The following is a 144,179-nucleotide window of genomic DNA, read 5'->3' on the forward strand; positions in this document are numbered from 1 at the left end:
TTGGAAATGAAAAATTACTAAAGTACACATAGGTAAAAGAGGAAATTACCAGGAAATTAAAAATATTTTTAATGGAATAAAGATGAAATTATAACATACCATCATGTGTAAGATGTAGCTAACGTGATGTTAGAGGTAAAATTATAGCATTATATGCTTACATCACAAAAGAAGAAAATCTTACATCAATAATCTGAATTTATATGTTAAGAAACTGGAAAAAGAAAAGTAAACTAGCCCAAAACAAAGAAGAAGGGGAATGACAAAGAAAGAGCAGAAATCAATGAAACCAAAAGAAGTAAACCAGTAGAGAAAACAATAAAACTGAAAGCTGATTTATTAAAAAGATCAATAAAATTGATAAAACTCTAGCCAGACTGACCATGGATATAAGAGAGGACTCAAATTTCCAATACTGGGAATGAACAAGAACATCAGTATGGATCCTGCAGACATTAAAGGACAATAGGGGATATGATGTACAATATTATGCCCACAGATCTGACAACTTTGATAAACAAATTCTTTGAAAGGCACAAATTACCAAAGATTACCCAAGAAGAAATATATGATCTAAATGGTCGCGTATTTATTAAATAAATTGAATTCACCCTGGCTGGTGTGGCTCAATGGATTGAGTGTTGGCCTGCAGACCAAAGAGTCAGTGGTTCGATTCCCAGTCAGGGCACATGCCTGGGTTGTGGGCCAGGTCCCTAGTTGGGGACATATGAGACAACCACACACTGATGTTTCTCTCCCTCTCTTTCTCCTTTCCAGTCTCTCTAAAAATAAATAAATAAAATATTTAAAAAATAAATTGAATTCATATTTTAAATTTTTTCTAATAAAATTTATGGCTCAAATTATTTCGATGGTATATACTACAATTTTTATTTTATTTTTTACTTTATTCATTTTTATTTTATTTTTCCATTGCCATTTACCCACCTTATACCTACCCCCTTCCATCTCCACCCAGCCCCCTCCTCCAAAACATTTTTAAAAGAAGAAATAGTACCAGTTCTACACAAATCCATCTAGCAAATAGAAGAAAAGGGAGGACTCCCAACTCACTTATTGAGGGTAGCTTTATCCAAAGCCAGACAAAGACATTATAAGAAAATGACAGAATAACAACTCTCAAGAACACGGGTGTAAAAAAAAAATCTCAGTAAAATATTATTAAATGGAATTCAGCAATATGTAAGAATGATAATACATCATGACCAAGTGGGCTTATCCAGGAAATTAAAAGTTAATTCCATATTCAAAGACTAGTCAATGAAGTTTACTACATCAACAGACTAAAGAAGAAAAAATATGATTATCTCAATAAAGTGGCAAAAGCATTTGACCAAATTCAACATCCACTTATAATCATCAAAAAAAAAAATCTCTCAGCAAACTAGGAAAAGAGATAATTTCCTCAACCTGATAAAGGACACCTACAAAAGAGCCAAAACCAGACAAAACAAACAAACAAACAAAAACATCCTACAACTGTCAGCATATTTAATAGTAAAAGAATGAAAGCTTTACCCCTGATATCAGGAACCAGAAATGGATGTCTGTTCTCATACTCCTATTCAACATAATATTGGAAGTCTTGGTCAGTATAATGAACAAGAAAAAAATATATATCAATCCCTATATAAATATCAATGACATTCTTCTCAGAACTAGAACAATTCATCCTAAAATTTATATTGAACCACAAAAGACCTAGTATACCCAAAGAAACCTTGAAAAAGAACAAAGTGGGAGGTATCACACTTCTTGATTTCAAAGCACACCACAAAGTTATAGTAATCAGAACAGTTTGGTATTAGCATAGAAACAGACAGATCAATGGAATAGAATAGAGAGCCCAGAAATAAATCCTTGTTTATAAGGTCAATTTATTTATGACAAAGGAGGCAAGAATATACAATGGAGTAAAGATAGTAAAATCTACTTAGAGAACCAAGATGGTGGTGTAGGTAGACACACTGCGCCTCCTCACACAACCAGAACTGACAGAAAATCGAACGGCAAGGAAGTCTGACACCAAGGAAATAAAAAATAAACATTCATCCAGACCTGTAGGAGGGGCGGAGATGGGCATCGGGGCAGAGAGGACTCGCATGGCTGTGGTGGGACCGAGACTAACGGAGTGTGGGACGAGCAGGACAGGCAGTCTGACCACTGGCAGCCCCTCAGCCCCACATTCACGCAGAAAGGCCAAGAGGGCCGGACTCAGAGTGGCAGAGAACGGGGCAGGCAGAGCAGCGGGTAGCACCCTGAGGCCCCACATTCGCGCACAGATAAACCGGACAAATGGGGGCAGCGCGAAGCAGACCACCCAACCCAGGGCTCCAGCTCGGGGAAATAAAGCCTCAAACCTCTGATTGAAAATGCCCCTGAGGGTTGGGGCGGCAGCAGGAGAAACTCCCAGCCTCACAGGAGAGGTCGTTGGAGAGACCCATGGGGGCCTAGGGCGTGCACAAGCCCACCCACTTGGGAGCCAGCACCAGAGGGGCCCAGTTTGATTGTGCGTATCGAAGTGAAAGATTGAAATCCCAAGGAGAGTGAAGAGGGCGCCATTGCTCCCTCTCGGCCCCTCCCCCACGTACAGCGTCACAGCGCAGCAACCAGCATTACCCCACCCCTGGAACACCTAAGGCTCCGCCCCTTAAAGTAACAGACGCGCCAAGACCAAAAAAAAAAAAAAAAAAAGGCCCAAATGACAGAACACTTCAAAGCTCCAGAAAAAATACAACTAAGCGATGAAGAGATAGCCAACCTATCGCATGCACAGTTCAAAACACTGGTTATCAAGATGCTCACAGAATTGGTTGAATCTGTTCAAAAACCAGATGAAAAAATGAAGCCTATGCTAAGAGAAACGAAGGAAAATGTACAGGGAACTGTGCACTGTTGGTGGGAATGCAGACTGGTGAGGCCACTGTGGAAAACAATATGGAATTTCCTCAGAAAACTAAAAATGGAACTGCCCTTTGACCCAGTAATTCCGCTGTTGGGATTATACCCTAAGAACACTGAAACACCAATCCAAAAGAATCTGTGCACCCCAATGTTCATAGCAGCACAATTTACAATAGCCAAGTACTGGAAGCAACCGAAGTGCCCATCAGCAAACGAGTGGATCCAAAAACTATGGTATATTTACACAATGGAATTCTACGCAGCAGAGAGAAAGAAGGAGCTTATACCCTTTGCAACAGCATGGATGAAACTGGAGAACATTATGCTAAGTGAAATAAGCCAGGAAGTGAGGGACAAGTACCATATGATCTCACCTTTAACTGGAACATAAGCAATAGAAGAAAAAAGCAAACAAAATATAACCAGAGACATTGAAGTTAAGAACAATCTAACAATAGCCAGGGCGGGGGTGGGGGGTGGGGGCGGGGATAGTGGGAAGAGGGTATTACAGGAACTACTATAAAGGACACATGGACAAAACCAAGGGGGAGGGTGGTGAGGGGGGAGGGAGGTGGGTTCACCTGGGGTGGGGTAGAGGGATGGGGAGAAAAGGCATACAACTGTAATTGCATAACAATAAAAAAAAAAAAAGAAAAAAAAAATGTACAGGGAACCCATAGTGATGCGAAGGAAACTGGGACTCAAATCAATGGTGTGGACCAGAAGGAAGAAAGAAACATCCAACCAGAAAAGAATGAAGAAACAAGAACTCGGAAAAATGAGGAGAGGCTTAGGAACCTCCAGGACATCTTGAAACGTTCCAACATGCAAATGATAGGGGTGCCAGAAGGAGAAGAGGAAGAACAAACAATTGAATACTTATTTGAACAAATAATGAAGGAGAACTTCCCTCATCTCACAAAGGAAATAGACTTCCAGGAAGTCCAGGAAGCTCAGAGAGTCCCAAAGAAGCTGGACCCAAGGAGGAACACATCAAGGCACATCATAATTACATTACCCAAGATTAAATATAAGGAAAGAATCTTAGAAGCAGCAAGAGAAAAGGAGACAGTTACCTACAAAGGTCTTCCCATAAGACTGTCAGCTGATTTCTCCAAAGAGACCTTACAGGCAAGAAGGGGCTGGCAAGAAGTATTCCAAGTCATGAAAGGCAAGGACCTACATCCAAGATTACTGTATCCAGCAAAGCTATCATTTAGAATGGAAGGGAAGATAAAGTGCTTTAAGGTCAAGTTAAAGAAGTTCATCATCACCAAGCCCTTATTATATGAAATGTTAAAGGGAGTTACCTAAGAAAAAGAAGATAAAAAATATGAACAGTAAAATGGACAGCAAACTCACAGTTATTAATGACCACACCTAAAACAAAAACAAGAGCAAACTAGGCAAACAACTAGAACAGTAACAGAACCATAGAGATGGAGATCACATAGAGGGTTGTCAATAGGGGAGTGGGAGGGGGAGAGGGGGGAAAGGCACAGAGAATAAGTAGCATAGATGATAAGTGGAAAATAGACAGGGGGAGGGGAAGAATAGTGTAGGAAATGTAGAAGCCAAAGAACTTATAAGTATGACCCATGGACATGAACTTTAGGGGGGGAATGTGGGAGGGAGGGGGTGGGCAGGATGGAGTGGAATTGGGGGGGAATGGGACAACTGTAAAAGCATAATCAATAAATATATTTTAAAAAAGATAGTAAAATCTTTTTAAAGATTTTCAAAAACTGGGTTGGAAAAACTGGATAGACACATGCAAAAGAAAAGAAAAAAGAAAAGAAATAAGACCACTTTCTTATAGCATATACAAAAACAAAACACCTCAAAGTAAATTAAAAACTTAAATGTAAGACCTAAAAAGATAAAACTTCTAGAACAAAACATAGGCAGTAAACTCTTGGATACTGATCGTGGCAATATCTTTTTGGATATGTCTCCTCAGGAAAGGGCAACAAATAAAAATCACAAATACAGCTAAATCAAACCAAAGAGTTTTTGCAGAGCAAATGAAGCCATCAACAAAACTAAAAGATAACCTACTGAATGGGAGAAGATATTCACCAATAATACATACAATAAGGGGTAAATATCCAAAAATATATAGGGAACTCATACAAATTAGCACACACACACAAAACCCTCAAACAATCCAATTAAAAAATGGGCAGTGGACCCGTATAGACATTTCTCCAAAGAGGACATACAGATGGCCAATAGACATATGGAAAGATGCCAACATCACTGATCATGAGGGAAAAACAAATTAAAGCTACAATGAGATACCACCTCACTTCTGTCAGAGTGGCTATCATCAAAAAATCAACAAAAAACGAAACTTGACAAAGATGTGAAGAAAAGTGAAACTTCACGCACTATTGGGATTATAAACTTGTGCAGACACTATGAAAAATAGTATGGAGTTTCCTAAAAAAAAAAAAATGCAAATACAACTGCTGTATGACCCAGCAATTCCACTTCTAGGTATTTACCCCCCAAAATGCAAAAACACTAATTCAAAAAGATATATGCAACCCTATGTTCAATGAAGCATTGTTTACAATAGCCAAGATATGGAAGCAACATAAGTGTCCATCAATAAACAAATGGATAAAGAGGTGGTATATGCATATATGCATTCACTCAGCCATAAAAAGGAATGAAATCTTGCCATTTAAGACAACGTGGATAGACCTAGAGGGTATTATACTAAGTGACATAAGTCAGCAGAGACAGGCAAATATCATATGATTTCACTTATATGTGGAGTCTAAAAAGCAAAACAAATGAATAAACAAAATAGAAAGATGGTTGCCAGAGGGGAGGTGGAGAAGGGATGGGTAAATACAAACAACCTTTTCTCAGTTCTGTTGTAGCATGCCCCTTGTTTGTTATGAAAAACATTAAAAGCATCTAATTGGATTTTTCAGGTATCACATTTTCAAATATCTGTGAACAATGTTAATGGTTTGATATTCATTCTCTTTTCTACCATTTGTACAGAACACAGCAGTTTTTATATCCTCAGGTTAAAAAAAAGAAAAAGAATGGAAAAGGTACACTGTCATAATCCTATATGTTGAAAATCTCGAAGACTCTACTAAAAAAGTTTCTAGAACTAATAAGTTTAGAAGGCCACAAGCTAGAATGTCAACATACAAAAATCAATGGTAATTATATATGTTAGCAACAAACAATCACAAATTGAAAAATTTAAAAATCATTTACAATAGCACCAAAAGCATTTAATACCTAGCTATAAATCTAACAAGATACATACAAGATGTGCTTACAACTACAAAATGGTGATGACAGAAGTCAAATATCTTAATAAATGGACAGAAATACTAGTTCATTAGTTGCAAAAATATTATTAAAATGTCAATTCTTCCAAAACTGATCTACAGATTCAACACAATCCCAAGCAAACTTTATGCAAAATTTTTGAGGAACATTGACAAGCTGATTCTAAAATTTATAGGGAAAGCAGTGGAGCTGGAACAGCCAAAACAATTTTGAAAAAGAAAGTAGAAAACTTATAAAATTTGATTTCAAAACTTATCCTAAAGAAACAGTAATCTAGACAGTCTGCCATTGGTGAAAAGATAAACACATAGATCAATGGAACAGAATAGAAAGTTCAGAAATAGACCCACACATAGATGGTCAGTTGATCTTTGACAAAGATACAAAGTCAACTCAAAGGTAACAAGATAATTTTTTTCAACAATTGGTGCTAAAACAATTTCATATTCAAAAATACAAACTACATACATACATACATACATACATACCTTTATTCTTCCCTTGCACCAAATACAAAAACTAACTGAAAATGAACCATGTAGACCTAATATGAAACATAACACTACAAAATTTCTAGAAAAATTTATGGGAGAGATCTCTGTGACGTCAGAAAGGCAAACATTTCTTATGTACAACAAATCCAAAAGGCAGGACATACAAAGGCCCAGAGACATATGAAAGGATGCTCAGCATCACTAGCCATCAGAGAGATGCAAATTAAAACCACAATGAGATACAACTTCACATCAGTCAGAATGGTCATCATAACCAAATCAACAAACAAGAAGTGATGGAGAGGTTGTGAAGAAAAGGGTACCCTAAGGCACTGTTGGTGGGAATGCAGACTGGTGCAGCCACTGTGGAAAACAGTATGGAATTTCCTCAGAAAACTAAAAATGGAACTGCCTTTTGATCCAGCAATATCACTGTTGGGACTATACCCTAAGGATACTGAAACACCAATTCAGAGGAACCTATGCACCCCAGTGTTCATAGCAGCACAATTTACAATAGCCAAGTGCTGGAAGCAACCTATGTGCCCACCAGTAAATGAGTGGATCAAAAAAGTATGAAAAATACTGATCAGAACAGTATTCCATTGTGTGGTACACTTATACAATGGAATACTACACAGTAGAAAGAAAGAAAGAGCTCCTACCCTTCACTACAGCATGGATGGAACTGGAGAGTATTATGCTAAGTGAAATAAGCCAGGTGGTGAAAGACAAATACCATATGATCTCACATATAAGTGGAACCTAATCAAAAAACCAAACAAGCAAAAAAATATAGTCAGAAACATTGAATTAAAGAACCAACTGACAGTAACCAGAGGAGAGGAGGGAGAGGGATAATGGGGGAAAATAGGGGAAGGTCCATCAAGGAACATGTATAAAGGACACATGGACAAAGCCAAAGGGGGTAGGTTCGAGGGTAGGAGGTGTGTGGTGCGGAGGGCCAAGGTAGGGTGAAAATGGAGACAACTGTACTTGAACAACAGTAAAAAAAATGAAAATAAAAAAATTAATTATAAAAAAATTGTACAACTTTAATAGCATAATCAATAAAATTTATTAAAAATAAATAAAATTAAAAAACAAAAGCATATTTCATTTAAAAAATTTAAAGTTTGAATTTCATTAAGATTAAGGACTCCTTGAAAGGTTTGTTAAGGAAAAGAAAAAACAAGCCATAAACTAAAAGAAAATATTTGCACCGTAAATAGCTAATAGAGAATTTATGAAGAACTCTCAAAACTCAGTAATAAGAAAGCAACTGGCCCAACTAAAAATGGACAAAGATTTGAAGAGACTCTACCGAAGCAGACATGCTGGCGGCAAACACATAAAAAGTGCTCAGAAAAACCTGTTGCCTGGGCGGATGAATCATGGAATGAGGTTTGGTCTTCCTGGAGGTATTTCCTACTTGATTCACTCTTTAGAACTCATTTTGATGACTATTCTAGTAACTAGAGCAGGTGAAATTATTCCAGTACAGCCACACATATTAAAGCCATTTAAAAATCAGTTGTAAGTATGTCTGTCTCAGGCCCCTTCCAGTAAGACAAATAGTTTTTTAAATTTTAGTTATATTAACATACAAGTATTTCATGGAGCTGCTTGTCAGGATATTTCTTAATATCAAATGATGGTATTGTGCAAAGTTCTTATGAATCAAACAATTTAGTGGAGGCCAACTTGATTTCACCCATGTTCTCGTGTCCTTTCTAAAAATCTGGCTTAATGCGGGGGTGAATGTAGACTACTCACATAAGACTACAAAAATGACAAATTTGCATTAAAAATTCCTCTCTCAGTTTGGCTTTTGATAGACACTCAGTATCACTGAGTTCCACACAACACTACTAGACAAACAGAGTGCAGACGAACATCCACAGTGACCCTAACAAGGACATGTGTCTAAGAAAACCACCCCATCACCACAACTTGGCTGTCGTGGGAGTTTCTGCTTTGTTTCAATGCTAACATTTTATTTCTTCAGCTCTCCTCACTCAAAAAAATAGTTAATAATTAAAGTTGTTATTACCTTCTTTTTCATGAAGGTTTTATTAGGGAACCTTTAAAAGCCTCTGAAATTATGTACTTCTCTCTTGGTCTCTATTATTTCATATTTTAAATTTTGTTTTGCAGCCTCTCTTCTGGGAGAGTAAAGGATCTTAACTAGTCTTATTAAAACATGCTTTAGGGTTTGTTTGTTTGCTTTTCTATTTGATTTTTCTTTTTCCTGAAGTGGAGTAAAGGTTATTGACCTGTCCCTCAGCCAGTTCCAAAGGACATCAAGTTTGTTTTAAACTATTTGTTTAAGGAATTCAAAAAGTGGTCAGGCCTTTGCATTTACTCATGTGCTCCTAGGACTACTGACATAGCATGCCAAAGTGTCAAGAGATAGTCTGGCTATTGGATACAGCTTAATCTGGAGGATAAAATTATGTATAGTCAGCAGCAGAAGTTCATTTTGCGAAATCCAAAGCTGTGCAGCACTTGCTGGAGAGTCTGGAGGTGGGGTGACGGGTGCGTGCAGCCGGATGAGTCCATAGCTGAATGGTAAAAGAGGTCATCCACCAAACGTGGGGTCATTAATGACTACTGTGTATCAAAGTTCAAGAATTTAGTGACTTCAGTTCACTAGAAATGACACATCAAATTTTTGCACCAGGAATTCTAGGTATTGGTTTCTTTTTAATGCTGCTGTAGACTTTAATGTAAAAGGGCAGGTGAGTTCCAATTCATTCAGTTTCAATACAGGGAGGATGATCAGCATAAACACATACAGATTGAAGTATGTATTTTTTTAAGGACAAAAAATAGAGACAAATGCCAAGGAGCTAAATTTTACTTCTTTCATTGGTAATAAAAGATGTTATTTGGCTGCACGCTTGCTAGCTAACCTTATCTCATGCTCTAACATGTAAGTTTTCTGGAAGTGAATTTCTAGCTCTCTGAATTGCAACTATTTTATTAGAATTCAATAGGCCCCATGGTGAGGCTTATTCACTGCTAGTACCATGTTCAGCTCCCCTGTCAGGAATGTGGAGATCATGCTAGAACCTATGAAACACAAACTCCTAATGCAGTCATCAGGCTTAATAGAAAATTGCTGGAACTATGTCTCCCAATTTTTTTGTAAATCCCTTAGTGCTGGCACAGTACAGGCCTTGCAAGAGTAACAAACACATTTTTTTATGATAATGTTTATATGAATTATATTATTACATTAACATTTGTTCAGGGACTACATTTCCCTGTTAATTACATTAATACACTTTTCAAAGACTTGATTCTAATTAGATTCTCACTAGAATGTCAGAGAAACCTTAGGTGGCACAGGATTTTAAAAAAGGTAGTTTTGTCTTAACTGTAAATTGAATGTGTACTACGTGACAGAAGCTGTAAAGGCCATTGGAATTAACATTTTAAGTAAAATTGTGATGTCAACTCAAGAATTTGTATAACTGAATTAATTATAAATTACCTTTAAGAACTAATTAGAGAATGGTGAAAGACTATGTCAAGATTGTCATATGTACTTTTCTATCCAACTAGTTCAGCGAGAGAACTATGTAATATATTTATTTTATTGTATTTTTTCCATTACCATTTATGCCCCCTATACCCTCTTCCACCTACTCCCACTGCCTCCCCCCCGAACCATGTAATATTTTACTCAATTCTTCATGACTCATTCTCCTCCTGAGTTCTGACCTGTCCCCTTTAAAAGCACCAGTCACATTAAATCCTCAGTTGAGTTTTTTATTTTCATAGCTTATATAGATTTTAGAAACTCTTTGAAAGTTAATCTATTTTCAGATACAACATGGTAGATGTAAAAAAAACAAATTGGGCAACAACAGTTAATGTGGCATTGTCCATATTGGCAGCTAGTCTGAGTATTTCCAAATTCTACTTGTTCTTATCTCCGTATTTAAACTTTCACCTCTCCTCCTAAATTTTTGCATGGTACTGAATGAACTCTTCATTTTAAAACTGTTATTTATCTTGACTTTCCTACCCAAACTGTGTTGAAGTTAACCAAAGAGTATATAAGGGAAAGTTTCTGGAAGTAAGTAAACTAATAAATGAAGAAGGAATGATTGGAATAGAATAGCACAACTTTGCAACCTCTAATGAATCACTGGATGTAGGCTCTGAGCATCCACTGATGCCTAAACATCACACACAAAACAAGTGACAATTAGATATTATGTGCCCCCAGATGTAAACACACATTACCCAAAAATTCTCATCTGAATCTGACCAAGCCTCTAAAACTAGTTACACATTTACAAAAGCAGAGGTCAGAAGCACATGTGAACCTGTACTCTGGAGAGGCAGAGTGAAAATCCAGACTGTGGGAAATCCTATAGTACAAACAGATAAATTGCAAGGAAAGACAAAGAAATTAAATTAGATTGGGGGGTATAGAAATTCAAAGAGACTTAAAAGATGCATCAACCCACTGTAATGTTAAAAAAAGCTTGGAAATTTATATAGTATGTTACTTAACCTCTTTGAGCCTCAGTTTCCTCCTCTGTACAGTGGGGCTAGTCACAGGACTGTTGTGAGCTACTACTCCCAGTTATTTCGCATGGTTTATATCAGATACCCAATAGTCACCTGCAAATGCCACATGTAAAGAATGATGAGGTTATAAACTGAGGCTGCCTGCTATGACTTCTGGATTAATCTTAGGATCCCTTTGGTTTGTTCGTCAGGTGTTGAAGGCATTGTTTGGGTTGCAATAATGCACATGGTTGAAACCTGTGTCAAGTGAAGAAAGACTTTTCAAACTCCTGAACCTCATTTAGTTCGCTCATCCCTATCTCCTAGAAGGTGCATTCACCAATACACTAGTAAAATAAAATGACAGTTATTTGGGGATTGCTATTCACTGAATAACAATTGTAACACAGATAATTTATTAGCTAATTTTTAATAAAACTATATTCTTCTAGCTATTAGATTTTAAAAGATTTTATTTTTTTGTTGTTGTTTTTTTGTTTTTGTAGAAGGAGAGGAAGAGAAACATCGATGTGAGAGAGGAACATTGGCTGGTTGCCTGTCACACACCCCCAACTGGGTACTGAACCTACATCCCAGGCATATACCTGACCAGGAATGGTACCAGCAACGTTTTGCGCTGTAGAATGACACCCAGACAGCTGAGCCACACTGGGAAGGGCTAGCTATTTTTTTAATTGGCCTGTCATCTTGGTGGGATCGACAAAAATTTTGAGCAGTTTTTTTGTTCATATATGGTTTTTTGTTCATATATGGTTCATATATGACATATATGGTTTTATTATTTTAAATTTATTTTATTTGTTTTTAACCTTCACCTGAGGATATGTTTATTGATTTTACAGAGGGGGGTATAGAAAGAGAAAGAGGAACACTGATGTAAGATAGAAACAGCGATTGGTTGCCTGACCAGGGATCGAACCCGCAACATTTTGGTACTATGGGATGACACTCCAACCAACTGAGCCACATGGCCAAGGCTATGTAGTTTTATCATTGAATATCTTTTTGTTTATGACAATGGAAAGGATATGCAAGAGAAATCAGTCTAAAGTAAAAAAAAAAGTCAGGGAGGAACCTATTACATTTTATGTATTCATGAAAGTTTTCTTTTCAAAGTAGCAGCAATTCCTTTTAATTTTTTACTTAATTTTCATTGTATTCTTTCATTACCATTTATCTCCCCACCACAATCACCACACATTTGTCCATGTCTACGAGTCCTTTTTTCTTTTTGCTTAATCCTTCCACCCGCTACCCTCCCCTGCTTAGCTGTCATCCTGCTAATTATGAGTGTGTCTCTATTTTGTTTGTTCAGTTTGTTCATTAGATTCTACATAAGTGAAATCATCTGGTATTTGTCTTTCTCTGACTGGCTTATTTCACTTAGCATAGTGTTCTCCATGTCCATCTATGCTGTCCCAAAGGTTAAAACTTTCTTCTTTTTTTACGGCCAAGTAGTATTCCAGTAAGTAAATGTCCCATAGCTGTTTTATCCACCCATGTTCTTATGGAAACTTGGGCTGCTTCCATATTTTGGCTATTGTAAATAACACTACAATGAACATAGGGTTGCTTATGTTCTTTTGAATTAGTGTTTTGGCTTCCTCCAGATATATTCCCAGAAGTGAGATAGCTGGGTCAAAAGGCAGACTATTCTTAATTTTTTGAGGTATCTCCATACTGCTTTCCACAGTGGCTGCATCAATATGCATTCCCACCAACAGAGCAGAAGGGTTCCCCTTTCTCCACATCCTCGCCAGCATTTGTTATTTGTTGATTTATTGATGATCGCCATTCTGACAGGTATGGGATGTGCTTTTAATTTGCATTTCTCTGATGATTAGTGATGTTGAGCATCCTTTCATATGTCTATTGGCCATCTGTACGTCCCTTTGGCGAAGTGTCTCTTCAGGTTCTTTGCCCATTTTTTAATTGGGTTGTTTGTTTGTTTGTTTTCATGTACAGTTTTATAAGTTCTTCATAAATTTTGGATATTAACCCCATCACATTTATTGGCAAATGTGTTCACCCATTCTGTGGGTTTTCTTTTTATCTTGTTCATGTTTTCATTTGCAGTGCAAAAACATTTTTAGTTTTATATAGTTATATTTGCTTATCTATTCTTTTGTTCCTCTTGCCTGGGAAGATATATCTGATAAAATATTGCTACCAGCTATGTCCGAGATTTTGCTGCCTGTGTGCTCTTTTACGATTTTTGTGGTTTTGGGTCTAAAGTTTAAGTATTCAATCTATTTTTAATTTATTCTTTTGGGGGCTTCCAGAAAAGACGGAGACATAGGTAGATAATGCTTCAATTCCTTGCACAACCAAAAGAAGAATAACAACAAATTTAAAAACAAAAAACAACCAGAACTGCCAGAAAATCAAACTGTATGGAAGTCAGACAACTGAGGAGTTAAAGAAACATTCATCCAGACTGGTAGGAGAGGCACAGATGGAAAGCTGGGGTAGCAAGGATGCAGGACAAGGAAGCAGCTGGCAGACTGGGTGGGGTGGGTGAGGTAGAAAAAATCATTCCATAACACTGGTATTTGGAGGAAATAAATAGTTAATATTTGATGAATATTTGGGTGAATTTCCTTCTAGTCTTTGGATGTCATAATATGGATCATCATAGATTCTGATGGCACGGGCCATATTTGTGCATTTACCATTGTATCCCCAGGTCTTACCATAAAGCCTGACATAAGAAGTACTCAAGTATTCTTGAATGAACAAAGTGAATGAGTGAATGAAACTGGCATCTAAAGTATCCTTAGTTTTGGCCATATGGACACTTTATAAAAATATGCCAGCATTCCCACAGGCATCAGATCAATAACATCAATTACTAGTGTTTTTACACCATTTTTCTAGTGTTTTACTCACATTAATTTAATCAGAACAACAATATGTTGTGTGTCATTTTTAGCCCCATTTTGTAGATCAGAAAAGTGGAGCACAGAGAGGTTAGGTAACTAATCCAACATCACACAGCCAGTATATGGAAGAACTGACACCTGAGCCCACTGATAGTGAAATTTTATGAGACTTAGTTAACCAATACCTACCTATTATGGTCTCAAGTTAACCACCCCTGACAAGCAAATACATATGTACCTGTTGTTTAGCACTCTAACTATAGAAAACTCTAAGTATTAGGTGATTATATGACAATTAAGACTTAGACCTGGCACCTTTGTCTATTCACTCTGCTATATGACAAAACTACAAATATGTCTGCATCACTTCAAGCGTGGAATATTCAATTTACGTTGCAGGTTCCTCTGTGCACATCCAGATGTGATGTTTCCACTGCCAATAAATGTGTTGGTTGCCTCCTTTTGCCTCCTGAACGTGCCCCCACTGGGGTTTGAACCTGCAACCTAGGTATGTGTCCTGACCAGGGAATCCAACCCAAAACCTTCCTGTGCTCAGGAAGATGCTTCAACAAACTGAGCCAATCAGCCAGGGCTACACATTCCTAATAACAAAAAAAAAAAAAAGGAAAGGTCATATAACACTCTACCTTTCCCAACATTTTTAATCTTGGGCGATAAAAATTAAAAATAAATACATACATACGTACATAAATCAATCTACAGCCCAGGATCTAAGATCCTATACTCTCTGTTCACAAATAAGTGTTAAAATAACCACTGTTGGCATTAGACCCTGGAATAAGGTCCTCTGGAGCTAGAGTCGTGCAAGAAATGGAATTTCCTGCTCAGACTCATCCACTCCCCACCTCATCCTTGAAAGAATCAGACTGATTCCTATTTCTAAACCACCTACATCCCGCAACCCTACATGACCAAGAGTCGTTCTCCGTTTAACATGTGCTTGAAAGCCACGGAGCCCAACTAACGGCAGGACCAGTGTCCTGGCCATCTACATCCCTATCCTCCCCACTGCTCCTGCAGGTATCCTAGCCTCGGGGGACGGGGCGGGCCAGGGACACAGGCAGGTGGGCGGATGGGTTCTTGCCTAGAGTCTGCGAACTTTGAGCCTTGCCCCGCAGAGGACGTCCCCTGTGCCTGCAAATCACCGCCCTCCCGGCAGGAGGCGCCCCGGCCGCTCGGGAGAAGCCGCGCGCGCTGGGAAAGGGGCGCGCGAGGCCGCACCGAGGCGGCAGCTTCGCCAGCTTTGTCCCACCCCTTCAGCCCACCCTGTGACGCGGCCCGCGAAGCCCCAGCTAGGGGAGGGGGCGGAGAGCCGCGGGCGCCCGAAACGGCCCTGAGGCTGCCGGCGCGGGAGTGGCGCGAGCCCGAGGGGGCGGGGAGGCGCGGCCGGGCGGCGCGCGCGCTGAGCGTGGGTGCGGGTGGGGGTAAGAAGAGCGGGCGCGCGGGAGCGCGGGGCAGAGGGACGCCAGCTACCCTGGACAGCGCATCGCTACCCGCCGGGGTCACCCTGCCGCCGCGGCCGCGATCATGGTGAGTGGGGCCGCGCGCCGCCACTGCCGCTCTTTCTTTCTTTCGCTTCCCGACCGCGGCGCTGGGCGGGAAGGGGCCGAGCGGGCGGCGGTGCGGGAGCTGCGGGTTCGACCGCTGGAACCCGTCGCTGTCGGGGGGCCGGGCCCGCGCAAGCCTGGGGAGGGGGCCGTGGACGTTTGGGCTGGGGCGGGGGCACGGGGCGGGCCGTGGCCGGCGGGCGTTGGGCACTTTGTCCGGGTCCGCGGTCCCGTCTCGGCCCCTCGAGGCGCCAGCTCGCGTCCAGCCCCCTGTTGTGTGACACCGGCTGGTCCTCCCCGGGGATGCCCGACGAACTCACCCTCCTCCCGCGGCAGCCAGGCCCGCTCGCCGCCCACAGCCTCCTTTTCCTGGCGCTCGCCCCCACCCTCAGCCCTGTGGCGCCGGGCGTGGGGAACGGCGTTTTCCCTCTGGTGGTACCGACCCAGCGTCGGGAAATTACGGGGTTTGGGCTCTAAGCGGTTGAATTCTCGTCTCCCCTGTGCTCGGTGCCTACTGTCCCGGGGGTGTGTCTGTGCTTGCCTTTGCCTCCCTGGGTTTGCATGGTGGTGACAGTGGGTAGGTTTTCATTTATGTATCAGGATGGAGGGCCCTCTGAAGTGTTCTTTTGGCAACTACTCTCTCAGTTTCTCAGGCCAGTACTGGACTCTGCTGGGGTGGTGGTGGGGGGGGGGGGGCGGAATGTCTGTTGGTTTCCCATGACCTGCCTGGTTTTGGCAGCAGAGCCTGGGTCTGTGGCTAAAAAAGAGAAAGTGTGCCATGCTCAAAGGACCCGTCAGTCCTAGGCGAAATGTGGAGCTGACATTTGTCTCAAGTGGTCCATATTTTATCTTTGCTTCTCTTCTCCCTTTCATACAGTTTCCTCTCCACCACAGGGCTGGTTAAAATATGCTAATCACCTGTCCCTCCCCCACTCCAGCTGACACTAATCCGTCCTAGAGCGTGCCCACTCTACCCTTCCAGGTACACACTACTTATCTGATTATCTGTGGAGCCTTTTCTGGCCACTTTACCCAAAATTCCAGTCTTTCCTACCCCATGCACCACAGTTCATATTCCCCTTGCCTGTTCCATTTTTTCTTTCTTCTTCAGCATCTAATGTTTAACTTACTATTGATTTTGTTTATCTTGTTTATTGAATGTGTTCCCCACTGGAATGTAAGTTTCAGTAAGGCTGAGATTTTTGTCATTTTTGTCCACTGCTATATTTCTAGTACCTGCATATAGCAGAGCTTGGCACATAGTAAGTGCTCAATATGTTCTTCAAATTAACCCAAGAAAGCAGCATACTTTATGCTAATGTACAAATGGGAAGCGGCACAGCTACTCGGATTAACTACCCAATTGACAATTGCAGTGATGAGAATCTCAAGTGAAGTTTGAAAGGAGGGATATTCTCGGAAAGAAGCAAGTCAATGTAGCAGTCCTCCCTGACAGGAGTATTGGTTGGCCGTCTCTTATGTCTGGATCTGTCAGCTTTATTTTCTTGACGCCTTGGCCCATGAGTGGACAAATCATTTTTAGGGCTTTTTCCTTCCAGGTCTGAATATTTGTTCCAAATCATTATGAATTGTAATGTGTAAGGGAACAAGTCCAAGGATAACTCCTCAACTGGATGGAAGAGTCATGGGAATTGGCCTGAAAGAGTCAAAGTAAAGGGCAGGTTTTTAGAAGCTCTACCCTATACGACTGTGATACTTCCTCTTTAGATAAGCATTTCTCAGTAACTTTAGGTCTTCAGAGGAGCTAATTTTATAAATATAACTAAGTCCAAGTCATCTCACTATTAAAAAAAAAAGGCGGGGAGTGAGAAGGGGCTGGGGTAAAATTCATAAATTAGTGGGTCAGTTGAAAGAGGCACCTCTTTGGATTCATGTCTAACATAAACAGTCTCATGATGTCTTATTCCAAAACAGAATTCTTACCTGGAAATTCCCTTTTGTTTTCCATTTCCATAGTGTAAATTGGTGGCAATCCTCGTTTTAAGCCTGAAGAAGTGTTTGAGCCAAACTGCTTGATAAAATTTACACGGACAAGTGTCTGAAAATGATGCAATTATAGCCATCACTGTACATGCATGTGCAGTAGTCCTATGATTACTGTCTAGTCCAAATAGGTGGAGAAATTACAGGTAAAAAGGAAAGGAAGATAAGTGTGTACAAACAAACATAAATGAAAAACACCTTATTTTTTATCCCAATTTATATTTCTAGGAGATTTTGCTGTGTTATGATTCCAGTCTATAAATATCAAGCTATTTTTTTTTCTTTCTATTCCTCAAAAGTGTTTCATTTTTAAGGGCAACAAACCACATTTTTAAATTATCCATTTGGGTAAGCTTAACTTTTTGTTCTTCAACAAAAGGTTGCAATTTAACCCAGTTCCCTCTGAGACATTTAAATCACAATTTGGAAGGTTCAGGTTCTTTTATGGTTTAAAATTTAAGTGGATCCGTGCCATAGATGTAGTTATATTCAGAAAACACAGCCCTGCTGTTCTGGGCTGTGCCCATGATCCTCCCCACTGTACCACTGCACAGGACGGGGTTGGGTTTTTAGGAGTTCACATGGATAAAGGACAAGAAGTTGCCCTGGAAACTCCTAGGCCCAGCATGGTGAAAATATGCCAACATCAGTAGTAGTTCATTGTAATTCTAAAGTTACAAATTTACACATTTGTATTTTTTCTTCATTGAATCAGGACATCACTGGCATATCAGTTACACTGACAATGAGCCATTCTAATAAATTGTTAGTTTAAATATAACCATTTAAAAATTAACAATTTAACAATTGCAGAGTATAAATTGTTCTAGAATTGACGATGTGACAATTTAGAACTTGAGATCCGGGGTCAGTCATTAGTTTGAATCCCAATGCCAACATTTAACTGTGTCCTTGGGCAGATTAACTTCTTTAGGCTTCAGTTTTTTCTTTTGTAAAAGAAGACTAATATTTCCTAAGGTTGTTGGGAGGAACAAATAAGATGACACACTTGAAATAAGCATAATGCTTAGAGTGCTCAGTAAATATTTGACTATTACGATGTGTTCTTTTTCTCCCATATCTGTTTTCAGTTGAGACACCTCAGAAGATTCATAAGTTCGCTCCCCCTTATATGATGCTAATACATATCTATATCAGCAGTATGCAGTAGAAATATAATGCAAGCCACATAGTAATTTTTAATTTTTTAGTTGTTACATTAAAAAGAGACAAGTGAAGTTATTTTAATGTATTTCATTTAACTCAATCCATGCAAACATTACTCAGCATGCAATCAATGTAACAAAATGTTAATGAGATATGCGGTTCTTTTTTAATATGAAATCTTCAAAACTGGTGCATATGTACACTTATAGCACATTCAGTCGAGGCTAGCCACAATTTCAAGTGCTCAGTAGCCACATGTGGTGAGGGACTATTGTACTGGACAGAACATTTCTAGATGATACACATCTTTCAAATTTACGTCTTATCTATTAGACCCTTTCCACTTGTGAGAACTCACTGCCACCTTAAACCTAGCATGACGAAAAGAGAGCTCACCTTTCAGACGCTTCTCTCCGTTCCCTTTTGCTGTTAGTAATTCCACCAGCTCTCAAGTCTACTGTGTCTGAAATCTGATTCTCACTCTTTTTTCTTTAATACTGTTTATTGTATAATATTCTCATATTTTTACTAGAAAAAAAGTTTTTACATCTCTTTTCCTCTCCAGCCCCCTTTCTATTATTCTTATCTTTTCTACTTTTTACCTCTTTTGTGGTCTCTTTGTTTTCCTCCTTTGTGGTCTCTTTTTTTTTTAACATTTTTACTTTAAGTTCATTATTTCTTCAAGGCCAGATTCATGTAGTAACTTAACACAGAGGCCTCTAGTCCTAGTTCGTTCAAAGATCCTCCCCCTTTCCTTCTTGAGAAATACAGTTCTCTCCTGAACCATTGGGCTCCATATTCTCTTCATCCTTTCATCAGCTCTTTTTCATGTCATAAATGCTATTTTATAGTTTATTTCTATGTTAAACACCTTTCCTTTATCAGATAGCCAAAGAAATATAATTACTTTAACTGATAATCTGATAGTAAAATAATCCACCCAAGAAGCACAAAGGAAGGAGAAAAACCGTAGGAAGGGGAAATGAAATGATTTGATCTTCATCTACCTTTCAAGAAATATCAGAGTACCTGATGAATAACAATAGCAACAACCACAGCAGTGACAGCACTTTGCATTTACTCAGTGCTTCATAGGAAACAAAGCGCTTTCTCTGTGATTAGTGAACAAAGGCACAAAACAAAAGAATGGGACTGGACCAGGAGTAAAGAAACCTGGTTTCTAATTCTGGCTTTATTATTGACTAGCTCTGTCCCCTTAAGTCGCTCTGAGACACTGTTTTCTTATCTGCAAAATGGGGTATTTTTTACAAGATCATTTTGTCAGACTCCAATGGGGCTGTTACCCTGCTTTTTCTTCTGGCTGGGTTTTTTCCCCACAGAGAACTGTATGGACAGTCTTCCTAATACTTTCTTAATTAGACCCATTGTAACCACTCTGTTTAACACTGGAAACTGCCCTACCATATTCACACATACCAGATCGGACACCATTCTTTTTTCTCCCCCTGTAACACTTATAACCTAAGTACTTATTTACATAGCACTTGGAATCTTCTAATAATTTACTTATGATGTTATAGGATTTTGCTTGTCCCTTCCTACCCAATGCCAGCTTCATGAAGACAGAGATTTTTATTTGCATTACTCAGTGATGTATCTCTAGGTGTCCAACCTGCAGCCCACTTGGCTGTATGTGGCCCAACACAGAATTGTAAATTTACTTAAAACCTTTTTTTTTTTGCTCATCAGTTTTCATTAGTGTTTGTATATTTAATGTTTGGCCCAAGAAAACTCTTCTTCTTCCAGTGTGTCTCAGAGATGCCAAAAGGTTAGACACCCCTGCTAGGCAAATGCCTGACATACAGTAAATGTTAAGCAGTTGTTTGTGGATAAAGTGAAGGCAGGTTCCCAGTGCAGTGCTCTTTTCTCTTCACATCCCATTTACCATTCATAGAGGAATAATTGGGAAATTGACATTTGCAAACATATTCACAGTACAAGTCCTTCAAAGAACAATGTCTCTTTGATGCATTTAAAATTATCACAGTTCACTTTAGGCATGTCTCAGTAATATAGTTGCTTCATAAATGCATGTGTGGCTGTGTAACCTTTTAGTAAAAGATAATGTGTATGTATTCATACAACTCTGTTTATACCTCACAATCATATTTGTGGAAGGAGACAAGTTATATAATTATTTCTATATAATGAAATGTATAATTATAGCATTGTTACTGAAATAAAAAATTTCTGTCTTAGTGATATAAACAAAGCTATGATTTATGAATTTACTGAATAATTATTTTTATTTTACATATATCTGTTATATATTTGGCTTTTATTTATCACTTTAATACACAAGTATAGTAATATTTTATATTTTTTAATCAATTAAGTGTTCTTCAATGCATTTTTTATATACATTATCTGCTTTGACACCTACAAAAAACTTTCTAGAGAGACAAGTCCTATGTCAACATACCTACTTTACAGGGGATAGAGTTGAGTTTCAAAAAAGATAAATGATTTACCCAAGGTCACATACTAGAGGTAGCAAAACCATGTATGAGCCTTCTGATTCCTGAAATACCATGTCTCTTGCTATTCCATGTAGCCTTAGCCAGGAGCCAGTGCAAAGGTGCCCTTCTCATGTGAGTGTGATGAAAGCAAGAGCATTTCCCTACTATTGTAGATGAGAATGGAAAAGTCAGAATGACTTCCCCATGAATGAAAAGAAAAGATAGATAGATAAATATATGGACATTTAAACACTAAATATATAAAACTGAAAGATTCATTTCATGTACACGGGGAGCATGCAAGGAATATTAATTTTAAATGGAGGTGATCATGAACAGCAGATGTGCATATCAAACTTAATCTACTTACTGGTATAATAAATCAGGGAATACCCGTAAGGAGACAATTAGGTAATTTACAAGGGCAGTGAAGTCACTGTTTCCAAGTAGAGTGACTGCAGTTCTGAAGACATCGATCAGAGAGAGACCAACAGTAGCTCTTCATGTAAATTTTAGTTTCATAAAGAGTTAATTATTTGGGTTTATTTATAAAACTTTAAGCATTTAAATTATTTTTTCTGTATGGTTAGCAGAATTTGGTTAATAGAATCTTTACATTTAACAGATATTATGGATACTGGGGGGGGCTTTTTTTTTTTTGGCAGCATCAAAGTTTATCCACTGTTATACTGACGAGTTAAATTAAAAATTAACTCAAACCTTTAAAGAAGAAATCAGAATGTGTCCAAAATGCAAAAGATAAAATTAGGCCATTTTCAATTTTCCAGAAAATTCAATTATAATCAACTGACTTTCTTCTCTGCCTCTGGGAGAACCGTTCAGTGGTGTCCAAGGCAGGCGAAGATAAGAGGAAACCTGTACTTGCACCTTCTCTGCTCCCATTCTAGAGGCTTTCCTTAAATTGTGACAGGGAAGATTCATTCTCTTGGGGCTGGCAGCTTCCTTGACATTTTGAAAATGCAGGTTTCATGACTGTTTTAATGTCAGTGGTGAAGTCATGCTTACTAAGGGGGTTGCTTTGGGCTGTGGGAAAATTATTCAGTTGGCAGTACTTTCCCATAGTCAAAATGGCACGTAGAGGCTATTTCATGTCCCTCTATGTGTAGGCTGGGGAGTTGTTATTCCTTTGTATTTTCAAGGAAGGCATTACCTGCTTTCCTTTACCCTTTTCTCTATTCAGACTCCAAAAAAGAAACGGCATGTGTCACAAGGTTTTTTGTTTTTGTTTTTTCCCAGAGATTTACTGCTCGAAGTCTCCTTCAAACTCACCAGCGCAAGGCAGCCACACTGGTTTCACTGTTGTATAAGCCCTGTTTCTCCATAAAAATAATAGTGTGGTTATTACATCACCCCCTTAAAGGTCCTGCTACTAAAACGCTGCCTCGTCCTTTTTGTAAATTAGGTTTACTCTATCACCCTTTCCTTTTTACAGTTTAGAGAGTGAGTGGAAATGCCCCGGTTGTATCGTAATGTATTTCTGAAAATACTAATCTTATCAGTGCTTGAGTCGTATAAGGTAAATAATAAAGTCCTTAGTGCAAACTTTGGAATTAATAGTTTCCATTTGTTCCCTTGAAGAAAAGAGATAGGCTGTCTACATTGAATACCACATTCTTTAAAACTGATACCAAGGAGACATGAAAATATGCCTCAGTAAACTTTTGATTAAATGTACTCTTGATTTTTTCATTCAACACATGCTCAGTAACAGGGACGTGCTAGGCACTGCCGATCTAAACGTAAAATACAGTCTCTGCTTCAAGAAATCTGCAGTACAGGGGGAGAATCTTTTATGTCCTCCGGTGCAAACAGGCTCAGTAGTGGAGCCTTTCAGTCACTCAGGCCAGTAAATGTGCTTTCCTGCATTCACCATTTTACCCAACCAAACGACTTAGTCTAATGAGGTGAGTTATATTGTTACAAAAAACAACCCTGAAACTAAACCCTTTTACTTCTTTATCATGCCAAGAATGTGCTTAGTGCCAGGAGGTAGTTGGCAATTATAGAGCCAAAATCATCAGGATTAATAAAGCTGAGATCAAGATTGTGACACCAGAGTAGTCAGAAAGTGAGTCCGTTTAGGGAGAGGAGGGAAAATCAAACCAGTTGTCTGCGAGGTAGCATGGGTAGAAGGATCATGGCCTTAGGAATTGGACACACACGTTTAAATGCACGTGCCCTCTAGTCCGGGTGAAGCCGGACCTATTGACTCAGAATCTCTGAAGGGCGGGGCCTTGCAGTCAGCAGGACAGGAATCAAGTTCACACAAATTTGGAATCTAGTTCTTGGGGAGCACAAAGGGATGAGGGACTGCTTTCTAGCAAAAATGTTTAGTGTGTGCTTCATGAAGGAGTTGGGATCAATGATGAATCTTAAATAGCTTGGATTTTGATATGTAGGAAAAGGGAGGAATGTAGAATTGAGCAGAATGTACCTTTAAAGGAAATAAGTGGGTAAGGACCCAGAAGCAGTAACAGATGTATCTGAGAAACACTATTACTATGAGCAATTTATGGACAAGGTCATATTTTCACAGAGCCTAGTACAGATTAGCTGCTCAATAAATTTTTGAAGACTATGGACTGACTGGATAATTGTATGGATCAGTTAAATCGTGAAGAGTCTTGAGGTTAAGAAGTTTCTAGATTTTGTAAACCAGGTTTTTAAAATGGGGAGTTAAATGAAGAAAGCATCATTTTAAAAAATGAATCTGGTTCCGTAGTGTCTGTAAGAGACTACGGAGAGAGCCCAGATAAGGAGAGCTCCGGATAAAGAGCCCAGATAAGGGGATGAACTAATATGTCAGTTTTTCTCACTTATTTGTATGTTACTGACTTTTGAAAACTTTCCTCTTTAACCACACACTCTTGGGTTTAATTTTCTACTCCATTTATATCATCTCTAAAATACATATAACACGCAGTAAAGATTGGTTGAAATAAGATAATATATATAAAGTCCCTCAATACAAGCTAGCTAGTATTATGAACTCAAAACTGGTGGCTATTACTCACAGAAAATTAATTATGTTCATCTTTAGAACCCTAACTTTTTTTTTTGCATGCCTGGAAGAGAGATTTAACTAACTTGACTAATATACATTTATTTACATTTTTAAAATGATAATTATCTGGTGATAGAGATATTAGGTTTAACCTCCAGGACTTTTTCTGGAGAGAAAGAAAAGTGATAAAGATTTTATTTTCTGATTTTTTTTGTTCTTTTTCTTTAAGCTTCATGAGTTCTGTTAACTTAGAATTAAGTTAGAATTAACTTAGAATTAAGTTAACAGAACTCATGAAGCTTAATGAGAATTAATTAATGAGAAATTTAAAAAACTAAACTGAGAAATAAAAAAATTAAACTCCTTGTTTAAAAAGTTTTTCTTGTTATTTCTCACCTATAGATGCACTCATATTAGAAAATAATGTATTTTGAAAATTGTTTTATGGATTTGAATCACAGCTTTAGGAAATCCTAGGAGCTCCACATAACCAGATTAAGCTTTAGCTGTTTGCCCAACTGTCTACATCAAATAGCATATGGTCTTGAGCTTCTTAATAATGCTTAATCTGATGCCTCAACCCCTACAAATTTACCCTACAAGAAAACAATTTTCTCATTCCCTGCCTTTTCCACTGGATCAGCATTATTTCAGTTGCTAAAATCCTAAATAGGGAAGGAAGATTGTTGGATTTTTATATTGCATTGAAAATAATGAGGAAAGAGAATACCTATATGTACATAGCTTCTTTTCCCACCTTTTTCCTGTCAGTTTAGAAGTAGCAAATATTGGTTAGAAATTTAAGTGTATGAGTGTTACAGAATGAACCCGTGGGGGAGCTCAGATACTGTCACCAGAACAAACGCCCTCCCCTGGGGTCTTTCTGTTTTAGGTTCATCTTGCCCACCACCAGGTGTTAGGAACTGTGGCTCTCAATGCCAGAGTTTGGTGAAAAGGGAAAGGAACTATTTGTTCGAAAGTTATACAGGTTTAGAGTAATAGTAGAATGTCACAGTTAAATTTCAAAGTCCCTTTAAAACACCCACAAGCACACACAGTCCTTCCTTCCTCACTTTGCCCAGTCAGGCCTGTCTCAGAACATGCCAATCAGAAGTACCATCCTCCAGAAGAAAAAGAACAGAAGTCTACAGCTCACTTCTCCCAGTTCCTCTCAGTAATCCATGCTCAGCTGGGCAGGTCTCCCACAGCTCGCAGCACCATCAGCTATGTCGCCCCATCTCCAGTTCTTAATCCTAAACCATGTGGCACCTCCTCATGGCCCACCAGCAAGAGTCCTTTCACCTCTTTCCTTCCCACATGGTCTCACATTGCCCTTCCTGTCATTGTCTCCCAACCCCCCTTTAGTTTAAGTCCTAGCCTGGAACCTCCTCCATAACCCCTTTTCTGACTCCTCCCACAATTGGCTACACCTGCTAGCATTCCGATATTTTTCTGCCTTTCTTGGCTGTCATAGTTAGTTCGGGCAGGTGTGGCCCCCTGGCGTGGAGCGAACCATTTCTAAGCTCTCGTACAGGTATGGTAACTGGGGGGACTGCCTCCCAGTTACATCATGGGTTGAAGTCATGCATACCTTTCTGGCTCCACTCTGGCTGGAAGACTAGTCTGCTGTTACTGATATGCAAAATAACTCTCAATGGCCCTGCTCCATGTCTGCCACCCCCCAGACAGGCCTATGGGGGACATCCTATATTCCTGGGCACCCCAAGTTCTGGACCCCGTTACGTGAGTAAAACTGGAATAAGTGGCAATATGGAATGAACTTTGCATGATTTAGGAGAGGACAGTTTTAGAAGAAGCTAACTAAGATCAGGTAAGAGGAGTATGAGATGGACAGGTTAAGGGCAGAGAGTAGACCGGCCTAGCGGGTGTAAAGGCGTTGCATGGAAGACTGGTTCAAACAAGGCTGGAGGAACCCTTTGACCCAAACGGAATGAAGTCTTGGGTTTTGGTGAAAGTCCATGATGTCCTCCAGTGTAAAACTCTTTCTACCTACTTGTCATTTGTCTGGCATAACTTGACTATCAGTTAGCTCATTTCACATAAAATAGAATAATTGCATCTTCGATTTGTAAGCAACTTTAGAGAAACTTTCCACAATGTCCCTAATAATGGCAATCATAATACCGTATGTTTGCCTAATACTTCTTAACTTAGAGAACACTTTCACAATATCATCTCAGTTGCATATTATTTCGTTTGTTTTTTTTATTTGGTTATTATTTTCCCCACTGCTATATAAGCTCTATAAAGGCAAGAACCGTGTGTGTCTTATTTACCACTGCAATTTCAGCATTGGAATGGTGCCGGCATGTCATAGCTACTTAAAGATTATTTGTTGGATAATGGACAGATGTGTAAAGTAGCTTTCTCATGCATGAGGAAACAGACTCAGAGAATGTATTATTCCATCAAACAACTAGTAAATGGTAGACTGGGAATTCAGACCCACTTCATACCAATGTCTCTTATCTTCAATCACATTGCTCGCTTCATTATACCAACTGGCTTTCCTGATACCCATGAGATTTTCAGCAAGGCTGAAAACAACAGACCCTAAAAAATGACAGGTTTAATCATATCAAAATTAAAAATTTTGAGATGACAGAAGATGTTATAGGCTGAGATTTTTTTAAAAAGGCGGTAGACTAAGAGGAGGTATTTGCAATCTATATAACAATATGGATTGTTATATATACAAATGACTTTTCTATATCAATAAACAGAAGACAGGCAATCCAGTAGAAATATGGATAAGGGTTATTAAGTGGCAGCTCACTGAATAGGAAATCCTCATAGCCAATAAACATTTTAAAGATATGAATAACTGTAATAGTGATAAGGACATGCAAATTAAAACCATTCAACCTATGAATTTGGCAAAAAATTTGAAATGCCAACAGTAGAAAATCCCATGAATTTTTAAAACCATATGGTAGTTTTTACTAAAATTAAAAATGTATTCCTCACACAACAGCAATTCCACAACTAGATTTATTCCCAGAGAAATTCTTACTTATAAGTGCAAAGAGATTAGTATATAGCAACATTGTTTGAAATAGCAAAAACTAGAACAACTAAAATATCCATCAGTAAGGAAATGGATACATAATAATATAGAATAGTCACATGATAGAATGTGACACAGCAGTTACAGTGAATGAACTAGTATCAACATGATAGATCAGGCTGTAGAAAGGTAGGTATGATATAATATATATATGTACAAATGCACAAAGAATGCTATTTTTGTTGTGAGTATAAATGTGTAAGAACCTGGACAGGAAGGCTTGACATCAGATTGGTTACAATAGTTATATTTGGGGAGGGAACAAGGGACACAGGATTAGAGAGATATACAAAGGGAGTGATAATTTATGAGTTGTATTTTATTTCTCAGTTCCTAGCACCTAATAGATATATTGAAAGTACTTATTGAATTAATTTTAAAAGATTGGGAACAAATAGGACACACCTTTAAATGTGTGATATATTTATTTTACTGTTCTCTACATTTTTATGCCTTTACATTTTTCCCCAAGTAGGTGAAAGGACTGAGAGCACACCCTTGAGAGAACCTTTCATTGTTTTCTTAATGCCTAAGCCTTTCCTGGCTGACTTAATCAACATCTGAAAGGCCTTACAAGGTCAGACTGAGCATCCATGCAGTTTTAAGAGCTGAAGGACAATGTAGAAGAGCACGTTTGTCATTCTGGACATCAATTAAAGGAATAAGGATATTTTTCCATGTGCGAAAAGAGAATAACCAAATAGTAATAGCAGTTAATAACATTTATTGAATTCTTACTGTGTCCCAATTACTGTTCTAAGAACCTTTCCTGTTTTCATGCATCCTCACAGGACTGTCATTTCCTTTTTGCAGATAGGGAAACTGAGGCAAGTTGCAGAAAGAAGCATAAAAGTAAGGAAAGCATTTTTACTCAAATTATACACCATAAATATTTGTGTTTCCTAATTGCAAGTCAGTTGTGAAGGGCTTTTGAACCCACTGCAAGTCATATCCTCCCACTTCCCTTTCTCTAATGCCTAGTGTGCCCCGTGTTGTCTTTGAAAATATTTATGTTGAGTATCCCTTGGATCCATTTCCAGTGCGAACACTCAGCCTGGGATTTTGTTACTCTCCTTTTTAGACCATTGTATTTCCTCTCCTGACTCTTCAAAAAAATATATTGTTGAGATAAGCACTAATTGAAGAAGGGACATTTCTCCTATTTGATGTTACTCCCCTGAGATTTTCCAAGTATGACGGCAAAAGGAGATACAGGGATATGCCGATGTGCCACTGAATTGGGATTTGAAAATTCAGGACACTGAATGAATGTCTGTTAAGCTTCCACTGGGTATACAGGCCTGTTGTGGATGCTTTTACAAGTATGAAATCACTTAATCTTCCTAATATTGTGGAGTTAAGATTATTTTTCTCTTTTTTTATAGATCATGGAGATGTTGCTCAGAGATTATGTTTTGTCCAAGGTTATTGCAGCTGCTTAGTGTCAGAACCAAGACTAGAACCCTTGTGAAACTCTCATAATTTGCAACAAACCACACAGAATGCCACACTACCTGTTTTAACCATAGCATTTAGTGACCACCTCCTCACACACAAAGCACAGGATTGCCTAAAAATAACCACCATCTACGTGAATGGTAGGAAGATACAGCCTTCCTCTACCAGGGGTATCCAAACTTTTCGAGTCTCTGGGCCACACTGGAAGAAGAATTGTCTTGGGCCACACATTAAATACACAAACACTAATGACAACTGATGAGCAAAAAAAAGGTTTTAAGTAAACTTACAATTTTGTGTTGGGCCACATTCATAGCCATCCTGAGGTACATGAGGCCCGAGGGCTGTGGGTTGGACACCCCTGCATGGTGGTCAGTCATTTACTAGCTCTCTGAAATTAGGCAAGCTGCTTCACTTCTCTGCCTCAGTTTCCTGATTTGTCAAAGGAGATGAAAATACCTATTTTATAGAGTAGTTGAGAGGATGAAGTGTAATATGCCCAATAAATACAATGACCTCGTAGATACATTTAACCATATGCATTTATTATTACTATTTTTATCATCTCTAGTTTCTATAATGAAAAAATCAGTAATATTGGGGATAATTTGGAAATTAGGAACTCCTTCATTTTAAAATGAAAAAATTAAAAAAGCAAGCTGAAAAAATTAAAAATGGCAGCTCTAGGTAACTAATGAGGGATAATTTATATCTCTCTTCTATTTTGTATAAACCAATCAATAAATAAAATAGGAAAAGAAAGCCTGCAATCATTATAACTTGGAATCAGTTTACTCTTTGATGGAGATAGTTACTCTGGACTGAGCCGTCCAATCACTGATTGGCCTGTTTGTCCATACCTGCTCCTAGCCAACAGTAAAACCTCTTTATAAAAAATGGCCAAACCAAAAAAGTAATTAGAAAATTAAAACAAGCAATAACTTACCAAGGCAGCAGTAACAAGGGAGGCATACAGTGTTCTAGGACAAGGACCTATTTTATAACCTGTTATGGACTTAAAATGCTACATCCAAATTCTAAGCAAAACCAAATCCTCTAAGAGGAAAAGACAGCCTGTAGGCAAAGCAACTTACATGTTCATGAAGCAACTACAGACATTTGGTTGATGGAAACGAAATCCATTTGTCTGTAGATTTTACCCCCAGAAGTCCAAAGTAGTCCCATTTGGAGGAATGGTATTAGGGGAAAGATTTTAGCTAGGCACAAGCAGAAGGAATTGTTTATATCAATAGAAATAGGGCTTTCAGAGAAAGAGAGGTAATAGTTCCTCCACATTCTGAAAACATTCACTTCGAAGGACTCTTAAAAAAAAAAAAAAAGATATCGATGAACTGGAGTAAATCCAGAAAAGAATTCTGTGGAAGGTGAGGGTCTAGAATTGACTTCATACATATGGGCAGGTGGCTAATACCTAGTATATTTAATTAGTGCTCACGTAAAGAGGAAGAGAGGGAGGGAGGGAGTAAAAGAAGAATGGGAAAAGTTGAATTTACTGAGACTGTTTAGCTTAGGAAAGGTGAAGACTTGTGTCAAACGACGCCTAGCATCAAATGTCTGGAGGGCTGTTGTGTGGGAGAAAACTAATTAGTCGTGCATGCCTTAAGAGGGAAGAACTAAGATTGATGAGTAACCGGTTATGGAGAAACATTTTTAGCTCAGAATATGAAAGGGTTTTCTAAGAAATGTTTAAGAATAGAATGTGCTATTTTGCAAAGTAGAAGTCTTTGAAGTTTGTCGAGTAAGGTGGGTGAATTTCTATCAGAATTATTGTAGAAAGCAATTTTATTTAGGTTTGGGTGGAAAGTTGAATTACGGTCGGTAGTTGTCTATGGTTCTCTGATCTTATGAGAGTCAATAAGGTACTCCTTGGTTCATCTGAGGTTTAAAAAATCATTCTGTTTTTTCCACTCTATGTTTATATTCATAACAAAAACTCTGGGCCATACAGAGCTAATTCTTATGCCTTTATAGTACATGTGTTGGGAAAGAAATCCTTATAAATAAGTATGTTAATTTTTAGTGTAATACATTTTAAAAGTCATTTTTCATATAACAGGGTAGGTTTAAGAAACGGGGATGTAATCACATCAAAACTTGCCAGATATTTTCAAGTATTATTTTACCTAAAATATTAAATCTCTGTAAGAAAAGGTAGTTACTCTGTAGGAAGATAGTTACTGTTAGATGTAACAATATTAATACTTTACATAGCTATGTTATAGTTCATGTGAAATCAGGCTGTCGATGAAAAAATGTCCAGCCTAAGAAAAAGGCTTATAAGAATTTATTTGAGCCAAATTGATGACAATTGCCAGGAACCAAGATCTCAACAGACTGAGAAAATGCTCCAAAGAAGGGTAGTTTTGCAACTTATTTTATACATTAGAATCAAAGGAAGAAATGTAAAGGGGGTTACATGGTGGTAGATTAGGGAGGCGGGAGAAAGCAAAGCAGGGAAATCTCTGAGATTGTATAAAAAGTGAAACAGAGACATGTTTCTTTTACGTTGGTGGGCACAGGATAGTTAATAATTAACATTTACAGCACATAGAGGTGTTATGTGAGCAACAGGATAACAATGTGGTCTCATCCTCTGGTGCCTGCTATTGTGTCTTCAAGAGACCTGGAAAAGAAGATTAGTCTGACATTGCAAAGGTGTGTTATCTTAGATGCACAATGACAATAGACTGAAATTTCAAAGTTAAAGGTTGACCTTTGTCAAGGATGCTGTAGGCCTAGGACTACCCACCATGACCCTCTAAGTAGTTAGGAATTCTTACATTTATACCACTTGTGTGGTCACTTTGGTCCTTGGGTTTGTAAGGCCTGCCATGTGCTTCTCAGGTTTAGTATGTGGCCCCTTTTCTGTCCACAAGGCTGCAATTTATACACTGTGTATAAATCCTATTACTTCTTCAATTTTTCATATGCTGGATACATATAAAACTAGAGCTTCTTGGTATGAGTTACAGAGTGTGGCCAAAGGCAGAAAAAAATTTCACATAGAGACAGTGATCATACTGGCATCACACATGAACAACACTTATTTTGGTTATTCTAAGCATAGTTGATCATCTTGAGCATATTTATGTTCCATGAGTACTTATAAAATCTTTGTTTCTAGGTAACTGACGAGTCAACAGCAGCTAATTCATCGTAAGAAGTGAGGTTGTTCCCCCAGTCCCCGCTGCTGTGCTATGTAAATGATGTTCAAGGCCACAAAACTTGTTTCAGAGTCAAGACAGGGGCCTGAGTTTCTTAAGTCATATTCTGGTGCTTTCAGCCTTATGATGGTTATTAGTGACTTTATAGTGAAGCAGTAATGTTTACAGTGGCTAACTGTATGGACATTCCCTTTAAGAGATTCCAGGGGATTGGGATTTTGCTTAAATAGGAATTTTAATTAATGTACAGGGTGGGGCAAAAGTAGATTTACAGTGCATATGGGAAACAATACAGTAATTAATAAAGAATAATACAAGAATGAACTCTGTTTTGCATACTAACAACTATAAAGCTACTTTCACCCCCCATATAACATTGAGTTCATTCTAATTGCTGCCATCCTGCTAAGGGCATGCAAGCTACCCTTATGGGTGTGACGTGAATATGTTTTATTCTGAAAGCTAAAATAACCACTGTTTTCATTGAGTTATATAGCTTTCTCTGTGAGTATATTTAAGTGACTGCTATATTAGAGTATTCTAGAAACTGAAGGAATAGCAAGCTGGAATGAACAAGGTGAAAATCACATTGCTCTTTAGTCCTTCAAAGGGAAGAGTTAGAGAAAGTACTGAATGAATATATTTATAACTATCTATCTGTCTTTCTGTCTGTATACTTTAGTAAGGCTTTTTCCTTCTAATTTTTACCAGCTGCTACCTAATAAGTCTCTTGCCTTAAGTTATATATTAATGAGACACTGGACAAGAAGAAATACTGAAAAAGAGCTTTTATTTTCCCACAATTCCTAGTTTGTCTAGTGAAACAAACGAAGCTCTTTTATTTAAGAATCAGTTTCTTGGTGGCTGTCCCAGAGATCTGTAATATTACACTTCAACCTCAAGTTCAGGATTAATGTATGAGTTGCCTTGTCCCTCCTGTTACAGCCAAGAAGGGTCACAAAGGATTTCCTACCAAATGCTGTCCTACCCTGGCAGCCCTGTGCAACATTATCTGACCTTTTTGCTCAGCTTGCTCCTGGCCTTGAGAGCCATTTATATTTTCAACCCTAGGGCTCTTTTAAAGTTATGCAGTTGAGTTGGCTGACTGTCCTGTCAAAAAAACAATAACAACAAAAAAATCCCTCAATCTAACATCTCCTTCTTTAACTTTTCTAATATATTTAAATCCAACACACATTTATTTCATATAATCAGGCCAGTAAACTTCCATTAAGTCTACTCTGGAGACTAATTTTGGCCACAATTTGAGAAACAACTGAAACTACTAATCACATGCAATCACTAACAACGTGGAAGGGAGGTTCTCATAATTGTTGCAGTTGCTATTTCCACTATGTCTTCCTAAAAACATCTATATCAGATACCTTCTTAAAACTCAGGAGTGTTGCCCACCCATTCCTTCCCCTGCTCAGAGTTACTACCCACTAGTGTTAATCAATTTAGCCTTTCTGTTTTAGAGGCTGAGAGAGAAAACACTATACACCATTTATAGTCACATTAGCTGTAGTAGTTAACATTCTCTGTAATGATACAATTCTAAAAAGCTATGTAAAAGAAAAACCAAATAATCTTTGAGTGCAGAAAGGCTAAAACTAGGTGAAGACTTCTGCCAGGAAAATATTTTTACAATCATTGGATCATGAAAAGAACAATTAGTGTACTTTGTGTATGGTTCTTTATTTTATAGAAGCCAAGTAGTTTCTAATAGAAGACTAGATTGAGGGGGTGAGGATCGAGGTGGAAATACAAAGGGGATAAATGGTATTGGAAAATGTACAATAAAAATAAATTTTAAAAAGTAGAAAAAAGTAAAACATGCAAAACATCTCATTACTAATCTGATGACCAAGATGACTACCAGGTGACTAACAGGCAGGGAGCACATACTGTGTGGAGACGCTGGACAAGGGGGATTCGCGCCCAAGGTGGGAAGGAGCAGGACAGAGCCAGATTTAATCATTCTACTCAAATCGATTTCCAATTTATAACTTATGAATTGTTTATTTCTGGGACTTTCCATTTAATATGTTTGGGCCATGGATGACTGCAGGTAATTTGAACTTTAAAAGCAAAACCACAGATATGGGGGACTACTGTATTGTCAACATTAGGGAAAATGGGGAAACTGACATGCTTTAGCCTTCATTTTCCCATCATGTGATGTTACACTTGATGACCAAGTTAAATGAGAAAAAAAGAATAAACTGATGCACACACTTTTAAAGAAAATTTGGTAATATTCTCATAAATTTTATGACAAAGTGGTTGTGCTCTTACTCCATTTTAATTTTTATGATACTTATAATTGTTTTAAATAGACATTTATTCACTTCAAAACATTTCTTATAACCTGTTAAGGATTACACTGAAGATAAATATTCAAAGAAGAACTTGCATGCATGCAGTTGAACTAAATGATTGAATGAATGAAATCACTGATGTAACTTAACTTACCAAATTACCGTGTTAATTTAAAAGGTTACATATTTCAGCTTCAGTGATTTCAGTTCTATCTGCCCAGTTCATTTCCAAATTATGTATCAGTTCCACATACTTCAGATATTAGCACCATATATGAGATTAAAATATATTAATTTAGTTATCACTTTATTATGTGTTTTATATTCATCTCCAGTAGCTTAAAAATTGGTATATAGGCAAAGAATGGGACAGCTGTCTAGTTGGAAGCAGGGATGAGGGAGGAAGGGCTGAAAGTCTATTATTTAGCAATATAAAGAAATGGACAGAGGAGAGCAAAGGGGGAAAAGTTGGGATAACTGTAACAGAATAATAACTTAAAAAATAAAAAAAGAAAATTGAGAAACACAACAAAATGCTTGCTATTCTCCATTGAATCAAAATGATTTACCAATAAAAAGGTAGCCATGTTTCATAAAAGTGCTCACTTAGTAGAATTCAAAACAGCTCAAGAAGAACCCTGAGAGCAGATTGTGAGACATAATGCTAATAAAAAAATGGGGGTCTGACACTTAAATTTACGTTAATCTCTTTATTTTGATTTAATATATTGGCAAAGGCAATTGGGCATAGTCACACAGGGTGTGTAATGGAAATAAATCATTTTGTCATTTGCCTCTTACCATCTGTAAAATACATAACACTTGTCACCCCTGTCCTCTCACCCTCTCCATACAGTTGTCTTTATCAGTCCAGTGTTTTTTTTTAAATTTTATTGTTCAAGTACAGTTTTCTGCCTCCTCCCCCCACGTCTGCCTCCCACCCCAGCCATCCCCACCTCCTTCCCCTGATTCCAGCCCCCCTTGGTTTTGTCCGTGTGTCCTTTATAGCTGTTCCTGAAAACCCTTCACCCTTTTCCCCCCATTATCCCCTCCGATCTCCCCTCTGGTTACTGTCTGTTCTTAATTTCAATGTCTCTGGATATGTTTTGCTTGCTTGTTTGTTTTGTTGATTATATTCCACTTATGGGTGAGATCATATGGTATTTGTATTTCACCACCTGGCTTACTTCACTGAGCATAAGGCTGTCCACTTCCATCCATGCTGTTGCAAAGGGTAGGAGCTCCTTCTTTCTTTCTGTTGAGAAGTATTCCTTTGTGTAAATGTACCATAGTTTTTTGATCCATTCATTTACTGATGGGCACTTAGGTTGCTTCCAGCACTTGGCTATTGTAAATTCTGCTGCTATGAATATTGGGGTGCATTGGTCTTTTGGATTGGTGTTTCAGGGTTCTTGGGATATAATCCTAGCAGTGGAATTGCTGGGTCAAAAAGCAGTTCCATTTTTAGTTTTCTGAGGAAATTCCATACTGTTTTCCATAGTGGTTGCAGCAGTCTGCAATCCCACTAATGGTGGACTAGGGTTTCCTTTTCTCCCCAACCTCTCCAACATTTGTTGCTTGTTGCTTTGTTTATGATGGCCATTTTGGCTGGTGTGAAGTGGTATCTCATTGTGGTTTTAATTTGCATCTCTCTGATGGCTAGCGATACTGAGCTTCTTTTCATATGCCTCTCCTCCTTGGAGAAATGTCTGTTCAAGTCCTTTGCCCATTTTTTAATTGGGTCATTTGTCTTCCTGGAGTAGAGTCGTGTGAGTTCTTTATATATTTTGGAGATCAAACCCTTGTCTGAGGTATCATTGGCAAATATGTTTTCCCATATGGTTGGTTCTCTTTTCATTTTAATGCTGTTTAGCCATGCAGAAGCTTTTTATTTTGATGAGATCTCATTTGTTTATTCTTTCCTATATGTCCCTTGCTCTAGGGGGCATATCAGTGAAAATATTGCTGCATGAAATATCTGAGATTTTCCTGCCTATGTTCTCCTGAAGGATTTTTATGGTGTCATGACTTATATTGAAGTCTTTTATCCATCTTGAATTTATTTTTGTGTATGTGTAAGTTGGTGATCAAGTTTCATTTTTTTGCATGTAACCATCCAGCTCTCCGAACAGCATTTGTTGAAAACGCTATTTTTACTCCATTTTATGCTTCTGCCCCCTTTGTTGAATATTAATTGACCATAGAGACTTGAGTTAATTTCTGGGCTCTCTATTCTGTTCCATTGGTCCATGTGTCTGTTCTTATGCCAGTACCAGGCTGTTTTGATTACAGTGGCCTTGTAATACAGTTTGATATCAGGTATTGTGATCCTTCATACTTTGTTCTTCTTTTTCAAAATTGCTGCAGGTATTTGGGGTCGTTTATGGTTCCATATAAAATTTTTGAAGTGTTTTTTCTATATCTGTGAAATATGCCATTGGTACTTTAGAAGGTATTGCATTGAATCTATAAATTGCTTTGGGTAGTATGGCCATTTTGGTGATGTTAATTCTTCCAATCCATGAATGCGGTATGTGCTTCCATTTGTTTGTATCTTCTTTAATTTCTTTCTTTAGTGTTGTGTAGTTTTCTGAGTACAGGTCTTTTACCTCCTTGGTTAGGTTTATTCCTAGGTATTTTATTTTTCTTGTTGCTATGGGATTTTTTCCCTGAGTTCTGTTTCTGATACTTCATTGTTGGTGTACAAAAATGCCTTTGATTTCTGAATATTGATTTTGTATCCTGCTGTTTTGCCAAATTCATTTATTAGGTCAGACAGATTTTTGTGGAGTCTATAGTATTTTCTGTGTACACTATCATATCATCTGCAAACAATGACAGTTTCATTTCCTCTTTTCCAATTTGCATGCCTTTTATTTCTTTTTCTTGTCTGACTGCTGTGGCTATGACTTCCAATATTATGTTAAATAGGAATGGTGAAAGTAGACGACCTTGTCTTGTTCCTGATCTTAGTGGAAAAGTTTCTAGTTTTTGCCCATTGAGTATGATGTTGGCTGTAGGTCTGTCGTATATGGTGTTTATTATGTTGAGGAATGCTCCCTCTATCCCCACTTTGCTGAGTGTTTTTATCATAAATGGGTGCTGTACCTAATCAAATGCTTTTTCCTCATGTATTGATATGATCATGTGATTTTTGCCTTTGTTTTTGTTTATGTGATGTATTACTTTTATTGATTTGCGAATATTGTACCATTCTTGCATCCCTGGGATGAATCCCACTTGGTCATGGTGTATGATCTTGTTTTTTTTTTCCACAGTCTTATTTTTTTTATTGTTATTGTTATTCAATTATAGTTGTCTGCATTTTCTCCCCATCTCTTCACCCCACCCCAGCCAAACCCACCTCCCTCCTCCGCCTCCACCCTCCCCCTTGATTTTGTCCATGTGTCCTTTATAGTAGCTCCTGTGAACCCCTTTCCCCACTATCCCCTCCCCACAACCCTCTGGTTATTGTTAGATTGTTCTTAACTTCAATGTCTCTGATTATATAATGGAATTCTACATAGCAGAGAGAAAGAAGGAGCTCCTACCCTTTGCAACAGCATGGATGGAACTGGAGAGCATTATGCTAAGTGAAATAAGCCAGGCGGTGAGGGAAAAATACCATATGATCTCACCTTTAACTGGAACATAATCAACAAAAGAAAAAAACAAACAAAGAGGTGTATGATCTTTTTAATGTATTAATGGATGTGGTTTGCCAATATTTTATTGAGGATTTTGGCATCTATATTCATCAGAGATATTAGCCTGAAGTTTTCTTACTTTGTTACGTCTTTATCTGGTTTTGGGATTAGGATGATGCTGGCTTCATAGAAAGAGTTTGGGAGTCTTCTGACTTCTTGGATTTTTTGGAATAATCTGTAAAGGTTAGGGGTTAGCTCATCCTTAAATGCTTTGTAGAATTCTGTGAAACCATCTGGTCCAGGGCTTTTGTGTGTTGGAAGCTTTTTGATTACTGCTTCAATTTCATCAGGTGTTATTGGTCTGTTCTTCTTCTTCATTGAGTTTTGGAAGGTTATATTTTTCTAGAAATTTGTCCATTTCACCCAGGTTTTCAAATTTCTTGGCATATAGTTGTTTGTAGTAATTTCTTACAGTCATTTGTGTTTCTGTGGTATCAGTTGTAGTCTCTCCTCTTTCATTTCTGATTGTGTTTATTTGGGTCCTCTCTCTTTTTTTCTTGATGAGTCTGCTTAAAGGCTTGTTGATATTGTTTATCTTTTCAAAGAAGCAGCTCCTGGATTTATTGATCCTTAGAATTGTGCTTTTAGTCTCTATGTCATTTAATTCTGCTCTGATCTTGGTTATTTCCTTCCTTCTGCTTGCTCTGGACTGTCTTTGTTGTTGTTCCTTGAGTTCTTGTAGGCGTAGGGTTAGGTTGTTTATTTGAAATGTTTCTGACTTTTTAAGGTAGACCTGTATTGCTATGAACTTCCCTCTCAGGTTAGTCCAGTGTTTTGGGAGACCATGTTGTGCTGATGATTGAATGTTGGTGAGTTAATTAACATCAATTAAGATGATATTCCAGAAGATGTTCAAAATAACATGAGATTCAAATATCAAAATTTAGTTTTTAAAACTCTAACCATCATAAAAGTCAAGTGGTATTTTATTCACATACCACTCAGGCTACATTTGGCCTTTGATGATTTATTTTCCTCTTAGAATCTGCTAATGATATTCAGTTTGATCTGACATTGTCTGTATTAAAATGCTAAGGCAAAGATATGATATTCCTTTACCTCTTAGAAAAGATTGAATGCAATGAAGTGTAGATTAATGGTTACTTTAAGATAATGCATTGTCAAACAAAAAAGTATGTGATAAGCTATTCATTTGTCAGGGAAATAATCTGGGCTGCTCAGTAAATCCCTATATTGGTTGGTTTATTAGCTCAAAAGAAGGAAAGTATAAAATAATCTATTCATATGACTCACAGCTTGTTTCTTGATCTGTGTTAACATCTTTTGACTTTACCATAAATATACTTTACCATAAGATACTGTAGGTACTTTAGAATAGATAGACTGGAATGTATAGAAATAGTTAGAATAGATTGGTATGCTTATTGCTTAACAAGTTAGAAATAAAAGCTGACCCTTTAATGTTTTTTTCAAGAAATCATTAAAAGCTTTCCTTTGTTTTCCCACTCAAAAGGATGCCACTTGTACATACAGAATAGCCAACCTGCTTCCCCTCTGGTCAGTACTTGATAACCAAAGCACATACAAACAGAATCGCCTTTCATCACTGTTGTTAATTGTGAAAGAGCTTTATTCTTCTCCATGTCCCCAAATTCAGAGGCTGGTACAGTTCCAATGTGTCCTGAATAGAGCTATCTGGCTTTGGATTAAATCTCCAAGGGGTTTTGTATTCACTCACTACTTCCTGTGGAAGTAGAAGTTGTAATGGTCATTACAAATAATCTTGAATTACAACCTTAGCAGCATCATTAGCTTTTTGTTCCTCAAATATTTAGTATTGAATCACAGAATGACTTTATTTTCAAATGGTGAAATTGACACATAGTGTTTTTCTGTACAGCAGATTTCATTTTTACTCACTTGAAATTAAAGCAAGTTATTTAATCCCTTTTAATGAGACCAGAATGTTATAAACAAAAAGGCCATAACTTGCAAAATTATTGGAAAGAAACTAATTATTAAGACTATGTATTTGGCCCTGAATGGTATAGCTCAGTGGGCTGAGTCTCATCCTGCAAACCGAAAGGTCACTGGTAGGATTCCCAGTCAGATCACATGCTGGGTTGCAGACCAGGTTCCCTGTTGGGGGCATGTGAGAGGCAACTGATTGATGTTTCTCTCACACATCACTGTTTCTCTCCCTCTCTTTCTTCCTCCTTTTCTCTTCCTCTCTTTCTCCCTTCCTTTCCCTCTCTCTAAAAATGAATAAATAAAATCTTGTTAAAAAAGAATATGTATTTGTTTAGCTAAATTTCAGTTTCCTTAAAGTTGTCAAATTTCTATCTAATGAATTAATTCACAAATCATTTAAGCCATGTCAGTATATTTTTAAAGTGTTTAAAATCTATTTTTGAGACTTAACAAATCAGATATATTTATCTATCTTTGTTTTTTTTAAGTATTTTTTATTGATTATGCTATTACAGTTTTCCCAGTTTTTCCCCCTTTATCCCCCCTCTGCCCAGCCCCCTCAAACCCTCCAGCATTCTCCCCCCTTAGTTCATGTCCGTGGGTTGTACATATAAGTTCTTTGAGTCCTCTGTTTCCTGTACCATTTTTATTTCTCCCTGTATTTTCTGCCTACTAATTATGCTGCTTCTTCCCTGTACCTTTTCCCCCCTATTCCTCCCTTCCCACTCCCCAGTGAAATCCCTCCATGTGATGTCCATTTGTCTGATTCTGTTCCTGTTCTAGTAGTTTGCTTAGTTTTTGTTTTCATTATTTTTCTTTTCTTTTAGGTTCATTTGTTTATAGTTGTGAGTTTGTTGTCATTTTATTCATATTTTTATCTTCTTTTACGTAGATAAGTCGCTTTAACATTTCATATAATAAGGGCTTGGTGATGATGAACTCCTTTAACTTGACTTTATCTGGGAAGTGCTCTATCTGCCCTTCTGTACTAAATGAAAGCTTTGCTGGATAAAGTAATCTTGGGTGTAGGTCCTTGCCTTTCATGATTTCAAATACTTCTTTCCAGCCCCTTCTTGCCTGCAAGGTTTGTTTTGCGAAATCACCTGATAGTCTAATGGGAACTCCTTTGTAGGTAACTGTCCCCTTTTCTCTTGCTGCTTTTAAGATTCTCTCTTTATCTTTAATCTTGGGTAACTTAATTATGATGTGCCTTGGTGTGCTCCTCCTTGAGTCCAATTTCTTTGGGACTCTCTGAGCTTCCTGGACTTCCTGGAAGTCTATTTCCTTCACCAGATTGGGGAAGTTCTCTGTCATTATTTGTTCAAATAAGTTTTTAATTTCCTGCTGTTGTTCTTCTCCTTGTGGCCCCCCTATAATTCGAATATTGGAACGTTTCAGGTTGTCCCAGAGAATCCTCAGCCTCTCTTCATTTTTTTGGACTCTTGTGTCTTCATTCTGATCCAGTTGGATGTTTATTTCTCCCTTTTGTTCCAAATTGTTGCTTTGAGTCCTGGTTTTCTTCCTGTCACTGTTGGTTCCCTGAATATTTTGCTTTATTTCATTTTAGGTATCTTTCATTTTTCAACCAAGCTCAATCAGGTCTGTGAGCATTTTGATTACCAGGGCTTTAAATTCTCTATCAGATAGATTGGCAATCTCCTCATCACTTAGTTTTGAGGTTATGCTCTGTTTTTTCATTTGGGCCATATTTCTTTGTCTTGGCACAGCTGATAGGTTGTAAGGGGGTGGGGCCTTAGGTATTCCCCCAGGCAGGGCAACCCTCTTTGTTGCACTGCAGGAGCTACCAGTGGGGGGGAGGGGCAGAGAGGGAAAAACGCAGCTTGCCGTGCTCCTCTCTAGCAAACTTTTCACATGTGAGACTGGGAGAAACTCCCACCTTGGCAACCCCAGCTGTAGCCCACAGTCAGCTCTGAGTCTCAGTTTTCCCCTTAAGTCAGTCCCTCCCTCATAGCCTGTTGAGCTTGGCACCCAGCCCTGCCCTTCAGCCACCTCCTGGAGGTTTTTCTGAGTTGGCCAGCACAGTCAACCCCCTTACCGATCTGGTTGTTGGTTGATTTTTTCTTTAATTCCTTGGTTGTTGGAGTTCACGCAGTTTGATTTTCTGGCACTTTTAGTTGTTTATTTATTTTAGGTTGGTTATTATCCTCCGTTTGGTTGTGCAAGGAAGCAAAGGGTTTCTACCTACGCCTCCGTCTTGGTGGGAACTCCTCTATCTCATATTTTTGTTAACCAGGGCCTATTCTGCGCTCCAGAGATACAGATGTGAGTTGCTCACAATAGTTGGTGTATATATGTTTTGTGTTGCACTAGTTTTTTCCCTGCCTCCTCACAAATTCCCTGCAGTATCCTCTACTCATAACATATACCCATACCCAGACATTTTTTCCAGCAATTCTTATGGGGTTGTTTATAAATAATTCTGTGCAGTTATATCATGACATTTGTGTGAGTAGTTGGTTGTATTCTCTTGCTCAGATCCCCTTCTGCTGGATAAGGCTGATGTTGTCATATCCAGCAAACATCCATCGCTACATCTGTGGAGTGCTGATCCTGCTGAGCACTGCCACTTTGTGGAGGTTCACTGTTGCTTCTGCCAGGTATTGGTGGACTCTGCTGGGTACCACTGCTGATGCAGAGGAGAATACAGGCACCAGGTTCCATGCAGTATTCTGTGCAAAAGCTGAGGAGAATGCCTATCTCTTCTATGTTACAGAGATCACATAAAGCACTCCTCTCTTGCAACCCCAGTCTCTTAGTATGTAAATTTAATTACATCTCATTCTTTTTCATCACTACCCCTAGAGAACTGAGCCATGCAACAGACTTTTTACTCTACTGAACATTACTGCTCTCGTGTCCAAAGCTTTGTTACTGACACATCCTTGTCAGTATTCGACAAAACCACTAGTGCATCTCCTTAGGGTGGGTTCCCCTTCCAAGATGTTGCTCAGGCTCTAGAGCAAAGTGCACTGCCCACACTGCCCACCACTTTGCAGAGAATTATGAAACCAAGAAGTGAGCCAGGAGCACCACCTCATGCTCTGAATATGTGTACTCCCTCAGCATATTAGAAAAGTATTTAAACTACATGATTGAAATTAGTAATTTTAAACACTGGTATTTATCTCTTAAAAATCTACTAGTTGGTTCCCACTGAGTTATGGCTCTCTTAAATTTTGGAATTACTGCTGTCACAGTAACTCTGCTTTAAAATACGGTCACACGTGATCAAAGCTCTTTCAGTGTGTCTTTCTTCTTTTCCTGCTCCCTAGTAATCTTTACTTGCCTTGTATATATTAATGTATACATAATCCTGAAAACTTTCTAAACCTATCAAAGAAGAGTATTGTAAAAAGAAAAACAGGTCAAAAATGGACGCCTGAAGTTTGCTAGCCCAGTTCTTGGTATGATTTGGGCAAACTTATTTATTATTAAATGCATTCCACAAATGCTCTATTGAGTGTCTTGTGTACCAGGTACAGAGGATCTTGACCAGTTTGGGAAGAGAGTGATCAGGAAAAACCAAAAGATGGCCATGAGTCATCCAGGCAAAAGGAAGAACATCTGCAATGGCGCTGAGAGAGTGATGCCCTGGGGGAGCTTCAGATAACTAGACAGGGCTGGAGTACAGAGTGCACAGAAGGCATCTTGAAGGACAGGAGGCTTAGAAAAGTGGGTAGAAGTCACTGAATTTTGTCACAGTCAGCCAAAGAACTTAACAATTATTTGGTTTTTAAAAATTCTTCAGATTTTATGCCAAATGGAATGCAAATTCTTTCTGCAACATCCAATTGGATGCCAAGGAGATGAGGTTAAATGCATAGTATATATGTCTGGCCTCTCAGTGCAATCCACTGACAAGTTTGACTTTCCTTCCTCTGAGCTCTGTACTGCATTACTTGCATTTAAGGTAATAACAGTAACAGCACTTGTAATGATAAAAATAAATAATGAGGGTGTCACTGGATTAGGCTTGCTTGGCGGCTTTGTTCTTTGTATAATTTTAATTTACCAACAGAAAAATACTGTGTTTACTTTTAACAAAATGATAATCTGACCAATAATCCAAGGAAAGACTGCTGCAAACCCACTGAGGGAAGTCCTACATGGGTTTATTTGTTTTGATCGAAGAAAAATCCTTCTCTGTGTGGGAATGGGTGATTCTTTACCCAGACCTCTTATTCCCATGCTGTGTATTAGTGAATTAAGCAGATTGGAGTAACAAAAGGCTTGATTGACCCTTCTTGTATCCTGCGAGCATCTCTGAAAGACATGTAGAGAAATTTTAGAGTAGACAGCTACTGGTGTTCCTCATCTTGTTAAGATTGTTGGATTTTGGTTGCTTAGAATTATAAATATGTTATATGAAACTCAAGATTTAACCACTTACTGCCAAATACTTTTGAGAGTTGGGCTGATTACTATTTTTTCCAGCTTTATTGAGATATCATTGCCATATGACATTGTCTAAGTTTAAGGTGTACAGTGTAATGATTTGATATGCGTATGTATTGCAAAATGATCACCACCATCCATCATCTTACAATTGCCTTGTGTGTGTGTGGTGAGAACATTTAAGATCTATTCTCTTAGCAAATTCTAAGTATATGATGCAGCGTCGTCAGCTGTACTCACCATGCTGTGTGTCAGATCCCCAGAACGTGTTCATCTTATAACTGGAACTATATGCCTTTGGACCAGTGTCTCCCCATTTCCTCCTTCCCCAGCCCATGGTCACCACTCCGTTCTCTGTTTCTCTGACTTTGACTTTTTTCCATTCCACATATTTGTCTTTCTCTGTCTGACTTATTTCACTTAGGATAATTCTCTCGAAATTCATACAATTTCTTATAAATTAAAGGATTTCCTTCTTTTTTATTGCTGCACAACCTTCCATTGTATAGATACACTACAGTTTCCTTAGCCCTTCATCTGCCAGTGGACACCGAGGTTGTTTCCATGCCTTGGCTACTGTGAACAATGCTGCAGTGAACATGTAGTGTAGATACCTCTTCAGGATTTCATTTTCTCTGAATATATATCCAGAAGTGGAATTGCTCAATCATTTCATATAAATTTTAGAGTAAAAGTTGATCAGGGTACTTAAGAGGTTCACTGAAATTTTGATAGGGATCGTATTAAGTATATAGATCACAGATGGCCAACACAAGGCCCACGGGCTGAATCCGGCCCACCACCTTGTTTCTACCCAGCAGCAGCACTGAGCTCCTTGCCCCTTGTTAAGGAGTAGTTACATTCATACAGTCCTAAAATTACATTCGGCCCTTTGAAGGCTGATGTGGCCCCCAGTGAAAATGAGTTTGACACCCCTGATATAGATTAACTTGAAAAGAATTGAGATCTTTAAAACATTCAGATAAGAATACAAAATGTCTCTCCCTTCATTTATATCATTGTCTATGTCCTTTATAGAATTTTAAAGTTTTCTTTATGAAGGGCTTTTGTATTATTGGTTGATTTCTAGACATTTATGCTTTTGTTATGATTGTTTTTTAATTGGTTATTGCTAAAGTAGAGAGATGTTGTGGGTTTTTTAGACCCGTGTCTGGTAATGTTGCTTAATTTTTATTAAGTGTAATAGTTTACTTGTTGATTCTCTTGGTTGTTTTAAGTTGATGATTCAGTTTTGAGCAGATAGTAATATGTTACCTCTCCCCTTCCAATACCTGTATCTTTTGTTTTTTACTCTTCACAGCATTGGCCAGTATCTTCAGTATACATTAGACATAGCAGTGAAAGTTAGCATCCTTGTCTCATTTCCAGTGTCTTAGAGAATGCAGCTGAAGTTTCAGTATTAAATAAAATGTTTGCTGTCAATTTTTGGTATATTATCCTTACCAAGTTAAAGAGATTTCTTTCTATTCAGAATTTGCCCTGAGGGGTTTTTTTTTGTAACGAGATAAACATTATATTAGTTTCAGGTGTACACCACAATGGTTCAACATTTTTATATATTAGGACCCAATAACTGCCGTAAGTCTAGTTGATATCTATAACCACACATAGTTTTCTTGTTAGGACAACTTTTAAGATTTTTAGCAACTTTCAAATATACAATATAGTATTATTAACTATAATTACCATGCTGTACATTACATCCCCAGGACTTATTTATTTTATATCTGGAAGTTTATACCTTTTGACCTCTTTACCTCTTTTGCCCACCCCACAAACCCCCAATTCCCTGCCTCTATCAACCACCAATGTTTTTTTCTGTATCTTTTTTTTGTCTTGTTTTATTTTTTTAGATTTCACATATCATTGAGATCATACAGTACTTTTCTTTCTCTTACTTACTGCATTTAGCATAATGCCCTCAAGGTCATCTATATTATTGCTAGTGGCAAGATTTACTTATTTTTATTTAGTTGAATAATGTTTTAATTTACACAGACACACACACATTCCATCCCACATTTTCTTTATTCATTCATGCACTGATGGACAGTTGATGTTACTTCCAGTTTTGGCTATTGTAAATAATGATGTGATGAACATGGGGTACATATATCTTTAAGAATTAGTGTTTTGCCCTAGCTAGTATGGCTCAGTGGATTGAGTGCAGGTTGGAAACCGAAAGGCTGCTGGTTTGATTCCCAGTCAGGACACATGCCTGGGTTGTGGGCCAGACCCCCAGCTGGGAGCATGTAAGAGGCAACCAGTCGATGGGGCTCTCACATATCAACATTTCTCTCCTTCTCCTTCTCCCTCCTTTCCCTCTCACTAAAAATAAATACAACCTTTAAAAAATAATTAGTGTTTTTATTTGCTTTGGATAAATACCCAGAGTGGAATTGCTGGATCATATGGTAGTTCTAGCTTTTTAATTAAATTTACTGGGTTGACATTGGTTAATACTATATGAGTTTCAATTGTAGAGTTCTTCAATACATCATCTGTATTTTGCATTGTGTGCTCACCACCTGAAGTCTAGTTTTCCATCACCACGTATTTGACCCCCTTTACCTTCTTCTAGCTCCCCCACACCCCTTTTCCTCTGGTAACTACCACACTGTGATCTGTGTCTATGAGTTTGTTTATTTGGTTTCTTTGTTGCTTTCTGTTTTATATCCTACATATGAGTAAAATCATATGATTCTTGTCCTTTCTGTCTGACTTTTTTTGCTTAGCATGATACTCTCAAGATCCATCATGTTATTGCAAATGGCAGTATTACATTTTTTTTCTTATGGTTGAGTAGTATTTCATTGTATATATGTAGGCCATTTTCTTTATCCAATCATCCATTGAAGGACACTTAGGTTGTTTTTATGTCTTGGCTACCATGAATAATGATTCATTGAACATAGGAATGCATATATCTTTTTGAATATGTGTTTTCAAATTGTTCAAGTAGGTAACTATAAGAGGGACTTCTGGATCATAAGGTAGCTTTATTCTTAATTCTTTGAGGAACCTCTATACTATTTTCCATGGTGGCTGTTCCAGTTTACATTCCTACTAGTAGTGAATGAGGGTTCCTTTTTCTCCACATCCTCTCCAACACTTGTAATTTTTTGTCTTATTGATAACAGCTATTCTACCAGATATGAGGTGGTATCTCATTGTAGTTTTTATTTGAATTTCCCTTATTACTAATCAAGTTGAGCATCTTTTCATATATCTGTTGGTCATTTGTATGTCTTCTTGGGAAACGTGTCTGTTCATTTCCTCTGTCCATTTTTTAAATTGGATTTTTGTTCTTGTTGAGTTGTATAAGTTCTTTATATATTTTGGATATTAGCCCCTTCTTGGAAGTATTGTTTGCAAACATCTTCTCCCATTTTGGTTATTGATGGTTTCTGTTGCTGTTTATTGATGGAAACTTTTTAGTTTGATGTAGTGCCATTCATTTAGTTTTACTTTTACTTCCCTTGTCTTTGGGGGTCAAGTTCAAAAGCCTCTTTGAGACCAAGGTCCATAAGTTTAATACCTATGTTTTCTTCTATGTATTTCATTGTTTTAGGCCTTATATTTAAATTTTTAATCCACTTTGAGTTAGTTTGTATATATGGTGTCAAATAGCAGTCTAGTTTCATTCTTTTAATGTGGCTCTCCAATTTTCCTAACACCATGTATTGAAGAGGCTTCTTTTTGCCATTGTATGTTTGGGGGGGGGTTTGTTGAAAATTATTTGCCTGTATATGTGTGCATTTATTTCTGGGCTCTCAATTCTGTTCCATTGGTCAGTGTGTCTGTTATTTATTTATTTATTTTGCCGGTACCATACTGTTTTGTTTATTGTAGCTTTGTAGTATAATTTGAAGCCAGGGAGAGTGACTGGCAGTTCTATTTTTAATTTTTTGAGGAAATTTCATATTGTTTTCCATGGTGGCTGCACCAATTTCCATGGTGACTACAACCCCTTCTAACAGGGCACAAGGCTTCCCTTTCTTCTACAATCTACGTCATTGCCAACACTTATTTCTTGTCTTTTTTATAATGCCCACTTTAACAGGCATGAGTTAATGTCTTATTGTGGTTTTGATTTGCATTTCCCTGATGATAAGTAATGTTGAATACCTTTTCATATACCTGTTGGAGATCTGTATGTCTTCTTTGAAAAATGTCCATTCAGATCTTCTGCCCACTTTAAGATCAGATTGTTTGTTTGCTTTCTCTTGAGTTGTATGAGTTCTTTATATATTCTTGATGTTAACCCCTTAGCAGATATATGATTTGAAAGTACTTTTTCCCATTCTCTTGATCATTTCCTTTGCTTTGCAGGAGCTTTTATTCTGATGTAGCCCTGCCCCACTTGTTTATTATTGCTTTTGTTGCCTTTGCTTTTGGTGTCAAATCCATAAAATCATCACCAAGACTGATGTTAAGGAGCTTTAATTCCTATGTTTTTCTCTAGGAGTTTTATGGTTTAGGTCTTATGTCCAAACCTTTAATTCATTTTTGGGGGTCTAATTTCACTCTTCTGCATGTGCTTACTAAGTTTTCTCGTTTTATTGAGGAGACTGTTCTTTCCCCACTGAGAATTGTGGTATATGATCTATTTAATGTATTGTTTTATTTGATTTGCTAGTATTTTGTTGAGATTTTTTACATCTATGTTTATCTTAGACAATGGCCTGTGGCTTTCTTTTCTTTTGATGCTTTTGCATGTTTGGTTTTGGTATCATCATAATGCTGATCTTGTAAAATGAATTAGGAAGCATTCCCACATCCTTATTTTTTGGAAGAGTTTGAGAAGGGTAGATATTAATTCTTCTTTGAATGTTTGGTAGAATTCACCAGTGAAGCTATCTGCTCCTGGATTTTGTTATTTGTGGTGGGGAGGGGATTTTGATTTCTGTTTGAATTTCCTTACTTGTGATTGGTCTATTCAGATTTTCCAATTCTTCATGATTCAGTCTAAGAAGGTTGTATGCTTCTAAAAATTTGTCCATTTCTCCTAGGTTGTCCAATTTGGCTGTGTATAGTCTTTCATTGTATTTTTGTATATACTTTTGTATTTTAGTGGTATCCATTTAAATATCTCTTCTTTCATTTCTAATTTTATTTATTTGAGTCTTTGCTCTTTTTTTCCTTTGTGAGTCTAGCAAGAGGTCTGTCAATTTTGTTTATCTTTTCAAAGAACCAACTCTTAGTTTTATTTTTTTTCTATTTTCTTTTTATTCTCTATTTTATTTGTTTCTGTTCTGATTTTTATTATTTCTTTTTTTTTTACTGACTTTGGGCTTTGTTTATTCATTTTCTAGTTACTTAAAGTATAATGTTAGATAATTTGAAATTTTACTTAGTTCTTTACTAGTTCTTTAGATAAGCTTGTATTGCTATAAACTTCCCTTTCAATGCTGCTTTTGTTGTTGCATCCCCCAAATTTTAGTATGTCATATTTTCATTTTTTAATTACCTCTAAGTATCATATGATTTGTTAAATTTCTTATTTGACCCAACAGTTGTTCAGCATGTCATTTATCTCCATAAAAATGTGATTTTTGTAGATTTTGTACTTGCAGTTGATTTCTAGTTTCATAACTTTGTGGTTGAAAAGATGCTTTGTATGATTGTATTTTTTTTTAAATAATTAGACTTCTTTTGTGTTTTAACATATGTTCCATCCTTAATAATATTTGATATGTACTTCATAAGAATGTGTATTCTGTCATTTTGGAGGTGGAAAGTTCTACAAAATCTGTTAAGTTCATGTGATCTAGTGTCATTTAAGGCTGCTATTTTCTTGTTGATTTTCTTTCTGGATGAATTATCCATTGGTGTAAGAGGAGTATTAAAGTTTCATACTATTATTTTCCCCTTTAGGTCTATTAATAATTGCTTTATATATTTTGCTGCTCTTAGACTGCATGCTTATATATTGTATGTGTTATGTTTCCTTGATGGATTGTCCATTTTATCATTATGAAGTGTCCATCTTTGTCTCTTGTTACCTTTTTTGTCTTGAAATCTATTTTATCTAAGTACTGCTCTTACTGCTTTTCTCTGGAAACCATTTGCCCACAGTATCGTCTTCCAGTCCTTCACTTTGAGCTTATGTTTGTCCTTGTAGCTGAGACAGGTCTCCTCAAGGCAGCATGTAGGTGAATTTTTTTTTTAAATCCATCTAGCTATGCTATGCCTTTTGATTGGTTAGTTCAAGCCATTTAATGTATTTCGCCATGTATAATGTGCTCCCACATGTAATTCGCACCCACTGTTTTGTGTGCATTATACATGGGACTATTATATCTATTATTATACCCATGGGATGTAGTCATTGTACCCACATATAATGCACATATTTATTTTTCCCTCAAAAATTAGGGCAATAAAGTGCACATGATACACCACAAAATGTGCATTTAAGGTGACTATGGATTTTATATACAAAGATTGTCTGGAAAAAGTCCAGCCTTTGTTAATATAACAAGAATGGTTTGCACAACATCAATGTTACCTGGCAGCCAAGGAGAGAGGAATGGAATGCGCATGTGTGAATAATGGCGACTTCTCTGTGACGGTCAGTGGGGGCAGTAGATGCCATTGGGTGAGCATGTGTACTCTGTGGCCATCACATTAAAAATGACTGAGCTAGTAAAACAACGAATCTGCATCGGATTTTGCATTAAGCTTGAACATTCCTCCACGGAAACTATTCAGATGATTCAGAAGGCTGCAGTTACAGGCAACTGGTGATTGGCAGCTTCATCACAACAATGTGCCTGCCTCGTGCATCACATCTCCTGCAGAGATTTTTGGAGAAACATCAAAACACCCAGGTGATTCAGCCCCACTATAGCCCCATTTGGCACCTGCAATTTCTGGCTTTTCCCAAAACTAAAATCACCTTTGAAAGGGAAGAGATTTCAGACCATCAGTGAGATTCAGGAAAATATGGCAGGGCAGCTGATGGCAATTGGGAGAACTGTGTGAGGTCCCAAGGTGCCTACTTTGAAGGGGACTGAGGCATCATTGTCCTATGTACGATGTTTCTTGTATCTTCTTCAATAAATGTCTCTATTTTTCATATTACATGGCTGGATACCTTCTGGACAGACCTCGTATGATTACTACAGCTATTTTATCTTTTGCTTTCTGGGTGCTCTTCCCTTGTGTTTCTGTCTGCTATTTTAGTTTTGTGGTTTTCTATGATATTTTTCTGTTTTCTGTCTTTTTTAATGTTTTGTTTCTCAGGCCTTGATTTATTTTCATGGTTGCCATAAGGTTTTTATAAAATGTCTTATAAGTAAAATAGTCCTTTTTCTTCATTCACTTATACAATTTCAGTGCTTTTTCTCCTCCCTTTTTATGTTTTTGTTGTCACAAATTTTTTGTTTTGCATTCATTACCAAATTATAGTAGCTATAGTTATTTTTCATGCTTTTCTCCCTTTAAGCTTTATGTTATAATTAAGTGTGTAATACTCTATTCTGACATGGAGTTGCAGTTTCATGTTTCTGTATGTCTGTCTGTCACCTCACTCACAGTTTTTGTATACATTTGTTTTTTTGCTTAGGTGGAAGAACTTTAAACATTTCCTGTAATGCAGATCTTATAGTGGCATATTTTATCAGCTTTTGTCTGTCTTGGAAATCCTTTATTTTGCCTTTTTATCTAAAGAATAACTTTGTTGGATATCTTATTTTTGACTGGTGGTTTCTCTCTTGTAATATTTGAATATGTTAATTCTACTCTCTCTTGGCCTATACAGTTTCTACTGAAAAATCTGAATATAATGTGATGTGGTTTCTTTTGTCAGTTATTGTCTTTTTTTCCATGGATGCCTTGAGAATTCTTTATCACTAACTTTTGACAGTTTCAATATAATGTATCTTGGAGAAGGTCTTTTTGTGTTGAGGTAATTAGGTGTTTTGTTATCGTCTTACACTTGAATGTGTTTAAGTCCTTCCCCAGGTATGGAAAGTTCTCATCAATTATTTCTTTCAATAGGCTCTCAGTTCCCTTCTTTCTCTTTTCTCTTTCTGTGATACCCATCATCTTTATGTTGCTTTTTTTAAACATAGTCAAATAGTTTTTGTAGAGTTCTGTCACTTTTTAACTCTTAGTTGTCTTTCTTCTTTCACCTAAATTTCTGTATTTCTATCATCAAGTTCACTAATTCTCTCTTCTCTCTGGTCTTTTTCTAATACTTTCTAATGCATTCTTTATTTCATTTATTGATAGTGAATCTGGTTCTTTTTGAAAGTTTCAACCTCTTTGGTAAAGTACTTCTTTTGTTCATTTTATTCCTGAGCTCACTGAACTGCTTTTCTGGGGGAGGTTCCCTTTTTTTTTTTTTTTTTAATCCTCCTCTGAGGACATTTTTTCATTGCTGTTTAGAGAGGAAGGGAGAAAGAGAAACATCAATTGGTTGCCTCCTGTATGTGCCCAGACCAGAGATCAAACCCACAACCCAGGTATGCGCCCTGACCAGGATTCAAACCCACAACCTTTTGGTTGCAGGATGATGCTCCAACCAAATGAGCCGTACCAGCCAGGGCTGGGTTTTCTTGTATTGAGTTTCTTCATGACTGCCAGCTTGAATTCCATCATTTAAATTACAGTTTTCCAAGATTCTGAGATTGGTGTCTGGAGACTTGTCATTTCTTTCTGTGTTAGCATATTATTTTGGTTTATGGTACTTAATGAATTGTTCTTCTGCCTGAACATTTTAGATAGTGGACTATTGTTTAGATACCATTTTGTTCTTAATAGTTTAGCAGGTCTTTCTTTTGTTTTCCAGTAACTGGTGCTATATATAGCACAAGTTTTGTTTTCTTTTACCTACCACTTGTGGCTCCAGGGTTGAAGTGGGGGAGAGGAGTAGTGGCTGTTTTGGAAATTGAATTCTGGGTGACTGGAGTGGTGGGTGTCCCCACTGTGTCTAGGTCACCTCCATCTCGGGGCACCACTATCACGTGGGAGGATATGGCAGGTGGGGGAGAGGCTGGTTTGCAAGTCTGCAGCACTGCCTCCTGGTTACTAATGGCCCCCATCACTACTGTGCTGTTAGAGACACCTCCACTGATGCTACTGGGTTTTGCCTCAATGCAGGGGGCAGGGAACAAGCTTCTCAGACACCATTCCTTCGTCTGCCCCTTTACCCTCTACTGGGCTGTAGTGTGGGGGCCACACCCTGACTCCTTTACCACTACCACGATGGCCACCCAACTGCATCTGCAGTCACCAACCCTGTCCTTTCCCCAGCCCCACCTCCCATACACGTTCAAGTATGTCCACCTCCACGTGTACTGATGAGTGGGTCTCTCAGAGAATTCTTTGTGTGTTGAGCAGAGGAACTTTTGCCAGATTATATAGATGTCTTAGGTTTATAAACTTATAAACCTAAGGGGAGACACAAAGGAGTCCTCTTGTTCCATCTAGAGTGATGCTGAGGTCACTCTAGTTTCTCTTCTTATAAGGTCACTAATTTCACCATAAAGGCCCCACCTTCAAGACTTCATATAAACCTAAATATCTCCTGAAAGTTGCATCTCCAAATACCATCACATTGGTGGTTAGGGCTTTATCATATGAATTTTGGGGGACCCAGACATTTAGTCCGTAACACCCAAGTTATGTAACTTGTTTTAATTAGTAGTTTGAATATAGGTACCTAAAGGTTTAAATATAGTAAACGTAAAGGGAAAATACATATATGCTTAGTAATTTAGATAATCTTATCAGAGGGCGAAGGTGGGGCTGAAATAAAGAAGATAGACTCAAAAGTGGTAACAGTTTAAAAAACCAGTTGTGTAGCTTGGGTAGAGCTTGAATTTGACAGCAGTTGACATGAAAAGTACTGGGTCATGTTTGTTGCCAAGGCTAACTGATGCAATGTGCAAGTGCAGTCCTATGAAACTTTAGCAGAAATGTAATGTCCCGATCCAGATAGGACACCAGTCTTTCTGCACTCTTCTTGAGGCTGTATTTAAGAAACTGTATTTTAAGTGCAGCAAATGTGGAAAAATACAGCCAAATGAGTGATTTCACTTCTGTTGAGAGTAATGTAGATAGTATATAAGTGGGTTTGCATAGACAGTTCATTACTAAAATGCCTGTGAAATGAATGGTGATATAATTAAAATAACAAATTTGATTTTTATATAGAAGAATAGGTAATAAAATACTTGGTAGGTTTTTAAAAAGTAATCAAGAAAGTATTTTTATGATGAGTACATCAGAAAACTACTAGTTTGATGAAAACCCAAACAGATTTCAAGAGACCCTCGTCTAAATCATTGCTACTCACAGTGTGCTCTTTAGTCCAGTAGCATTAACGTCACCTGGGAGATTTCCGGCCACAACCAAGACCAGCAGCTTTCAACTGGTGTGCCACAGGAATTTTTAAAACAGGCAATATCTGACTATTTAGTTGGGGGCACAGACCTCTTTTCCCTTAGACTGTCAAGTAAAAAAATGACAACAGCCCACACAACAATAGCCCTCTGGTATGAATGAATTTTTATTCATAACATCTTTTTTCTGTCAGATCAGAAAAAACACATTTTTTGGTGTGCTGCAGAATTTTAGTAATTTGTTTATGTGTGCCATGAGATGAAAAAGGTTGAAACTCACTGTCCTAAAAAGTGGAATGAAAATTTGTACTTTAGCAAGATCCTCAGCTATTTGTATGATCACTGAAGTTTAAGAACATAAAAATTTCTGACCTTTAAGTGTGCTCAATGAAAGCTTTAAAAAGTTGCAGACTTGTGCAACCACTATGGAAAATAGTATGGAATTTCCTCAGAAAACTAAAAATGCCTTTGACCCAGATATTCCACTGCTAGGATTACATCCTAAGAACCCTGAAGCACCAATCCAAAAGAACCTATGCACCCCAATGTTCGTAGCAGGACAATTTACAATAGCCAAGTGCTGGAAGCAACCTAAGTGCCCATCAGTAAATGAATGGATCAAAAAACTATGGTACATTTACACAATGGAATACTACACAGCAGAGAGGAAGAAGGAGCTCCTACCCTTTGCAACAGCATGGATGGAACTAGAGAGTATTATGCTGAGTGAAATAAGCCAGGTGGTGAAAGACAAATACCATATGATCTCACCATTAACAGGAACCTAATCAACAAAACGAACAAGCAAGCAAAGTATAGCCAAAGACATTGAAATTGAGAATAGGCTGACAATGACCGGAGGGGAGAGGGGACGGGATAATGGGGGGAAAGGGTGAAGGGTTTACGGGAACAACTATAAAGGACATATGGACAATAACAAGGTGGGGGGTGAAAATGGGGGAGGGAGGTGGGGTGGGCTTAGGCAGTGGAGAGGGGTAGGGAGGAAAGGCAGAAAACTGTACTTGAACAATAATAAAAATATAAAATTTTTAAAATGTTACTTCTGTAACTTCTGTATCTTTTTAAAGCACAATGCAATACTTTGGGTAAAGTAAGAAAAATGAAGGATGATGCAATTGTGATTGCTTATTTGAATATTGCAGCCATCTTCCACCTTTTTCATCTTACAGCACACATAAACTACTAAATTTATGCAGCACACCAAAAGGTATATTTTGGCTGATCTGGTGAAAAAATTGCTATAATTTTGATTCACTTACACTGAACAGCTATTGTTGTGTTGGCTGCTGTCATTTCTTTTTTTTTAATTTGACACTCTAAGGGAAAAGAGGTCAGTGCCCCTGACTAAATAGTCAGGTTTTGCATGCTTTAAAAACTCTTGTGGTACACTGGCTGAAAATTGTTGGACTACTGCATTGTCCTTCTAGGCAATTACATCATTCTTACATTTTCCTATATTTTTATTAGCATAAATTGAAATGGTTGATGAATATTAATGACATAATTACTAGGTTGGTTAAATAGCAGAATGTTTTAAGATATAGAAAATAATAATATCACTAAGACTCAAAGTGTATCTTAGATTTATAGAAGAACTCACTGGACTCAGTGTTAATTGCAAGATAGAATGAGTTTTATTCTACTTTAAAAATATATAAACAAAGTTTTATCTTTGTTCTTTGGAAGGATGAAACTTCTAAAACAGAAACAGAAAAAATAAAATTGGGTCCAGTAGACATGATATACTGAGTGTTGAGTGTTAAGGATCTTTAAAAATATATTTGAAGCCAGATCACATATATTAAAATATAGCTAGGGATGCAATAAATATGAAGTAAGTATTGAGTGAGTACTGTGAAGGATTACAATGAGTTTCATTAATCAATACAATAAATACTAAGCTCCCATTATGTGCCAGGCATTGTTCTCAGAATTGAAAATAAAACGGCCTTTTAGAGCTGTTGTTTTAGTAGAAGACCCAGACAATAAATTAATTAGCCAGTGATAATTTGCGTAATGATAAGTGCTATAAGGAAGATACAGGGTAAGTAAGGAAATGGAGAACGATTCTGTACCACAGACCAGGACACCATGAGGCAGATGTTTTCTTCCCCTTTACAATTAGGCCCATGAGAGGTGAATCAGGGAAACATGTAAGCAGTTGCCGTTTGACCAGACACTGAATGAAATGAGATAGCCATGCGGGAGAGTTGGAACATGAACAAAACTGCAGTAATATTTTCTGTTCTAAAACAAACCTTTCACCTCCTTGAGTGAAACTGTCCTACAGTATCAGTGTTACCCAGAATGCAAAAAAAATCAGCCCCTATTTTCTTGGTCAACTTTGTGTCTTGTCATGTACTTCAGCACAAGAAATATGAGCATGAGCTCTGCAGAGGCCCTTTTTCTGCTATGCCAGCTCTGAAACCTTTTGATCTGAAGATATAAAAAACACTGATTAACTTGCTATTGAGCTTAATTCAAGTTTCACACAACAGTGCCACTGAAGGAGAGGGTGTCGCTGAATACATCAAAGGAGGACATTTGCAATGTAAAGGGATAAGTGGTCCTGGAAGGACATATCTGGAAGGTCTAGCCCAGATTTTAAGAAGATACAGATACTCAGTAAACATTTGCTTGCCTCAGGGTGAGGGAGTTTTAGCAAGAGCAAGTCTCATAGCAGTCTAAGTACAATGCAGGCCTGATTTCCCACTGGAGAACTTATCCATGGACGTGGGTCCTGCCCACCAACCTCTCTCTCCACTGGATTTTCCGAGTGGGGGCTGAGCCACATTTCCGACACTTGGAACGGTTCCCCACACTTTTCATGTGGAATTATTTCCCTTTGGCATGAAAAACATCTTTATCATACTTTGTAGTATAGTTCTGCTAGCTACAAGTCTTTCATTATGCATATATGAAAATACCCATATTTCACCCCCATTTTTGAAGGATATTCTGTTCCCCTCCCCTGAAGACACCAAGCAACCATGATTTGCTTTCTGTCGCATAGACACGTTTTCATTTTCTAGAATTTTATATAAATGGAAACATATGATGTGTATTCCTTTTTTTGCTGTTTAGCTTCTTTAATGCAACATCATAATTTTGACATTCATTCATGTGGATAAATAGTTCACTCCATTATATTGCTGAGTAGTATTTTATTGTGTGGCTATACCACAACTTGTTTATCCATTCACTTTTTTTTTTTGAGAGAGAGAGAGGGGGAGAGAGAGAGAAAGAGAGGGAGAGAAACATCAATTGGTTGCCTCTTGTATGCGCCCGTGTACCAAACCCTAAGCTTAGGCACGTGCCCTGACTGGGAATCAAACCAGCAACTTTTTGCTTCTCGGGACGATGCCCAGCCAACTGAGTCACTCTGCTCAGGGCCATCCATTCACCTTTTGATGGGTAATTAGGAGGTTTCCATTTTTAGCTGTTATACATAAAGCTGCAGGAATATTTGTGTACAAGTCTTTGCATGAGTGGAAGCTTTATTTTCACTTTGGTGAATACCCAGAAGTGGCATACTGGATCATAGTTGAATGTTTGTTTTTACTAAACTGCTAAACTGTTTTCCAGTGTGATTGTACATTTTACATTATCACCAGATATGGTAGGCATTCAGGGATACACTACTAAATAAGGCCAATTTGCTCACAATATTTCTGTCCTTCAGCTATTGCTATAAATAGTCACAAATTGAATTCAAAGTCATGGAACATGGACTTTACTAAGTGGGCAAGGAGAAACCACTTATGTTGTTCTAGAAGTGGGCTCAGAGGATTGTTGTTTGGCAGAGAATTCTTTGGCCTGGGGCACTTGGAACATGGTCCGGAATGGGGAAGCTGTGGTCATAGGCAGGCATTTCCCTTGGTTCAAACGATTTTTTTCCCGGCGTGAAGGGATGTGGCCAAAGGATGACCAGAGTGGGGCCTTCTACTATACAGAGTTGAGGAAAGCACTCCAGCCCAGGTCTAAGAGCAGTACTGCTCCCCTGTCTTCTAATCTTTCCAAATTCTAACCACCTTAGCCATCTGAAAAACTCATGTTAAGTCATCACTCCTACTCTGTGACTTCCATCATTGTGGCAGTTCTGTGTATCTCTTTCTTCCCAATTGTTTTCTCTTTACCTTTGTATCTATCACTTTCCCAATTTGTCTGTAAGCTTCTGAGTCAACCACTGCATCCCTTTTTTTCTTCATATGTCCAATAAAGTACTGTGTACAAAATAGCTGTTCAAAGATGTTGGCTGAATGAAGTACTGCAGGTCATTCGTTGGTTTCCATAGCTCCTAGGTTATGGTATTAGTCTTGAGAAATTGTCCGGTACACTTTTGCATTTACACATAGACAACCCAGTGTACAGCTGTAACTCACTACCCAAGCTCTTCTCCATCACCTTTTCTTAACCGTCCATCCTTTGTTGACTAACACTATCCAAAGTCTGTACTCATGTTTTACTAATCCAGGGTAAATTTTGATCTTCTGATCTCATCTCATCATTGTCTTTTTAGATTATATCCTTATTAACTGTATTAAATAACCCAGAAACAAAGAAGTAATTTTTTCCAGGTTTCTGATTTTGTTAGCATTGGCTTTGTTTCTGTCATATAGGTCACTAGAGACCCTGTCCGTAAACACTGCCCAAGTCATGTCTCAGTGTATTTGTGTATGTCGATCTTCCCCTTCAAATGCTCTTTTCTTCTCTGTCTGCCCTAGAATCTTTCACAACTCGGCGACAGCAGCAGTTCTTGCTGGGAGGCTTCTCTTTTTAAGAGATCTCAGTTAAATTTCCTACCTCTATGTTCTCTTTGTTTATTTCATATGTACCACATAATGATTTAATATTTTTACACATTGCAAAATGATCACTACAATAAATCTAGGTATATACACAGTTTTAATTTTGTGTGTGTGTGATGAGAACTTTTAAGATCTACTCGTAGCAACTTTCAAATATACCATGCAATATCATCTATTGTCACCCTACTGTATATCTTCATGACTTACTTATTTTATAACTGGAAGTTTGTACTTCTAGGCCACCTTCACCCATTACGCCCACCCCGACCCTCCACCTCTGGTAAACACCAACCTGTTCTCTGCAGCTGAGTTAGTTTGCACTTTTTTTTTTGATTCCACATATAAGTAAGATCATATGGTATCTGTTTTTCTCTTACTTATTTATTCACTTAGCATAATGCCCTCAAGGTTTATTCATGTTGTCGAAAATGGCAAGATTTCCTCTATTTTTAATGGCTGAATGATAGTTCCTCCCTCTGTGTTCTTACAGCACATCTCTGTAAACCTCTCTCTCATCATAAGATACTATGTAACTATTGATTTACTTCTCTATATCCTATGTGAAGATAAGGACATGTCTCATTTGACTTTGTATTTTGTAATCTAACTTGGTGCTGGCACACAGTAATACTTAGATAATTGGTCAATGAATCACTATTTAATGACTGAAATAATGTAACATCCCTTCTCATTCATTTTTTTCATTCTCTGCTTTCTCTTCATGTCTTCCCTTTACTTACTTTAGTTTTTGCTCTTCCACTGTGACTACATTTTTGCATGATTATAGAAATAATACAATATCTGTGACCTTTAATTAGTGTTCTTAGGTCTACAAATGTTGGAAAATGGATTTTGAACCTTAGCAAATGAACTGGAAAAGTTTAAACATTTGCGAGGGGGTGTGGCAATGAAAGAAAGATTTCATTGGTATTTGTTTTGAGGATAGGTACATCAGTAATGGTAACATATTTTGTTCAAAACTGAGAGATCTAGACAGAGCTGCCCTATTTTAATAGCAACAAAAACCACAGTCTGTCACACTGAGATGTTAGGTAACTGACCTTTCTCAAGTCTGGAGGTCTCCTGAGATGCCCTTCCTAGAAACCAAAGATTAAAACACTGTTTAAAAACTTCCAAGCTTTGTTTATCCCAAATATCTTTTATAGCAATATTGTGAAATAATAAAGTTCCTAATCAACTGGACAGCAGTGGTAGGTACTAATAAGTGTTAGTCTCTAATCTTCTTCCTCCTTCCTAAAGTTCCCAAAGATCTAAGTTTCCTTGAAATTTCTCTCAGGATCAAAGTCACCAATAAGTAAGAGGTCTAAATGGTATGTGCCCATCACCAAAGATGTAGACCTTCTCTTCAAATGCCAGTCAGTTAATTCTCCTCTTTGACGCTTAACATTTTCTTTGAGAATAAGATGCTTTTGACTGTACTCTAGCTATTCACTGTAGAGAGGGTTCTATTTGAACTTCTGAGGGCCATCATACTCAACTCACACCTAGGCAGGGACTAGTCCATGGGCCCCAAATCCTCATCAAAGATCCCTATTCTAGGAACATTGGGGAGTGCTGTGTCTCTTCGCTTTGCTTTAGGAGGTATTCTAGACCTTTTTAGAGGGGTAGGGATACCTTAGCAGGTATTTTGAGAAGTATAATAGCAGACCAACATGAATAGGAGCTAAATCCAGAGCCAGAAACCAGTTTATCAACCTTAAAATTCTCAGCAGAAATTTTCTAGTCCCAATCTGAATTCAGTTAAAGTGGCAATAATTAATGTGATGTACCCTTGTGATGCTATTTACTATACTGTTGAATAGATGTTAGTATATAGAAAAGTTTTGAAAACAAACAATATAATGGTAGTGAAAAATAGCTATAATGCTTAATTTCCTTCATTAAAAAACAAGTCCCCTTTAAAGCTTTAGATTTAGTTAAGTGAAATGCAGTTCAGCTGTATTTTCATTCAATAACTACATGACATCCTGTAGGCATAGACTTCCCTGTTGCTTGCACACTTATGTTAACTGCAACAATAGAAACTACTTATGGAAACGCTTATACCCCTAAGCATTTTAGAAGGAAATGGAAATAAGGTCAATAACCCTTTGATGTTTAAATGTACCAACACTGTTTTTCTGAACTACCCTTGCCTAAGGAAATGAAAGAGGAATTGTTTGCTTCCAAATCTTTAGAAGCTTGTGAGAAAAAGGCTACATTTACTAGTTCTCTTTGCAGTTGAAAGTCCTTGAACCTAGGACCCTTAGAGATTCTATTAACTGCACATTGTAGATAGTGGTTTGTTTTGAGAATTTTCCCCCAAAAAACCCTTTAATCATTTTTTCATTATCTTTTCAGGAGCATCTAAAGGCTTTTGACAATGAAATCAATGTTTTTTTGGACAATATGTTTGGACCTCGAGGTGAGTGAACTACTTGAGAACTTAATGTGGAAGGAACACAATTGTTGTTTTGTTTTTTGGGTTTTTTTATATACAAGAGAATTATGTCACTTCTGGTGTCCTGAAAGTAGTGTGGTACTTAACATTTAGAGTCTTAACTTTCCTCACCCTTTTTATCCTTCTCCCAGAGCATCCGGGAGGCCTCATTTCTCCTGCTCAACCTCTCCTGGGGTTAAAAGTTCTGGGAGCAGAAAGCAGGAATAGAATGCAGTGCATTACTTTCCTTTGGTGTCTCTCTAGCTACCAAAGTTACCAAAAACTGGCTACCAAAGTAGGCTGTAGCTTTCCTTCTAAACTTATGCTACTTCTCTCCTCTCTCCACTGCCCATTCACCTTCTACCTTCCTCACATGCACGGTCATATATAGTCTTTCTGCCCTGACACGATCTTGATAAATTTTCTTTAAAGATGTGTGATCTTTCTCTGCCCAGGTCTGTTAGATGGAATTTCTAAACTCTCAGTCATTCTGAGTCTCTCGATCATTCCTCCATCACCAGTCACTGAAGACTACTGCAATGTGGCAATCGACTCAATGTGCCAGTTGATATATGTTTAATAACTCAGCACTAAGTGGTTATAAGTTATCCTAACTAGTCTCCCTTCCTCCAATCTTTTACTATCAGTTGGAATAATACTTTGAAAGCCTAAGTCATAATATGTGATACTCAGTGTCCTTCAGATAAAAACCAAATTTCTCAGTGTGGACTACATACCCTTGTATTATCTAGCCCCAGCTGCCTCTCCATCAGGCAGTGCCACTCTTCCCTACTCGCTTTGACATCTGACGTCCTTTACCTCCTCAAATATATAAAATCCTTCCATATGCTATTCCTCAACCTTGAATTCCTGCCTGCTGTCTCCTACTCCATCCCTAAGTTTAGTGAGCCCCTTCTCTCACTTCAGGTTAAACGCTGCTTTTTCCCTGACAAAGCTTTCGGGGAATTTGCCCCTCCTCCTCCCATGAGAACAGGAACCATGACTGTTCTCTCCAGGGCTTAGTACAGTTCTAGGAACATGCTAGGCACTATGTATTTTGCAAATAAATGAATAAATTCTAAACAGCATGTTTTGTTTCACTTGAGCATTGCTGGGTCACAAAGCTGTGAAAAATCTACGAAGTATTTCTTCAGCATTATTGGGGGTGGGGTGGGGTATGCAGAGGGTTTTTTGTTTGTTTCTCAAAATCTTTAAACAGAATTACTTAGAGATTAGAGTTTGTTTTGGGGGTTTTTTTTTTCCATTTTATACTTGTGGTGATCCTGTGGGATGGGCAGGGTGGGATACCTGTAACCTAGTTTACTTAATACGTTCTCTGCCTTACAGTTTTAGTGGGTAGTGTAGAGGGCATGACACTCTAACTTAAGCATGCAGGGTTTCTTGGTGACTGTGGCTTTCTGACACTTCCACTAGAGAGTTAAGTAATAGTCTCTCTGAGCCAACTTCACATTGAACTTTGCCATCAGTAAAATCATCGTGACCTGGGATAACATGAATATGGGATCAATTAAGGATAGGATTCTTGTTGTTTACTTAGGTTTGGTCATTTTAATGGAAGTGTCCTTTGTGGCAAAGATATAACCCAGCAAACTAGGGCCTGTCCGCAGGTTGCCCTGATACACGGCCCAACAATCAGTGTTGAAGGAAACAGGTTTCTATTTACAAGACTCCAGCCTCAGGGGGGTGGGGGCTGGGAGCACTCCTGCTCAGAGCCCTGTTCTCCCAGAAGACCCAGCACTTCCCTTGCTCCCCAGCAGGCTACAGGCCAGAACCATGCCCAGCAATTCCCCATATTCTTATCAATTTGTAAGCCAGCTATGCAAACAGTTCTCCATCCCCTCTGCAAAGTACACTTGTGGGTTTCAGAGTCGCCATCCTCTCACTGCAGCTCTCTCCTTCAGGACCTGGGGTGCATTATCCTCAGCCTCCATGTAGTGGTTCAGGAAAACATGTGCTGTGTTCCACTGGATCATGGTAGAGTCCAGAGAGGCACACGTCCCAAGAGTGTGGCTTCCCTGTACGTCCTTCAGAGAAGCAGAAGTCTACATTCCTGGTCACAGTTCAGTTCCAAAGCATCTCCCACAAGTCCATGCTTCGTTCGGCAAGTTCCCACACAGCTCCATCAGCTCTCTTCTTACATCCTCTCAGCCCACATGGTTGCCTTCCTCACTACCCCAGGCTGCATGGCGGAATCCTGGCTCTCGGCCAGCATGGCTTCTACCTATGCACCAGCCCTCATGGCAGACTGCTTCACTACAAACCGCATAGCTGCTTGCTGCTTCCTCTCTCAGACCTCATGACTGAATCCACCTACAGCCCACATGGCTGCTTCCCTACTCATTTGGCCCTCATGGCAGAATTCCCTTCTCTTTCAGCCCACCCTTATTTTAAATGCTTGGCCTGGAACTTCTACATGACCTTATCTGGCCCTTCCTGTGATGTGCTACATTTGTCAGTTCCCCTGTATCTTTTACCTTCTTTTGGCTCTCATCTTTAGTCAGGGAAAGGGTTCACTGTGACACACAGACATCGGGGTGGACATGCATGTCCCCTGGCTATGTCACAAGCTACTATATACTTTCAGAGTCATGTACTCCTTTTACCCTGGGCAGCAGTCCACTTCCCTTCAGGAAGGACACAGCTATCAACTTGCCATTGTAATGCAAAGTATCTTAAACACCATATCATCCCTTTCCCCTTCCCCCAGTTAAGGTTTGTGGGGGTTTTGAGGGGGCCCTTGCTCTGCACCCCATTACAAAGAGACTGTAAGATTGGCATTTGGCAACTGGATCAGTTGACCTCCACAGTGACATCTAGGCAATCACAAATCCTTGTCACCTTCTTAAAGTGGCACAAGCTTAAGTTTACTGGCAGCCACCTGGTAAGCTTCTAGGTATCCCTGATCTTCTCTGATTTTGCCTACATCGTATTAGTACCATCAAAGGATGTTGTTGTGGGCAAATACTTGACACAGATTCAGAGCTAACACTTCTCAAGTCCCAAAGATAATAATCTTCTTACAAGTATTTGTTTTCATCTTTTGGTTGCAACAGTTATTATCCTCTATAACAATTGGAGCAAGTATTTATAGGACCCATGACATAAGAAAACAAAAACTTCAGGTGCTATATTAGTTTTGCCATGTGTGATTGACTCAATGTGCCAATTAATATATATATTTAGTAACTTTCCTTTCAACTCAGCACTAGGTGGATATAAGTTATGAGTGAGACAGAATAGAAATATAAGACCTACTGCCCGTCTCATAGAGCATATAGTGTTGTTAGAAGGTAAAACTGGCATATCTGAAACAATTGGACAGCTATCGAGTGAACCATGTGTGTGAGTTTCCTAGGGCTGCAGTAACAAAGTACCACAAACTCATGTCTTAAAACAGCAGCAATTGATTCTCTCACGGTTCTGAAGGCTACAAGTCTGAAATCAAAGTGTTGGCAAGGCCACGTTCCCTCTGAAGTTCTAAGAAAGAATCTGTTGGGTGTCTCTCTCCTAACTTCTGGTGGTTGCCGGCAATCTTTGGCATTCCTTGGCTTATAGATACATCACTCCAATCTCTGCCTCCGTCTCCCCATACTGTTCTCTTTGTGTCCCTGAATCCAAATCTCCTTTTCTTAGAAGGACACCACACTGGTCAGGGCCCACCCTAGTCTAGTATGACCTCATCTTAACTTCATTTCATCTGCAAAGACACGAATTTCCAAATAAGTTCACAATCACCGGTAACAGGAGTTAGGACCTGAATATATCTTTTTAGGGGTTACATTTCCACCCATAATACCATAACAAGAGGTAGGGTAGCACTTTTGTGCAAATTATTTAACTTTTTATTCCCTGGAGCTCAATTTTTCTCAATGTAAACTGGGGATAACAATATCACCTACATGTCTATTACTGTGACTGTGGTGATGGCATATATATTTGCATACATGTCCAAACTCATCACATCATACACATTAAATATGTGCGCGATTCTGTGTATCCACTGTATCTCAATAAAGTTACTAAAAATAATAATCAGCTATATAAGAAGATTGCTTTGAGAGTTAAATAAGTTAACATATGTGAAAGGCTTTAGAACAGTGTGTGACGCAGAATTAACACTCAGTAAATGTTGGTCATAATAACAGTACAGCCATAATAACAAACCACTAAATGATGATTGTTTCATGCTGATGAGCTGTAGTTAAGAAATGGCTCGGAGTCAGATACACATTTAAATCCTGACTCTGCTGCCAACTCCTGTACAGCCATTTGCAAGTTACTAAAGCTTTCTGAGCTGTTCATTAATTCATAAAATGGCACACCCTACTTCATATTTACTGAATTAGAGTAAATAAACATAGTAATTATTCCAAAGCAGACATTCAGGAACTGTTACTTCCTGCCTTCATTAACTTTTCCTGTTATTCAGTGTTCAGCTTAAGCCCTGTTTGCTCCGTGAAAGAAAACTTCCTAAGCCGTTCCAACCCCCTACTGGTTTCGTCTTCTTGTGATAACCCAAAGCCAGCTTCCTTAATGCTGCGCCATGTCGTTCTCTGTTGTATTTGGCATGTACAACTACTAAAATATATGTGCCGATATCTTACAATTAAACAGAAGTGTTCCTCTTCGGAACTCTCACTGTATGTGTTTCTTTTCAGATTCTCGAGTCAGAGGATGGTTCATGTTGGACTCTTACCTTCCTACCTTTTTTCTTACGGTCATATATCTGCTTTCAATATGGCTGGGTAACAAATGTATGAAGAACAGACCTGCTCTTTCCCTCAGGGGCATCCTCACCTTGTACAATCTGGCAATCACACTTCTCTCCGTGTACATGCTGACAGAGGTAAGTGTTCATGCAGCTGCGTCTGCAGGCCCTAATTAAGAGTTTCAGAAGCGATTAAGTCTAGCATAGCAGAACTACCCGAGGCTGCTGTCAAACTGTTCTGTAAGCCCTCAAGAACTTGTTCCAGCATTGGATGGTATTACTTCTAAAAGCCCTTAGAAGTCCTTGTTTCTAACTTGAATTTTTCTTATCCAAATTTAGGCCTATTTATTTAGTCTTTAGTCTTCCATTGTAATTTAAAATCACAAATTAGATCTGAATGCATGTTTAAAGATGATATGTTATAATTTTCTCCTTTTATGGGTTGTGATGCTGAAGCTTAGAAAAGCTACATAATTTGCCTGAGAGTAGACAGTTACCGAGTAACACATTTTTTTAAACATTTTATTTATTTATTTTTAGAGAGAGGGGAAGGGAGGGAGAAAAAGAGGGAGAGAAACATCAATGTGAGAGAGATACATCTATCGGTTGCCTCTCACCCCCCCACCCCACTGGGGACCTGGCCTGCAATCCAGGTCCTGGGTATTGAACTGGGGACCTTTTGATTAGCAGTTTGGCACTCAATCCACCGAGCCGTACCAGCCAGGGCTGAGTAACAGATTATTTTTAAAATTAAGTATCAAATGCAGTTAGTTTGACTGAAATATGAATATACTGTCCCCTAAAGGATACTTCCCACGTCTTTGGGCCACCGTAACCTTGGGATAGCTGTTTCTCTGGGCTGACTTCTGGAGGCCTGAGGCGACATTCCAGCTCAGCTCTAGCTGTCCTCGTTCTACCATGTACTCTCCGTTCCTTTGTAAAGTGCCAAACCCACGTAATTTTGCAAGAAAGAAAGAAGTAATTGTCTCGCCTGGACAACCTAAGGCCTGACCTGACAGACAGGGGGATGGGGAGGGAGGAAAGGAGATAGACATAAAATCTTTTTTAGGGAAAAGTTAGGGTTAAATCATTCATGTAAATTATAAATAACTGTTGATGGCACAAGTATAGTTGCCCTCCTGTATCCTTCAATTAAAAAAAAATTCCTTGACTGAAAACAGGTCTCACCTATAGAGTTAATCTGTGCATTAATCCAAAATGCACCATTCAAATAATGGTAAACAACCATGATCTAAAATGACTGTAGTAGAACTCTACTAATGGAGTTGGAGGCATCAGTCAGAGTGCAGGAGACGGGAAGGCCGTGCTGATAGCTCTAAAATCCACGCTGGGGCTCACTAAGTTACCTCACTCTGAAAGGGAAAGTTTTATTTCATGTCCTCTACTAGAATTTTAGCTCACTAGATGAGCTTACGAGATAGTAATTTATGACAAAGGGAGAGATGCTCCTCATTGCGTCGTTGTCACAAGTAACAGCTGTGTCCGAAGATCTAACTGCATTGGAAGCTCCATTACCTGCTGGAAGCTTTGATGTGGTGGAGTCACAAGATCCGAATTCATGTGTCATCTCTGTCACTATCTCTGTAATTTTAGAGGAGTTAACGTAGCCTATTGGGTAATTTATCTTTGAAATGGAGATATGATATTTGTCCAACTCATGAGTGAGATGTGAGGATCAGTCAGTTCTGTTCAGCGAACATGCAGAGAACGCTGAGGTGTGTGAAGCGTACTAAGCCCACAGGATACAGAGACAGTGACGGATTCTGTACTCAGGTGTTCACTGATGAGTATAAGTAGGAGTAAGTGGGAAAAGGTTTTGCACATTTTAAAGTGAGTATTAGTCACCATCAACAGAAATAAGAACAAGTTTAGTTTTTGTACAACCAATTAATACATTCTGTCTTTTAGGGAGATCATCTGCACCCAGCTATTCCCTACTACGAATTTTATCTACTATTTTTCTTCTCACACTTTTATATCTCGTGGTTCAAAACCACCATCAATTGCCTCTGAGCCTTCTCTGACTGTAACCTCTTTCAGGGCAGGCATAAGGTCTTTTCCTTGACACTTTTGGGTGCATTTAATAGACACCAGTCGAGTGACAGGTTGAGTTAACTTTGCTGACTTGTTGTGCCTTGGCCAGATGTTTGCTTAGTCCAGGAAATCATTGCTAAAATTCTTCTTTCAACAAATATATATTGAGTTCCTTTACTATGTCAGATTGTGTTCTAGATTCTGGAACACAGTCTGTGCCCTAATACAGAGACTTTCAACTGGTGTGCTGCAAGAATTTTTAAAACATGTAATTCCTGACTATTTAGTCAGGGGCACTGCCCTCATTTTCTTAGACTATCAAATAAAAAATGACAACAGCCAACACAACAATAGCTGTCTGGTGTGAATGAATCTAAAGTATACCTATTTTTTGGAGTACTGCAGCATTTTAGTAATTAAATAGTTCATATGTGCCATGAGATGAAAAAGGTTGAAAATTGCTGCCCTAGTGGATTGAACAGTGATGGGCTGGTGGTGGGACTGGAATGCCTCATGAAGGAGGTCATATTTGAGCTGAGACTGAATGATGAAAATAAACCAGGTATCTAAAAATCTGGGGAGAGTGTGTTCACGCAGAACGAACAATGAGTGTAAAGTTCTTGAGGCAGTAATAAGCTTGGGGTGTTTGTTCAAGGACCATAAAAAGAAACAATGTGGCAAGAACACATCAAAGAGAGGAGAGAATGATTCAAGATGAGCTGTGGATGTGGCAGATTATAGAGGGTCTTGTAAAACATTTGCCTTTTATTCTAAGCAGAATGGAAAGCCACTGGAGGATTTTAATGAGGGGAGTGATATATGATGTCCCTTTTAAAATAGGTTATTCTGGTTACATGGAAAGTGGACTATGAGAGTGGGTTGAGGGCAAGAATAGAAATAGTGTCCAGTTAGGACATGATTGCAGTGCAGCAGTCAACAGATGCTAGCAGCTTGTTGGATTTAGGTGGTAGAGATGAGAAGCCAGTGGATTCTACACATATTACTTTGGCCCACGTCTCCTTCAGGCTAAGCATGTTTTTTTCATCAACACATGGCTTGGATGGCTCCAGTATACCAACCCTGCTAGGGGATTAGGGATGGTCCAGGGTAAGGCGGATAGAGCCTCCTGTAGCTTGGCTGCTCAATTGTGCTGTTTAGTTGTTAGATTGTCAGGTAGTTCTACAGAGGTGGCACAGGGGTGGGGGCAGCCTAAATAAATCTGAAGGAAGCAAGAAATGTCATGGAGTAACAGAATATGGCCCATCCTTTCCCACTATTATATTGTTAGTATATAACGAAAAGACTAGAGCCTCTTACAAAATACTACAGCCTGATCACAGAGGTTTTTATTAATCTTTCTGCACAATGTTAAACAGCTTTCTTATTTGAAAAATGTACTGACACACAAAAATTTACTTTTAGGGATCCCTAGATCCCCTGTAGCCTATCACTGGGTCCCACTGGAGACCCACACCCACACACAGAAAGCCCTGGGAGCTATGGGGGTGACTTGACTTGTAATAAATAGATCCCATCAGGAAAATTCAGTCTTTTTTACTTTCACTGGATTCATTTATTCTGATGATCTAGAATTAGATGCTAACTAGAAGGTGCTTTGGTCAGTAGAAAAGAGGTAAATTAGGATAGTGGAGTGAAGATGAGGACTCTAAAATATTGTGAGTGTTTTTAGTGGTTCATCTCTTCTTAATGTTCAGTTCATTAACATCACATCCCTCCCTGCTCTGAATATGTAGTTTAACAGTTCTATACCTTTACACATTTCCTTTTTTACAATATATCTTATTGATTATGCTATTATAGGTGTTCCATATTTTTCTCCCCTTTATCACCCTCTGCTCTGCACCCTCCCTCCCTCCAGCATACTCCCTCCCCCTTAGTTCATGTCCATGGGTCATACATATAAGTTCTTTGGCTTCTCCATTTCCTATACTATTCTTAACCTCCCCCCTGTCTATTTTGTACCTACTATTTATGCTTCTTATTCCCTGTACCTTTTCCCCCACTTTCCTCTCTCCCCCTCCCCACTGATAACCCTCCATGCGATCTTCATTTCTGTGATTCTGTTCCTGTTGTAGTTGTTTGCTTAGTTTTTGTTTTTGTTTTTTTAGGCTCACTTGTTGATAGTTGTGAGTCTCTTGTTATTTTACTGTTCATATTTCTTATCTTCTTTTTCCTGGATAAATCCCTGTAACATTTCCTATAATAAGAGCTTGGTGATGATGAATTCCTTTAACATGACCTTATCTGGGAAGCACTTTATCTGCCCTTCCATTCTAAATAATGGTTTTTCTGGATAGAGTAATCTTGGATGTAGATCCTTGTCTTTCATGACCTTGAATACTTCTTTCTAGCCCCTTCTTGCCTGTAAGATTTCTTTTGAGAAATCAGCTGATAGTCTCATGTAAACTCCTTTGTAGATAACTGTCTCCTTTTCTTTTGCTGCTTTTAAGATTCTCTCCTTATCTTTAATCTTGGGCAATGTAATTATGATGTGTCTTGGTGTGTTCTTTCTTGGGTCCAACTTTTTGGGGACTCTCTGAACTTCCTGGAAGTCTATTTCCTTTGCCAGATTAGGGAATTTCTCCTTCATTATGTTTTGAAATAAGTTTTAAATTTCTTGCTCTTTCTCTTCTCTTTCTGGCACCCCTATGATTTGGATGTTGAAGTGTTTAAACTTGTCCCAGAGGTTCCTCAGCCTCTACTCATTTTTTTTTTTGAATTCTTGTTTCTTCATTCTGTTCTGATTGAATGTTTATTTCTTCCTTCTGTTCCAAACCATTGATTTGAGTGTCCGTTTCCTTCCTGTCACTGTTGATTCCCTGTACATTTTCCTTTATTTCACTTTTCATAGCTTTCACTTCTTCCTCTATTTTGCAACCCTACTCAGCCATTTCTGTGAGCATCCTAATTACCAATGTTTTGAACTGTGTATCTGATAGGTTGGCTATCTCTTTATCACTTAGTTGTATTTTTTTTGGAGCTTTGATCTGTTCTTTCATTTGGGCCACATTTTTTTTTGTCTTCTGCACCTGTTACATAGTAAGGGGTGTAGCCTTAAATATTTGCCAGGGTAGGGCAACCCACATCACTGCCTTCTGGCACTGTATGTAGGGGAGGGGTCTGAGAGGGAACAATGCCACTTGCTCAGCTCTCCCTTGGCTTTCAGTCACTTCCTCTTCTACCCATAAGCAAATTGGGCACTTCTGGTGCTGATACCTAGGTGGGCATGTTTGTGTACATTCCAGGACCCTGTGGGTCTCTCCAACAAACTCTCCTGTGAGGCTGGCAGTTTCTCCTGCTGTCTCAATCCCCACTGGTTTTTTAAGTCAGAGGTTTAGGGGCTTTATTTTCCCACGCTAGAACCCTGGATTGGGTGGTCTGTCTCACTCCCCAGTTAGTTTTCCCCCCAGTTTATCCACACACAAATGTAGGACCACCTGCTCTGCCAGCCACTACCTCTCCTGCCCCAGTCCTCCAGCCACAGCCTTACCAAGAGTCCTCTCTACTCCAGCTGCCCATCTCCACTCCTCCTACCACTCTGGATGAAATGTTTCTTCTTTAACTCTTTGGTTGTCGGACTTCCATACAATTTGATTTTCTGGCAGTTCTGGTTGTTTTTCATTTTTAAATTTGTCATTGTCCTTCTTTTGGTTGTGCAGGGAGGTACAGTGTATTTCCCTGTGCCTCCATCTTGGCCAGAAGTTTCCCTTTACACATTTCTGATATGAAGGAGAAAATGGTAGATTTTTGCACATCATAATGTGTATGTCAAAGTCAAATGCCTTCTATTTTAGAATACCAGGTTTCTTTAGTAATAGTGGGAAAGAAGGGAGAAAGCCTCTTTTGTAAAAATTTACACAAAGAATTAAAAAGCTCATTTTGTGGAAAGAACACTACATAAAGAATTAAAATGTGTGAATTCTAATCATTGTTCTATTACTTTCAATCCACATAATGTTGAAGAAATTATTTATTTATATATTTATTGAGTACTTTTTATGTGATAGGCACTGAGCAGAGGACTAGATAAAAAGATGAACAAAAACTTAGATTTTATGCAGATGTTTGTTTTTGAGCAAGAGGAATATAGACATTAATCAGTTATAATCACACAAATGATTAATTACCACAGAGCATAAATTAATAAATAAATAACATAAGAATCTGAGCCCTGGTTTTTATATCTGTAAAATGATAATACATAAGCTCTTAAAGTTACTGAGATGATTAAGATATTTATGTATAAGCCAATATAGAATACTATTCAAATTTTAGTGTAGTTTCCTTACATTTGTTTACACATAATTCTATGTTTTACTTGGGGAAACATATGACTAGGTAATTCCTTACACAAAATATTTTGTCATTCAAATGATAGCTAAATTCTGTTTCATTTTAGACTTAATTTCAAAAGAAAAAATGTTAGAAGTAAATTACATTAACTAAGGAATATAACCATTGCTATCAGTTCACAGCAAGAATTAAATCCTTCGATAATAAGTGTTTGAGGACAGGATTGAATCAAAGTCAAATTCTGGGAAGTTTCTACTCCAGCCTTGAATAGATGCCAATTAGAAACATGAATGGGAAATTGTTTTTATCCAAATTCTTGTGGTGATCCCTTTGCCTTTCTTGTTTCCTTGGCAGCTTATTCTCTCCAGTTGGGAAGGAGGCTACAATTTACAGTGTCAGAATCTGGCCAGTGCAGGGGAAGCAGATATCCGGGTGAGTCATGGGAAGAAGCAAATCAGCCTCCTGTAACCATTTCTCCTTGAGAAGAAGGAAGGCTTTCTCCTGGTAGATAAGAGGATGGGGTCTGGGATTAGATAAGAAAGGAACTCCTGTTCTAATAGAAATGTTTGATAACAAAAGTGTTTTCCAAATGTGCAGCAATGGGAGACTGACTGAATAAACCCTGGTACATCTATGTGATGGATCCCTCTCCACATGGAATGAGGAAGATCTCTATACTGTCACAGAATCATCTCCAGGATATGTCCAAGGGAAAAAAAGCAACCTGTGTAACCCGTGTTTATAATATAGTACCTTTTGTACAAATTATGTGAATATATGTGTGTATTGTTTATATTTTAAAAAAGAAACAATACTAGAATAACCCCAAAGCTAACAAAGTGGTTTCCTTTTAGGGTAGAGGACGGGGCAGAGGAGACAGGATAGAAGCTAGACATTTCTGAACATGCATTGTAATACATTTGACTTTGAAACCATTAAGTGTTTTACATAATTATAAAACAAAATTAAATCTAAAAAGAAAGCATGGCAGATTCCCCCAAAAAACTTGGAAATAAACTAAAATAAATGAATATACCCATATATTAAGTTGGTAACATAACCACCCAAAGAAGAATTGTTTCAAGTAACATTAAAACACAGTGTTTTCACTGGACATCCCTAGTGAGAGATATCTTAACAAGTGTTCAGGAATTTTTTGTTTGGTATTAATAAAAATATGTGTATTGCTTTTTTGAGACTGTTATAGATACACTGTGGGATCAAGTAAATATATAGTAATGTTAATATCATTACAACTAATATTTAAACATAAAAGAAAGGAGACATCAATAAAAAAGTTAAATGAAACCCATTAATGATAGATTCAAATTGGAAATATCAGAACTAACTTTATTCTTTCTAAAACAAACATGTTTTTAGCTCTCTGTACATAAAAGGCCTAGTTAGTCTGTGACAACTCAGTATAATGATCAATGGATCCCCAGATTTTTCCTTCAATACTATAATTTTCCAGCAGAAGGGAGAAGGTTCTTAAAGAATTAGGCAATTTTTGGTTTGGGTGGGAAATGTATACAGGAAGAATCCAGAGCCTCCTGTGACGGAAAGCAAGGGAAATAACCAAGATTGCTAGAGTCTTGACAAAAAGACACAGGAGCTACCTTGAAAGGACGCCCACTGCTGGGGGACAATTTGAATATCAAAAAGAATACTGACTGGTGAATTGAAACATACTAAATTTATTTTAAAAACCATGAGTTTAAAATGATGCTAAAAAATCCTCATTGTTTTTTGAAGGTCGGTAAGATACCAACTCATTGTAGAAAAAAATTAAAGGGAAAGAATCAAATGTTTTCTTGCTTTCGTATGTGAATCTCCAAACAAAGAAGTAGAGTTCTTCTCCATAGAATAAAATAAAGGCATAAGTAACAAGAGAATCAAAATTACTATTTTGCTGGAGGACCTAGTGAAGTTTTGGATCTAGACAGCAATGATCTGTAAATGATAAAACTGTTGGGTAAAAGTTGAATAGAAACTTCATAATGATCAGATTAGGCTGTTAACACCTGAACTCACTATACATCAGTATCAGAAATTATGCCCCTCTTTTTCATGGAATCGCAGAGGTGGTTGGCTGCTTCAGGGTGAAGCTCAACATCTCTTTCCCAGCCACAAATTTCATACCTTTTATGAGAAGCGTATTGCCACGTAAGTTGCTGCTGACATTCTGAGAGAAGAATGGAATGATTATATGGTTTGAATCAGTGGTGGGAATGACAAGGCTGCCCCTTGAAGCAGAATGTCTTGAACCTTGGCCATGTGTGCTGGCTGCTGCGTAAGGAATATTCCTGTTGTAGACCAAGGAGGCCTGGAGAAAGAAAGCACAAATTTCTGCAGGGTTGCATTGTGGACACCAATCTGAGTGTTTTTCAATTTGGTCGTTGTAAAAATTGACCGAGAAAGATATTCCCAGTCTCATTGATAGTACTGTCATTGCGTGGGGCCCAAAAGAACTAACAGCATCTGCAAACTTTTCAGTCTCTCTAAAGAAGATGACGTCCACAAAAATGTTGTGAAAATGCCCCTAAAAAAAGAAGACAAGATACCTACGATCAAAGCACCCAAGATTCAGCATCTCCTTTCTCCACATGTCCTGCAACACAGACGTCAGCATACTGCTCTGAAGAAACAATGTACTGATAAAAATAAGAGGCCGCGGGATATGCTAAACTTTTGGCTAAAACAATGAAGATGGTCAAAGAAAACCTCTAGGAATAGGTTGCCAAGAGATGTAGGCTGCCGTCTCTGAGAGCTTCTACCTCTAAGTCTGAATCTATGCAAAAATGAGATTTTCTAGAATAACAGATAAGATCATATGGAAGGAAGGAGAAAGGGAAGGGAAGGGAGAAAAAAAAGAAAGGAAAGAAAGAAAAGAGAGAAGGAGGGAGGAAGGGAAATCATGTCCCTCTTGATGTGATGTGATAGGAAGTACACTGAACCACCTATGAAGTCTTCTTGTCCAAAACCTTAAACCTGAATCCAATCAAGCCTATAAGTCTAGGTGCTTACAGAAAAAGTAGGGGATAGAGAAACAAGTTAAATAACTGTAGGAAAACACAAATCCATAATATTAATCCAAATCCACAATATTAATTATATTAGAATTCTATACAACTGACCTAGCTTTTTTAAGAATAAAAGACATGAAAAAAAAAGGGGGAGGAGCAAGGTGAGGGAGAGTTATTGATTAGAAAAGACTTAAGAACTATATCAGAGAAATGGAAGCTGGATTTTGTTTGGATCCTGATTTAAACGAAGGCATTTTTTGAGATAGATTTGAACATTGACTAGGCTATTAGAGATATTAAGCAATTGTTAATTTTATAAGATAATGTCATGGTAGTTATGTTAAAATAAAAGAATCCTCCTTATTAGTAGTTTTTATAGATAAAATAATATACTTTGGATTTGCTTATATGCTACACCCCCCCCAACCCTACCCCACCCAAAAAAAACGGCAGTGGGAAATAAAATGGATTCAACAAATTTGAAATCATATTGAAAATTTTGAAATTCAGTGATAGATACCAAAAGGTTCATTATACTTATTTTCCCTGTATTTGTGACTATTTGAAAATTTCCACAATAAAAAGCAGGGGTTATCAATAAGGGAGATAACCCTTAATTAAAAACCTTTTCATTAAAATCTTTAAGATGTACATTTTTAAAGCATCTTCAAAGCTATAATAAAAAAAGTAAGATATATAAATTCCTGTATACCCACTTTATTTCTAATATATTGGGTTGGCCAAAAAATTCATTTGTTGTTTTGGGGGGGGCTTCCATAAAAAGGCTCTAGTAGCACTTAGTTGTCTTTAACTTCATTCAAAACAGTTTTGTTAGATTATACTGTGACAGCTGTCTATCAGTGTGCATTTTAAAAAATAACATCAAAATTGGTGAGTATTTGCGTAGTAATTTTAATATTGAAGATGGGAGAATATACGTAACATTTTCTGCATATTATGCTTAATGTTTCAAGAAAGGTAAGAAGGCAACTAAAACACAGAAAAAAAGATTTGTGCAGTGTATGGAGAAGGTGCTGTGACTGATCAAACGTGTCACATGTGGTTTGCAAAGTTTCATGCTGGAGACTTCTTTCTACATGATGCTGCATGGCTGGGTAGACCATTTGAAGTCGATGGCAATCAAACTGAGACTTTAATTGAGAGGAATCAGTGTTATACCACTCAAGAAATAGCCAACATACTCAAAATATCCAAGTCAATAAAGTTATTTGTGAAAACGAAAAATGCATTTTTTTATTTTACAGAAAAAACTATGCAGATTTTTTAGGCAACTCTGAAGTATTATCATATACCAGTACACTTTGGGATACCATACAGTTCTCTAGAGGTCATTGTTGCATATTGTATGTACTTATGGTTTAGTATATTTGAGGGTTTATTGTTACCTCAAATGTTAAGGTGGAGGCCACCACACCTTATCTTGAGATGTAGACTGTAGAGCATGCACCCTAATCTCAAAGTTCCTGTTGTGTAGTGTGTCCTGTTCATATATGTTAGTGCTGGCAGACTCAGGAGGGAAAGGAAGTGCTAATCATGACATATTACTGTCAGTGAGGAAGAAAAGCATCTGGAGTTTTAATCTTTTCTTCTGAGGAAGAGACATGAAAGAAGTAGTCACAGACTGCTCTTGGGTGGTATAATTTTAGAGGTAAAACATGTACATTAGAGGAGTAGATAAAAAGTTAAATCTAGTGTAGCAGACAGTGGTGATCTCTTGAGAGCTGGGCCCTACACAGAGGTGAGACAGACAGTCTCTGCCTTCAAGTGATTTACATTCTGTTGGAAAAGATCGATTCATAACACTAACTGTGCTTTGTTATGGTTATTGAAATAGAGACATAAAGTAATTTGGGAATATAAATGAAGAAGCGGTTGATTCAGCTTGAGAAAAGAAAAAAGAGAGGTGGAGTTCCAGAGAAAAGGTGGTTTTAAGAGGAATATGAATTGGTTCTGTAGGTATAGAGGAGTAATTTGATCAGACATGTATTTTGGAAAGATAATAATACTAGACTAGGTTGGATTACTGGGAATAAGGAAAAACTGGAGGCAAAGATGCCTGGCAGATGCCTTTTCAATAGTCTGAGAGAAATGTATGCCAGGAAAGCACAGGACACATGGGAGGCTGAGAGGGAAGGCAGCACGAGGGGCCTTTTTATTGCTCGCCTTTTATTTTTTTCCCTTTTAAAAATTTTTACAGGTAGCCAAGGTGTTATGGTGGTACTATTTCTCCAAATTAATAGAGTTCCTGGACACGATATTCTTTGTCTTGCGGAAAAAAACCAGTCAGATTACTTTTCTTCATGTATATCATCATGCCTCTATGTTTAACATCTGGTGGTGTGTTTTGAACTGGATACCTTGTGGGCAAAGTAAGTTATTTTGTTAATTTTTAGTTCTGTGTAGTGGATTTTGCAAGACCTCTTGTGTGTCTTTTGTGTTGAGAATTGCATGCAGATCAGGAGAGAGGGAAGAAAGGCCATGGCGTAGCCTGCTTCGTCATGCAGGGAAGCACATGTTTGCCAGGGGATATTTTTTCCTGGTCTTTGATACTGGCAAAGTCTGAGTATTACCTTAAATTTAAAAAATATTTTCTTTTCCATGTACCAAGTGCCCAGTGGCCAGAAGCACATATCCTACCTGGAGCAGTTTTACTCCAATACTTGGGGTTGAACAAACAAGTATAGCACCTTCCATAATCACCACTTGGCTGTGGTGTAGGTTCAGTCATTTCAAATTTTAGGGCTTGTGTTTCCATTCTGAAAAATTAAAGCCACATTGCTGACCCATCAGAGTATTGGCTTTGTTTTAAATTAAGAACTACAATATGTTTTACATCACAATCCATTCATTCATATGTATATATTTTGAATGAAACAAAACTTTCATGAGACAATATTTATCCTGGCTCTGTATATTTTTTTCAAATTCTATTTCACTTTTTTAAAAAACTGATAATTCTCACTGCATTGATTTAGTAATGGTGAAACTAAAAAAGGTGGTGTTTGTGCCACCTGTCACCTACCAAACCCAATAAGCAGAGACAGGGATTGAATCTTTATGGGTGCTTTACTTAGATGACCAATGATCTGAGAAGACGGTGGGTTTGTACCCTAATGGACCATCTTACATTTCCCTTCAAGCCAGCCTTTTTTATAAAGGGGCAGTGGTGTAGGTAAGGGGTATGGAATTCAAGGGGAGAAAGTGTGGGTAAGGGATTTGGAATTCAGGACAGAGGTTAATCAGATAAAAGCTGCAGTGTGGCAATTTCCCTAACATCCTTTCATCCGCTGACTGGTCATTTTCTTTACCTGTGTCCTGGGTAGCGGAATGTCTCTCCCCGGAACACAATGGCTCAGATACCACCTTGACTGTTTATGGTCTCTTCTGGAGCACAAAGGTCAATCAATCGCTTGTGGTCTCCTGGAGTCAGGGTGGGCCATACTTGCAGTTCGAGAAACAATAGCTTTTTACATGCATTAACTACTAGGCTGATTAACTACTACCCTATACTAAAATTTTCCAACTCTTGAGTCCTCCCTCAATGGGTCCTTATGACCCGTAGTTGGAGAAGCCCAGAGCTACAGAGAACAGTACTTCTATTCAATTGTCTTATATATAAGAATTAAAAAATATTCAGTGAAAAATCAGAACAGATAAAACTCAAGTCAAAATGATTTTTTCTAGGATTTAGGATCCTGTAGAGAGGAGTTTTTTTAAAAACAAACAAACAAACAAACAAGAATATTTGGATATATCAGTGACTGTGAAGATGCAAACTTACTTACATCACAGTGTGAAGAAGGAAATTACTGCAGGTGCAGTGGGCAGAAAGAGGTGCTTTTCACATGTCTCCTAACCTGACAGAATCTAGTTTCTTGAGTTTAGTTATTAAGACTATAATAGACTTAACACTATAATCAACACCAAAGGACAATATCAAGGTTAAGTATTTTTTATGATTGTCAACAGTTTCATTACAAATCATTAAGCATATAAAAGTCAGTCTCAAATAATCATTGTGTGAAGACATAGAATTCCTCTCATAGTATTTTATTAGAATAATAAATATTAATATTATATTATTAGTATTCAATCTAGAATATTATTAAAATTATAAGCAACTACTTATCTTTAATTAATTGATGGAAATGAAAATTCTGGTGGGTAAAAAATATTACTAATATTGTGCTTCCTGGTACTCTGAAACTGTATTTGTGTTTTTATATAAATTCAAGTGTCTTAACAAGTTATTCCAGCCAGTGTTTATTAAGGACTTACTAGATGCATGGTGTTACTCCTTTTGTCCCTTGCTCGTTAATTTGCATTTATCCAGATCTCTAACCCAGGATTGGGAAACGAGGCTAGAGAATTTAAATTAATTAACTAATACATGTTTAGTGCCTTTTCGATTATATAGTATTTATTATCTGAATTAATCCTACCACAACCTTAAGAGGTAATTATTGTTACAACAATTTTCCAGGTGAGAAAAATCAGAATTTACAGAGTCAAAATAACGTATCCAAAGGGACGTAGTCATAGGTCCTCCAGCTCCCCAGTCTCTCTTACCCCAGCCCCCTGGATCCTAAGTTAACACATAGAACAATACCCAGCACAAAGTGAACACTAATAAGCGCTTTACATATATCAATTGATTTAACCCTCACGATTGTGTGTTCGTTTCCAACAAATAATCTACCTCTGACATCTTACTCTTCCAGCTATATCTTTTTGAACCTTAGTTGAGCAACATAGAACATAGTCCTTTCTCCTTGGTGTCGTGAAATACCATCCACCCACACTGACAGCAGTTAAGAAAGATTTCTTGAAGGTGATGGCAGTGGCTGGGGAAATGCTTCAGCACAGCTTATCACTGCAAATACCCTAAAGTTGGATTTTAGATCATCTTTGCCCTAAAAGTCCATGAGATGGCTGTGACTGGGAAGGTTTCACTGGCCAATCACTCCTCAGTCCCAGCCTTTTTTTGTCCTTGCTGGCCCTTCTCTCCTGTATTATCTCAGCTTCCCCAGCATCTCCTGGTTCCTAGGTCCCTTTCAGATATGTTTTATGTACTTCATTATGAAGAGCAACATGTTTTTCCTTGACTTTTAAGCACCCTCTTCAGCCATGTACTGAAGGCTACTCTCTACAATCAAATGGGTTCATCAGAGGCGTAGCTAAAGCAAAGACACTTCTCTCTTAAAGTTCCGCCCTTGGCTTTAAGGTAACATTTTTTTCCCTCCCCAGTTAGCTGTCAGGTAAAGGAACAGTAAAACCTTTGCAAATCAGGAATTACCTGTTTCGTTAGCACTCTGAAGCACTGTTCAGTTTAGTCCCACGTCAGTGACTTTTGCTGAGTCCTGGAGTAATGGCAGGGTGAGTTTATCAGTGTGAATTGTTAGTGCCATACTTGTTATTCATCTTTATGATGAACGGGAAGGATCTCACTAGACAAAAAAATTAAACAGTTTTACTTTCCAGAAGAGCGGTAATTATGTGGTATTTTTGTAGGTTTCTTTGGACCCACTTTGAACAGTTTTATCCACATTCTTATGTACTCCTACTACGGGCTCTCTGTGTTTCCATCGATGCGCAAGTATCTTTGGTGGAAGAGATACCTCACGCAGGCTCAACTGGTATGTCCTCTCTCCTTTCAGCTCTTCCCCGTGTGAAGCTTCTAAATATTCTCATGGATGGGGAAAGGTAATAGGAATCCCAGGCTTCTTACACATCAGAGGCTTTTCCATGTGTGATGAAGCTGCCTATTTTCTCTTAAAAATGGCCTTTTAAGAATGAAAGGCATAAGAAAGAATGAATAAACTAATTGCACACACAAAGGACTTTTGTGTATTCAAATATCCTTTGTGTATGCAATCAGCTTATTCCTTGCTTTGAAATATAGGTGAATACTTTAAAATCAATGTTGATGTTAAATCTTTTTATCTAAATCATTTCAACTGCTACTTTTCCATGAGAAAATTAATGAGCAATTGTAATTGCTAACTAATACAACTTCAAATAAAATTTTTAGGTTAAGTAGTGGGCTGCTTTAGCATTTTCTCAGTTTGTTTTATTCCTGCAAAATTTAGGGAATAAGAATAGCTGACTTCTAAAGATACAGAACCTCACAGTGGTCAGGCGAGCCCGGCTCCCTCACCATGGCGCCCTTCTCCCACTCTCCTAGGTGCAGTTCGTGCTCACCATCACCCACACCATGAGTGCCGTCGTGAAACCGTGTGGCTTCCCCTTTGGGTGTCTCATCTTCCAGTCTTCTTACATGCTTACATTAGTCATCCTGTTCTTAAATTTTTATTTTCAGGTAAGTTAAATTGAAATATTCAGTGGTAAAACATAATAGACTATGTACTTACGCATTATATATTTGTTTAATTTTACCAATTAAATATTATAGGAGATGTGCTTGTTGATAAATTCAAATAACAGAGATGCACAGAGTAAAAAAATGAAACTTGCATTCCAAACTCATTTCCCATCAAATGAGGTCCTTCTCAAAGGATAACCACTGCCAGTCTAGTGGGCATTCTATTAGACATTTTTCAATGAGTACATATAAAGTTTTATCAAAAGTATTATGCATTTGCACATAAACATATTTGCACATATATTTGCGCTATGCTACCAAAGTCTGAAGTCTGAAAGTAACAAAAAAAGTGGAGGTTCAGCTGCCTGTCTCCACAAAAGCCAAACTGGTGAGGCAGATGCTGTTGTAAAAGGAAAGAGGTTTTATTCACGTGCTGCGTGATCTGCGAGAATGGCGGACTCCTGTCTAAAAGCTTACCTACTCCTCAAAACCAAGAAAAAAGATGTTGTCCAAAGTTCCTGTTCCATTTTAAAATACAGTTCTTTGAAGCTCACAGGAAGCTGCTAAGTGGTCATAGTCCACATCCAGGTAGCATAACTTGTTCCTGGCTGCTGTTCATTTCAGGTTCCCTCTTGGAACCTGCATGTGGAGGCTACACAGCCATGGGTCATGAGGTTGCTAGGGCTGCAAGGTCATATACTCCCAGGAAAGAGGATATGAATGCACCAGCAAGTGCATCCGCAGGTGGGCAAGAGAGAGCCAGAGAGGTTCCCTTCAGGAGGCCATGGGCCTTAGTAGCCAGGTGGCCCATGGAGAGAAGAGGTGAATACACCATGTGAGTCCAGGTAGAGAGAGAGATAGAGAAAGAGAGAGAGAATGTGTTTCTTTGTTCCCCTGGGATTATATTAGCTTGGGTGTGGGATGGACCAGGTGCTTTCTCAAAAAAATAACCAATGAACTTCCTAAATTTTCATGTGCTTTGGTTGGGCCCACCTCCCAACCAATCCCTTCTTTCTCCAGTCTAGACTGACAGGCTTCTTTGGCCCAGAACCTCCACCTGCACCATTTTGATTTCTATGGAGCATGTGCTTGCCTTCCCCTGGTTCCAACCCAAATCTGCTAGCGGAAGTGGGGAGGGCTTTTTTCTCTATCCAGTCATCTTGCTAACCTTTCACGGCTCAGTGTAAGAAGCTGCCACCATCTTGGCCAGTGGGCAGACTCCCCTGGTGCTCTGGACAGACTGTCTCCCGGTAACAAATGGAGAAAAACATAGGCCTAATGAGTCTAATATTGAAAAACTCCATATCGGCTACAATGATGTGATAGACTGTTTATCTGAAAAAAGATTATTTTAAGACAAAGCAGTATGCAAAGTTTACATTGACTTTTTCTTGAGTGTCATTTTCTTTTTAATTAACAATTTAAAGGGAGGAGTGCTTCAGAATGCAATTTCAAAGCAACTCTGTTATATAAGAACTGATGAAAGTGGTAACAGCACTGGCCTCAGGTGGTTGCAGGTTTAAATTGCTCTCCTTTGTGGGCTGGAGAAATAGCAAACGTCGTGAAAGAAACGAGAACGTACGTTTATGTTCAAAACAGTACTTCTGAAATCGTATTTAACTATATTTTCTTCTTCAGACAAGTGCTTTCTGATTTTTCAGTTTGTATTTGCTGACGGTCAACCCATAGTGGTTTTTACAAAGTACGACTGTGGGAATGGAACTTTGGAAAGCTTTGCAGCTCTTGTGTTTCTGAAATTAGACTGGCTAGGCTTTGTCTGTTATAAGAGATAGAAGTTTCAGAATTTCTGAAGAAATAACCATTGATAGAATCAAACAAAGCCACAAAAACAAAAGAATTTAAAAAGCTGACTGGTAAAGGAAAGCTAAGGGAGCCATTTTGGTGTTGAACCTTGAAGAGAAGTGGACGGACGACCCAGCAGGGGCCCGCAGTGGTACTCAAAGCTTTAACTCTGCTTGTTGGTTCAATTGAAACTTAGTCTGTCAAAAATGAGTATATTCTTTTAGTCTTAACCCTTAAAAATGAGATGAGATCAGGTGTTTTGTCAGAATAGCAAATAGATATGCGAAAATCCAAATCAAGCCAAAGACCCAGGTACTAGTACTTTTAAAATAACAGGTAGCACTTTTTCGCTTGAACTGTATTATTAAAAAATTAGCCCTTAAATAAGTCATGGGGATGTGATGAACAGCGTGGTGACTCTAGTTAATACTGTATCGTAGATGCTGAGAGAGTAGATCTTCACTGTTGCCATCACAAGGAAAAAGTCTGTGGTGACGCATGCAAACTGGACTTATTGCACTGGTATTGCCACAATATAGACAACTTTTGAATCATTATGTTGTATACCTTAAACTAATACATGTCAATTATACCTCTATAGAAAAAAATTTTAAATCCTTTCCAAGTAAGCAACTAATGCAGAATAAATTGAATAGTAACCCCATAATGCATTATTACTGTGCTGATAAGGTGAAAGAAACAGCCTTTCATGAGGTTTCATACATATGTCCTCTTTTCACCCTATTTTTATTTTAACCAGAAGCTTAAAAAATTTCATATTAAAAATAAGAATTCTTATTAGAGAGTCCAGTATCCAAGCAAAGCATGCACTGTTTTAGACTCTACCACTTGAGAGACAAGGTTTTATTAAAGAATCCTTTTTTCTTTCTTTTTCTCTTCAAAATGTTACACATCCAACAGACATACCGAAAAAAGCCAATGAAGAAAGGGATGGAAGAGGCACCAGCAGGGAAAGAAGTTAAGAATGGGTTTTCCAAAACCTACTTCACTGCAACTAATGGAGTAATAAACAAGAAAGCACAGTAAACGTCAAGTAACAGACAAAGCATATAAAATAGCCTAACAGATTCACTTGTTTTTAAGGCAAGGATTCAATCGAAAGTTACATATGTTTTAGCATAAACTAATTTTTTTTGAGTTTATAAATCATTTGTACCCAGAATGTATTAGTATCTTGCTATTAGGTTAATCTGTTAACTGAGTACTTCTGTAAACACTGAGGTGAGGCTGAGCTCTGTAGACCTCAGACCTGGTGCAACATTCTCTCACTTTCCCTCCTCCCCCCAGACTTAACCCCTCACCAGAAACTGTCTTCATAATGCCTTATACACACACAAAGCCAGGAAACACAGAGCATTGTTTTTCACGGCAAGTCTTCAAATTAAAAGTTTAGAGTTTGGTTCACATGAACATGTTTAAAAGAAAATGTTACTTATCTCCTAAATACAGGGTATGTTGTAGTCTATATTAAGCAATAATTGTCAGTGCATAAAGTAATTAGTCCCTCTGTTCCTCTAGGAATCAACCCCAAAAGATATTAAAATAGGATCATAAATGGAAAATCTAGCAAAACTTTCTCAAGCTGTGTGTCTGTCAAATTCCCATAACCACTCCTTATTTTCAGCATAGGGATATGGTAATGAAACTTGTATATTTTTTAAAATTTTGAATGTTAGTTTTTCTTGAAAGAAAAAAAATCTGCCAAACCCTCATAGCTCAGGGGCTTTGAATAGTTGTTCCTCGGTTTTAATTATTCATGTCTACCTCTCATGTTAAGTTGCCCTAGGTTAGATAGAGACAATGCTCAGTATTTAAAAGCAGAATCTAACTAAACCTGGCTGCCCACTTCTTTCTGAACAAGCACTCAAGTCCAGTCTGCCCTCTTCATTGGAATGATATGCCACTGGAACATTTCTAAATCAGAATTAACAGAGTAATTGGGGGAAAAGAGACATTGAATTTGTCAACTGTTTGTTGTGAACCTGTTTGTGAATATTATTCCCAAATAACCTGTTACCAGTCTTTGCAGGTTACGTTTTTGGAAATAGGAACTAAAAATTGGAGGACTATACAAAGATTTCAATACTCAGCCATCGGCTGGTAATGAGCCACAATGAAAAGTGCCGATGTGGCAAACTCAGCACACCTTTTTCCAGCTCAGGTAATATAATTTGTGCCAAGAATTAAGCTCAAAAGCACAGGAAGTCGTTAATGGCTGTCCTTCCTCCTCTACATGTGGGACTGTTATTCACTATTACATTGTACCAAGAATGGAAATAATATTTTCTGAAGATTTGATGCTGATTTATCCCCTATAAAATGACTATTTATCCCCTATACCTTCTTTATAAACAGTTTAGGTCATAATGTTGACATCAAATGCTCAAGTGTCGGAAGGCATTGTCGCTGTTGCCCCAGCACATTCCAGTCTGTTGGGGGGTGCCTTTCTGTCCTTTTCTGCTTTCCCCCCTGAACTCTAGTTTTTAAATTACTTTTCCTGTTTAAAAAGTAAAAACACTGACTTTTGTACTGATGCTGTACACTGACATTGTGCTGACTTTTTTATCTTCCCTTTCCTGTAAACTACCCTCTCAGGATTCTGGCCCACCTTTTGGAAGGTGACTGACCTGAGACAAGTCTTCTTGGTGAAAGTGTTGGGCCCTGTAACATTCCCTCCTCTACTTGTTGATCGATTTCTATTGAACAGACATCTCTACCTGGTACCACTTACCCTTGGATTTATTTTTGTAAATGGTTTTCTAAAGCCAACTTGTTCTAGGGTGCTTAATGCCCACTTTCGTCACATTATTACTGTATTGTTAAAAGATTTATTCTCTTACAAAAACTCATCACAAAACAAGGGCTAGCTTCAAGTATGACTGTTACTATTGCTCTATGACAAACGCAAGTTGGACTAAGGAGACAACCTGTGGAGCAGCTGGACTCTGGTGCAGTTTTAGGTATCAAACATGCGCTAAATCTGTTCTCAAAGGCCATACCCAGTAAAAATGAGATTCAGAGAGAAGACAGACGTCACTGGTCACTCAGTATATTCAGTTTATTTTTAATAGTCAACAAGTACCTAAAGTCTCAGCGCTCCTCCTCATACCTACAGTTCAGGAGGCTCTTGTGGGCTTCATAGCTGCAGAGCAAGGAGGGCTGCCATTACTCAACAGAATGACAAAACCAAGGGGCTCAGAGTGGGTGCAGCTTGGAACCTCTCAGATCAAAGGGGAAAACTTGGGTAGTTTACACTTTCACACTCAGTATAATTACAGGTTTCAGTATGCTTATTTCCAATTGGGGTTTAATTCTAGAAAAGCTTAATAAAACACTTGTAGCGTTAAACCATTCAAGGGCCAGTTAAATTACACAAAGCTATGAAATCTTAACCACAAAAATTAAATCAGGTAAATATTTTCACCTGTCGTTAAGTGTTACAACTTTAAGAAACACAATGTTTACTTTTAATGTGATTTTCCTAAAATGAAACTATTTTTAAATGTCTGTATTACCTGTTAAAAAATAGGCAATGAGTTTTCCCAAATAAATTTTCTCTTACTCATAGGAAAATGAAAACATTTAAATGAATACCACACCGTGTCTGTTAATAATTCCCCCAATTTTTTAAATTAACAAAACAAAACATTTACTTAATATAATTAAAAAGAAATTTTCAACTCTTCAAAATTATATATTGGACTATTTAGGCATTTGGGGGGATAAGTTCCTTCACATTCCCATGAGAAAAATATTTCTTATTTCTATTTTAAGACAAAGCAGCATATACTGTGATGGGCAGCACAGCACTTTGTGTGTGAGAGACCATTCTGGTTCTTTCTAGTATTTCCACACTGTTTCCTGATCTTTCTGGGGGCTTCCTTATTTGGGAAATTAGAATATTACTTTGTGGATTTTCTTTTGAAAGTATTTATATCTTAAGAACATAGTATCATGATTGGGGTGGCCAGAGGGGCAGGAGAAGCCATTTTTCTTGGTAGATAGCGAAAAAGCATTCTGTATGATTGTTGTATAATAAATTGATTTTTACACTAAAGTAAAGCATATTGTGATTTTTCTCATCTGGTTCAAATAAGTTAAAATGTGTGTCTGCATGGGATTCCAAATAACTCAGGGTTTTTTTTTACAATAAATTGATATTTTAGCAATTAATTTTAGATGTTTAATTTTTCCTCCAATAAGCAGTGAGTTTTTTTAATATGTTATTGCCTTTACCTAATATTCATATGCAAGTTAAACTATTTCATAAAAGGGTCATTCACAAGAAAAATTTACAACCAATTAGATAAGCAGAGGATATAAAGGTATAAAAAGCAAATTGCTATATAGAATAATCTGGGAGGAACACTGGGTTGGTTGAGGAGACTAAATCCGACACAAACAGCATTGCATGATGCTCTGAAGCCCAGGGCTCCCTTTGCAGGGTGCCTGGACAGGCAGAGAGGAGGCTGTTGCCACTCAGGAGGGTTATGGGAGCAGAGATTTGACCATGTTGTAGGGCAAGATCACAGATTGGCATTGTGTCAGTGTAGAGAGTAGAGTTTTGAATGTGATATTAAGGAGAACAAGAGCCCGGGCTGGTGTAGCTCAGTGGATTGAGTGTGGGTTGTGAACTAAAGGGTCGCCGGTTCAATTCCCTATCAGGGCACATGTCTGGGTTGTGGGGCAGGTCCCCAGTGGGGGTCATGGGAGAGGCAGCCACACATTGATGTTTCTCTACCTCCTTCCCTTCCCTTCTCTCTAAAAATAAATAAATAAAATCTTTTTTTTTTAAAGGAAAACAAGAAATAGAACCAAAAAAAGTTACCAAACATGTGCTCAGAGATTGCTTATGAAATGCTTCAATTCCTGGAGAGTAACAGGGCTGGGGCAGGCAGGATTTATTAAGGGAGGGCAAGAGGGAATGGAAAAGAAGGGGGAAGGGACGGTGGCACTGTAGAGGGGAAACTTCATGTTCCCCGTCAGAATGGGGGCTAGAATTTGGGGAGAAAGAGTTGGCGTTTTTAAGAGCCTTCTCCTAACCTTACGGGCTTTCGTTATTTTAAACAGTGGGTAGAACCAAGTCATTAAAATTTCATGCTTAAAAATAAAAGATAAATCCTATTTCTCTATGACAATGCGTAGTAACTATTGCAAATTAAAAGGTGCTTATAGCTACCCTGGCTGCATGGCTCAGTTGGTTGGCATGTCATTCTGCGCACCAAAAGGCTGCCAAATTGATACCCAGTCAGGGCACTAGGCCAGGTAGGGGGTCGGGTCCCCTGTTGGGGTATGTGCAGAAGGCAGCCGATTGATGTTTCTCTCTCACATTGAAGTTTCTCCCTCTCCCTCTCTAAAAATCAAGGGAAACATGTCCTTGTGTGAGGATTGAAAAATAAATAAAAATGTGCTTATACATGATAAATATTCACCTAAATAAGTTTCATAGTTTATATAAAAAGTGTATTTTTATTACACCAGGCTTTTTTTCAAAATCAAATTACATTCATGTATTTAAGGAAGCTTTCCACTCCAGGACACACACAAAAGTAATCACTCTTACAAGACTAATTGCAGTCACCTAAAATATCCCTTGACCTTCAGCACACTTGACTTCCAGCTATGAAGGGGAAAATGCTATTGTTTTGTAGGTCATTTTTCTGCCTTAAGAAACTGCTCTGAGAGAACATTGGAATGACATCAGGAGAAGTAAATCTGAAATTCATGCCCTCATTGAGCAATTTGTAAATGCAGTTATTACGTCTCTTAGGAGCAACCCACTGGAAGCCTGTTAGGACAGTGTGTCTGAGGCCAAGTCACTTTTGGCATTCAGGCAAAGCCCAGGCATGCTGGGTGCCCTCCAAGCTCTTGGCACACGCCTTTCCCTTGTGCACTATAGTCTCTAGTCTTGAGATGGTGCCTGTGCTCTTGTATTTGCCACAGTTTCCACCAAGCATTTTGCCTTCAGCCTATTAACCTAGCTGATCCCTAAAGGCATTTGAATCTGTGAGTCCTGACCATTGAACAACAAAAGGAGAAATTCTGCGCAGATTTGCCCAAGTTGGTGTCATATACTAAGAGGGAAATGAACTTAACATTCCTCTATTCCTCTTGGCTGTGATCCTAGTAGTAAATAATTAGAAGTTGCAAATTTCTTTAAAAGACTTAACCATTCTTCTTAGCATACTTTATGTACAACAACCCTTTATTTTTTCTTAAGCTAATTTAGTCCTGCGGGCTTTGATACACTCTGGAAATAGTAGTGTTCAATTGAAAAATTAATCAAATCTACATTGTCAGTGCTTTGTGTTACACTAGAGAGCAGAAGTGACCCCAATGAAATGTCTGCCCTTGGAGTTCATTGTTGGGAACTGCCTTACTTCCCCTGCCTGACTTAAACCTGAAACAATGCCAGAGGTGGGTGCAGCCCTGTGCTGGAAAGGGCGAGTTTCTGGGCAATAAGGCCTATGAAAAGAATGTATAAAATCCTGTGAAACCTGCTTTGCTGAGAATACCCTCAATTTAAATGATAAGGGTTCAAGCATAAAATGACTTTGTTTCCCAAAGTTTTATGGCCCTTTGGCTATCTGACCCTGACTCAGAATAAGCCCTCATAGTTCTTTGAATGTTATCTGTTGTTTGATCATTACTGCCTAACAATGATTGAGATTTACGTATATGCCCTGTATTCCTATGCAAATTAAACCCAATAAAATCCCATTGAGGAACAGGCTCAAGGTCCTTCTCTGAGAGATTGGCCACCTTTCCTCCCCAAGCAGATCATGTCTTGGTAGACTTATTCTCATCTGCGATGGCTGGCAGTGGGGGTTGCTCTGCTGGACACAGCTCCCCTACAGTTCACAGTCTGATAAAGTAGATGGAGAAACATTTAGTTATAAAATAATAGAAATATTGAAAACAGCTTACCAAGAAAATTTTTCTAAAGGAGGGAATGCCTGAGCTTAGTTATGATGGGTGAGAAATTCTCCAAGTAGACAAGGCAGGAACTTTGAGGAAATTCCATAGGTAAACACAATTCTAATAGGAGCCACCACTCCTTTAACAAGTATTCCTTGAGTGCCTCCCATGGGCCAGGCATTGCCCCAGGGGTTCCAATAAAATAGTGAAGAAAACAGACAAGGTCTCAAGGAGCTTGTGTCTAGTGGACACCTCCTAGCAGGAAAACAGTCATCACATTCTGTAAGAATGTGCTATTTGTGTTAACTGTGAAACATGTTAGCATTCACACACATCATTTACATGGGGTACTGACTATGACTGCTGAGACCACTAGTTACTCCTCAGTATGTTCTACATATATGCATAGACGTGGCATTAGGGTTGTGGGAGTGATCAAGCAGTCTCTGTTAGGCTGTTGCCATTGTGTCTGAAGTTGAAGCTTGAAGTCCACAGAGCAGGCATTTGGGAGGGAGGATGGATGTAGAGTAGGGAGATTAAGAGCAAACCAGGACCCACAGCATGAGCTGGCCCATGAAGACAGACTGAAACCCAGCAATCTGGTTGCCTCCAAGCTCGGTGATGAGTGTCCTGCAGGAGCCAGGGTCTGTGTCACACAGCCAGGCACACCTCTGGCCCGTGTCACAGGGCTAGGCACACAGCTGGCCTGTGTCACAGAGCTACACATACACCTGGCCCAGAAGGGGGAGCTGGTGGAGGGTGGGGAAGGGCAGAGAAGCCCCAGGCCCAGGTGCTGCCTCACAGCAGGGAGTCTAGTTGGCAGATGGGCAACAACTCATATTTGCTACCAAGTAGCAGTCTCATTACTCTGCCTTCCAGATCTCCCACTGGTCCCTCTGTGGCCAACTCTAAGCAGAAATATTAAAGAGGAGAGATTCTGAGAAATGTAGCTCAGCCTAGCCAAGTTGACACATTTCAAATTCACCATATCCTGTTATAACAATCAAAAATGCCTATGCCTGAGCCACATAAATACGCCCAGTGGCCTTGTGAAAAAACTGAAAGACAAGCTCCTAGCTTACCTGAATTCCCAGTAAAAAGGGAAAGAAGTAATGACAGAGCTCTCATAGCACATTCCAGAAACTTCTAGCTGTAAAGAGGAGTATTAGGGTGATGGGTAGAAAATGAGGCCAAACATGTACAGCCTTGAATGCCAGGCTAATGGAGACACCATGGTATTCAGCAGGGGAATGATGTTTTAGATGAGTGTTGTGGACAGATAACCTGTGGTTATCGAAGAAAATCTAAGCTAGGTCATATAGGGTATCACTGGGTGTTGCCACAAAACTTTGAAGGGGGAAGAGCAAACTTAAGATTCTGAGATCAGGGAATGCAGTGGATGGGGCTGCCATGAGCTCAGCCGGGGAGAGTCTGGACTGGCAGGGCAGGGGCAGCAGAGACTGAGATTCAGCTGTGGACACATTCAGTCTAAGAAGCATGCACTACCCCCAGTTGGTACTTGTCTAATGGGCAGGTGTAAATGTACTGCCTGAAGTATAAAAGAGATGCTTAGAGGAAGAGCAGGCATTCTGTGACTATAAGGCCCAAAGCCACAGGAAAGATAGCAGAGCAGGAAGCTAAGAAAACCTGGGCCCCACTGGCAACTTAAATCTACTATATACCAGCCCTGGATAACCTCCCTCTGGGCAGCTGCTTACAGGAACCAGGGTTGGGGAGGGACAGGACCCCTCTTTGGTTTAGCTGCTAGAATCTGTTACCTGTGACTAACTGTAACATGTACAGTTAACTCACATTTTGTCCAGTTCTCCATTAGGGCTGGGAATTAGTCTAATATCTTTAGCCCAGATTACTCCTTTCTCCATATCCTCTTTCAGTACTATTTTGATTAGGAGATTTGTTATTTTTTTTCCCTAAATTAAAATAGTTATTTTTGCCCGATTATGAAAGTCATTCAAGATCTATGATCTTGAGATCAAGATCAAGATCTCTTTCTTTTTTTAAATTTTATTTATTGATTTTAGAGTGAGAGGAAGGAAGAGAGATGTGTTTTTCCTCTTACTTATTGCATTCATTGCATTTTTTTTGTTTGCTTCTTGTATGTGCCCTGACTGGGGATGGAACCTGCAACCTTGACATATGAGGCCAGTGGTCTAACCCAGAGTTCCCCAACCTTTTGGGCACCAGGGGCTGTTTTTGTGGAAGACTGGGGCAGAGGAGGAGGGAGGGGAGGAAACAGGAGGCAGAACTCAGGTGAGCAGGGGTTGGGGCTCCTGCCCCATCCAACCAGGCTACGCAGCCAGAGCTTCATTGGTCAGCTCCTTCTGATCCTCTCCTGGCAGCTTCATCTCCCTCGCCTAACTTCAGTGCATTGGATTTTTTTCATGAGACTTCTCTCTACAGTTGTTCCCTAAATCAACTCAGCCAGACTTAAGGTCATCCCTCTGCCGTGACTTTCAGTTTCAAATATCCAGTTACCTACCTGACAACCTCATTCAGATGCTGGAATCACAAAATGAAAGTACATCATAAATCAAACTTTTAATATCTATCCACATCTTCCCCTCCCCTTACCAATAAAAGTGCACCTTTCCAAATTTTCACTGTCTCCTTAAATGATACCAACTTCCACCTGGAAGTGGTCCTTAATCCTTCCTTTTCCCCTCCCACCACATCTAATCTATCAACAACCCTCCTAGGTCTGTCTCCACTTGCCCACCTCATCCCATTCCCTACCCCAACACACACACAAACGACCTTGAGTATATTCCCTTTACTTTTACCCTTTTCACTTCAGCTGGAATAAAATCCAGTTTCCTAACCATGGCCCTAGATTCACCACCACTCACACCCCTGCCCCCAACTTCAGCTTAGACTACCCTGCCCTCACTCTTTTTGTTTGGCTCTCACTGAATTTCTAGAACATTCTAAGCTTCTTAAGGCCTCAGACATCAGTGTTGGCCTTTCCCTCTAAAATACTCTTCCCTGCTGTCCTCGATGTTGGGTCCACTCATCCTTCTAATTTTAGCTCAAATATCACTTCCTTAAAGAGATTTGACTTGACTCTCCTCCTTCCACACTATGAGGGTCTCTCTTACACTTTTTCCTTCTTAGCACTGACCACTATCATGAATTCTTATCAGCTTACTTGTTTAACATCTGTGTATCTTACTAAAATGTACACTGTATGAGGTCAAGGACCTTGAGTATTGTTCTACCTCCAGCATCAAAGACAGTACCTGGCACCTAACAGATGCAACGACTTACTGGGAGAACGAACCTTCATATCCTCATCTAACATTGAAAACAAATGGGATCATGTTACATATGCTGCTTTGCAACAAGCTTTACACTTTACTCACTTTTAAATGTCTTCCCAAGTCAAATTGATATAACCTAAATCTTTCTTTTTAATGGATGCATGGCATACTGTATGAAGCTATCGATCTATTTAACCAAACTCTAGCTGGACGTTTAGGGAGAATTCCAATCTCCTCTGATTAGAATTGTTTCCAGGACACATACTGTATGTATTACTGAATAGTTCAATTTCATCTTCAAGATAATTTCCTAGAAGTGGAATTGCTGAATCAAATATCACAAAGCACAACTTTGGATACTAAAGGCATTTTTAAAAACCACCCATTTTATTTACTCTGAATAAAATGAAACCAAACACATGATCTTTATAATTACTACAGTCTTTAAGGTAAATGGAATTGGATTCTTATAAAAATGTATTGGGTTATGGCCTATTTAGGGAAACTAGTTCAGACCTCTAAATTGAAGAAAATATCAACTTGATGTCTATATAAAAAGCCCCATTATTAAATGCTGTGGGAATGAACAAAACAAGATTCAAAGAATCCATCTGCTGTTTAAAGTGATTGTATCCAAGAACAGAATAGTTGGTGGTAGTTGAACACATTCCATATTTACTTATTCTGTGGGCCTCACAACACTGGCGGAAAGCTCATGGAGTGGCTGGAGCATCCAGAGAAGTGTTGGGGCTCACAGTTAAAAGTATATAAACTTCCTCCTCTAGAAATCTCTCAGAGGCAATCCCATTCAGTCTCATTTCCCTCTTTGCCTTAATGACTAACAAAAGACCGCCATCACCCTCCACCCTCTCACTCGGTGCTGCTTGCACACCTCCTCCTCTGCCTCTGCTAACCTTCCCCACCCTCTCAAGGTCTTCCCATCCAACTCTTACAATTCAGCCCATCAGCAGCAGATTCCCTAATATCCTTAGCCTAGTTCTGGATGAAAATATCTCCCTGCCTCCTTATCTTCACTAAAATGTGGTGACTTCTGAAGGTACCACTTCCCCTGAGACTGCCTGTCAATTAAAAGCGCTCCCCCCCTCCCCCATTATCCTATCACTTCAGGGCCAGATGGAGAGGCAGGTGTTCTCCTAAATCCCCATTGCCTCACACAGGTCTTCACCCTCTCTCTCTCTTGCAGAAACTTCCTTGCTGATTTTATACCATTTATCTGACTATGCATTCATCGTCCTGGGTCCTTTGTTTACTTGGTTCCTGCTAGCCTGGGTAGTAATGGCAACACCATCACAAAGGACCCATCTTCATGCTCCAGCTTCTCAGTTCTCTGACACCTCGCCTCCCACAGCACTTTCCATTGTTCCACCACAGCCACGCACAGATTTTGTCATCAACACAAAGTTCCCACCTCTGTATTCTTCTCAATATCCCACTTTCTGCCCACACCTTCCTGGCCTTTCCAAGGCACCTGCTCTCCTTCCTCCACTGTCCCAGTTTTTGACCCCACAGAGACTGTCACGTCATTGACCCCATTTTATAGACTGAATGCTTGTGCCCCCCCCAAATCCATGTGCTGATTCCCTGCCCTTGTGATGTTATTAGGAAGTAGAGCTCTTAGGAAGTAATTAGAAGTAAACGAGGTCATGTTGTCACAGGACAGTAAGAAGCTGAGAAAATTCCTGGGCAAGTGGAATGGGGAAACTGAGCCAAGAAGACTAAATAAGGCCAAACAGTTTGAGCAACTTACAGCCAGTTGGTGAATCTCAAGACCGTATGTCCCCTAACCAAGGACACTTGAAAGCAAATCGTTCATACCTCTCCTCCCTAACCAGACAATACATAGCTTAAATCTCCCTGGTCTGGGAAATAGAGAACGGAGACCCAATTAATGTCATTTGTGCCAGCTAAACCCAAGGACAGATGAAGTCAGGAACAAATAACAAAAACCCCATTAAAAGCCAAACAGACCTAAGACAAAAGTAAAACAATGTAACAGACCAAAGAAAGTCTCCAAACCCCACTATGTGCTCATTCTGATGCATCAGCATATTAAAAATGCACTTGGAAAGCTAATGAATATTTGGTAGAAACCCTCCCCTAAGATTCTCACCCACTGAAAAAAGATAAAAAGCCTCAGGACAAAGACTCAAAGAGGGCTCACTATCATGCAGGCCTGTGCCCCTTCCCCAGCATGAGCCTTTTGTTTCCTTCTAAACTCTAAGGGTCCCCAGGAGACTTGCTATCAGGGAAGCAGTGGGCAGCAGCAGCTAAACCCAGGCTAACACCCTGATCCTGTCTCCGAGGCCCCCTTTTCTCTGACTTCCCAGGGAGCTAAAAGCAGCTCTGCTTTGGTTCACTTCTATCACTGTGACCTTCACTTCCCAGTGAGCTAACAACAGCCCCACCTTGGCTCACTCCTTTCCTATAACATTTCTAGGGAGCCAAAGCAGAGCATCATTTAGGCTCTCTCCTGTTATTTCTTTCACCCTAAGTTCTTCCTTTGTCTCAGCATCTCCAGCCTTAGTAAACATGCTATCAAAATCACCTGGAATTGTGAAATGATTCCTACATGAAGTCAGATCCCACACACTATAGGCCTGCCTGAGGCAGACCCACTCCAGGCCAGTTCTTATTTGGTAACAAAGAGAGTGGAACCCTCATGAGTGGGATTAGTGCCCTTATAAAAGTCAGCACTTTCTTCCTCTGCTCTCTGCCACATTAAAATTGGCAACCTTTGTTACTGAGTCTCTCCATCATTGCTCCTGATTTTAGTAATAACGCATTGAGAGTTTCTCCATTAAGCATGATAATGGCTTTTGGACTGAGATTTATCATACAAAAAAGAATCTAGTTACTACTATTTTACTTGGTTTCATAAAAATTCAAGGGGAGATGTAGAATTTTTTCAAATGCCTTTTGAAATATATGGGAAGAACCATAATGATTTTATCCCTAGATCTATTAATAATTAATGTATTGATAGATTACCTAATATCAAACAATCTTTGTATTCCTGGAATAAATCTCACTTGGTCATGACATATTATTTCTTTAATAAGATGCTAAATTATGTTCACCAATATGTTACTTAGAATTTTGGCTTAGTTATTTTAATTAAGATTGCTCTGTGGTTCTTTGTGCAATTTTTGTTAAAGTTTTGTATTATAATGCAAGATTCATAAAAAGAATTTGGAAATTTTTACTCTTCTGCTATGTGCAGAATTTTACATGTGATAGTAAACCTAAAGGGTGAACTTCAAAATATCTTTGTTGGGGCTTCTGGCCAAGATGGAGGCGTTAGTAGACACACGGTACCTCCTTGCACAACCAAAAGGATGACAACAATTTAAAAACAAAAAACAACCAGAACTGACAGAAAATCGAACTGTATGGAAGTCTGACAACCAAGGAGATAAAGAAGAAACATTCATCCAGACTGATAGGAGGGGCAGAGATGGCAGCTGGGGTGGAGAGAACTCACAGCAACACGGCCGGACCCAGCGAGATGGTGGATTGTGGAATGGGGCAGGCCAGGCTGCAGCTAGCAGACCCCACATTCGCGCATAGATAAACTGGGAGGAACGGCGGGAGAGTGAAGCAGACCGCACAACCCAGGGCTCCAGTGCGGCGAATAAAGCCTCAAACCTCTGATTGAAAACACCCGTGGGGGTTGAGGCAGCAGCAGGAGAAACTCCCAGCCTCACAGGAGAAGTCATTGGAGAGACCCACAGGGGCCTAGAGCATGCACAAGCCCACCCACTCCGGAATCAGCACCAGAGGGGTCCAGTTTGATTGTGGGTAGTGGAGGGAGTGACTGAAATCCAGCAGAGAGTGGAGCAAGTGTCATTGCTCTCTCTCGGCCCCTCCCCCACGTACAGCATCACAGTGCAGCGACCAGCCGTTACCCCACCCTGGTGAACACCTAAGGCTCCGCCCCTTTACTTAACAGGCGCGCCAAGACAAAAAAAAAAAAATGGCCCAAATGAAAGAACAGATCAAAGCTCCAGAAAAAATACAACTAAGCGATGAAGAGATAGCCAACTTATCAGATGCACAGTTCAAAATACTGGTAATCAGGAAGCTCACAGAATTGGTTGAATTTGGTCACAAATTAGATGAAGAAATGAAGGCTATGCTGAGAGAAACAAAGGAAAATGTACAGGGAAGGAACCAATAGTGATGGGAAGGAAACTGGGACTCAGATCAACAGTGTGGACCAGAAGGAAGAAAGAAACATCCAACCAGAAAAGAATGAAGAAACAAGCACTCGGAAAAATGAGAAGAGGCTTAGGAACCTCCAGGACATCTTTAAATGTTCCAACATCCAAATTATAGGGGTACCAGAAGGAGAAGAGGAAAACAAATAATTGAAAACTTATTTGAACAAATAATGAGGGAGAATTTCCCTAATCTGGCAAAGGAAATAGACATCCAGGAAGTCCAGGAAGCTCAGAGAGTCCCAAGGAAGCTGGACCCAAGGAGGAACACACCAAGGCACATCATAATTACATTAGCCAAGATTACACAGAAGGAGAGAATCTTAGAAGCAGCAAGAGAAAAGGACACAGTTACCTACAAAGGACTTCCCATAAGACTGTCAGCTGATTTCTCCAAAGAGACCTACAGGCAAGAAGGGACAGGCAAGAAGGGACTGGCAAGAAGTATTCCAAGTCATGAAAGGCAAGGGCCTACATCCAAGATTACTGTATCCAGCAAAGCTATCATTTAGAATGGAAGGGCAGATAAAGTGCTCCTCAGATAAGGTCAAGTTAAAGGAGTTCATCATCACCAAGCCCTTATTATATGAAATGTTAAAGGGACTTATCTAAGAAAAAGAAGATAAAAAATAGGAACAGTAAAAATGACAGCAAGCTCACAGTTATTAATAACCACACCTAAAACAAAAACAAAAACAAACTAAGCAAACAACTAGAACAGGAACAGAACCACAGAAATGGAGATCACATGGAGGCTTATCAACAGGGGAGTGGGAGGGGGAGAGAGTGGGGAAAGGTACAGAAAATAAGTAGCATAAATGGTAGGTAGAAAATAGACAGGGGGAGGGTAAGAATAATATAGGAAATGTAGAAGCCAAAGAACTTATATGGATGAGCCATGGACATGAACTATAGGGGCAGAATGTGGGAGGGTGGGGTGGGCAGGATGGAGTTGAGTGAAGGGGGGGAAATGGGACAACTGTAATAGCATAATCAATAAATATTTAAAGATATCTTTGTTTATTACATCTATGAGGTTTGGGATTTTCTTAAACAAGATGGTGACAGGCACAGACAGACATCGTAGGTTATTGTAGTTCTGGAAAACACAAGCAATGGGGCCAAAGGGGAAAAAAAGCCATATATGCCTAATGTTGGATAGTTTCTGGTCCTCACAGCTGCAACAGGTGACTCATGAAGTACAGCTCTCTTTTCAGGTTTATTTATTTCAAGATTTTTTGTGTGGTACATGCCTTTCCAGCACAGCTCTGAAGTTTGTTGTTGGATAAGGGTCAGTCTCCTTCATTCTGAGGCCACCCCTATGGGACAGATGAGCTAAGCCATCAGGTCTGTTTCTGGATTCCCACTCAAGGAACCCAGGTTCTTAATGAGTCTTCTCTTATAGTTCTCCTCTATTCTAGACCCAAAGGCTGGCCTCCAGTGAAGACATTACCGAACCAGTCAGTGAGGGTCTTACTGCTCCCAGCCAAACAGGCAAAACTCAGGAGACATAGTTCTGTGGAAAGGAAAAGGAACCTTTTATTTAACCACCATACAATTTGAAATAAAGGCAGGTTTCTGCTTCAAAGCCCATTCCTTCTAAAATATCCAAAGAAAAATAACTCTGCCACCCTCTGCCAGGCCAGACCAGTCCTCGGCTGCACCTGGAATTTCTCTTCCCATTTAAAAGTACCATCCTTGGGGAAACAGGCAGCTGCAGCATGCATCTAGTTACAGTCTGCTCCAAGCATCCTCTGGAAACTGTGGCCGGCCAAAGTCCCACTCACAGCATGCTGCTCTTTGCTTGGCTTCTGTGCACTGGTCCAGCACTTGCTCCCTGTCTCTTCAGTGCTGCCTTGCTGCTGCAACTGAGCTCCTGCTCAGGCAGGCCTGCACAGTGCTTGCTCCACTTGCCAGCACCACTGCAGCTTCATGTGTGAGTGAGGGGCATGGGGCTTGCTGCCAGCCACACAGCATCCAGGGCCCACCGGCCCCAGCCTCCTTCCCTTCTGCCCTACTGGTCCAGTGCCTCCTGATCTCCTGGCCCAGCAGGCCCTGGAGCGCTTGGGAAGGGACACCAGGAATGTTCCCGGACCACATGGTCCCCAAGGCCTGGTGGCCCAGGAATTGAGCCCTGGTAGCTGACCAAACCAGTGAGAAAGGGGAAAGCAAAGAGTGCAGCATATCCATGCTCTCCAGTTTTTAACAACAACCCTAGGACCACACTGCACAGCTAAAGTAGATAAGAGGGTATATCCCTCCATCCAATCACCTCCCTAGCCTGATGCATGCAACCTACACCCTTCTTTCTGAGGAGTGGTGCCACAAGGCCCCGGTTGCCAGGGCAACTACTCATGTGTGGTCCTCAGTGCTTCCCAACCCCTCCCCCACTTCCTGGGCAGGGGGAGGGTAGGTACCCCAGTTACAAACAGGCAGGAGGAGACTCTCAGTAACACAGAAAATTGTTAATTATGTAATGTTAAGTAACAAAATCTGGTTATAAGCACAGTACATACAGTCTGACAAAATTGTATATGAATAAAATGCTACAAAGACATAATATACCAAAATGTTAAGTTGTATTTTTTTCTTAAGGTTTTATAGTTTGCGTTTTGCATGCAGATCTATGATTCATTTTGAGTTATCTTTAGTATCCGGTATGGCATGTGGGTTGAGACTCGTCTTTTCAGATGGATACACAATTATCCCAACACTGTTTTTTTCAAACTGTTTATGCACCTTTGTCGATATTTTATTGACCATATTTATGTAGGTGTATTTCTGGAATCCCTATTCTAATTTGTTTATCTTTAGGCCAATACCACACTGTCTTAATTACTGTAGATTTATAGTAATCCTTGAAATCAGGTAGTGTGAGTCTTCCATCTTTATTCTTATCATCTATATATTTTATTTACTTATTTATTTACTTTAATTTAACTATTTTATTGTTTATGCTATTACAGTTGTCCCAATGTTCCCCCTTTGCCCTCCTCCACCTAGCTCCCCCAGTCAATCCTCACACCATTGCCCACGTCCATGGGTCATTCATAGTGTTCTTTGACTAGTCCCTTCTCCTTCTCTCCACCAGTCCCCCCCTCCCCCTCCCCTCTTACAGCTGTCAGTCGGTTCCATGTCTTTATGCCTCTGGTTTTACTTTGCTTGTGAGTTTATTTTGTTTATTAGATTCTACTTATAAGTGAGATCATATTTGTCTTTCACCGACTGGCTTATTTCACTTAGTGTAATAGTCTCCAGTCCCATCCATGCTGTTGCAAAAGGTAAGAATTCCTTCTGTTTTACTGCTGTGTAGTATTCCATTGTATAAATCTACCACAGATTTTTTTATAGACTCATCTACTGATGAACACTTAGGCTGTTTGCAAATCTTGGCTACTGTAAATAGCACTGCTATGAATGTAGGGGTACATGTATTTTTTTTGGTATTTCAGGATTCTTACATTTATTTATATATTTTATATAAAAATAAAAAATAAATACATAAAAATTTATATATTTTAGTTTTTCTAGAATATTTCAAATAGGTATTTTACAGACATTATGACATTTCTCTACTTATATTTCATTATGCAATGACGACACAAGCCACCATAATCCTTAACGTCATTAACAGTAATTCCTTATTATCCTCTAATTCTTGGTCTCTCTTCATATTTCTAGGAGCTATTACCTTTAATACTTTTTGTTTCTTTCTTCTATTAAGACTTCTGCCATCTTTATAGAAGAAAACAATACATCAAAACCAAGTCACTTGCCATACCAAACACACCTCTTATTATTTATCACATGCCATACATGTGATTCACTTAAAACATCACAAAAAGCTGCAGCTAAGCATCTACCCCAGAGAGTACAGAAAGAGAGTGCATTTTCTGATAATATATGTTTTAATTTCACCACAACAAAATAACTAGGCTATCTTGTATTTGCTGATATTTTGTTTTTGTATGAAATTCAATGCATTAATATTTTCAAAATCAAATCCCAATTTTGTCTCTGAATTGCTTCATGGTCTTAAACACATTCTCTCAGCATCCAACTAAACTTTTTATGAGAATTATACTTCCCCTGAATCCTGGCTTCAAACTAATAAACCACAAAAAAGTACCCTGAAGATATCAAGCAAATGACAAATGCCCCTGAATATGAGTGTAGCTTTAGAGGAAGAAAAAAAAAGCCACCCTGTGATTAATCACAGTCTATTTCCTTCTATTGTCCTATGTCACAGTAACATAGGACAAGCACACAGAACAAAGCTTTTTAAAAGGTCAAGAAAATCCATGTATCCGTAAGGAAAGAATGATCAGAAGCATGCTAAATCATGCTGCAGTTAAAACAGGGACTGGGGAGATTTTATGTCTTGCTAATGTGCTCAAGAGGCTTAAAATAAGATGAGATAAAAGGAAACAAAGAGGAGAGAAAGGGAAATGGAGCAGATGTGCATTGAGAAGTTACTTTTTGGTGTGTGCAAGGTGTTCCTCTCAGTGGCAGTTAATCTGGAAGACTAGGCACAATGTTCTAGGGAAATTGCCTTCCGCCTGCCTGTAGGAGTCATTCATGCGTGGGAATGCCCCAAGGTGCTCCACTTCTTAAAAATTCATAAGGTAGAAAGTACAGGCAAATTGGGTAATCCTTTCACCTCCAGAACTATCTCAGACAATGATTTGACTCAAGAATCATATCCTGCCATAATTCTGATATAGCCCCAGTAGTAACAGGGTGCTATTTGTAGAGTATTCACTACGTCCTGGTCAACCATTTAAGCACAATACATGTATTGATTCATTCAGTCTCCACAAAACCAATCCTAAAATGTGGATACTGTTATTATTCCCATTGTAAACCTCAAGACGGGTTATATCTGCCAAGAAGGACTCCTCAGGATTAAATGGACACAGACTCATAACTAGAGTCTAGTAGCCATTGACAACAGAGGCCTCTCACTATGCATTTCAGGGAAAGCCACAGACAGAAATTTTAACCTCCTCCACTGTGTCCATGCCATCTTTTAAGGAGTTCCTAGTATTGTATTTTAACCAATGGGTTGAGACATGCCCCAGCTAATTGGAACTGGGCAGCTATGTCCTCATTTGCATTTATACTGACCAATTGGAGTGGCTCAATAATGACCAGTCAGGATGCACAATTCTGACCAATCAAGACTATGCTATTTGGACTAATTAGAATGTGTGAATGAGATTTCTAATTTGCATTAAAATGGACCAATCAGGAACCAAAGGGGGAACTTTCTGGGGAGTGGGGTACAGCCACACTTTTGGCTTCCACCTGAGGCTGTGTCCCCTGGTTTGCAAACAGTTCACTTGGATAAAGTTTCTTCTCTTCCCACATCCCAGATTTAGGACTTTTCCTGACACTATTTCACAGATGAAGAAACTGAGCTCCTGAAACTGCCAAAGTCACCCAGCTAGAAAGTAGCAGTGCAGACCTTTGAAGTTAAGCAGTCTGGCTCTAAAACAAGAGCACACATCTGTGATGCCATACCACCACTGTCTCACCTAGTTTTCAGACATTCTCCATCATAAAATGATCAGATTCTGTACAAACATGCACACATCCCCCCACATGGCAAATGTCCTTGGCTGTACAGGTAATATTAATTTGATCGATCATCTTGATCTCCCACTGGTCTCCCAGCTACCTCCTATTCTAGGTAGCCACTGCCATCTCGTGCCTGGCCTAGCGCAGACAGAGTCATTTCCACCTTGAGTCCTTGGGCTCTGTCTTTCACTCTTCCTGGAAGGCTCGCTCCCTCTTCTCTATTTGAATTTTGCCTTTCTCATGGCCTTGCTGCAGACCCAGATCTCCTGAGCAGCTTTCCGTTACTTCTGGCTGACATTAACTGCTTGCTCCCTATCCCGGTACTCAAAGTATTCGCTTTGTACTCCAACATGAACCACATGGAGCTGTACTGCAAATTACTTGTTTCAAGCAAAAGTCAAACTCTGTAGTTAAAGTTGCTGTTTTTCTTAAAGAACGTTTTCATTGTTACATATAGCACATATATAGAAAAACATAAAAAAATGTGTCCTTAATACATTATTATAAGCAAACATCCTAGACACCACCCAAGAGGAAGATGGGGCACAGCAGGGAGGAAAGGTGTTCCAGGTGCATGTGACAGCAGGAACACCGGCTTGAGGCAGGGGAGCTGAGCGTGACCAATAGGCCATAGTGAGTGGTTTAGACTGAACACTGTGTTCCTCCAGGTGCTGGGTCTATGGCTGGCTTTCCAGGCATGACACCTGGGTGGTCACACAAGGTCTCATGCTCAAAAGAGCCCCACACTTGGTTTAATGCTCTGCTGTCACTATCCTGAATTTTTAATGATACTTTTTGATAATTTTCATATAAGAAATCCCTCATTTTTATTTTTCATTGTGCCCTGCAAATTATGTAGCTGGTGCTGGTTGGCCTTGTCTTTGCAGTAAAAGTGGTTGGTTCTCCTTCCATGCTTCCTTAGTGGCCTGTTCTGATGGCTTGACCCTCCAAAGTTCTCCAACTACAGGCCTAGCACAAACAAAAATAAAACTGAGAGGGAGAGGGAGAGAGAGAGAGAAAGAGAGTGCACCCTTCTATTTCTCTCTGCTTCTGCCCAGGCCCTACCAGCAACAGGTTCCCAAGAGCTTTCCTCCACTTATCATAGATTCTAGAGCTTTCACCTTAAGCTGGGAGTGGCCCTTCTCCCTTCTGTAAACTTTTAAATGCCTGTGCATATTGTTTGCATTTTCATCATGAGGTAGCACCCATCTCTGGCCTGGTGAGGGCTGCAGGAGTTCAAGTAGACATAACTGCTATCTTAGGTCTATCTTAGGGATTGGGAAGGCAATAACCTCTGACCTCAGGGGGTTACAGCTTAGCCAATGACCTTCATTATTTCTGTTGCTAAAGGTAATCAAGAAGCTCTTTGGTTAAGGTGTTCTTGAACGATGTTTTCATAGTACCCTTAGCAATGACCAGGACTAAATCCTTGCCCTTTGGGCTGCACTTTGAGAAACATCAGGACATTCTTTAACCTGCCTCACAGCAGCCCATGGTTGTCGGAAACACAGGTGGTCATGATCAAACCTACCCAGGTGCCTCCAATGACCGTGCTCAAGCCTCTTCTGAAGATTTAAATCACTCTTCCAGTCTCCACGCAGGTCTAAAACACAACACTCTGAAAAGAACTTTGCGCTACAGGGCATGAGGTAAGGGATCGAAGCCCTTAGAAAGCAAGCCTCCATCACACCGAAGCCCCCTTCATCATGACAAGTGAATACTTAGTGGAGCTTTCAGCAGATTTGGAGCTCTACCCTTAGCATCATCTTTCATGCGTGCAATCATTTAATCAGTTACTATTTCGTTCACTAGACCATCTACTCATACATTGCTCCTTTCAACCAACATTTATTGATATCTAGTATACCTCAGATACTTTGTAGGCTGGGAGGAAGACACGTGAAATTCCATTCATGGCTCTGCCCTCAAGCAGCTCATAGCTGTTAGGTAGGATAAGGATCTCAAGGTCTGGGTGGTTCTAAATGTTACTACTAAATGTTATTCTTGCTAACTACCAAAATGTAACACAGTATTTTGCATGCCAGCTGTCAATAGGAGGAGCTTGATAGGAACTCAACCACATAAATGTAGCCAACTGCAAAGAAGAAATCAATGTAATTAACCGAATAGTGTGTATATGCAATGGCGCAGTCTCCCTTTGGATACGAATCCTGTGTCTCCTTTACTTGCTACAAGTAAATAAAACTACCTTGCAACAACCATGTCTCGTTCTTGATTTAGAGCACCCCAAGTCTCTTATCCCTTGAGTTTGATAACACGGCTTGCTTTAAGAGACTCACATACGTGAAATAGTAAAAAAAAATTTTTTTAAGTCAAGAACAGAGTTGTAAGATATTGGCTATAGTATATCCTAGCAAGATTTTAAGAAGGGAACTATCAGGAAACATTGCCACTTAAAAAGTATGACATAGGCTGGTCTTTAAAGTATACATATAGAAAAGGTAGAGAGGGGTATTCTAAGCAATGGAAATAGCATAAAGGCTTGGAAGCAGGAATAAATATGAAATGTGGGGTTCACTGGGAACAAGTCAGCCTCCCCAGGGTGTGATAATGTACCAGGGAGATACGGAGAGCTCTGGAACAAGGAAGAGGCTTTCCAGGTAGATATTAGAAGTACTAGAGAGTCACTGTGTGGCCTTGAGCAATTAGAGCAATGTAACAAACCTAATACTGTATGGTTTTAGGACTAGAGCAGTTTGCAGGAAGGTCTTACTGGAGAAGATGTGTCGGGGACAGTGGTCACCTGGAGATAAAGGTGCAGACTAGGGAGTGGACGTGAAGAGAAGCAATGAAACTTGGTTCAAGATTGGGGTTAGGGAGCAGAGAGAGAGACAATTCAAAGCTAACTCTAAGGTGTCTAGCTTGAGCAGTGTAATAGGTTGAATTGTGTCCCCTTGAAATTCACATGTTTAAATCCTAATGTCCAGGACCTCAGAATGTGACTTAATTTGGAGACAGGGCCTCTACAGAAGTTCTCGAGTTAAAATGAAGTTATTAGGGTGACTCCAATCCAATATGACTGCTGTCTTTCTAATACTTGGAGACAGACATGGACACAGGGAGAAACCACGTGAAAATGAAGTTGGGGATCAGGTACACCAAAGATTTCCAGTAAACTACAGGAATCCCTCAGAAGTAACCAACACTGCCAACACCTTGATCTCAGACTTCTCTGGCCTCTATAACTGTGAAAGAATAGCTTTCTGCATTTATTTATTTATTTATTTATTTATTTATTATAACAGAAACATTTTCTCACAGCTCTGGAGGCTAGAAGTTCAAGACAAAATTATCGTCAGGGTTGGTTTCTTCAGAGTCTTCTTTCTTTAGCTTATAGAGGGCCACCTCCCTGTGTCTTTACATCTGTACATCTCTGTGTCCAGATTTCCTCTTTTTTAATCCCCACCCACTTTAATGATTTTATTTTAATTTAATTACTTCTTCAAATATCTCCAAATACAGTCACATTCTGAGATACTAACGGTTAGAAATTCAACATATGAATGGGGAAGGGAGGACAAGATTCAGCCCATAACAGGGAAAGAAGACAAAGGAAAAAGGGAGGCACATGAGAAGAAAAGTGTGAAGGGTATGCACCAGTTCAGAATGATTTCCTCTGCAGGTGATAGTAATTAACAGTGTATTAAAATAGGGCTTTGCTTTCCTCACTGGCATTAAGTCCGAATGGGGGTGGTGTGCTAACATTGGATCAGCTGGGAAAAAATGTCATCAGAGACTAGGCTCTTTAACTATTTCTACTCTGCTGTCTTCGGATTTTTCACCCAAAAGCTGGTAGTCTCATGGGGACAAGATGGCTGTTGCAGACCCTGAGGTCATTTCTGCCTTCAAGACAGGAAGACGGGGAAATAGCCTCTACCAATAATCTCCCTCTTCCGTCCCTTTCATATAGAAGAAAAATCTGTCCCAGAAGCACCTAACATACTTCCATTTGTTTCTTTGACCATAATTGGGTCACACGGCCAGCCCTGGTTGCCAGGGATTGTGGCTTTCCGGAACGTTTGGTAAGAGGCAGCAAGGAAGAAGGGGGTTAAGGTAATTAATGAATTAGTCAATCAACTTCAAGTAAGGAAGGGAGAGAGGAATGAGAAAAAAGAATAGGAGGGAGCTGGAGGGAGACAAGAAAAGGAAAATTGCCTGCAATCATTTTTAATTACTTTATGAGAAAGGCAAAGTCTTCATACACAGCCCTCTCCAGGTATTCCCCTAGTTTAATCATTAGCTATTCTAATATCAGAGTTTACTTCAGTGTCTAAACAATTTCACATCTTCTGTCATAAACACAGAAATTTCTGCTGTTTTAAAAAATGGGATAAAAAGAATTGTGTTTAAAAATAACAAAAATTCAGAGACAGGCCTTAAAGACTTATTTTGTCCTTTAAAAAAACACCTGTAGAGATAAGGCCAAACCAATGTGAGAATCAGCACTCAGATGAGGAAGGGATCCCATCCACGAGGGCCCTCATGTTAAATTTCATAAAAAATCTGGAATTAATACCTACATGCAGGTACTATCAGCAGGCTCAGGTTTCATTTCTATAGCAAGTAAGGGAGTTTAATAAGTTGCTTGGGAAGACACACTCAAATTCACAGGATCACTGAAAATATATACATAATAATTTGGGAGTTGAGGAAAACTCTGATTAAAATAAAAATGTTTTAGCCTTGGCTGGATTGGTTCAAGCATCTTTCTGATAGCCAAGTTGGCAGGTTCGATCCCCAGTCAGGCCACATACAAGAATCAACCAATGAATGCATGAATAAGTGGAACAACGAATTGATCTCTCTCTCTCTCTCTCTCTCTCTCTCTCTCTCTCTCTCTCTCTCACACACACACACACACACACACACACACACAGGAAAGTGAAGTTTACTCCTGCTTTTGCCACAGGAAAACTCTTACCACTCCTAAGTATACTGAGTGCCCAGTACCCAGAAGGAGAAGTGAGGAGAAAGGACCAGCTAGAGAGAAACACCGATGGCGGGGACAACCCAGCACCAAGACACAGGGGTCTGAAGGGAGCCTGCTCTCCTGCCCTTTCTGATCTCCTCGGGGATCCCCACTGGCTGACCCCACCTGGAATCCAGAAGGCAAGGCTATTGTATGGTTCACTCTGGTCAGTCTCCCAGGGCACCAGGCAGCATGGAGAGGAGGTCTGGAGAAGCCAAAGAGAGAAATCTGGCACAAAACTGTTAGGGAAACAGTACATTTCTCAAAGGGCACAGACCATATTCTAAATTCCTAGCTTTCCAGAATTAGACAGGAAGATAGAAATATTTCTCATGTGTAAATGTGGATAATAATAGTTGGTTGAAATGAGGCTAGGGTCATTCCAGGAAGACCAGCCTTAAAAACAAAACAAAACAAAAAAACATACTAGAAGAGTTTTACGTTGATGAGTAGGTGGCAGCAGGTGTGTGGGTGATTTGGCGGTACTTTCCCTAAATGGTACTCTCCCTAATTCACCTTGCTTGCTGGAGTAAATTTAATGTGAGCAGCTGCTGCCTCTGAAGAACCACCTTTGGGGGAAAAGGCAGCAGAGGGTATATGAAGCAACTTACTCTAGTTAATCTTTCCTAGTTACCTTTGACTCGTTCCTCTTAGCTTGCAGTTCTTGGAAACACCTTGTCTCCACTGCTTTGCAATTGCCAAATAAGGAAGCCCATGCCACCCAGTAAGTTGCCCAGCACCTGTTTGTCCAAGCCGCTCTCCAGCTGTGGGCCACCTGGAAAGAAACAAAAGCAAAACAAAGAGTACCCTTCTCCCCTGACTGTTTGAGTGAGGATCCCCCAGCTTCCTGATCCTCTTCAGTTGATTCCTCAGACAACTAAAGTGAAAAGGAGAGGGACTTCAGGCAGCCTCTCCTGGAAGGAAAAAGTTAGTTTCAGAAGGAAACCTGGTGGTTGATGAATGGAGTATTTTCCTCCTTCACTAATAGGTTCTCCAGTCTTATGCCTGTACCACACAGGAATTCAGAGGCAGGAGTGTGGACACAAGAAGGAGCAGGTAAGGCCTGAGTTGAGAGGAGGGGCAAAGAATCAATCAGAGACTCAGGTTAGTGCCTTGGTCAACATTATAGTTTGCCTTATGCACATTTCTCTGAATTAGGTGGCTAAGAGGTACACAATTATAATTTTCTCTGAATACAGTTCCAATGGTACCCAATGGTGGGGGGGAGCAGCAGTGGAAGGACTCCTGAGTCACCAGCATTTGAAAGTATGTCACTTGTTGGTGCCTACAGTACCCATGGGCTGGCACTTTCTGAATCTTATAATTTAAAGAGATATTAGACATGCTCTCCTCAAGCTTCCAGAAAGGCCATTTGTCACTGAAGGAAAAACTTTCCAAGAAACCTACTCCTTTTTTTTAACAAGTCTTTTTAAAACCCACTTGATTTGATTGACATATAAAAAGCTGTACATATTTAATGCATACAACTTGATGAGTTTCGTTATAAGTATATATCCATGAGCATATTTATAATGTATCCATCACTTCCAAGTTTCCTCTCACCTTTATTATTATTATTATTATTATTACTATTATTATTATAAAACATTACCTGATACTTAGCTAAATAATGGAAACACTAATGGAATATTCATGTCCAAATAAACTTTCTAGGTCATTAAGTGGAATAAGAAAATTATAAGTTTTAGACATTTTTTTAAAAGCATATTTTATTGATTATGCTATTATAGTTGTCCCAATTTTTTCTCCCCTTCAACCCCCTGCATCTCTCCACCCTCCAGCATTCCGCCCGCCTTAGTTCATGTCCATGGGTTGTACACATAAGTTCTTTGGCTTCTCCATTTCCTATACTATTCTTAACCTCCCCCTGTCTATTTTGTACCTACTATTTATGCTTCTTATTCCCTGAACCTTTTCCCCCCACTCTCTCCCCCATCCCAGTTATGACCCTCCATGTGATCTCCATTTCTGTGATTCTGTTCATGTTGTAGTTGTTTGCTTAGTTTTTGTTTTTCAGGTTCAGTTGTTGATAGTTGTGAGTTCGTTGTCATTTTACTGTTCATAGTTTTTGATATTCTTTTTCTTTGATAAGTGTCTTTAACATTTCATATAATAAGGGCTTGGTGATGATGACATCCTTTAACTTGACCTTATCTGGGAAGCATTTTATCTTCCCTTCCATTCTAAATGATAGCTTTGCTGGATAGAGTAATCTTGGATGGAGATCCTTGCCTTTCATGACTTTGAATACTTCTTTCCAGCCCCTTCTTGCCTGCAAGGTTTCTTTTGAGAAATCAGCTGATAGTCTTATGGGAACTCCTTTGTAGGTTACTGTCTCCTTTCCTCTTGCTGCTTTTAAGGTTCTCTCCTTATCTTTAATCTTGGGAAATCCAATAATATGTTCCCTTGGTGTGTGCTTCCTTGGTTGGGTCTAACTTCTTTGGGACTCTCTGAGCTTCCTGGATTTCCTGGAAGTCTATTTCTTTTGCCATATTGGGGAAGTTTGTTCCTTAGTTATTTCTTCAAATAAATTTTCAATTACTTGCTCTTCCTCTTCTCCTTCTGGCACCCATACGATTTGGATGTTGGAAACGTTTAAAGTTGTCCTGGAGGTTCCTAAGCCTCTCCTCATTTTTTTGAATTCTTGTTTCTTCATTCTATTCTTGTTGAATGTTTATTTCTTCCTTCTCCAAATTGTTGATTTGAGGCCTGGTTTCCTTCCTGTCACTCTTAGTTCCCTTTATTTCACTTTTCGTAGCCTTCACTTTTTCCTCTATTGTGTAACCATACTCAATCATTCCTGTGAGCATCCTGATTACCAATGTTTTTAACTCTGCATCTGATAGGTTGGCTATCTCCTCGTTGCTTAGTTTTTTCTCTGGAGTCTTGACCTGTTCTTTCATTTGGGCCATATTTCTTTGTCTCTACACACCTGTTATATTGTAAGGGTCTGAGCCTTAGATATTCACCAGGGTGGGGCAAGTCATGTAGCTACATTGTGATGGTGTATGTAGGGGAGGGGTCAGAGAGGGAACAATGCCACTTGCTCAGCTCTAGGCCATCTTTCAGTCACTTTCCCTGCTACCCACAAGCAAACTGGGCTCTTCTGCTGCTAGTTTCCAGGTGGGTGGACTTGTGTATGTTCTAGGACCCTCTGGGCCTCTTCAATGAACTCTCCTGAGAGGCTGGGAGTTTCTCTTGCCACTACAGCCCCCACAGGTTTTTACAGCCAAGGGTGTTGATGCTTTGTTTTCCTGCTCTGGAATCTGGGTTGTGCAGTTTGTCTCACTCCCCAGTTGTTCTTCCAGGTTTATCTGCATGCAAATGTGGGACCATCAGCCTCCTCAACCATCTTGTCCTCCAGCCACCACCTTACAGTACGTCTTCTCTGCCCTGGGTGCCCATCTCTGTCCCTCCTACCAGTCTGAATGAATGTTTCTTCTTTAACTGCTTGGTTGTTGGACTTCCATATAGTTCAATTTTCTGGCAGTTCTGGTTGTTTTTCCTTTTAAATTTGTTGTTGTACTTCTTTTGATTGTGCATGGAGGCAAAGTGTATCTACCTACGCCTCCATCTTGGCCAGAGACCCTGAATGTTTCTTCTTTAACTCCTTGGTTGTCAGATTTTCTTGCAGTTTAATTTTCTGGCAGTTCTGGTTATTTTTTGTTTTTAAATTGGTTTTTATCCTTCTTTTGGTTGTGCAAGGAAGTGAAGCATTTCTACCTATGCCTCCATCTTGGCTGGAACCTAATATTTAAATCTTCAATCCATTTTGAATTTATTATTGCGTGTGGTCTAAGAAGGTGATCTAGTTTCATTTTCCTGCATGTATCTGTCCTGTTTTCCCAACACCATTTATTGAATAAACTATCTTTCTCCCATTGTGTGTGCTTGATTCCTTTGTTGAATATTAAGTGACTATAAAGGTGTGGGTTTATTCCTGGGCTCTCTATTCTGTTCCTTTGATCTATGTGTCTGTTTTTATGCCAATACAGTGCTGTTTTCAATACTATGGCCTTGTAGTATAGTTTCATATTAGGTAGCGTGATTCCTCCATCGTCGTTTTGTTTCTCAGGATTGTTGTTGCTCTGCAGGGCCTTTTGTTGTTCCATCTAAGTGTTTGAAATATTTGTTCTAGTTCTGTGAAATATGTCATTGCAATCTTGATAGGAATTGTGTTGAATCTGCAGATTGCTTTGGGTAGCACGGACATTTTAATGATGTTAATTCTTCCTATCCATGAACACGGTATGTGCTTCCACTTAGTATCTTCTCCAATTTCTTTCTTCAGAGTCTTATAATGTTCTGAGTACAGTTCTTTTACATCCTTTTTAGGTTTGTTCTAGGTGTTTTATTCTTTCTGAAGCAATTGTGCAAGGGATTTTTCTTAATATCCCTTTGTGTTACTTCATCATTGGCATATAAAAGTGCAACTGACTTCTGGATATTGATTTTTGTATCCTGCTTCTTTGCTGAATCATTTATTAGTTCTAGTAGTTTCTTGGGGGAATCTTTGGGATTCTCTATGTACAGTATCATGTCATCTGCAAACAAATGACAATTTTACTTCTTCTTTCCAATTTGTATGTCTTTTATTTCTTATCTGATTTCTACAGCTGGGACTTCCAGTACTGTGTTGGATAAGAGAGGTGAAATCAGATGTCTCTGGCATGTTTTTGATCAGTGGGAATGTTTCTACTGTTTGCTTGTTGAGTATGATTCTGGCAGTGGGTTTGTCATACATGGCCTTTATTATGTTTAGGTATGTTGCTTCTATTACTGCTTTGCTGAGATTTTTTATCATAAATGGGGGCTACATTTTGTCAAATGCTTTTTCTGCATCTGTTCTAATGATCATGTAGATTGTATCCTTCATTTTGTTTATGTAGTGAATCACATTTATTAATTTATGGTTGTACCATACTTGTGTTCCCACAATAAATCTCACTTCATCATGGTCTATGATCTTTTTGATGCATTGCTGTATTTGACCAGCTAATATTTTGTTGAGGATTTTAGCATCTATATTTATCAGGGATATTGGCTTATTTTTTGTAGTATCCTTATCCAGTTTTGGAATTAGGATAATGTTGGCCTTGTAAAATGAGCTTGGCAGCCTTCCCTCCTCTTGAATTTTTAAAGATTTTATTTATTTTTAGAGAGAGGGGAAAGGAGAGAGAGAAGGAGAGGGAGAGAAACATCAATGTGTGGTTGCCTCTCATGTGCCCCCTACTGGGGACCTGTCCCACAACTCAGGCATATGCCCTGACTGGGAATCAAACCAGCGACGCTTTGGTTTGCAGGCCTATGCTCAATCCACTGAGCCACACCAGTGAGGGCCCTCCTCTTGAGTTTTTTGAAATAGTTTGAGAAAGAGAAGTGTTAGTTCTTTTTGGAATATTTGGTAAAATTCACCAGAGAAGCTACCTGGTCCATGGCTTATGTTCTTTGGTAGTTGTTGATTACCTCTTCAATTTCACTAGGTGTAATCTGTCTATTCGGATTCTCTGATTCTTCCTGATTTAGTTTTGGAAGATTGTATGTTTCTAGGAATTTATCCATTTTGTCCAGGTTGTCCAGCTTGTTAGCATTTAGTTTTTCATAATATTTTCTTGCAATCCTTCATATTTCTTTCATGTCAGTAGTCATTTCTCCTCTTTCATTTCTGATTTACTTATTTGGGTCCTCTTTCTCTTTTTTGATGAGTTCAGTTAAAGGTCTGTCAGTCTTGTTTGTCTTTTCAAAGACCCAGCTCATGGATTCATTGATATTTTATATAATTTTTTAGACTCCATTTATTTCTGCTCTGATCTTTATTATTTCCTTCCTTCTACTCACTTGGGCTGTTCGTTGTTCTTTTTGAAGTTCCTGTAGGTGTAAAGTTAGATTATTTGAGCTTTTTCTTGCTTTTTGAGATAGACCTGTAATGCTATGAATTTCCCTCTTAGGATTACTTTTCCATTGTCCCATGGATTTTGGCTTTTTGTGTTCTGATTTTCATTTATTTCAGGTATATTTTAATTTCTTCCTTGATCTCATTGTTGCCCCATTCATTGTTTAATAACATGTTATTTAGCTTCCATGTCTTTGTGTGTTTTCCTTTGTTCTTCTTGTGACTGATTTCTAATTTCATAGCACTGTGGTCCAAGAGGATACTTGATATGATTTCAGTCTTCTTAAATGAATTGAGACTTGCTTTGTGTCCTAACATGTGGTCTATCCTAAAAAACGTTCCATGCGTACTTGAAAAGTATGTATATTTTGCTACTTTGGGATGAATTGTTCTGAAGATAACATAAATCCACTTGATGTAGTGCATTGTTTAAGGCTTCTGTCTTCTTGTTGATTTTCTGTCTGGGACATCTTGATGCCAAAGGGGTATTAAAATCCCCAACTGTGACTGTATATCTGTCGATCTTGACTTTATGTCAATCTTGACTTTATATCCATCAAGATTTGGTTCACATATTAGATGCTCCTATGTTGGGTGCATAAATGTTTAGTAGGGTTATATTCTGTTCTTGGATTGTTCCCTTTATCAACATGTAGTGTCCTTGTTATCTCTTACCATAGACTTGCTCTTAAAGTGTATTTTGTCAGATATAAGTATTGCTACCCTTGGCTTTTTTTTCATGAATATCCATTTTCATGAATATCTTTTTCCTTCTCTTTACTTTTAGTCTGTGTGTACCTTTTGATCTCAGGTGGGTGTCTTGGAGACAGCATATATGTGGAGTGGATTGCTCTGCCTAAGAGAGATGGCTCCTGCAGTATGGGGAATGTCTCAGCACAGGGATCCTTGCAACTGTTCCTTCAGTTCTCTTCCCAGAGCCACCAACCACAGACCCTCCTCCCACATCTCTAGTTCACTCTGCTCTCCCTCTGCCAGAGCTCAGGGTAAGTGGCTGAAAAAGGAATTTTGTGTGTTGACCCTGCATCTCTAGCTGTCTCTCCCCAGTGGAAAACCCCCGCTACTTCATAGCTGTGTGTTATTTGGGTTCCCAGTCTGGTGCTGTGGGCTGGGGAGCCCAGCTTGTGTTTTATACCCCACACTTCTCATGGGGAACACCTTGGCCACTGAAATATCCCTCCAGGACTTCAACTGACACCCATGAGAGCCCAGACAGCCTTCACATGCCTCCTTTACACTCCCTACCAGTCATGTTGTGGTGATGTGGCTTCTTCCATCTGTCTGTGGTTATAAGGCTTCTCTCCAGTTAGTGTTCAGTTGGTTATTCAGGATGACTTTTAAATAATTTAGTTGTAATTCCTGTCTGGTCCTGAGAGGAGTTTAGTGTAGCTTCCACTTACTCCTCTGCCATCTTGGGTATATAATCAAAATGTGTTGATTTCACCTTCATTCTTTAAAGTTAGTTTTGCTGGATATAGAATTTTTGCTTGACTTTTTTTTCTTTCAGCACTTTAAACATGTATTCTGACTTCTATGGTTTCTGAGGGAAGAAAAATTAGCTTTCAATTTTACTGAGGCTCCCTTGAATGTGATGTTACTTCTCTTACTGCTTTCAAAAATTTCTCTTTGGTTTTGACAATTTGACTATTTTTCAGTATGGGTCTCTTTAATTTATCCATAGTGTTTTTGAGTGTATCTCTTCGTATTGCTTTCTAAACCTGTGGATACATATATCATATGTGTCCTATGTATGACATATGTTAAATTTATAAAAGATATGTAAATATGTTTAATGCTTGCATTTCATATACCTTCTTGAATGTGTACATTAATATATTTCACCAAATTTGTGAATTTTTAACCATTATTTCTCCAAATATTTTCTCCTCTCTCCCTCCTCTCTCTCTCTCTCTCTCTCTGTCTGTCTTCTTATTTTAGAATTCCCTTGATGTGTATTTTATCACATTTAATGATATCCTTCAGGTTCTGTTCATTTTTCTTTATTTTTTTTTCTGCTCCTCAGACTAGATAAACTAAATTATCTTATTTTAAAGTTTGCTGATTTCCCTGACTGCTCAAACCTGATATTAAATCACTCTTTTAATTTTTTCACTTTAGCTATTATACCTTTAATTTCTATAATTTAAATTTGGTTCCTTTTTAAAATTTGTATCTTTTTATTAACATTCCTATTCACATTGTACTCCTGCTGGTCTTTAGGTATTTTTTACCTAGTTTCCTTTAGATTATTGAACATAATTAAGACTGTTGATTTATCATCTTAAATAATTCCAATATTCAGACTTTTTCAGAAATATGTGATAACATTTTTTTTTACCTCAGTCATGAGCCATATCTTTCTGCTTCTCTGTATCCTTGTCAGGGAGCTTTAACGCAGCCCCCCGGTCTACCACGGATGAAGAAAAAGACTACCAAGACATGATCTGCTTGGGGAGGAGAGGTGGCCGATCTCTCAAAGGAGAAGGGCCCAGAGCCTTTCCCTCCATGGGCTTTTATTAGGTTCATTCGCACAGGAATACGGATAAAGCTCATCAATCATTGTCAGCCAATAAGGGTTAAACAATACATGATTTACAGAGAACTTTGAGGGCTTATTCTGAGTTACAGCCAATTAGTTAGAGGGCCATAAAACTTTAGGCGCCAGACTCATCTCAGATCTGGACCCTTATCTTTTAAGGTGAGGGTACAAATTAAGTAGATTTCACAGGATTGCATTTTTTCTTAGGCCTGATTCCCCAGGGAATCCGCCCCTCCCAGCACAGGACTGCACTGCCCTCTGTTATTGCATCAGGCTTAAGTCAGGCAAGGGAAGTAAGGCAGCCAAGGGATTAGGAGACTTCTTGCAGACAGAATGAGGACTCAGGCTATTTCAAAGCCTAGGGGTGAGGGTCCATCACCCCCTTTTTCCACAGCCCCCCGAGTCCTTCCCTGAGGGCCTCTTCCATGACCATGCCTGTGTTAGGTTGATCCTTCCTTGAGGATTCTTACCTGTCATTGGCTAACTGGTCAAGCTCAGGGCCAAGCAGGGTGAAGTGGGCAGAGGTGGCACCCCTGCCAGGGAGATCAGCTTTGTCTCCTTAGTGGCTTATGGTCCCAATTCTGACTCAGCCTTAACCATGGGGTGTTACAGCTTCTGAAACCAGGCAGGGCAGTTCCCAAGATATCCTTTGTAATTTTTTGTTGATAACTGGACATTTTTAATATTATAATGTGGTAACTCTGAAGATCAGATTCTTCCCTCAGAGATAGCTTATTTTTCCTTTTTCTTTTCTTTTTTCTTTTCTTTTTTTTTTGTCTGTTGGGTGCTATAGTCATCCATCATTTGAATAGTGACTTTTTCAAATTAATTTTGAAAAATCTGTATTCCTTGTTGTACATGGTTACTAAAGTTTCTGTTTTGTTATCTCTGTAGTCAGCTTGTGACCTGACAGAGATTTCCTGACAAGACTGGATTTTTAAAAAGTATGTGGGGGATGTTTTTCTCCTTATATATTCTGATAGATGTTTCCAGGGAAGGAGCTGAAGCCTGAGGGGAGCAAAACAAAGGGAATAGTCTGTAGTGGTCACTCAGGGGACCACTAGACCAACCAAAATACATAGCCCTAAAATTTTGTAAGTTCTTACTATCTACCCTGGCACAAGCCAACTGTTCTAGGAAGGCCGCGAGCAGCAGGGTTGAGGTAGGAGAATGGTCGCTGGTTCACACTCACAACTCTATTACTGAAGTTCAGCTGCCTGTCTCATCATCAAGCACTCCCCAGTTATTGCATGTGATCAGGCTCCAGAGTTCTGAAATAGTGAACTCTGACTGCTTTTACCAGCTTAATGGTTGTTTCAGTGGAGTGACTGACTCCTGGAGCTTACCATTGTGACAGTTTCTATGACATCTCTGGTAGTTCTAGATATTATATTATAAATACCAAATACATTTATATATATGACAGTATACTAAAGTCATCACTTTACTAGTTCAAGTAAAGTTTAGAAACCTTATTTCTTTTTATGGTCCTTTACTTTACCCATTCATAATATAATTACCTGAAATATCTTTTCTACATACATTTAGGACCTTTTTAGACAATGATACGATTGTTGTATACCATAAAATATAATTTATAAAACTCAACAGGAGAAGGAAAGCTCCCGTATTTGGGCCAATTGTATTTTTTTTCTTGGTGATCCAAGTCTCCTCCTTTTAACATTTTGTTTCTTTTTTGAGAATTTGTTTTGACATTCTTTCAGGATTAGTCAACTGACAGCAATTTTTCTTGCTTTTCCTTTATTTAAAAGTGTCTTGATTTCCAATTCAGTCTTGAAGGATATTTTATTGAATATAGAAACCTGATTTACAGTTTTTTTTCCCCAACCTTGAATAATGTTATGACACTTCTTTCTGGCCTCCATTATTTCTGATGACTTTCAAGATTTCTTTCTTTCTTTTTTTTGTCTTTAGTGTTCAGAGGTTTGAGTATGTTGTATCTTGGTATTGATTTCTTTGGATTTATCCTTTTTAGAATTCTACTCAGCTTCTTAAATCTGTAGATTTGTGTATTTTACCAAACTTTGGAGGCTTTTAGTCATTATTATTCAATTTTTTCCCACTATATCCTCTCTCCTCCTTTTGGGATTCCAATGATATAAATGTTTGAACATTAGTTATATTCCTCCACATCCCCAAGGCTCTATTAATTTTTTCAGTCTATTTTCTCTGTTTTTCAAATGAGGTAATTCTATTGTTTTATTTTCAAGTTCACTGATTCTTTATCACTTTTTTTCCTTGCTGTTCACACTATTCATTGTGCTTTTTCAAGTTTCAGAATTGTATTTCTCAGTTCTAAATTATCCATTTGTATTTGTGAGATCATATGGTATTTGTCCCTCACCGCCTAGCTTATTTCACTTAGCATAAATACCATATGATCTCACCTTTAACTGCAACATAATCAACAAAAGAAAAAAGCAAACAAAATGTAAACAGAGACTTTGAAATTAAGAACAATGTAACAATAGCCAGAGGGGAGTGGGGAGGGGATAGTGGGGAGAGGGGTCTACAGGAGCTACTTATAAAGGACACAAGGACAAAATCAAGGGGGAGGGTAGAGGTCAGGGAGAGAGATGGGATTGGCTGGGGTGGGGTGGAGGGATGGGGAGAAAATGCAGACAATTGTAACTGAATAACAATAAAAAATTAATTAAAAATAAATTTAAAAAATAAAAATAAAAAAATTATCCATTTGTTTATATTTCATATCTTATACTTCTTTGCTTAAAATTTTTATTTCTTTGCTGCAAGTATCTAATTTGTTTCATGTTTATCAATTGCTTATTGAAACATTTTTATGATGGCTTCTTTTAAGTCTTCGTCAGATAACTTTAATGACCTGACTGACAGACACCATAGAAAAATGGTGGTTTTGTTACCACTGGGTGCTGATGAAAGTCATTGACTCTCCATCCGGCCTCCTCTGACTACTGCAGAAGAGAAGGGAAAAGCTGCCTTGTTACTGCCAGATAGGGGTAGAACTCTAGTCTGTTCACATGGTCTCCACTCACATGTGTGTATAAGGGAGGCCTCATTACCAGCTCACAGATATGAAAGTCCTAGTTCCACTCAGCTTTCTCTGACACCACTCAATTATGGGGAGGTCAGGATTAGAACCCCCATTAAGTATTTGTGTAGGTGGAAGCCTAGGCTTCTCCCTCAGTCTTTGCTTGCATGGGTGGCAATGAGGCCATAGATACTTTTTCTGTAATGTTTGGCCAGAGTAAAGTGTTTCCTGTATAAAAGTTTTGTCCAGTCAAGCTAGTTTTCTGTCTATGCTTTTGTTGGGGCTTTTGTTGCTGTTGTTTATACCTACTGGTAGTTTCAGGTTGCTGGCCTGTTCAGCTAAGTTTGCGATGTGTGAAGCAAAAAGAAAGCTGAGGTAATTCACCACTTTGCCATTTATTTTTGCATTCTGAGGCCTTTAGGTAGTCTGTCTTCTCTCCACATTTTGAAATCTTCTGTTACTTGATTTATATATTATTTCCAGGGTTTTTAGTTCTACTTAGCAGGAAGAATATGGAAAAGTATATTTGCTCCATTCTCTAAGAAGCAGAAGTCTGGGTATGTTTTTACTGTAAAGTGGAAATGAGAATAAATATAGTGTGGATCAAAATGTGTTTGTGGAAATTCTGGTCAGGGAAAATAAGTGCAATTTGTGTCTCTTGAATTGATTTTCAGAGAGCAGCAGAGAATCCATTCATAACTTGGCTCTTAGAGATGCAGTGAAAATTGAAATGACCTATATGGTAGGAGAGTCATTAAAGACATTGACTAGTGATTCAGACCAGAGTACATTCGTTATAAGAAACATCAAAAGATCTGGAATGAAGCACTAGGCTCATCACCCTTCTGCCAGTGGCTTTGGCATTATCTTCATCAGCAGGTGACTCTTGAAGTAGAGGAAAGACAAGAACTAGGACAGGAAGAGGTAGTAAAGAATAAAAGTCAAAGATTCCTTGTTATAACAATTCTAGTTAGCTCTTCTGATTGTTTGGGCTTTATATTCACCCAGGAACCCAGAATGAGCCAATAGCACCACTGCTCTGATTCCCTGAAGAGGTTAAACCGGAGTGGAGGGCAGGTAGGAGGAAATGTTGCCAAGATTCAAAAGGACAGCATTTCCTTGTTCTTTTTCCAGAGCAAAAGAACCCAGTTGGGTTCAAAGAACCCAATTTCACAATCACCAAAGAGACACTATCAGTGCCCAATTGTATGTAGACCCTCAGAAGCACAGTGATGGCCCATTTCACCGAGGAGAGGGTGTTACAGTCACCCACATTCTCAGGGAGTTGAGATAATGTAGCTAAGGCAACATGGATCTGGGGGATGATATGGGAACAATTTATCTAAGAGTATTTTTTATGGTGTTGATCCAGATGCTTTGTTGGTAGAAATAGAAATACCTTTTATCATCTCAGCTCAAATGGAGGATTTGTGAAGAGAAGGACATAGAAAGAAGATGTCTCTTTGGGAGTCACCCCATCCTTGACTAATGAAGCAAAAATGACTCCAATTTCTTTGTCAGGTTTTGTGGGAAATCCTCCACTTTGATTGCTTTCTCTGAAAGCCTGATGTCTTCTCTTAGCCAGTTTCTCTAAGTTCCATGGGTAGTGAGAGAAGGAGAGATCTATGTTGGGTTACTTAAAAGACAATGCAAAGAAGTGAAACTCTGAGTCAATATTCTTCTTATCAAAGAAATTAACTGTTCAATTCATACTCAAAGAATAAGAAAACTGATGTCCCTGAAATGATCCTTCCAGGTGTGTAAGTACAATGCACCTAGCTATGGCCACAATACCAATGGTCTCAGCCAAAATAATTCCTGTTATACATCTGAAATTATTCTGAAGTATAACCTTTTGTACAACAAACCCTAACATGATTTTTCTAGCATAGATTTAAAATGGTTTTAAGATCTATTACTAGGAATTTGAATTCTTTTATTTTTAGAACCAAAATGGATGCAGAAAATATTTATTTCCTCAACTGTCTTCCATTTATGCCTTATTGCTGGCTCTTTGTTTTCTGGGCCTTCAAAGTGGCCTTTCTCATTTATTGCCCATCTTTGAAGTTCCTTGGTTCTGCTGTAGACAAGAGAATTTCCCATCATGATCTCTTGAGTGCTGTTACAAAACGTGGAATAGGGAGAGGTTTCCTCCTGCAATGCAGGGAACTATGTACTGTGATCTGAGGTTTGTGTGTTCCTAAATTTCATATGTCGAAATCCTAATGCCCAATGTTATGGCATTAGGAGGTGGGCTTTTGAGAGGTGGTTAGGTCATGAGAATGGTGCCTCATGAATAGGATTAATGTTCTTATAAAAGAGACCCCCAGCAAGCTCCCTAGCTCTTCTACCATGTGAGGACACAGAGAGAAGGCCTGGGAAGATGGCCCTCACCCAACCATGCTGGCACCCTCATCTTGGATTCCTAGCCTCCAGAACTGTGAGAATTTAATTTCTGTTGTTTATATGCCACAAGGCCTGTGGTATTTTGTTATAGCAGATTGAACAGGTTAAGACCAGGTGTTTCTGGAATATGTGTTTATTGGCTGCCTGTGTCCCTGGTGAAGGGGTTCTTGACCTTCACCCCTTAGGACAGAAGTCAAGAGAGGAAGCAAAAGAGATCTGAAAGAAGAAGTAAAGGAGATAGGGAGGGAGCTTTATGCATCAAGGAGGCACACAATAATAAAGACTATGGCTCCCCAAACTACTGCCACGGTCTGGCTTATATAGGGCTGGAGTCTTCACACAGATGCAGAGTAGATTGCTTTCCAGGTTCCCACCATGAGCTCACATCAAATGATGCAGGCACAGAGCAGAGCTCTCTGAGGAGTGCCTGAAGAGAAACTCTAAACTTATCTAGAAGAGGCTTTAAAAATAACTGAAGAGCATTCCCATCCATGAAGAGAAGTTGTTCTGCCTGTGTCACTTAGGTCAGGGTATAAAATCCTAAAACCATCCATATGCCCAAATGTGGTTCCTGCAGTATCCCTCTTGCTAATCCTCTCTTCAGGAGACACCTGTCACAGTGAGGGCACCTGAATCAATGCTCCGCCTCCCCTCTTATTTGCGCTACAGCTCTCAACCTGACAGAGCAGGTTCTTTCTTGCTGTTATCCCTGAGCTCATAAGTCCCACAGAAGGAAAGAAAACTCATTCCCACTGTCCTCATAGGACTCTGGCACTACAAATGAGCAATACTTCAACACTATGCTCTTATATGTGAGCAATATTTTTATTTTACAAAGAACTTTTATTGCTCCCTTTGATTTTCAGAAAACAAGGGGTTATTATTTCCATTGTACAGATAAAAAAAAGTGAGGACAAGAGCATATCATTACATTTTTTGCACATCACCCCCACCCCGAAGGAAAAAAACAGCAGGGATCTAGAACACAAGTCTTTTGACTTCTTGTTAGTTTAGTGCTTTTACAAATTCCCACCCCTTCCACCCCTACACACTGTTTGAAACCCTAAACATCTGGGATGTTTTCCAGGTTTTCTGAACCTGCAGAACTGGTGGGGATGATTTTTACAATAAGGATCTGACATCACCCGTTGGCCCACAGTGGAGCTGGACTTTGTCTTCCCCTGGAGGAGAGGGAGGGAGTTGGCCTGTCTGAGACTGCTGCATCCTGCTATGTCTGAGGGCGTGCCCAGTTTGCTGTGGACACACTGTCCTCATAGCTTAGGTTATTATACATTCTGGTTTGCCTGCAATAGGTCCCAATTCATGCTGTTGTCATAGGAAAATTATTAATAGAGCCCCCCCTTTCACTTTCCCAAGTTTTGGTGGAAGATTTGTAAGCCTGAGTACAGTCAATGAGGGCTTGGGTTAATGCTTTCCCTTGGGCCAAATGTGTTGCAAAAGAGTTCTGGCATTTCTCTTCCTGTCTACGTGGTGGAGCTTATGACTCTCTCCTTTTGGTACTGAGGGAACCAGGCTTGCTCACACCCAGCAGGAGACGGATTCTTCCCTGGGATCAGAGCTCACCAACTTTGTCTTTAGAGTCACTGAAGAGCACTCTGGGTCCCACCTTGCTGCCCACACATTTCTGCCAACCCATGCTCCCAGCCCTGCATTAGGGAGCCCTCCTGATCATGACCTGTCTAACTGGACTGCATGGTCCTGTGTGTCTACCAACTGCATGCCCTTCAGTCAACCTCCCTGAGCCTCAGTTTTCTGGGCTGTGAAGTGTGGAGAATATAACAGCCCAAATAATGGGGCTGTTATAAAAGCATATGACATAGTTTATGTGACAGGGTGTTGCAAGTTCAGAATTTCATATTGTATTTACTGATATTTTGCCTTTAGTGTCTCCAAGGGCCTCCTCAAGCCATAACCCTCAATACATGTCCTACTTAGACCCAAACTAATCACTTAGGTGATGAATGGTGTTCCAACCTTCCAGGCCCAGTCTAGTTCTCAGCCTTCTGTGTCCAAAGTGGGGCCATTAAATTCCCACTAGCAGACAGATTAAATTCTTTCTCAATCTCCCAAACCAGTCATGGCTGGAAGCAGAATAGAGAGTATTTCACCAGTTCTACACCCAGGGGTTTGGAAGTACGGGCCCCATTGCTTTTGTTTCAAAAATAAACCAGGACCTAGAATCTGATAAGGTGGCTGTCATTTTGTTCCTGAGTCCCATCCTCCATCTCACAATACTCCAAATCCTGCCTTGTTCTTACCAGCCCTCTTCTAAGCAGAAGAGCCCTGAATTCCAGGCTGATGCTGGGCTTTACTTCATGGGGTCTCCATGATGACAGCTGCCTAGGATTCTAAATCCCAACCTCCCTCTGTGTTAGAGCACTTTTTGCTGCTTTGCCTTGAGCCTCACCTTCCTTGAATCCTCAAGTGACGCAATATTGCCGTATACATTTAGACATCCTTCCTGGCCAGCCAGATGGGGTTATTTACCTGTATTGACAGATGAATTAATTCTTTTAGTTCCAGTCCCACCTGAGTGGGAGGATATAGGTACAATATTTTACCAGGTCCCCTACTCAGTGACCAGTACCAATGAATCCTGAGATGAGGCCCAACAAATGAGATAACCAGAGCACCTTCCTTACTCAGTGCTAAACAGATTCCCGGAATTTCTGTCCGCTCACACATGACCTCAGCTGCTCTGATGTGCCCTAGCCCTGCCTTGACTTTTAAGAGAGTCTGCCCTTTTCTTTCATGAGGAGTTGAGAAGAGGTTGTCTGTGGACAGAGATGTTAACCTAAACTTGGTTATGTTGGATCTATGAACTTACACTTTCTCTGTGCTCCATACTTTTAAAGCTGTACATTTAATCTCAGAGAGGCTGTTAGAATCTTTGTTCATGACCACAGGAAAACACTTCATGGAAAATGGCATTAGACAGAAAATAATACAGGAGCTCATGTCTGATAAAATGGAAATGACACCTCTGATAACATGCCCGCATGTTATCCTTTTCTAAAACACTGCCAGTTACCCAACAAAGGAAAAATTTACCTCATAAAAAATTGACCACTTCTTAGAAAATAATTTCAGACTATAATAAATAGAAAAGAGAATAATAAATTCATTACATCACGTTCTTAACCTATTTCGATATATTAAAAAGTCAATTTCAGCAATGATTAAAACTCACATTTTTTTGTTTAGGAAAATAAAAAAAAGATCAGGAGATCAAAGAGATCTTGCTATTTGAGGAAGACATCCTTAGATACAAATATTTAATGTCAATCCTTCACTCAGCCACAAACTACTGAAAAAGCAGATGCAGCCAACTTGGTTATGTCTGAGGAAGCACAGATGAAGAACCACAGAACTTTAGCAGAGAAAAATATCAGCTACCGGAGGAAGGAAGTGATTATAAAATAGAAGCAAAACATACTAATATACAGTGAATTTTTAAATAACAGCAGCTCATTCCCCCACGAGATTATCTGGCTTCGGCTTCAACATTCGGTGTGACATCATGACAGCACCTCTGGCCTTCGGGAACTACTAGGAGACAAAAAGCGGTTTTCACTTCTCAAAACCTTTGTTTTGTCTTTCTCTCTGTGCATTGATGGCCAAACCACTCAAGCCATATATAATAGGGAAACACTTTAATCTTAAGGTGATTGGCTTTTATATTTTAGATTCATGGTGGGGAGAAAATATAAACCCCTCTTCCTCTGAAACATAAAAAGAAAGAGTTTTCTTTCCGACACAGAGCCCTCAATGCTTTACTACTAAACAGGGGACTTAGGAGACAGGGCACCAGAGACAGAGGTTGCCTGTCTGTAGATTACGAAGGCAGCATTCTGTGCGCTGTGGTTTGAGGAGTTTAGGAAAGTGTTCTTTTCTAAATATTCCATTTTCTATCCTGACTCCTTCCCTAAAATTCTGTCATCAAAGTGCCAGAAACTGAGTATTTTCTCTCCACAAGTATCTGTTACACTAAAAAGGGCATAACCCCCAAAACAGATTAAGGCTTTCTTATTCTATTAAGAATTGACTCCTAAGATGTATTCCCATGTAATGCATGGGAAAGCAGGAAGTGGCATCCTGCTGAAATGGAATAGAAAGTAGATCCATTTTGGTTTTGGGAGAAGAAGGGGTGAGGTTGAATAACTTTGGAAACCACCCAAAATGTGAAGTGAGAGTTTCCAGACATTCAATGAAGCATGACAAGAGTGACTGTGAAATCACCCAAGGGAATAGAAACATCAAAAGAGGAACAGACAGGGCCTCAAAGACTATAAAGGGGGTCATACCCTCTCTGTACTCTGTGATCTTGAAGCTCTTCCTTTCTCTCCATTCATGGATTATTATTGGTCAACTTTATTTTCTTGTTCCCACAGCCTAATGAAATATACAGCAGGTCCTTGAATACTGTGGTTTTGTTCAACATCGTTTCATTATAATGTTGACGAGGTGCTCTATAAACTTAACTCTTATTTATATCAATTAGTTTATGGTAAAATTGTTTTCATTATATGTCATTTCACTTAAAGTCACAGAACCTATTGACAAGTTAAGTGGGGACAAGTACATCTCATCAGTGCCCCCACTCTATTCCCAAGCCCACCTAGGCATACCATCCCCCATCAACTGTGACACAGCAGCACAGATTTGCTGACATGTTATTTATTTTCTGTGTGGTTTACCTTCTGTGCACTCACCGCCTTCCCATGGGGAGTTATATATGATATTATGTATTTAACAGAAACAAATAAGGTAAACATTAATGATTATTACCACCTTGCCACTGGGAGTTATATATTTTATTATGTATTGTGTATTTAATGAAAATAAACAAGGCAAACCTTAACTATGACTTAATGATTATATTTTGCTTAGAATACAACATATTTCAAAAATGGTGTCCAGGGGTAAAAAATGAATGAAATAAGATGAGAGTTGGTTAATGAAAAGGTTGAAACCACTAACCTAGAACCTCCTAGTGATTTTTAAACATAGGTTTTTTAAATACAAAAAGATCTGAGCCCTGGCTAGTGTGGCTTAGATGGTTGGAGTAGCCTCCCTTAAACAAAAGTTTGCAGTTTTGATTTCTGGTCAGGGACATGCCTGCATTGTGGTTCCATACCAGTTGATCCCATCCTGTCCCATCGTCCCCATCCCATTGTCCCCATCCCATTGGGGATGATCCCTGGTCCAGGCCCATGTGATTCCCCATTCTGGGCTTATGGGCAAGAGGCAACCAGTAGATGCCTCTCTCACATGGATGTTTCTCTCTCTCCCTTCCTCTCTCTCTAAAAGCAATGAAAAAATGTGCTCTAGTGAAGATTAAAAATAAATTTTTTTAATCTGAATTTATTTTCTAGCCTGAAATAACAAAACACACAGACTGTATGAAATAAGTATTTTTTTCGAGACACTAGACAGACAATTAAGGACAATGATCCTTGGGAAATAGAAAACAACAAGGTAAGCCCTATTATTGCCCCCACCTTACTGTCTTGAGATTCTCAAGATTGCAGCACAGGGAGAGGAAATCTAGGTGGAAACCAGTGGACCCCCTGAGTTGAAGAGTACAAGACAGCTAGAGTTCACAAGTCCGTGTGTGGAGGGGAGAGGACGGCAAAGAGATGAAACCCTGAAGATCTGCAGAGGAACCTGGTCGAACAGTCAGAAAAGTACTGATCACTGCATTCATGTGAAGACACTACCCAAAGCCAGAAGTGGGGAAAACATTGAAAAAGATTAGAGGGGATAGTACCTGATACTCAAACAGGGCCAGGAACAATGTTCATACCAGCTAGACTGAAAAAAAAACCCTTAAAATATACAATATCCAAAATTATCAACAACAAAAATATATAGAGAAGATTCAAATGATACTATAAACTAACTAGACTCAAGAAAAATCTATAGTACATTTGACCCAACAATAACGGAATATGTATTCTTCTCAAGTGCACATGGAACATTGTCCAACATAAACCATATGTTAGGCCATGAAACAAACTTCAAATTAAAAAAAAATTAAATCATACAAAATATGTTCTCAGCCATAATGGAATTAAATTAGAAATCAATAACCGGAGAGAATGTGGGAAATTCACAAATATGTAGAAATTAAACAACAGTAACCAACTCACTATTGAAAAGAAATCACAAGGAGAATTTTTAAAAAATACTTTGAGAAGAATGAAAATGAAAATACAACATGCCAAAACTTATGGGGTGCTGCTAAAGCAGTACTCAAGGGGAAATCACACCTATAAACACCTACAATAAAAAAGAAGAAAAATCTCAAATTGATAACAACCTTCTACCTTAAGAAGCTAAGAAGAGCAAACTGAATCCAAAACAAGCAGAAAGATTTAAAGAATAAAGGTTAGATTGGAAATTAATGAAATAGTTATAGAAACAATACCAAAAAAATCAATAAAACCAAAATATAATTCTTTGAAAAGATCAATAAAACTGACAACATTTTAGGGGATTCACTACAAAAAAAGAAGACTCAAATTATTAGTCATGAATGAAAGAGTATATTATTACCAATCTTACAGAAATTAGAAGAATTATAAGGAAATACTATAAATAATTTATGTCAATAATTAGTTAACTGATGAAATAATACATTGCAAGAAACACATTATAAAATCTTACTCAAAAAAGAAATTAATACCTGAACAATTTTAATACTCAAAGAAGAATTTTGGTATAAAAAATAATATACTTTCCCACTCTTGCCACTTCTGTTAGGTAAAAACAAAAGAAAAAAAAAAGAAGAAAAAAACAAAGGCAAGGCATTCAAATCGTAAAATAAGTAAAGTTGTCTCTGTTTGCTAGTGACATGATTTTATATATAGGAAACCTTAATGAATCCATCAAAAACTGTTAGGACTAATACACATTCAGTAAAGCTGCAGCACACAAAATCAACAAAAAAATCAGCTGTATTCCTACACACTAACAATAAGCTATCTGAAAAATTAGGAGTCCAATTTACAATAGAACCAGAAACAATAAAATACTTAGGAATAAATTTAACCAAAGAAGTGAAAGATTTCTACACTGAAAACTATAAAATACTGGTGAAACAAATTGAAGAAGACACAAGTACACAAGTAAATATGCCATGTTCATGGATTGGAAAAATTAATATTGTGAAAATATCCATATTACCCAAAGTAATCTAGCAATTCAAGAAATCTGTACCAAAATTCCCATGATATTTTTCACAGAAATAAAAAAAAATCTTAAAATACGTATGGAAACACCAAGGACCCTAAATAGACAAAGCAATCCTGAGCAAGAAGAACAAAGGTGGAGTCATCACACTGACTGATTGCAAAATATACAACAAAGCTATAGTAAGTAAAACAGTATGGTATTAGCATAAAACAGACATACAAACCAATGTAACAAAATAGAATGCCCAGAAAAAAAATGCATGCATTTATGGTCAACCGATATTCAGTAAAGTTGCTAAGAACATACAATGGAAAAGAATAGTCTATTCAATAATTTGTGCTGGGAAAACTAGATATTCATATATAGAAGTATGAAATTAGACCCTTATCTCTCACCATATACAGGGTACAGCAGAAGTAATGCCTGCTTGAGTGTGGTTGATAGGGTAATAATATGGATATAATAATTTATAGTTTTAATTTGAACATTTCACCTAAAGTGTCATATGGCATGCTTGAGTGTGATATTGTTACAGAATTACATGCTTATAGTTTTGTAATAAAATATTTTGTAATAAAAATGGGGTGTTGTGCCAAAAAGTGTATAAAAATCAACTTAAATGGATTAACAAATGTAAAATCTGGAACTATAAAACGAATAAAAGAAAACAGGAGAAAAGCTCCTGGACAATGATTTTTAGGAGCATTTTTTCATACGTCTGAACTCCATCTGTACATTTTCTGTGGAGAAATGCCTCTTCACATGCTCTGCCATTTTTTGATCATATTATTTTTTTAATAATGAATTGTATGAGTTCCTAATCTTTCACTATGTTAACCAATTGCAATGAGTTACTTCTTACTTGTGTGTGACCTTTAATTTTTCTTTTGACAACTGAGAAAAGAGATTATGGATGTTTGTGTTGTACAATCTGATGTATGAGATGGCAGGTCTTATCTGGGGAGTTTACAAAAAAAATTTATTTCACAAAAAAGCCACAAATCATAAACTAAAGAATAGCATTTTGGTGAGGTTCTAATTGTTTTTCACACCTTTTATTATTGAACTTTTAAAACATATATAGAAGTAAATAGAACATTATAATGACTTCCAGGCATCCAGCAACCAGCTTATATGTGGACAATTTACACCCACTTTACTTGAATTTATCATTCTACTCACTCTCCCTGTTCCCCTTATATAGGAAAGCCAACCCCAGGTTCACTGTACCATTTATCTATCCATCTAAGTGTCTCTAAAGACAAAAACTCTTAAATCAATTATAATACCTTCATCACAAACACAGTTAACAGTAGTTGGTCAATGTTAATAAATCCAATTAATTTTTTCTAAAGTGTAGTAACTTTTTAAATAGTTTTTTAAAATCAAGATCCAAGTGAGGTTTCCACATTGTTACTGGTAGACATGTCTCCTAAGCACTTGTCTCTCGTAGGCTCCCCCTCCAGTTCTCTTTCTCTGTGAGTTTGATAAGAAACCAGGTTATTAAACTTGCAGAGTTTCACAGGGACTCATTTTTGTGAGTTGTATGTCTTTGATGTACTTGGACAGTGTTTATATTTTCTGTAAAGTGATAGTTTAGTCTGGATGCCCGATTGAATTCTGGTTTTATTTTTTTGTTGTTACAGGGCCACTCTACAGGTGGTAGTATGCTATTCTATCAGGAGGCACATGATATCTGGTTATTTTCCTTTTTATGATGTTAGCAGCTGATGATACTTAGTAATAAGTGGTGATACTCTATTCTGTCATTCCTTCATCACTTATTAAGCTGAATACTTCCATAAAGTTTGGGCTTCTGGTGTTGTGTCGATTTTGGAAAGGCAGGATAAATGCTTGAATCTTTTTTGTTATTGAACAGTGTTCAAAATAAAGTGTGACTTTACTAGCAACCTCCAAATGTGGCAAATTAATTTTCGTCTTTTAAAGATAGCACTCTAAACGCATGTACTTGTGTTTCTGTCAATTGCAGATACCACTGTCACTGATGCTCAGAGTCTCCCACCTATACCCAGGAGCCCATGCAGGTTGGCCCCCGAGTCCCTTTGCACAAATTCACTCATCTTTGTAATTCCTTTGCAATCGTGTATGACAAGATGTTCTAGGTCCATCTTGACCTGGAATCAGGCATTTCCCTAAGGAGCCCTGGTTCCACTTAATGGGAATGGTATTGAGAAACCATAGCGTGAGTCCTGTGGAGGACTAGTTGCTGGTGTGTGGCTCACTTTTGTAGGATGACTTAGTTGACACAGCTGCAGAAAGTGTTTTGGAAAATAAAATGCACTGAGTGTTTATATTGATTATTCCAGCTGAAGTTTATGACCACAGGGTTTTTCTTTATTGACCCTTCTCAGCTTTACATTTATGTCTCTTTTCCCCATGCTAAGAAAACACACGATGATAAACTATTGTGGGGAACCGTTCCAAGCGTGGGAAATGTGGCTCAGCCCCCACTCGGAAAAGCCAGTGGGAAGCGAGGTTGGCGGCAGGACCCACGTCCATGAATAGGTTCTGCAGTGGGAAATCAGGCCTGCATTGTACCCAGACTGCTATGAGACTTGCTCTTGCTAAAACTCCCTCACCCTGAATTGAGGCAGCAAATGTTTACTGAGTATCTCCATCTTCCTAAAGTCTGTGCTAAACCACCCAAGTATGGAGTGTGAGCAACTTCCCCTTTGAGCTGTAACATCCTTCTCTTTGAAGTAATTAGCAGTGTCCTGTCCTTTGTCCTCCTTAAAAGGTAATCACCTGTGGTGAACCTGTGCATAGTAAATGAGGATCGCCCTCGATGTAATGTGCCCAGAAAAACAATAAAAGCCTGTCCAGGCAGGGGTCAGGGGCCCTCTCTCTAACAGGAGAGTGGCCACGCAGCCCTTTTCTCTCCACAGGATTTCTGTAGTCCGTGTGTATTTGAATATAGCAGCCACAACGGATCCTGCTGGCCAGGATCTGCATCAAACTATGATACTACAAACTCATTTGAATTATTTCACGATAAGTGTGTTAACAGTCTCAGAGTAGCAGTGCCACTAATGTTATTCCTAAAAACAGTTGTGTACTTGTTTAGATAATCCTCTTTTGTATTTAAGGCATCACATTAGGATTGTCTTAGAATCAAATTCCTGTGTTTTAAAGTCACTTGGAATGATTTTTCTCTGTGTAATGCTGCCACCAAATACATACACATTTTAAAAGAGGTTACTCTTTCAAAATTTGATTTTATTCCTTAATTATATGAACCATTCACTGATTTTAAAGATGAGTCTAAAAGCAACACTTAACTTTGTAAAAAATTGAGTTTCCCAACTGTCCCTGGACCTGGGCCCACTGGCCAGTGCTGGCTTCTGGGCCTTCAGGCAGAGGGGCCTCCCCACCACAATTCCCCCCTTTCCCCCGGGGAGCCTGTGGGTGCGTGGAGGCCAGCCTCAGTGCTGCCCCTTACAGGACAGTCTAGGCACAGACCCAGATGCTCTGGGCTCTATGCTCAGGGCCTTGGCATCTCCACAGGGTGGGCTGTGCCTTCTGCTGCAGATGCTTCTCTGGGACCGCGACAGGGGCCAGTGCTGTCTTACTGCTTCCACAGGATGGAGGCAGATAAGGGTGGCAGTGGAGAGAGGATAAAGGGGCGCACTAGGGTGCCTTTCCAGGTTGGGTGGCTGGGGAAACAGGCCTCTCTCAGGAGATGCTTGGGCCATGAAGGAGCCTGGAGTGGCAGGGGACTTGACCCCATGGTAGGTTTGCAGATTGGGGAGCAGGGAGTGGGGCCATGCCCCCAGCATTCGAGAGCACCTGTGCATGGGTGCAACAAGCGCCTGAGTAGAGCTCGAGAAGGACTTGGACTTAAATTTTGTGGCCATGTCTTTTCTGTTATTTGGCTCTTATACCTACATATTATTTTTATTTCAGAATCATGTCTTTATACTAATATTACTGTTTTGTGTTGTTCTTGCCCACCCCACATACCATGCTCTTATTTCATAAGTGATATTCTCTCAGGTCTCCCTGAGATTTTCACGTAACCCAGGTAAACTGCAGCCCACCGTAGCCCGATGTCCACCTGGTGTCACCCCCGGAGACCCAGAGTGGATGACCAAAAGCAGTGGACAGCAGCCAGAATGTGTTCTTAGCAAAGTTCCTGAGGGAATTCAAACTCATAAGAAAGACTCTTCAAATATTTTTCAATACCATCTATATTTTGTGCATTTTGTTCTGAAGGGACAATGAAGGCTCTACACAACATAATGTGGCAAAGTTTTCTAAAAGTCCACCCGTAACTGCTGTGAAATATTGTTCAGCCCCTCTCCAACACCCTCAAATGCTCTGCAGTCTCCCTCTTGACATATCCTTTCCTTTCTGGGTGACCTGTGCCACCTCACTGGCCAGAAGAGGCCACAGTTCCCTCTCAGCTGTGCTCTCCGGGCCATACCAAGAGGTCACAGGCTTCTCATGTCCCCTCAGAACAATAAACCCAGAACATCTCTAGAAATGTGGTTTCTAGTTCTGTTTTAACAGTAACCTACAGAAAGAATTCTCAGGGAGGATTTCTACCAAATAAAAGATCACCTCATCACACCAGCAGAGTTTGCTTTTCTTACATTACCTTGTATTTTTCAAGGAAGAAAACCTGGTGCTGACCTAGGTTTTCACTTCAGATGTTGGATACTCTGATGAGCCCATGTGCATTATAAGCAAGCCCAGACTTGTTTCCAAAGCCGTTTCTCCCAGGCGATGGCTGGGGACAGGCACCAGATCTTGGCCTCAACCATCTTCAGCATGGCTGCAGGCTGCCCCTGGCCCTGAGGGACTGGTTGTGGCTGTGGTGGGTGGGTGCCCCTTCCAACTCCTCAGCCCTCTGGGCCACAGATCAGAGGGAGAGCTGTTTCCCACAGCTGCATGGTGGCTGTGGCCTGGCTGGACTCTGCAGGGGTTCCCTGGATTCCCCTATGGAGGGTCTTCTGCCCGCTCCACCCCCAGACCCAGCCCCGCCACCTCTGCTACCAATAGTGGTGCCAGGCAATGCAGGCTGGTGGCTTCTCTGCCCTGGAGTCTCCCCAGCCAGGCCAGGCTGTGGGAAGGGGGCCCATGGCCAGCCATGCTCTCCTTTTATGTGTGGCAGGTGGACTGCTGTGGCAGAAGCCAGAGAGAGGTCCTCCCAGAACCTGTGACCAGCAGGAGAAAGCAGACATCGTCTCCTCACCTGTCCAGAGTGAACGGCTTGGTCAAAGCCCATGCACACATATCAGGTGATATCCTGGGTAGTGTTCCTGATCTTGGCCCTAGCTATGTATGCCGTCTTCATCCCCATGCTGCCCATCGAGGGGAAGTACATCACCTATGGAGTATCCTTTTACTGGGGCAGCTCCTGCCTGTTGTCCTGAGTGGGAAGGGGCTTCAGAAGGACTCCTCAGCCAGCATGGGGTCCAGATTCATACTGGGGATGCTCTTGCTCTGAGCTCTGTCCTCTACACTGAGTCAACCCCAGGCATCATCTCCCACCTCCAACTCCTCAACCCATGCACCTCCCATTCTCAAGGTGTCCAATGTCCCTCTCCCCGTCCCTGTCCCCTGCCACACTCTCTCTTATTCTCTGTGAGGCTCAGTACTTCAGTGTCCTGGATATAGTGCAGATGCTTACACAGGAGTGCCTGCCCTCACCTGCAGTGGGTGCAGAGAGGGTGCGCCTGGCTTCACGGGGTTGCCAGGGGGCCCCAGGTTGGGGCCAGAGAGATGTGGAGACAGGAAGGAGGTGAGACCTGGGCCACTACACTTTTCTCAATGATGCAAGGGGTCAATCTGTGTTGCCCAACAAAAAAGAGTGGGTTTAATAAGAACTTTAAAAAATACTACAGCTTTTCAATGTGCAGCTGGAGTTTGCCCTCCCCAAGTCCCTGTCAGGAGCTCCTGCAAAGCCTCTGGGCTCGTTAGGGGGCTCCTGTTGGTATGAAAGTGTGACCAGCAGCCCCCTTCCTTTTTCTCTGCATAATTAGCTTGAACCTAAAATAAAATTGCCCCTGAAAGTAAAAGCAAGGAACTTGACAGTGTGACATCTACAAAGTGGCCTTTCCATTCCTGGGGCTCAGCCCACCCTCAGTGAAGATCACTGAGTGAGAACGGCCAGGTCATCTTGGGCAAAATGTGACCAACTTTCCCTCAGCCATCATTCCTGTGGGTGACCAGCATGTTGAGGGGCTGACTGGGACCTGGTTGAGTGCTGAGTGCTGGCCGAGACATTTGGTCAGACATTGGTGGCTTCTCTTCCATACATAAGTGCAAGATGTACTTATGTTTGTTCTTATTTTGGACAGCTTGTATCAAGGGGGCTGTGCACAGCTAAGACCACTTCATGTGGATGGGACACTACCCTAAAACCCTGCTTGTTCTAAAGGGACTAGTTACGTTGTGAGGACAGGCTTGACATGCCATGTCCAGGGATGGCACCATTTAAACATTTCAGAACCAGACAAGGATGCAGGAGGGACACTGAGCACTGGTGTGCTGGGTGACAGTACACAGCCCCCCAATGCCCATGCCCCCTGGCTCTGACCCTCAACTTCCCCAGCCTACCAACATCCTACAGAGTCCCCCTACCACTCCACTTCACTCCTTCTAGCCATTTCCCAGAATTCCTGCTCCCAATGCAGATGTTGACCTGCAAAACCAGCGATGCATTTGTTGCAGACCCCACAATGTTTGGCTTTCATGCTCCTGGAAGGAAACATTTGGGTGGAACACCTGTGCAAATTATGGCACAGTGTAGTGCTGAAGGAACAGGAAACAGCAGCCCAGAGCCACAGAGGACCTGCCCCTTGGGTGGTGGCGCCTTCCCTCAGCCATACCTGCCACATACAGCCCTGGGGGCCTGGAGGCCATGCGATGATCCAGCCCTGAGCCACTGGGCCACCCTCCCATGCCACCACTCTGTCCCCAGGGCCACTGAAGACCCCATGTACCTGACCAGCCTTGTGATCTGGTGGGGGCAGGGGCTCATCTGAGAAACCCCAAGGACAGTGTTCTGCTCCTAGATCTGCTGGGGCCGCGGAGGGGCTGTGTGAGAAGCCCCTGCTTCTGTGGGGAAACAGCACTGCGGTGTCCCTACAAGTGGCTGGAGAGTTACACCCGGGAACCTACCCAGTGGGCACAGGCCCCAAGTCCCAGCACTCACATAGAGACTTCACACAGAGAGCAGTACAGATTCTTGATGATGTGCTGTTATTTTGATCTGTCAAAGGAGGGAAGTGGTTCACAGTAAATGAATTTCTTCCTCACAGCTTCCTCTGTGGGATCGATGGAAATGCAGCTAATGTAACTTACTGCATGCCATGTTAAAATCATGCAAGTAGCCTGTGGGGGGGGGGGAATGTGTCAAGGGAAAACTCAGCCCTGGGCCTGGTCTGCACCTGGCAAGGTGTTCTGGCTCTGGTTCTCTGACCTGGAGATGTGGGCCCAGCTAGTGGCAGGGTCTGTGGACAGCCTCTCTTGCCCCTCATTTCTCCCTCCAGAAAGGACAAGCAGAGCTTGCTAGGGGTAGGCTTTCAATGGGAGCCCGGGTTCCACAAGGGGCAAGCAGTTTTGTACCTAAGGGTGTGGCTCCCAGTGCTTTACTAAGGGAAAGGCCTGTGTGCATAGGTGGGCACCAAGTTGCACTCTGAGGGTTGTATGGGGGAGGGGTAACCAGCATTAGGGATGAACAGGTGGGTTGGCTAGATGGGGCCTGTTCCAGTGTAGTAGGTAAGGTTGGAACTGAGCTGTGTGGCCCAAACCGTTGCTTCAGTGTTTATACTTGGCTCCCAGGCCAGAACTCTGCCAGGGAGTGTGGGAAGAGCATTCCAAACACTCAGACCCTGAGGTTAAAACTGGAGATTCCAGGGCACCTGACCTGGGCCTTCCCAGTCAGCTCTGCAGACCTGCCTGTGGCCACTTTCCCAAGCCCTCCCCAAACTGCAGAGCTGGGGACATGCCATCTCCTGGAACTTGTTATCGTGGAACAAACAGCTGAGGCTCTAGGGGAAAAATTCTAGAGTTTTAGGGTAGTGTCCCACCCACATGAAGTGTACTTGGCTGTTTACAGCCCCTCCGACACAAACCTGGATGGATGGAAATGCACACAATATAACTTGTTATGTGGCACAATAAAATGGTAGTAATAATCCTGTGGACTGTGTGTCAAGGAAATATGCAGCCCTGGGCCTGGTCAGCACCTGGCAAGATGTCCTGGATCTGGTGTTTGTCCAGAAGAGGTGGTCCCACCTACTATCAGCGATTAAGGATAGCTTCTCTTGCTTCTGATTTCTCCCTCCAGGAAGGACAAGGCAGAACCTATTGGAGGGAGACTTTCAGTTGGAGCCGTGAAGGGTGTGGCTCCCAGCACTTCACTAACGGAAAGGTTTATGTGCACAATTGGGCACCAAGATGGCCTCTGAAGGTGGTGGAGTGGAAAGGTAGACAGCAGAGTGGATGTACAGACAGGAAGATGCACCACATGGCTGAATGCGGCTTCCTCCTGGGCGGCAGATGAGGTTTGTGGCCCAAGCCCTTTTTTCCCCATGTTTGCACTTGGCTCACACACCAGATCTCTGTCAGAGACTCTTCAGGACGCAGTGTCCACAGGATGCACACTTGACTTATGAGTCCTTGACCTTCTGGTCTGGTTCCTGCTGCTCTCTGGCTGCCAGGGTAGTCAGGCCCTCAGCACAGAGGATGTGGGCTGGGGTGTGGGCCAAGAGCAAGCATCCAGTGTGGGCAGGAGGCATTTGCTCTGTGAGATCAGAATTCAGGGCCCTGATGTGCATGTGAGCCTCAGAAGTGTGTGCCATCTGCAGGCACAGAGTGGTCAGGGTTCTCTGGGCTGGCCTGTGGGTACTGAGACCAACCGCAAGGCCATTCCTTGGCTGGGTCCCTTCCAGGGCACGCCTCTGGCTTTCAAGTCCTTCCCGGGGCCCTTGCTGGTAGCACAGTACTGAGGAGCCCCACCACCTACTCTCACAGGGGTTCTGTTCAACTGCAATGGTCGCTGCCCAACTCCAGGATGAGCCTGGAAGGCTCATTTCCCATGATGCCAGAGCCGAAAGGGAATGAGGTGGGGACAGAGGGGTTCCTGGCAGGAATAAGTGGGAGCACGGAAAAGGAAGCTGGCCTATGGCTGGCAGGCTGGGGACACCATGGAATCTTGCACTGAAGTGCTAGGTGGGCCCAGGCTGCTTGGGCAGATAACACCCCATGTCTGGGTCAGTTTACCTTTGTGAGCTGGGGGTGGTCCCCTCCTTGGAGCCCCCTGTGGGGTTTCAATGAGGTCATGTTTCTATGTTGTGAGGTGATATAAGATTGTAGGTGTGGTCAGTGGTGACCATTTGTCAGTGGTGTCACCTTGAGCACTGGGATGAACTCTCAAGGGACAGAGCAGGAGAGCAAAGGGCTGCACTCTATGGTGCAACCAGAGTTCAGGATACTCAGGGTACGCAGGGTACCCATGCCACGGGGACGCTGAGGCACTTGTCCTGGGTGGCCTGGCCTCTTACACAGTGGGAACATGCAGGTGCTGGTCACTGTGTTCTCAGGACCACTGTCACCAGCTCTGAGCCATGCCTGCCCTCCACCCAGGTGGTTCTTCAGCTCCGTGGTCTCCGCGTTAGCCTGGTTGGTGTGCGTGGTTTCCATCATCTTATACATCTTCATTCAGCTCCAGGTTGACCCGTGTGTGCTCCACATGGATCCCAGCTGTGGAGGTGTGTGCTGCTGCCTTTTGGTTTGCTTCCCCTTGGATTTCTCGTGTGTCTTAGTCTCATCATCCATCTGTCTTCTGAGTCAAAGTCTTCATTCCCATGTGGTTGCCCAGCTTTCCTCAGGCTGGATGAGAGCAGCGGGGTGCCAGATTAGGAGTGTGCCCAGATGCTCAACCCCAGGCCAAGGGCCCCGTGTCCACACTTCAGCCCAGCAGCTTCCCAAGTACCCAGGAGGCAGGTTTAAGGTCCAGAGGTGTCAGGCATCAGAGAGTGCCTCGCACTTGGTCATGGATGGGAGCAGGATGTGACAGGAGAACAGGGCTGTCTGGAAACAGGGCCTGGGTGATGTGTGACTGCAGGCTCTGTGGTGTCAACACAGCCTTCTGCTCAGACTCTATCCTGGGTGCTGCCGGCAGCCTCAGAATATGGCCGTTCGTGACCATCACCTTTGGGTTCCACACTGGGGACTGGGTTCAAGCCCTTTTCTAGAGAGAGAGAGAGAGAGAGGGAAAATGTCACGCAAAAATGAGAAACTGAAGAAGGTCTGTAATCTAACTGACAAGGTCACAGCAATGTCAACGTCCTGATTTGATATTGTACTGCAGTTACACAAGATGCACCACTGGTAGTAGATGGGTGAGGGGCTCACAGGGCTCTATGTACTGTTTTGCAACTTTGTGTCTATAATTATTTCCAAAAATGGGTGTCAAAAATCAGAAGAGTCAATTATATTCATATGAATACCAACCCAAAAGTTTAAAAATACAATTTACATTGAAAAACATTAACTACCCAGTAATTAATCTCACAAAAGATGTACTTTTACAGAGAAAACATAAAGTTTACTGACAGAAATCAGATAAGAAGGAAAACTTGCATTAATGAAGAGATACCATGTTCATGTATACTCAGAAGTCTCAAATACTGTAAAGAGAGCAAATCTTCCCACTCTGATTATGTCAGCACACTTCTAATCAAGACCAGGTTTCCAGTTTTAAAAAACATGACAATAAAAACATTTTTATGTAAATGAAAAAGGCCTCAGAAAGCAAGACAAAGCTAAACACAGGGAACAAACATGTTCTACCAGATAGTAAAACCTATTATAGAGCTGAAGTAATTTGGATGGCGTGATACTGGTGCATCAAAACTCCAATCAGCAGGAAACATCAGACATCCCAGAAGCAGGCACATGACATGATAGATGACACTCGATCTATGAAAACGGTGGCAGGGTGCATCAGTGAGAGAAAGTCAGGGAGAATAAAATTATAAGTTCTCAATCTCATTTAATATTTTAACTATATCAACTTTTTCAAAACTTCCAGGGACTTCTGGCCAACATGGAGGCATAGGTAGACACACTGTGCCTCCTCACATAAACAAAACAAAGACAACGAGAAATTTAAAAATAAAAATCAACCAGAACTGACAGAAAATTGAACTGTATGGAACTCTGACAACCAAGGAGTTAAAGTCTGACATCCAGACCAGTAGGAGAGGCAGACACGGGCAGCTGGGGTGGAGAGGACTTGTAGCAAGGCGGCAGCTGGAGGAGCTGGGCGGTCTCACATTCAGGTGCAGATCAACCAGGAGGAACAACTGGGGAGCGAGACAGACTGTGCAACCCAGGGTTCCAGTGCAGGGAAATAAAGCCTCAAAACCTCTGACTGAAAAAACCTGTGAGGGTTGAGGCAGGGGGAGAAACTCCCAGCCTCACAGGACAGTTTGTTGGAGACCCACAGGGTCCTAGAATGTATACAAGCCCACCCACTCAGGAATCAGGACCAGAACGGCCCAATTCGCTTGTGGGTAGCGGGGGAAGTGACTGAAAACCGTCAGAGAGCAGAGCAAGTGGCACTGTTACCTCTGGAACCCCACCCCACATACACTGTCACAACGCAGCAACATGGGTTGTCCTGCCCTGGTGAACACCTTAGGCTCCACCCCTTACTACATAACAGGCATGCTGAGACAAAAAAAAAAAAAAACGTCCCAAATGAAAGAACAGATAAAAGCACCAGAAAAAATACAACTAAGCGATGAAGAAATAGCCAACTTCTCAGATGCACTGTTCAACTGGTAATTAGGAAGCTCACAGAATTGGCTGAATATGGTTGCAAATTAGAGGGAAAAATGAAGGCTATGAAAAGTGAAATAAAAGAAAAGATACAGGGGACCAAAAGTGAGAGGAAGGAAACTGGGACTCAAGTCAACGGTTTGTAGAACAAGGAAGAAATAAACATTCAACCAGAACATAATGAAGAAACAAGAATTCAAAAACATGAGGAGAGGCTTAGGAACCCTCAAGGACAACTTTAAACATTCCAAAATCTGAATCATAGGGGTGCCAGAAGGAGAAGAGGAAGAGCAAGAAGTTGAAAACTTATTTGAAAAAATAATGAAGGAGAACTTACCCAATCTAGCAAAGGAAATAGACTTCCAGGAATTCCAAGAAGCTCAGAGAGTCCCAAAGACTTTGGACCTAAGGAAGCACACACCAAGGCACATCATAATTACATTTATCAGTATTAAAGATAAAGAATCTTAAAGGCAACAAGAGAAAAGGAGACAGTTACTTACAAAGGAGTTCCCATAAGACTATCAGCTGATTTCTCAAAAGAAACCTTGCAGACAAAAAGAGCTGGAAAGCAGTATTCAAAGTCATGAAAGGCAAGGACCTACACACAAGATTACTCTGTCCAGCAAAGCTATCATTTAGAATGGAAGGGCAGATAAAGTGCTTCTCAGATAAGATCAACTTAAAGGAGTTCATCACCACCTAGCCCTTAGAATATGAAATGGTAGAGGGGATTATCTAAGAAAAAGAAGATAAAAAATGTGAACAGTAAAATGACAACAAAATCAAAGGTATTAACAACTGAGCCTTAAAAAAACAAACAAACAAACAAAAAAACTAAACCAGCAACTAGAACAGGAACAGAATCACGGATATGGAAATCACATGGAGGGTTATCAGTGTGGGAGTGGGACAGGAGGAGAGAGGGAACAGGTACAGAGAATAAGTAGCATAAATGGTAGGTAGAAAATAGACAGGGGGAGGGTAAGAATAGTATATGAAATGGAGAAGCCAAAAAACTTATATGTACGACCCATGGACATGAACTAAAGGGGGGGAATGTGGGTGGAAGGGGGTGTGCAGGGTGGAGGGGAATAAAGGGGGGAAATGGGACAACTGTAATAGCATAATCAATAAAATATATATTTAAAAAAAGAAAAAATCCTCCATTTATTTGGTATTCTTTTATTTCTTACATCAGTGTTTATAATTTCATTATATACATCTTTCATCTACTTTTAAAGTATATTCCAAAGATATTTTGCTTTTTGATGCTATTATGAAGGGGTTGTTTTCTTAAATTCCTTATCAGATAGTTAACAATTAGCATATAAAAATATAACTGATTTTGTTAAATCTTCACTGGAGGGCATTAAGGAAACTAACCATATGGGAAAATATGTTTGCCAATGATACCTCAGACAAGGGTTTGACCTTCAAATTTATAAAGTACTCACATGACTCCAATCCAGGAAGACAAACAAAACAATTAAAAAATGGGCAAAGGACCTGAACAGACACTTCTCTAAGGAGGATGTACAGAGAGCCCAGAGACATATGAAAAGATGCTCAGCATCACTAGCCGTCAGAGAGATGCAAATTAAAACCACAATGAGATACCACTTCACACTGGTGAGAATGGCCATCGTAAACAAATCAACAAACAACTGCTGGTGAGGATGTGGAGTAAAGAGAACCCTAGTGCATTGTTGGTAGAAATGGAGGCTGGTGAAGCCACTGTGGAAAACAGTATGGAATTTCCTCAAAGAACTAAAACT

At 39.6% G+C, this 144,179-nt stretch overlaps 1 protein-coding gene across 1 annotated transcript; it reads left to right on the forward strand.

Moving 5' to 3' along the window:
* Positions 1–15,484: 15,484 nt before the first annotated feature.
* On the forward strand, positions 15,485–88,511 carry ELOVL2 (ELOVL fatty acid elongase 2). The gene is made up of 8 exons (XM_053921218.2): positions 15,485–15,721; positions 62,085–62,148; positions 66,843–67,030; positions 73,616–73,693; positions 78,506–78,677; positions 81,820–81,944; positions 82,493–82,627; positions 85,355–88,511. The coding sequence occupies exons 1-8, from the start codon at positions 15,719–15,721 to the stop codon at positions 85,478–85,480; spliced, it is 891 nt and encodes a 296-aa protein (XP_053777193.1). The 5' UTR covers positions 15,485–15,718; the 3' UTR covers positions 85,481–88,511.
* Positions 88,512–144,179: the final 55,668 nt, after the last annotated feature.

The sequence above is a fragment of the Desmodus rotundus genome, chromosome 3, assembly GCF_022682495.2.
Source record: "Desmodus rotundus isolate HL8 chromosome 3, HLdesRot8A.1, whole genome shotgun sequence".
NCBI lineage: Eukaryota > Metazoa > Chordata > Mammalia > Chiroptera > Phyllostomidae > Desmodus > Desmodus rotundus.

Bases quoted from the DNA above. Each gene is read 5' to 3' on its own strand.
- ELOVL2 (XM_053921218.2), top strand. The intron at 78,678-81,819 runs GTAAGTTATTTT...GTATTTTTGTAG, and splicing joins CTGGATACCTTGTGGGCAAA to GTTTCTTTGGACCCACTTTG. The intron at 81,945-82,492 runs GTATGTCCTCTC...CCACTCTCCTAG, and splicing joins ACCTCACGCAGGCTCAACTG to GTGCAGTTCGTGCTCACCAT.